Below are 102,996 nucleotides of genomic sequence, written 5' to 3'. Positions count from 1 at the left end.
TTTCAAACCAGAGGAGCAGGTAGGTGGCCCTCCAGAAAAATGAAATAGATTGAGTGCCTGTATGTGGCAGTCCAAAAAAGTTTTCAAACCAGAGGAGCAGGTAGGTGGCCCTCCAGAAAAATGAAATAGATTGAGTGCCTGTATGTGGCAGTCCAAAAAAGTTTTCAAACCAGAGGAGCAGGTAGGTGGCCCTCCAGAAAAATTGAATAGATTGAGTGCCTGTATGTGGCACTCCCAAAAATTTTTAAAACAGAGGACCGGGTAGGTGGCCCTCCAGAAAAATTAAATGCATAAAGTACTATAGCTAGAGCCAGTGGGCCCTGTCAAAAAATACCCAGTTTCCTCTGCTTTAGTGTACAAAGAGGAGGAGAAGGAGGAAAATGAGGAGGAGTGCATAAATTATTCAGGTTGAGCTTCCTTCACCTGGTGGAGATTGGAAATTATGAGAAATCCAGGCTTTATTCATCTTAATAAGCGTCAGCCTGTCAGCGCTGTCAGTCGACAGGCGTGTACGCTTATCGGTGATGATGCCACCAGCTGCACTGAAAACCCGCTCGGACAACACGCTAGCGGCAAGGCAGGCAAGAACCTCCAAGGCGTACAGCGCCAGTTCGTGCCACATGTCCAGCTTTGAAACCCAGTAGTTGTAGGGAGCTGTGTGATCATTTAGGACGATGGTATGGTCAGCTACGTACTCCCTCACCATCTTTCTGTAAAGATCAGCCCTACTCTGCCGAGACTGGGGACAGGTGACAGTGTCTTGCTGGGGTGACATAAAGCTGGCAAAAGCCTTGTAAAGCGTACCCTTGCCAGTGCTGGACAAGCTGCCTGGTCTCGCATACTCTCCCTCGCTACTTGTCCCGCAGAACTACGCACTCTGCCGCTAGCGCTGTCAGAAGGGAAATACTGTTTCAGCTTGTGCACCAGGGCCTGCTGGTATTCATGCATTCTCACACTCCTTTCCTCTCCAGGGATGAGAGTGGAAAGATTTTGCTTGTACTGTGGGTCCAGGAGAGTGAATACCCAGTAATCGGTGCTGGAATAAATTCTTTGAACGCGAGGGTCACGGGATAGGCAGCCTAGCATGAAATCTGCATTATGCGCCAGAGTACCAACGCGTAAGAATTCACTCCCCTCACTGGCCTGACTGTCCATTTCCTCCTCCTCCAACTCCTCTTCTTCTGCCCATACACGCTGAACAGTGAAGGACTGAACAATGGTCCCCTCTTGTGTCTCGCCAACATTCTCCTCCTCTTCCTCCTCATCCTCCTCCACCTCCACCTCCTCCGATATGCGCTGAGAAACAGACCTGAGGGTGCTTTGGCTATCAACAAGGGAATCTTCTTCCCCCGTCTCTTGTGACGAGCGCAAAGCTTCCGACTTCATGCTGATCAGAGAGTTTTTCAACAGGCCAAGCAGCGGGATGGTGAGGCTGATGATGGCGGCATCACCACTGACCATCTGTGTTGACTCCTCGAAGTTACTCAGCACGTGACAGATATCAGACATCCACGTCCACTCCTTATTGTAGACTTGAGGAAGCTGACTGACCTGACTACGAGTTCTGGTGGAAGTTGACATCTGGCAGTCTACAATCGCTCTGCGCTGCTGGTAAACTCTGGATAACATGGTTAATGTTGAATTCCACCTCGTGGGCACGTCGCACAACAGTCGGTGAGCGGGCAGTTGGAGGCGGCGCTGCGCTGCCCTGAGAGTGGCAGCATCTATGCTGGACTTCCTGAAATGCGCACAGATGCGGCGCACCTTCGTGAGCAAATCAGACAGATTGGGGTATGTCTTGAGGAAACGCTGAACTATCAGATTTAACACATGAGCCAGGCATGGCACATGTGTCAGTCTGCCGAGTTGCAGAGCCGCCACCAGGTTACGGCCGTTGTCACACACAACCATGCCTGGCTTCAGGTTCAGCGGTGCCAGCCACAGATCAGTCTGCGCCGTGATGCACTGTAATAGTTCTTGGGCGGTGTGCCTTTTATCGCCTAGGCTCAGCAGTTTGAGCACCGCCTGCTGTCGCTTAGCGACGGCACTGCTGCTGTGCCTAGAGCTAGCGACTGATGGCGCCATGCCCACGGATGGTAATTCGGAGGAGGAGGTGGAGGAGGGGTGGGAGGAGGAGGAGGCATAGTAGGCCTGAAAGACCTGGACCGAGGTAGGCCCCGCAATCCTCTGCGTCAGCAGTATATGACCAGCCGCAGGGTCAGACTCGGTCCCAGCCTCCGCCAAGTTAACCCAATGTGCCGTCAGCGATATATAGTGGCCCTGCCCGGCAGCACTCGTCCACGTGTCCGTGGTCAGGTGGACCTTGTCAGAAACGGCGTTGGTCAGGGCACGGATGATGTTGTCTGACACGTGCTGGTGCAGGGCTGGGACGGCACATCGGGAAAAGTAGTGGCGGCTGGGGACCGAATACCGAGGGGCGGCCGCCGCCATGAGGTTGTGAAAGGCCTCGGTCTCTACTAGCCTATAGGGCAGCATCTCCAGGCTAAGCAATCTGGAGATGTGGACATTAAGGGCTTGGGCGTGCGGGTGGGTTGCACTATATTTCCATTTCCGCTCCAGCGTCTGGGGTATGGAGAGCTGAACGCTGGTGGATGCTGTGGAGGATCGTGGAGGCGACGATGGGGTTTTTGTGCCAGGGTCCTGGGCAGGGGGCTGACTATCAGCTGACACAGGGGAAGGAGCAGTGGTGTGCACGGCCGGAGGTGAACGGGCTTGGTGCCAGTGAGTGGGGTGTTTAGCATTCATATGCCTGCGCATACTGGTGGTAGTTAAGCTAGTAGTGGTTGAACCCCTGCTGATCCTGGTTTGGCAAAGGTTGCACACCACAGTCCGTCGGTCATCCGGTGTTTCCTTAAAGAACCTCCAGACTTCTGAAAATCTAGCCCTCGCCGCGGGAGCCCTCGCCACAGGAGCTTCACTATGTGACACATTTGGCGCTGATGCACCTGCTCTGGCCCTGCCTCTCCGTCTGGCCCCACCACTGCCTCTTCCAACCTGTTCTGGTCGAGGACTCTCCTCCATCTCAGAAGCACTGTGTTCACCCGGCCTCTCAACCCAGCTTGGGTCTGTCACCTCATCATCCTCCGATCCCTCAGTCTGCTCCCCCCTCGGACTTCCTGCCCTGACAACAACTTCACCACTGTCTGACAACCGTGTCTCCTCATCGTCGGAAACCTCTTTACACACTTCTTCCAGTACGTCAAGAAGGTCATCATCACCCACAGACTGCGACTGGTGGAAAACCTGGGCATCGGAAAATTGCTCAGCAGCAACCGGACAAGTGGTTTGTGACTGTGGGAAGGGTCCAGAAAACAGTTCTTCAGAGTATGCCGGTTCAAATGCCAAATTTTCCTGGGAGGGGGCAGACTGGGGGGGAGGAGGCTGAGGTGCAGGAGCTGGAGGAGTGCCGATTTTGGTGACATGGGTGGACTCCGTGTAAGACTGACTGGTGGACAAATTGCTCGAAGCATTGTCGGCAATCCACGACATCACCTGTTCGCACTGTTCTGGCCTCAACAGTGCTCTACCACGAGTCCCAGTAACTTCAGACATGAACCTAGGGAGTGTAGCTCTGTGGCGTTCCCCTGCTCCCTCATCAGCAGGTGGTGTCTCACCCCGCCAAGGACCACGGCCTCTGACCCCTGCAGTAGTTGGACGCCCACGTCCCCGCCCTCGTCCTCTACCCCTAGCCCTCGGTTAAACATTTTGAAAATGAAAGTTATAACTTTCATTTTTTTTTAACTTTTTTTTGTGTTTTTTTGTGTTTTTTTTTTTTTTTGTGTTTTTTAGTTTTTAAAACCAAACGATGCTATCCTATTGCTATGGCTATTTTCTAGCCAAGTATGAAAGCACACTGCTATGCCAGATGAGATGACGCTGAGTTATGAAAAAATAAACGTAAAATAAAAAGTAAATGGCAGACTGTGCCTAATTGAAATCAAACCCCTAATAAATTTTCCCACTTCGGTCTTTGCGATGGATATGTGCGTCACTAAGCGCTAAACACAACGGTCGCAAGTCTCACTACAAATTCCTCACAATATGGTAGTAGATGCACTACAGCAAGGACAGCCACCAGCAGATCAACCAGAAATAAAATATATATAACGCTATTGTAGGCCTAAGTAAGCCGTTTGGATTCTCCTATGGCTATTTTCTAGCCAAGTATGAAAGCACACTGCTATGCCAGATGAGATGACGCTGTAAGAACAGAGTAGGTGATATATAGTGTAGTAATGTAAGAACAGAGTAGGTGATGTATAGTGTAGTAATGTAAGAACAGAGTAGGTGATGTATAGTGTAGTGATGTAAGAACAGAGTAGGTGGTGTATAGTGTAGTGATGTAAGAACAGAGTAGGTGGGATAGTGTAGTGATGTAAGAGCAGAGTAGGTGGGATAGTGTAGTGATGTAAGAACAGAGTGGGTGGGATAGGGTAGTAATGTAAGAGAACAGAGTAGGTGGTGGATAGTGTAGTGATGTAAGAACAGAGTAGGTGATGTATAGTGTTGTGATGTAAGAACAGAGTAGGTGGGATAGTGTAGTGATGTAAGAACAGAGTAGGTGGGATAGTGTAGGGATGTAAGAACAGAGTAGGTGGTGTATAATGTAGTGATGTAAGAACAGAGTACGTGGGATAGTGTAGTGATGTAAGAACAGAGTAGGTGGTGTATAGTGTAGTGATGTAAGAACAGAGTAGGTGATGTATAGTGTAGTAATGTAAGAACAGAGTAGGTGATGTATAGTGTAGTAATGTAAGAACAGAGTAGGTGATGTATACTGTAGTGATGTAAGAACAGAGTAGGTGGTATAGTGTAGTGATGTAAGAACAGAGTAGGTGGGATAGTGTAGTGATGTAAGAGCAGAGTAGGTGGGATAGTGTAGTGATGTAAGAACAGAGTGGGTGGGATAGGGTAGTAATGTAAGAGAACAGAGTAGGTGGTGGATAGTGTAGTGATGTAAGAACAGAGTAGGTGATGTATAGTGTTGTGATGTAAGAACAGAGTAGGTGGGATAGTGTAGTGATGTAAGAACAGAGTAGGTGGGATAGTGTAGGGATGTAAGAACAGAGTAGGTAGTGTATAATGTAGTGATGTAAGAACAGAGTACGTGGGATAGTGTAGTGATGTAAGAACAGAGTAGGTGGTGTATAGTGTAGTGATGTAAGAACAGAGTAGGTGGTGTATAGTGTAGTAATGTAAGAGAACAGAGTAGGTGGTGTATAGTGTTGTAATGTAAGAGAACAGAGTAGGTGGTGTATAGTGTAGTGATGTAAGAAAAGAGTAGGTGGTGTATAGTGTAGTAATGTAAGAACAGAGTAGGTGGTGTATAGTGTAGTAATGTAAGAGAACTTAGTAGGTGGTGTATAGTGTAGTGATGTAAGAACAGAGTAGGTGGTGTATAGTGTAGTGATGTAAGAACAGAGTAGGTGATGTATAGTGTAGTAATGTAAGAACAGAGTAGGTGATGTATAGTGTAGTGATGTAGTGATGGGATAGTGTAGTGATGTAAGAACAGAGTAGGTGGGATAGTGTAGTAATGTAAGAACAGAGTAGGTGGGATAGTGTAGTGATGTAAGAACAGAGTAGGTGGTTTATAGTGTAGTGATGTAAGAACAGAGTAGGTGGGATAGTGTAGTGATGTAAGAACAGAGTAGGTGGGATAGTATAGTGATGTAAGAACAGAGTAGGTGGTGTATAGTGTAGTGATGTAAGAGAACAGAGTAGGTGGGATAGTGTAGTGATGTAAGAGAACAGAGTAGGTGGTGTATAGTGTAGTGATGTAAGAACAGAGTAGGTGGTGTATAGTGTAGTAATGTAAGAGAACAGAGTAGTTGGTGTATAGTGTAGTGATGTAAGAGAATAGAGTAGGTGATGCATAGTGTAGTTATGTAAGAACAGAGTAGTTGGTATATAGTGTAGTGATGTAAGAACAGAGTAGGTGGTGTATAGTGTAGTAATGTAGGAACAGAGTAGGTGATGTATAGTGTAGTGATGTAAGAACAGAGTAGGTGGTGTATAGTGTAGTGATGTAAGAACAGAGTAGGTGGTGTATAGTGTAGTGATGTAAGAACAGAGTAGGTGGTGTATAGTGTAGTAATGTAAGAGAACAGAGTAGGTGGTGTATAGTGTAGTGATGTAAGAACAGAGTAGGTGGTGTATAGTGTAGTAATGTAAGAGAACAGAGTAGTTGGTGTATAGTGTAGTGATGTAAGAGAATAGAGTAGGTGATGCATAGTGTAGTTATGTAAGAACAGAGTAGTTGGTATATAGTGTAGTGATGTAAGAACAGAGTAGGTGGTGTATAGTGTAGTAATGTAAGAACAGAGTAGGTGATGTATAGTGTAGTGATGTAAGAACAGAGTAGGTGGTGTATAGTGTAGTAATGTAAGAACAGAGTATGTGGTGTATTGTGTAGTGATGTGAGAACAGAGTAGATGGTGTATAGTGTAGTGATGTAAGAACAGAGTAGGTGATGTATAGTGTAGTGATGTAAGAACAGAGTAGGTGGTGTATAGTGTAGTAATGTAAGAACAGAGTATGTGGTGTATTGTGTAGTGATGTGAGAACAGAGTAGATGGTGTATAGTGTAGTGATGTAAGAGAACAGAGTAGGTGATGCATAGTGTAGTTATGTAAGAACAGAGTAGGTGGTATATAGTGTAGTGATGTAAGAACAGAGTAGGTGGTGTATAGTGTAGTGATGTAAAAACAGAGTAGGTGATGTATAGTGTAGTGATGTAAGAACAGAGTAGGTGGTGTATAGTGTAGTGATGTAAGAGAACAGAGTAGGTGGTGTATAGTGTAGTGATGTAAGAACAGAGTAGGTGATGTATAGTGTAGTAATTTAAGAACAGAGTAGGTGGTGTATAGTGTAGTGATGTAAGAGAACAGAGTAGGTGGTGTATAGTGTAGTGATGTAAGAGAACAGAGTAGGTGGGATAGTGTAGTGATGTAAGAACAGAGTAGGTGGTGTATAGTGTAGTGATGTAAGAACAGAGTAGGTGATGTATAATGTAGTAATGTAAGAACAGAGTAGGTGATGTACAGTGTAGTGATGTAAGAACAGAGTAGGTGGGATAGTGTAGTGATGTAAGAACAGAGTAGGTGGGATAGTGTAGTGATGTAAGAACAGAGTAGGTGGGATAGTGTAGTGATGTAAGAACAGAGTAGGTGGGATAGTGTAGTGATGTAAGAATAGAGTAGGTGGGATAGTGTAGTGATGTAAGAACAGAGTGGGTGGGATAGGGTATTAATGTAAGAGAACAGAGTAGGTGGGATAGGGTAGTAATGTAAGAGAACAGAGTAGGTGGGATAGTGTAGTGATGTAAGAGAACAGAGTAGGTGGGATAGTGTAGTGATGTAAGAACAGAGTAGGTGATGTATAGTGTAGTAATGTAAGAACAGAGTAGGTGATGTATAGTGTAGTGATGTAAGAACAGAGTAGGTGATGTATAGTGTAATAATGTAAGAACAGTGTAGGTGGGATAGTGTAGTGATGTAAGAACAGAATATGTGGGATAGTGTAGTGATGTAAGAACAGAGTAGGTGGGATAGTGTAGTGACGTAAGAACAGAGTAGGTGGGATAGTGTAGTGATGTAAGAACAGAGTAGGTGGTGTATAGTGTAGTAATGTAAGAGAACAGAGTAGGTGGTTTATAGTGTAATGATGTAAGAGAACAGAGTAGGTGGGATAGTGTAGTGATGTAAGAACAGAGTGGGTGGGATATGGTAGTAATGTAAGAGAACAGAGTAGGTGATGTATAGTGTAGTGATGTAAGAGAACAGAGTAGGTGGTGTATAGTGTAGTAATGTAAGAACAGAGTAGGTGATGTATAGTGTAGTGATGTAAGAACAGAGTAGGTGGGATAGTGTAGTGATGTAAGAACAGATTAGGTGGTGTGTAATGTAGTGATGTAAGAACAGAGTAGGTGGTGTAAAGTGTAGTGATGTAAGAACAGAGTAGGTGGTGTATAGTGTAGTGATGTAAGAACAGAGTAGGTGGTGTATAGTGTAGTGATGTAAGAACAGAGTGGGTGAGATAGTGTAGTGATGTAAGAGAACAGAGTAGGTGGGATAGTGTAGCGATGTAAGAGAACAGAGTAGGTGGGATAGTGTAGTAATGTAAGAACAGAGTAGGTGTTGTATAGTGTATTGATGTAAGAGAACAGAGTAGGTGGTGTATAGTGTAGTGATGTAAGAACAGAGTAGGTGGTGTATAGTGTAGTAATGTAAGAACAGAGTAGGTAGGACAGTGTAGTGATGTAAGAACAGAGTGGGTGGGATAGTGTAGTGATGTAAGAACAGAGTAGGTGGTGTATAGTGTAGTAATGTAAGAACAGAGTAGGTGGGATAGTGTAGTGATGTGATGTAAGAACAGAGAAGTTGGGATAGTGTAGTGATGTAAGAACAGAGTAGGTGGGATAGTGTAGTGATGTAAGAACAGAGTAGGTGGGATAGTGTAGTGATGTAAGAACAGAGTAGGTGATGTATAGTGTAGTAATGTATAGAGAACAGAGTAGGTGATGCATAGTGTAGTTATGTAAGAACAGAGTAGGTGGTGGATAGTGTAGTGATGTAAGAACAGAGTAGGTGGTGTATAGTGTAGTAATGTAAGAACAGAGTAGGTGGGATAGTGTAGTGATGTGATGTAAGAACAGAGTAGGTGGGATAGTGTAGTAATGTAAGAACAGAGTAGGTGGGATAGTGTAGTGATGTAAGAACAGAGTGGGTGGGATAGTGTAGTGATGTAAGAACAGAGTAGGTGTGATAGTGTAGTAATGTAAGAACAGAGTAGGTGGGATAGTGTAGTGATGTGATGTAAGAACAGAGTAGGTGGGATAGTGTAGTAATTTAAGAACAGAGTAGGTGGGATAGTGTAGTGATGTAAGAACAGAGTAGGTGGGATAGTGTAGTAATGTAAGAACAGAGTAGGTGGGATAGAGTAGTGATTTAAGATAAGAGTAGGTGGTGTATAGTGTAGTGATGTAAGAAGAGAATAGGTGGTGTATAGTGTAGTAATGTAAGAACAGAGTAGGTGGTGTATAGTGTAGTAATGTAAGAACAGAGTGGGTGGTGTATAGTGTAGTGATGTAAGAACAGAGTAGGTGGTGTATAGTGTAGTGATGTAAGAAGAGAATAGGTGGTGTATAGTGTAGTAATGTAAGAACAGAGTAGGTGGTGTATAGTGTAGTAATGTAAGAACAGAGTGGGTGGGATAGTGTAGTGATGTAAGAGAACAGAGTAGGTGGTGTATAGTGTAGTGATGTAAGAACAGAGTGGGTGGGATAATGTAGTGATGTAAGAGAACAGAGTAGGTGGTGTATAGTGTAGTGATGTAAGAACAGAGTAGGTGGTGTATAGTGTAATAATGTAAGAACAGAGTAGGTGGTGTATAGTGTAGTAATGTAAGAGAACAGAGTAGGTGGTGTATAGTGTAGAGATGTAAGAACAGAGTAGGTGGTCTATAGTGTAGTGATGTAAGAACAGAGTAGGTGGTGTATAGTGTAGTGATGTAAGAACAGAGTAGGTGGGATAGTGAAGTGATGTAAGAGAACAGAGTAGGTGTTGTATAGTGTAGTAATGTAAGAGAACAGAGTAGGTGATGTATAGTGTAGTAATATAAGAACAGAGTAGGTGGGATAGTGTAGTAATGTAAGAACAGAGTAGGTGGGATAGTGTAGTGATGTAAGAACAGAGTAGGTGGGATAGTGTAGTGATGTGATGTAAGAACAGAGTAGGTGGTGTATAGTGTAGTGATGTAAGAACAGAGTAGGTGATGTATGGTGTAGTGATGTAAGAACAGAGTAGGTGGTGTATAGTGTAGTGATGTAAGAACAGAGTAGGTGGGATAGTGTAGTGATGTAAGAACAGAGTAGGTGGGATAGTGTAGTGATGTAAGAACAGAGTAGGTGGTGTATAGTGTAGTGATGTAAGAACAGAGTAGGTGGTGTATAGTGTAGTGATGTAAGAACAGAGTAGGTGGTGTATAGTGTAGTGATGTAAGAGAACAGAGTGGGTGGGATAGTGTAGTGATGTAAGAACAGAGTAGGTGGGATAGTGTAGTGATGTAAGAGAACAGAGTAGGTGGTGTATAGTGTAGTGATGTAAGAACAGAGTAGGTGGTGTATAGTGTAGTGATGTAAGAGAACAGAGTGGGTGGGATAGTGTAGTGATGTAAGAACAGAGTGGGTGGGATAGTGTAGTGATGTAAGAACAGAGTAGGTGGGATAGTGTAGTGATGTAAGAACAGAATAGGTGGTGTATAGTGTAGTGATGTAAGAACAGAGTAGGTGGTGTATAGTGTAGTGATGTAAGAACAGAGTAGGTGGTGTATAGTGTAGTGATGTAAGAACAGAGTAGGTGGTGTATAATGTAGTGATGTAAGAGAACAGAGTGGATGGGATAGTGTAGTGATGTAAGAACAGAGTGGGTGGGATAGTGTAGTGATGTAAGAACAGAGTGGGTGGGATAGTGTAGTGATGTAAGAACAGAGTAGGTGGGATAGTGTAGTGATGTAAGAACAGAGTGGGTGGCATAGTGTAGTGATGTAAGAACAGAGTGGGTGGGATAGTGTAATGATGTAAGAACAGAGTAGGTGGGATAGTGTAGTGATGTAAGAACAGAGTAGGTGGGATAGTGTAGTGATGTAAGAACATAGTAGGTGATGTATAGTGTAGTGATGTAAGAACAGAGTAGGTGGTGTATAGTGTAGTGATGTAAGAACAGAGTAGGTGGGATAGTGTAGTGATGTAAGAACAGAGTAGGTGGTGTATAGTGTAGTGATGTAAGAACAGAGTAGGTGGTGTATAGTGTAGTGATGTAAGAACAGAGTAGGTGGTGTATAGTGTAGTGATGTAAGAACAGAGTAGGTGTTGTATAGTGTAGGTGGTGTATAGTGTAGTGATGTATATATATATACTCTAGATTACATGAGTGGTACTTGGTACAATACTGAGGGGGTTTCATGCCACCTCATAATATTACAATGCTAATTCACCATTATAGTTCATTACATTTATCCCCATGAAATGGCTGGAGAATTAGCCAGACACATGGTCAGTGTTACTAATGTACATAATTCTGTTAGATAAATGGATCCTATATATCCAGGCCCTTGGTACATTTATATAATGTCTTATGTGTGGTTGATGTTACTGTCTCCAAAGGTCACATCTTCTTTCACCACTTAGCTAGGAGGTTGGCGGCTATGTGGAGCTGGGGATGTGGCGCGCGCTGTGCACGTACACTCACCGGCCACTTTATTAGGTACACCAGGCTAGTAACGGGTTGGACCCCCTTTTGCCTTTAGAACTGCCTCAATTCTTCGTGGCATAGATTCAACAAGGTGCTGGAAGCATTCCTCAGAGATTTTGGTCCATATTGACATGATGGCATCACACAGTTGCCGCAGATTTGTCGGCTGCACATCCAGGATGCGAACCTCCCGTTCCACCACATCCCAAAGATGCTCTATTGGATTGAGATCTGGTGACTGTGGAGGCCATTTGAGTATAGTGACCTCATTGTCATGTTCAAGAAACCAGTCTGAGATGATTCCAGCTTTATGACATGGTGCATTATCCTGCTGAAAGTAGCCATCAGATGTTACAAGGTACATTGTGGTCATAAAGGGATGGACATGGTAAGCAATAGAGATGAGTGAACATACTCGTCCGAGCTTGATGCTCGTTCGAGCATTAGCGTACTCGAAACTGCTCGTTGCTCGGACGAATACTTCGCCAGCTCGAGAAAATTGCATCTCCTGCCGTTTTGCTTTTTGACCGCCAGAAACAGAGCCAATCACAAGCCAGGAGACTCTGCACTCCACCCAGCATGACGTGGTACCCTTACACGTCGATAGCAGTGGTTGGCTGGCCAGATCAGGTGACCCTGGAATAGACTAGCCCCTGCCCCCGCTGCTCACATCATTCTGTGTCTGACTTGGTCAGATGAAGTGCTGTTAGCGCGAAACAGCTGTCATGTGTTTGGTTGTCTCGTGAGTCCATTTGTGTCCTCCCCTACCCCTGCCATTTGGTCAACTGTTTTTAAGAAAATTTTCGTGAGTATGCATCAATAAAGCAACATTTTAAAGGAAGAAGATTGGTGAGTGCCGTTTTCACTGCTTTTTGATTTTTCTTTGTTTTGTTTGCTTGTGGCTGGGCTTGCTGGCATTACTAGTGCAGCTAGTACCATATTGTGAGGAATTTGCTGGGAGACTTGCGACCGTTGTGTTTAGCTCTTAGTGACACACATATCCACCTCAAACACCGAAGTGGGACAATTTATTAGGGGTTTGATTTGAATTATGCCAAGTCTGCTGATTTTTTTTTTTTTTTACGTTTATTTATCTTATAACTCCGAACTCCAAAATCCAGTTGTGTGCTGTCAGTGTAGGTTAGAAACTAGCCATAGCAATAGGATAGTTTACACTTTAATTTTGAAAATGTTTAACCCGAGGGCTAGGGGTAGAGGACAAGGGCGTGGACGTGGGCGTCCAACTACTGCAGGAGTCAGAGGCCGTGGTCCTGGGCGGGGTGAGACACCAACTGCTGATGAGGGAGCAGGGGAACGCCGCAGAGCTACACTCCCTAGGTTCATCATGTCTCAAGTTACTGGGACTCGTGGTAGAGCACTGTTGAGGCCAGAACAGTGCGAAGAGGTGATGTCGTGGATTGCGAACAATGCTTCTAGCCATTTGTCCACCCGTCAGTCTTCCACGCAGTCCACCCATGTCACCGAAATCAGCACTCCTCCAGCTCCTCCACCTCAGCCTCCTTCCCCCCAGTCTGCCCCCTCCCAGCAAAATTTGGCATTTGAACCGGCATACTCTGAGGAACTGTTTTCTGGACCCTTCCCACAGTCACAAACCACTTGTCCGGTTGCTGCTGAGCAATTTTCCGATGCCCAGGTTTTCCACCGGTCGCAGTCTGTGGGTGATGATGACATTATTGACATAGTGGAAGAAGTGTGTAAAGAGGTGTCGGACGATGAGGAGACACGGTTGTCAGACAGTGGTGAAGTTGTTGTCAGGGCAGGAAGTCCGAGGGGGGAGCAGACTGAGGGATCGGAGGATGATGAGGTGACAGACCCAAGCTGGGTTGATAGGCCGGGTGAACACGGTGCTTCTGAGACGGAGGCGAGTCCTATAGCAGAACAGGTTGGAAGAGGCAGTGGTGGGGCCAGACGGAGAGGCAGGGCCAGAGCAGGTGCATCAGCTCCAAATGTTGCCCGTAGTCAAGCTCCCGTGGAGAGGGCTAGATTTTCAGAAGTCTGGAGGTTCTTTAAAGAAACACCGGATGACCGACGGACTGTGGTGTGCAACCTTTGCCAAACCAGGATCAGCAGGGGTTCCACCACTACTAGCTTAACTACCACCAGTATGCGCAGGCATATGAATGCTAAACACCCCACTCAATGGCACCAAGCCCGTTCACCTCCGGCCGGGCACACCACTGCTCCTTCCCCTGTGTCATCTGCTAGTCAGCCCCCTGCCCAGGACCACGGCCCAAACACCTCCCGTGCGAAAACCCCATCTTCGCCTCCACGATCCTCCACATCCACCAGCGTTCAGCTCTCCATACCCCAGACGCTGGAGCTCAAAAGGAAGTATAGTGCAACCCACCCACACGCCCAAGCCCTCAACGTGCACATCTCCAAGTTGCTTAGCCTGGAGATGCTGCCCTATAGGCTGATAGAGACCGAGGCCTTTCGAAACCTCATGGCGGCGGCCGCCCCTCGGTGTTCGGTCCCCAGCCGCCACTACTTTTCCCGATGTGCCGTCCCAGCCCTGCACAAGCACGTGTCAGAGAACATCATCCGTGCCCTGACCAACGCCGTTTCTGACAGTGTTCAACTGACCACGGACACGTGGACGAGTGCTGCCGGGCAGGGCCACTATATGTCGCTGATGGCACATTGGGTTAACTTGGTGGAGGCTGGGACCGAGTCTGACCCTGGGGCTGGTCATATACTGCCGACGCCGAGGATTGCGGGGCCTACCTCGGTCCAGGTCTCAAAGGCCTACTATGCCTCCTCCTCCTCCCACCCCTCCTCCACCTCCTCCTCCGAATTACCATCCGTGGGCATGGCGCCATCAGTCGGTAGCTCTAGGCACAGCAGCAGTGCCGTCGCTAAGGGACAGAAGGTGGTGCTCAAACTGCTGAGCCTAGGCGATAAAAGGCACACCGCCCAAGAGCTATTGCAGGGCATCACAGCGCAGACTGATCTGTGGCTGGCACCGCTAAACCTGAAGCCAGGCATGGTTGTGTGTGACAACGGCCGTAACCTGGTGGCGGCTCTGCAACTCGGCAGACTGACACATGTGCCCATGTGTTAAATCTCATAGTTCAGCGTTTCCTCAAGACATACCCCAATCTGTCTGATTTGCTCACGAAGGTGCGCCGCATCTGTGCGCATTTCAGGAAGTCCAGCACAGATGCTGCCACTCTCAGGGCAGCGCAGCGCCGCCTCCAACTGCCCGCTCACCGACTGTTGTGCGACGTGCCCACGAGGTGGAATTCAACATTAACCATGTTATCCAGAGTTTACCAGCAGCGCAGAGCGATTGTAGACTGCCAGATGTCAACTTCCACCAGAACTGGTAGTCAGGTCAGTCAGCTTCCTCAAGTCTACAATGAGGAGTGGACGTGCATGTCTGATATCTGTCAGGTGCTGAGTAACTTTAAGGAGTCAACACAGATGGTCAGTGGCGATGCCGCCATCATCAGCCTCACCATCCCGCTGCTTGGCCTGTTGAAAAACTCTCTGGTCAGCATGAAGTCGGAAGCTTTGCGCTCGTCACAAGAGACGGGGGAAGAAGATTCCCTTGTTGATAGCCAAAGCACCCTTAGGTCTGTTTCTCAGCGCATATCGGAGGAGGTGGTGGAGGAGGATGAGGAGGAAGAGGAGGAGAATGTTGGCGAGACAGTAGAGGGGCCCATTGTTCAGTCCTTCACTGTTCAGCGTGTACGGGCAGAAGAAGAGGAGTTGGAGGAGTTGGAGGAGGAGGAAATGGGCAGTCAGGCCAGTGAGTGAATTCTTGCTCGTTGGGACTCTGGCACATATGGCAGATTTCATGCTAGGCTGCCTATCTCGTGACCCTCGCGTTCAAAGAATTTATTCCAGCACCGATTACTGGGTATTCACTCTCCTGGACCCATGGTACAAGCAAAATCTTTCCACTCTCATCCCTGGAGAGGAAAGGAGTGTGAGAATGCATGAATACCAGCAGGCGCTGGTGCACAAGCTGAAACAGTATTTCCCTTCTGACAGCACTAGCAGCAGAGGGCGTACTTGTGCGGGACAAGTAGTGAGGGAGAGTAGGCGAGCAGCAGCTTTTCCAGCACTGGCAGGGGTACGCTTTACAAGGCCTTTGCCAGTTTTATGTCACCCCAGCAAGACACTGTCACCTGTCCCCAGTCTCGGCAGAGTAGGGCTGATCTTTACAGAAAGATGGTGAGGGAGTACGTAGCTGACCATACCATCGTCCTAAATGATCACACAGCTCCCTACAACTACTGGGTTTCAAAGCTGGACATGTGGCACGAACTGGCGCTGTACGCCTTGGAGGTTCTTGCCTGCCCTGCCGCTAGCGTGTTGTCCGAACGGGTTTTCAGTGCAGCTGGTGGCATCATCACCGATAAGCGTACACGCCTGGCGACTGACAGCGCTGACAGGCTGACGCTTATCAAGATGAATAAAGCCTGGATTTCTCCGGATTTTCATTCTCCACCAGGTGAAAGAAGCTCAACCTGAATAATGTATGCACTCCTCCTCCTCATTGTCCTCCTTCTCCTACTCTTTGTACACTAAAGCAGAGGAAACTGGCTATTTTTTGCCAGGGCCAATTGGCTCTAGCTATAGTACTCTATGTATTTAATTTTTCTGGAGGGCCACCTACCCGGTCCTCTGTTTTAAGCAATTTTTGGGAGTGCCACATACAGGCACTCAATCTATTTAATTTTTCTGGAGGACCACCTACCTGCTCCTCTGGTTTGAAAACTTTTTTGGACTGCCACATACAGGCACTATCCAAATTAAATTGTCTCCATAGCAGCCTCCACATGTCGTCTTTTTAGCTGGCTCCACACGTTGTCTCCATTGCTAGCTCCACACGTCATCGCCATAGCTGCCTCCAAAAGTCGTCCATATGGCTGCCTCCATACATGGTCCCCTTATCAAACGAGCTGTGTCAGGCAGAATTTTCAGGTGTTTCACCAGATACATAGTGGAACTCGGCCCATTTGTCGCCGCCATGCTGGAGACCTGAAGTTGCAATCATAGCAGCGCAATATGGATGCCCCATACTGTCGCTCTTAATCATGGAACCATTTCCGTAAAAACAATTAAAAATAGAACCACTATGCTATTTCATTATTCCCAGGTGAAATATTCAAATGACCCGGCCTGCTTTGAAAATTATAATTTTTTCAAAGTAAACGCTTCTGGCCCCCAGGCCCATTTTGGGTGGGGAGGAGCCGAGAGACTGGGGCTTGGACAGGCGAAATCTCGCCTGGCAGTGGACCGCCAGCTCCATCCCAAGATTAGGCAGCCTCAGAGGCATCCATGCATGCTGCCCCTGCTGTTTCCTGTCCATTTTGCCTCCACGATCCTCCACAGCGTCCACCAATGTCTCATTTCAACTCTCTATACCCCAGACGCTGGAGCATGTGATGATATGCAGAACATCATCCCCTTATCAAACGAGCTGTGTCAGGCAGAATTTTCAGGTGTTTCACCAGATACATAGTGGAACTCGGCCCATCTGTCGCCGCCATGCTGGAAGCCTGAAGTTGCAATCATAGCAGCGCAATATGAATGCCCCATACTGTCGCTCTTAATCATGGAAGTCGTCTCCATGGCTGCCTCCACATGTCGTCCCCTTATCAAAAGAGCTGTGTAAGGCTCATTTTTCGGGTGTTTCACCAGATACGTTATTTCGCCACCATGCTGTGTTATCGACTAAATATACCGTCAACCTTTTGTTCACATAGGAAATCATTTCAGCGCTTCTTGCTCACCTCCTTTGGTGAAGCCTGAGTCCATTTAGGGTATGTCGCCATGACACTCTCTAGCCTGCCGCTGCTGCCGCTGCCTCTGCATGCCGTCCCCTATAGTGTCAGGGTCAATTATTGGATGTTTTAGATGCTATCTAGCTTCATTCTGTCACTCTGTCATGGCCATGCTGTTGCCCATAATTTTGGCATAATGGTGCGATTAAGCAGCCTCAGAGGCATCCATGCATGCTGCCCCTGCTGTTTCCTGTCCATTTCCGTGGTGATTCCATCCTTTTCTGAGGTTCCCAGGTGCTTAGCCAAGCTTCCCTGTGCAGAGCCTTGGTCCCCTTGAAAAATGCTCGAGTCTCCCATTGACTTCAATGGGGCTCGTTTTTCGAGACGAGCACTCGAGCATCGGGAAAAGTTCGTCTCGAATAACGAGTACCCGAGCATTTTAGTGCTCGCTCATCTCTAGTAAGCAACAATACTCAGGTAGGCTGTGGCGTTGCAACGATGCTCAATTGGTACCAAGGGGCCCAAAGAGTGCCAAGAAAATATTTCCCACACCAGCCTGAACCGTTGATACAAGGCAGGATGGATCCATGCTTTCATGTTGTTGACGCCAAAATCTGACCCTACCATCCGAATGTCGCAGCAGAAATCGAGACTCATCAGACCAGGCAACGTTTTTCCAATCTTCTACTTTCCAATTTCGATGAGCTTGTGCAAATTGCAGCCTCAGTTTCCTGTTCTTAGCTGAAAGGAGTGGCACCCGGTGTGGTCTTCTGCTGCTGTAGCCCATCTGCCTCAAAGTTCGACGTACTGTGCGTTCAGAGATGCTCTTCTGCCTACCTTGGTTGTAACGGGTGGCAATTTGAGTCGCCTTTCTATTAGCTCAAACCAGTCTGCCCATTCTCCTCTGACCTCTGGCATCAACAAGGCATTTCCGCCCACAGAACTGCCGCTCACTGGATGTTTTTTCTTTTTCGGACCATTCTCTGTAAACCCTAGAGATGGTTGTGCGTGAAAATCCCAGTAGATGAGCAGTTTCTGAAATACTCAGACCAGCCCTTCTGGCACCAACAACCATGCCACGTTCAAAGGCCTCAAATCACCTTTCTTCCCCATACTGATGCTCGGTTTGATCTGCAGGAGATTGTCTTGACCATGTCTACATGCCTAAATGCACTGAGTTGCCGCCATGTGATTGGCTGATTAGAAATTAAGTGTTAACGAGCAGTTGGACAGGTGTACCTAATAAAGTGGCCGGTGAGTGTAGTTATGGTTTATGGGAGACAAGTTCTCCACGCTTGGTTACACCACTAGCTTGGAGGTTGGTGGCTAGTGGATTATATGTGGAGACATATATACACTTCTCTGAGGGGTGGTCCCTGAGAAGATAGTTCTGGTTCGGTGTTCTGTTCTCAAGTACTTGCCCACCATTGCGCTGTATTCTGTATTTGAGCTGGTGCTAGGGCAACTACAAAATACATTTTCAATTGGTTTGCTATAAGGCTTGAGATGAGTAAATCTCGGCTCAGCTCACTATGTTATTCTAATACCATATCAAAAAAAAAAGAGAGAGAGAGAAGACATCGCACAGCATTTTGAACATTTTGTCAGGGGCTACGCCGTGGCAGTGCACACGCTATGCCACATAGTGGGGTTGCCCCCCCCCCCCCGCCTTATCTATGAATTAGCTGAGCACAGAAGTAAACTTTCTTCTTCTTTACCTATCCTCTTCTTGTCTGTTCTGTCAATAGTATTGGTGCGTGATACATATATTGAGGTATGATTAGTGGCTCTCTAGATACACGGTACAGTATATTGTGTTTTAGAATAAGGGCAATGCATGTTTTGCAATGTAATATATAGGCCGGCATCCAGAAGCAAAAAAAAAAAATAAATTACTGGAGATACAATAAGCGATGGGGAGATAAATCTTGTTCAGTACTTAGGCTACATTCATACACATGTATGGGGGACGTATATACGGCCGATATACATCCCCCATACCCTTCTATTGGCTCACGGCCCTGTATCTTCCTATGGAGAGGGGCAGGGGTGAGCAGCGCTCATCCCCTGCTCCTCTCTGCAGCGCCGATGTATGCCCGCCATACTATGGTACGGCGGGCATACATCGTGTGAATGTAGCCTTAGTCTTTTCAGAATATATTTAGTTCTGAAGACAGTTATCCCACATCATAGTTGAAGTGTATAGAAGTTTGGAGTTTCGCAATGTTTTTACCACTTTGCGCATGTGGATTGTGTTGGTAATTTTCTCACTTTATTCGTCAACCCATTGCATTCCCATTGATGGGGTTTTTTTTGTTTGGTGGCGGTCGAGTCCTTGTACTGTGTATAACACTCGGAAGACCCCCCTGTACTGTGTATAACATTTGGGAGACCCCCCTGCACTGTGTATAACACTCGGGAGACCCCACTGTACTGTGTATAACACTCGGGAGACCCCACTGTACTGTGTATAACACTCGGGAGACCCCTGTACTGTGTATAACACTCGGGAGACCCCCCTGTACTGTATATAACACTCGGGAGACCCCCCTGTATTGTGTATAACACTCAGGAGATCCCCCTCTACTGTGTATAACACTCGGGAGATCCCCCTGTACTGTGTATAACACTCGGGAGATCCCCCTGTACTGTGTATAACACTCTGGAGACCCCCCTGTACTGTGTATAACACTCAGGAGACCCCCCCTGTACTGTGTATAACACTCGGGAGACCCCACTGTACTGTGTATAACACTCGGGAGACCCCACCTGTACTGTGTATAACACTCGGGAGACCCCACTGTACTGTGTATAACACTCGGGAGACCCCTGTACTGTGTATAACACTCGGGAGACCCCTGTACTGTGTATAACACTCGGGAGACCCCCCTGTACTGTATATAACACTCGGGAGACCCCCCTGTATTGTGTATAACACTCAGGAGATCCCCCTCTACTGTGTATAACACTCGGGAGATCCCCCTGTACTGTGTATAACACTCGGGAGATCCCCCTGTACTGTGTATAACACTCTGGAGACCCCCCTGTACTGTGTATAACACTCAGGAGACCCCCCTGTACTGTGTATAACACTCGGGAGACCCCACTGTACTGTGTATAACACTCGGGAGACCCCACCTGTACTGTGTATAACACTCGGGAGACCCCCCTGTACTGTGTATAACACTCGGAAGACCCCCCTGTACTGTGTATAACATTTGGGAGACCCCCCTGCACTGTGTATAACACTCGGGAGACCCCACTGTACTGTGTATAACACTCGGGAGACCCCACTGTACTGTGTATAACACTCGGGAGACCCCTGTACTGTGTATAACACTCGGGAGACCCCCCTGTACTGTATATAACACTCGGGAGACCCCCCTGTATTGTGTATAACACTCAGGAGATCCCCCTCTACTGTGTATAACACTCGGGAGATCCCCCTGTACTGTGTATAACACTCGGGAGATCCCCCTGTACTGTGTATAACACTCTGGAGACCCCCCTGTACTGTGTATAACACTCAGGAGACCCCCCCTGTACTGTGTATAACACTCGGGAGACCCCACTGTACTGTGTATAACACTCGGGAGACCCCACCTGTACTGTGTATAACACTCGGGAGACCCCACTGTACTGTGTATAACACTCGGGAGACCCCTGTACTGTGTATAACACTCGGGAGACCCCTGTACTGTGTATAACACTCTGGAGACCCCCCTGTACTGTGTATAACACTCGGGAGACCCCACTGTACTGTGTATAACACTCGGGAGACCCCACCTGTACTGTGTATAACACTCGGGAGACCCCCCTGTACTGTGTATAACACTAAGGAGACCCCCCTGTACTGTGTATAACACTCGGGAGACCCCCCTGTACTGTGTATAACACTCGGGAGATCCCCCTGTACTGTGTACAACACTCGGGAGATCCCACTGTATTGTGTATAACACTCGGGAGACCACCCTGTACTGTGTATAACACTCGGGAGACCCCCCCCCTGTACTGTGTATAACACTCGGGAGACCCCACTGTACTGTGTATAACACTCGGGAGACCCCACTGTACTGTGTATAACACTCGGGAGACCCCCCTGTACTGTGTATAACACTCGGGAGATCCCCCTGTACTGTGTACAACACTCGGGAGATCCCACTGTATTGTGTATAACACTCGGGAGACCACCCTGTACTGTGTATAACACTCGGGAGCCCCCCCCCTGTACTGTGTATAACACTCGGGAGACCCCACTGTACTGTGTATAACACTCGGGAGACCCCCCTGTACTGTGTATAACACTCGGGAGATCCCCCTGTACTGTGTACAACACTCGGGAGACCCCACTGTATTGTGTATAACACTCGGGAGACCACCCTGTACTGTGTATAACACTCGGGAGACCCCCCCCCTGTACTGTGTATAACACTCGGGAGACCCCACTGTACTGTGTATAACACTCGGGAGACCCCACTGTACTGTGTATAACACTCGGGAGACCCCACTGTATTGTGTATAACACTCGGGAGACCCCACTGTACTGTGTATAACACTCGGGAGACCCCACTGTACTGTGTATAACACTCGGGAGACCCCCCTGTACTGTGTATAACACTCGGGAGACCCCCCTGTACTGTGTATAACACTCGGGAGATCCCACTGTACTGTGTATAACACTCGGGAGACCCCACTGTACTGTGTATAACACTCGGGAGACCCCCCTGTACTGTGTATAACACTCGGGAGACCACACTGTACTGTGTATAACATTCGGGAGACCCCCCCTGTACAGTGTATAACACTAAGGAGACCCCCCCTGTACTGTGTGTAACACTAAGGAGACCCCCCTGTACTGTGTATAACACTAAGGAGACCCCCCTGTACTGTGTATAACACTAAGGAGGCCCCCCTGTACTGTGTATAACGCTCGGGAGACATCCCCCCACCCCTGTACTGTGTATAACACTCGGGAGACCCCCCTGTACTGTATATAACACTCGGGAGACCCCCCTGTATTGTGTATAACACTCAGGAGATCCCCCTCTACTGTGTATAACACTCGGGAGATCCCCCTGTACTGTGTATAACACTCGGGAGATCCCCCTGTACTGTGTATAACACTCTGGAGACCCCCCTGTACTGTGTATAACACTCGGGAGACCCCCCTGTACTGTGTATAACACTCGGGAGACCCCCCTGTATTGTGTATAACACTCGGGAGACCCCCCTGTACTATGTATAACACTCAGGAGACCCCCCTGTACTGTGTATAACACTCAGGAGACCCCCCTGTATTGTGTATAACACTCTGGAGACCCCCCTGTACTGTGTATAACACTAAGGAGACCCCCCTGTACTGTGTACAACACTCGGGAGATCCCACTGTATTGTGTATAACACTCGGGAGACCCCTGTACTGTGTATAACACTCGGGAGACCCCACTGTATTGTGTATAACACTCGGGAGAACCCTGTACTGTGTATAACACTCGGGAGATCCCACTGTATTGTGTATAACACTCGGGAGACCCCACTGTACTGTGTATAACACTCGGGAGACCCCCCTGTACTGTGTATAACACTCGGGAGATCCCACTGTACTGTGTATAACACTCGGGAGACCCCACTGTACTGTGTATAACACTCGGGAGACCCCCCTGTACTGTGTATAACACTCGGGAGACCACACTGTACTGTGTATAACATTCGGGAGACCCCCCTGTACAGTGTATAACACTAAGGAGACCCCCCCTGTACTGTGTGTAACACTAAGGAGACCCCCCTGTACTGTGTATAACACTAAGGAGACCCCCCTGTACTGTGTATAACACTAAGGAGGCCCCCCTGTACTGTGTATAACGCTCGGGAGACATCCCCCCACCCCTGTACTGTGTATAACACTCGGGAGACCCCCCTGTACTGTATATAACACTCGGGAGACCCCCCTGTATTGTGTATAACACTCAGGAGATCCCCCTCTACTGTGTATAACACTCGGGAGATCCCCCTGTACTGTGTATAACACTCGGGAGATCCCCCTGTACTGTGTATAACACTCGGGAGACCCCCCTGTACTGTGTATAACACTCGGGAGACCCCCCTGTATTGTGTATAACACTCGGGAGACCCCCCTGTACTATGTATAACACTCAGGAGACCCCCCTGTACTGTGTATAACACTCAGGAGACCCCCCTGTACTGTGTATAACACTCGGGAGACCCCCCTGTACTGTGTATAACACTCGGGAGACCCCTGTACTGTGTATAATACTCGGGAGACCCCTGTACTGTGTATAACACTCGGAAGACCCCCCTGTACTGTGTGTAACATTTGGGAGACCCCCTGTACTGTGTATAACACTCGGGAGACCCCACTGTACTGTGTATAACACTAAGGAGACCCACCCTGTACTGTGTATAACACTAAGGAGACCCCCCTGTACTGTGTATAGCACTCGGGAGACCCCCATGTACTGTGTATAACACTCGGGGGACCCCCTGTACTGTGTATAACACTCGGGGGACCCCCTGTACTGTGTATAACACTCGGGAGATCCCCCTGTACTGTGTATAACACTCAGGAGACCCCCTGTACTGTGTATAACACTCAGGAGACCCCCCTGTACTGTGTATAACACTCGGGAGACCCCCCTGTACTGTGTATAACACTCGGGAGATCCCCCTGTACTGTGTATAACACGCAGGAGATCCCCCTGTACTGTGTATAACACTCGGGAGATCCCCCTGTACTATATATAACACTCGGAAGACCCCCCCCCCCTTGTACTGTGTATAACACTAAGGAGACCCCCCTGTACTGTGTATAACACTCGGGAGATCCCCCTGTACTGTGTATAACACTCGGGAGACCCCCCTGTACTGTGTATAACACTCGGGAGACCCCCCTGTATTGTGTATAACACTCGGGAGACCCCCCTGTACTATGTATAACACTCAGGAGACCCCCCCTGTACTGTGTATAACACTCAGGAGACCCCCCTGTACTGTGTATAACACTCGGGAGACCCCCCTGTACTGTGTATAACACTCGGGAGACCCCTGTACTGTGTATAATACTCGGGAGACCCCTGTACTGTGTATAACACTCGGAAGACCCCCCTGTACTGTGTGTAACATTTGGGAGACCCCCTGTACTGTGTATAACACTCGGGAGACCCCACTGTACTGTGTATAACACTAAGGAGACCCACCCTGTACTGTGTATAACACTAAGGAGACCCCCCTGTACTGTGTATAGCACTCGGGAGACCCCCATGTACTGTGTATAACACTCGGGGGACCCCCTGTACTGTGTATAACACTCGGGGGACCCCCTGTACTGTGTATAACACTCGGGAGATCCCCCTGTACTGTGTATAACACTCAGGAGACCCCCTGTACTGTGTATAACACTCAGGAGACCCCCCTGTACTGTGTATAACACTCGGGAGACCCCCCTGTACTGTGTATAACACTCGGGAGATCCCCCTGTACTGTGTATAACACGCAGGAGATCCCCCTGTACTGTGTATAACACTCGGGAGATCCCCCTGTACTATATATAACACTCGGAAGACCCCCCCCCCCCTTGTACTGTGTATAACACTAAGGAGACCCCCCTGTACTGTGTATAACACTCGGGAGACCCTACTGTACTGTGTATAGCACTAAGGAGACCCCCCTGTACTGTGTATAACACTCGGGAGACCCCCCTGTACTGTGTATAACACTAAGGAGACCCCCTGTACTGTGTATAACACTAAGGAGACCCCCTGTACTGTGTATAACACTCGGGAGATCCCACTGTACTGTGTATAACACTAAGGAGACCCCACTGTACTGTGTATAACACTAAGGAGACCCCTGTACTGTGTATAACACTCGGGAGACCCCTGTACTGTGTATAACACTAAGGAGACCACTGTACTGTGTATAAAACTCGGGAGATCCCCCTGTACTGTGTATAACACCCGGGAGACCCCTGTACTGTGTATAACACTCGGGAGACCCCCCTGTACTGTGTACAACACTCGGGAGATCCCACTGTATTGTGTATAACACTCGGGAGACCCCACTGTATTGTGTATAACACTCGGGAGACCACCCTGTACTGTGTATAACACTCGGGAGACCCCCCCCTGTACTGTGTATAACACTCGGGAGACCCCACTGTACTGTGTATAACACTCGGGAGACCCCACTGTACTGTGTATAACACTCGGGAGACCCCACTGTATTGTGTATAACACTCGGGAGACCCCACTGTACTGTGTATAACACTCGGGAGACCCCACTGTACTGTGTATAACACTCGGGAGACCTCCCTGTACTGTGTATAACACTCGGGAGACCCCCTTGTACTGTGTATAACACCCGGGAGATCCCACTGTACTGTGTATAACACTCGGGAGACCCCACTGTACTGTGTATAACACTCGGGAGACCACACTGTACTGTGTATAACATTCGGGAGACCCCCCTGTACAGTGTATAACACTAAGGAGACCCCCCCTGTACTGTGTGTAACACTAAGGAGACCCCCCTGTACTGTGTATAACACTAAGGAGACCCCCCTGTACTGTGTATAACACTAAGGAGGCCCCCCTGTACTGTGTATAACGCTCGGGAGACATCCCCCCACCCCTGTACTGTGTATAACACTCGGGAGACCCCCCTGTACTGTATATAACACTCGGGAGACCCCCCTGTATTGTGTATAACACTCAGGAGATCCCCCTCTACTGTGTATAACACTCGGGAGATCCCCCTGTACTGTGTATAACACTCGGGAGATCCCCCTGTACTGTGTATAACACTCTGGAGACCCCCCTGTACTGTGTATAACACTCGGGAGACCCCCCTGTACTGTGTATAACATTCGGGAGACCCCCCTGTATTGTGTATAACACTCGGGAGACCCCCCTGTACTATGTATAACACTCAGGAGACCCCCCTGTACTGTGTATAACACTCAGGAGACCCCCCTGTATTGTGTATAACACTCTGGAGACCCCCCTGTACTGTGTATAACACTAAGGAGACCCCCCTGTACTGTGTACAACACTCGGGAGATCCCACTGTATTGTGTATAACACTCGGGAGACCCCTGTACTGTGTATAACACTCGGGAGACCCCACTGTACTGTGTATAACACTCGGGAGACCCCACTGTACTGTGTATAACACTCGGGAGACCCCACTGTATTGTGTATAACACTCGGGAGACCCCCCTGTACTGTGTACAACACTTGGGAGATCCCACTGTATTGTGTATAACACTTGGGAGACCCCACTGTACTGTGTATAACACTCGGGAGACCCCCCTGTACTGTGTATAACACTCGGGAGATCCCACTGTACTGTGTATAACACTGGGGAGACCCCACTGTACTGTGTATAACACTCGGGAGACCCCCCTGTACTGTGTATAACACTCGGGAGACCACACTGTACTGTGTATAACATTCGGGAGACCCCCCTGTACAGTGTATAACACTAAGGAGACCCCCCCTGTACTGTGTGTAACACTAAGGAGACCCCCCTGTACTGTGTATAACACTAAGGAGACCCCCCTGTACTGTGTATAACACTAAGGAGGCCCCCCTGTACTGTGTATAACGCTCGGGAGACATCCCCCCACCCCTGTACTGTGTATAACACTCGGGAGACCCCCCTGTACTGTATATAACACTCGGGAGACCCCCCTGTATTGTGTATAACACTCAGGAGATCCCCCTCTACTGTGTATAACACTCGGGAGATCCCCCTGTACTGTGTATAACACTCGGGAGATCCCCCTGTACTGTGTATAACACGCTGGAGACCCCCCTGTACTGTGTATAACACTCGGGAGACCCCCCTGTACTGTGTATAACACTCGGGAGACCCCCCTGTATTGTGTATAACACTCGGGAGACCCCCCTGTACTATGTATAACACTCAGGAGACCCCCCTGTACTGTGTATAACACTCAGGAGACCCCCCTGTACTGTGTATAACACTCGGGAGACCCCCCTGTACTGTGTATAACACTCGGGAGACCCCTGTACTGTGTATAATACTCGGGAGACCCCTGTACTGTGTATAACACTCGGAAGACCCCCCTGTACTGTGTGTAACATTTGGGAGACCCCCTGTACTGTGTATAACACTCGGGAGACCCCACTGTACTGTGTATAACACTAAGGAGACCCACCCTGTACTGTGTATAACACTAAGGAGACCCCCCTGTACTGTGTATAGCACTCGGGAGACCCCCATGTACTGTGTATAACACTCGGGGGACCCCCTGTACTGTGTATAACACTCGGAAGACCCCCTGTACTGTGTATAACACTCGGGAGATCCCCCTGTACTGTGTATAACACTCAGGAGACCCCCTGTACTGTGTATAACACTCAGGAGACCCCCCTGTACTGTGTATAACACTCGGGAGACCCCCCTGTACTGTGTATAACACTCGGGAGATCCCCCTGTACTGTGTATAACACGCAGGAGATCCCCCTGTACTGTGTATAACACTCGGGAGATCCCCCTGTACTATATATAACACTCGGAAGACCCCCCCCCCCCCTTGTACTGTGTATAACACTAAGGAGACCCCCCTGTACTGTGTATAACACTCGGGAGACCCTACTGTACTGTGTATAGCACTAAGGAGACCCCCCTGTACTGTGTATAACACTCGGGAGACCCCCCTGTACTGTGTATAACACTAAGGAGACCCCCTGTACTGTGTATAACACTAAGGAGACCCCCTGTACTGTGTATAACACTAAGGAGACCCCCTGTACTGTGTATAACACTCGGGAGATCCCCCTGTACTGTGTATAACACTAAGGAGACCCCACTGTACTGTGTATAACACTAAGGAGACCCCTGTACTGTGTATAACACTCGGGAGACCCCTGTACTGTGTATAACACTAAGGAGACCACTGTACTGTGTATAAAACTCGGGAGATCCCCCTGTACTGTGTATAACACCCGGGAGACCCCTGTACTGTGTATAACACTCGGGAGACCCCCCTGTACTATGTATAACACTCTGGAGACCCCCCTGTACTGTGTATAACACTCAGGAGACCCCCCTGTACTGTGTATAACACTCGGGAGACCCCCCTGTACTGTGTATAACACTCGGGAGACTCCCCCTGTGCTGTGTATAACACTCGGGAGACCCCCCCTGTACTGTGTATAACACTCGGGAGACCCCCCTGTACTGTGTATAACACTCGGGAGACCCCCCTGTACTGTGTATAACACTCTGGAGACCCCCCTGTACTGTGTATAACACTCGGGAGATCCCCCTGTACTGTGTATAACACTCGGGAGACCCCCCTATACTGTGTATAACACTCGGGAGACCCCCCTGTACTGTGTATAACACTCGGGAGACCCCCTGTACTGTGTATAACACTAAGGAGACCCCCCTGTACTGTGTATGTATAGAAAATGCGGACAAGGAGAGACCAGAAAGTGAGTGTTAGTGGAGCCCATCATGGATCCAGTACAGCAGACCATAGTCTCCTGACACTGACCCCCCTGTACTGTGTATAACACTCGGGAGACCCCCCCTGTACTGTGTATAACACTCGGGAGACCACCCCTGTACTGTGTATTACACTCTGGAGACCCCTGTACTGTGTATAACACTCGGGAGACCCCCCTGTACTGTGTATAACACTTGGGAGATCCCCCTGTACTGTGTATGTATATAAAGGCGGACAAGGAGAGACCAGAGAGTGAGTGTTAGTGGAGCCTCTCATGGATCCAGTACAGCAGACCATAGTCTCCTGACACTGACATAATCCGTTTAATGGTCAATAGTATAAAACCTCAGTAGAAAGGTTTGTGTAGATGTTCAGATCTTCATAGTCATAGACGTCCAGCTCTGACACCCGGGGCGGGAGGACGCGTCTATTGGCCTAATGAAAGAACAAAGATCTATCACTTCATACATTCCTCATCAAGTGGCTGCTACGTGTCTACAAGACTGGGGCCATCCTGGAGTGATCCATATCTAAGTGTCCGGAGCAGTGATGATACCACATGGACATCGCCTAGATGGGAATATCTTATGGACATTGCTCACTAGTAGAGAAGTGATAGGTTTCCATCTATGTGGCAGAGTATAGACTATCAGGACTTACAGGTTCGGTAGGTCACAGGTCGTCTAGAAGATCTTCTTATCCTTGGGGATGAAGTGCAGAGCAGTCAGGAAGTTCAGGAATAAAAGCTGCAAAAAAAAAAAATTATCTTCATTGGAAAGTCTCACATTAGGTCATATAATCCAACGCAAAAGCCAAAAATCAGTCGGTGTATGGTGTAAATATATTTTTTGAGCTCCCATAATGCACTTTTCCAAACTAAGAGGAAAACAGCCGTAGCATCACCTTAGCTGTAGACGTGTAATAGTAAAATAGTGTGTGATACGGTGACAAGTTCTGAAGACTCCGATCTGCAGAATCAGATGTTGTCCTTGTCACAATGTACTGATGTGCGTTCCACCTACCTCAGAACTCATCCTTATGGACCTGGGTGGAAGCGTCAACCATATAGGGTTTCACCTGGATCACGGTGACTTTTGGCCCATGTGACATCAGGCTGAGCTCTTCTTCTGTCACTTGGCATCCAAAGTGTTTTGTGTCCGGTCTGGTGGGAGCTGGCGTGAAAGGAGTCACCATCACTGATTCCCGGCTCTACAGAGGAAAGATAAGAGAAAGCTGATGATGATGTGTGTATCACGAGTCCAGTCACTTGTGAATGAGATCCTGAGATACACGACACGTATCACCAGGCTGAGATACATGTCCTAGACTGAGATCTCCTCACCATGCAGAAGAGGCTCCTCAGTCGTTTTCTCCATCGTGATCCTGATGATCTTCTTTTCTCCTGTTGAGAATTTGGATACACAGAAATTTAGAGCGATAGAAAGCAAATGAATCCTCCATTCAGCTATAAACATGGGTCCAGACTTACTATGGAAAAGCACCGAAAATTGTACACACAGCGGACACCACACACTAAATGACTGTATAGTAATGGCCTCCTTACCGATCTAACAATCCAGCAGGGCTCAGGTGACTCCGGCATCAGCTCTCCTGGTCCATCATCAGGAGCAGCAGCAAAATTATACAAGGCAGGAGAAGGACCTGGCTGTGGGACATAAAAATAGAAACATTACTTTCAGATCAATGACATCTTATTGAGGAGGTGAACCCCAGATAACCCCAATATCACATGTTATGTATAATGTGGTGATGGCTGATGACGTCTCTAGAATTATTTACCCCGTCCTCGTATGAATTAATCCAAGTGCGCGTAGCCTCCGGCTCCAGTGCCCTGCGGGTCAGAACCTGGACATGGGTGCGCCCAGTAAGATTATCCTATAGGGGAGAGAGAAGAACAGAATTTCGGGTTCAGTGAAATTATTTGTGGTTCCACATGATGGAGACGTCTCCAGAAGGAATCATGCAAAGTAACCATAGACCTTCAGGAGCGGAGATGGTGGAGACCACTAGTGGAGTATAGGAGGACATTGGTGGAAACCAATAAACCAGGATCAATTACTCATAAACATATGTGTTATCCATAGACTCCTTCCTTCTAAAATCAACCTTTATAATTCTGCTGATGAGCCAGAAGCAATCTGGGGGGGTATTACCAGTGTCCCTCTGTGCTGTAACTCCACAGACCGTTACCCAGTCTCCTCCCCAGGAGGGAAGTGCTGGGGGAGAAGGAGGTGGGGAAGACAGTGTAATAGTCTGTGAAGCTGCAGCACAGAGAGTCTCTGGTAACAACCCCAAGAGTTCTATAGGCTCATTGGCATAATTTTAAAAGTTGAATTTAGAAGGAAGGAGACCATAGATAACAAATATAAGAAGATTACCACAGTCACGGTGCCTGGATCTAAGAAACGTACAGCGGACACCAGATGTAACTATTACATCTAAATTTGTAAATCATGTACTTGATAACACGCTCTAGTTTATCTTGCGTCTATTAGAGAATATTAGTAAATCTGCCCCATTGTCTATAAGTCGTGTGTGGATCATAGAGGAGAAGAGACATTACCGTGATGATGCAGTCCAAGTCCAGCTGCGTTTTTCCTGTACTATACTCTGCAGGCGGATCCAGGGGTAGGAAACTCTCCTGTCAATACATATTAATTGTCAAATTCGATTCATTTTCCCTCAATTCATCATCACCTCCAACATCATCATCAATAGCATCAGCAGCAGTTATGGGACATGGTGAGTCCATGACTATATAGTAATGGCCTCCTTACCGATCTAACAATCCAGCAGGGGGGCTCAGGTGACTCCGGCATCAGCTCTCCTGGTCCATCCTGTGCAGCAGCAGCCAAATCATAAAAGGCAGGAGAAGGACCTAGCTGTGGGACATAAAAATAGAAACATTACTTTCAGATCAATAACATATCACATGTTATGTATAATGTGGTGATGGCTGATGACGTCTCTAGAATTATTTACCCCGTCGTTGTAGGATTTGATCCATGTGCGCTTAGCCTCCGGCTCCAGTGCCCTGCGGGACAGGACTTGGACACGGGTGCGCCCAGTAAGTTTATCCTATAGGGGAGAGAGAAGAACAGAATTTTGGGTCAGTGAAATTATTTGTGGTTCCACATGATGGAGACGTCTCCAGAAGGAATCATGCAAAGTAACCATAGACCTTCAGGAGCGGAGATGGTGGAGACACTAGTGGAGTATAGGAGGACATTGGTGGAAAGAGACATTGATATAACCAGAAATGAGTAAAGATGTAGTAGACGGCTCTAGAACATCTTCAATATCACATAGTCTATCTCTCAGAGCATTATGGGTAATACCAGGCTGTATACAGCAGTGATAGAGAAAGTAAATGGAGAAAGATTCTATTGCTATGGTAACCAGTACACACATCCGCCATCTTTATTTTAGAGTATATTATACAATTTTTGCAATTTCTTCACATAAAGTTTATAATTTTAAACTGTTATCAGCAAGAGGAGAGTAAGAATGAGTCTGGGGGTGACATATTATAACTAGTGCACAGTAGATACAGGGTTTAGATCTTCCCCTCACCCTCCCAGACACCTCAATGTCACCCTAATGACAGATCTAGGACCTCAGTATAACCAGGAATGGGTGGAGGGGACATCAGGACCTGGATATGATGTCACCATGTTTTATAATATGTCCTTTAGGGACAGGGGTCAGGGGGGTAAATCTTCTTCCTGCTCCTCTGGACACACAGCACTATCAATAATGCCCCAAATGTAGAACAGAAACCAAAAAATGAGAGCAGATATTCCCCAGGATCCGTGTCGGACTGTCCCACCAGAGGATCGGAGGATCCTCCGGTGGGCCCAGGCTCCAACCTTACACTGGATTACAAAGATACAGCGGAAGATAACTAAATTTGGAAGCTGGAAGGGTCTTTTTATTTAGTTGAATGTGAAGAGGGTCCTCCAGAAAAATGTTATCTGGTGGACCCAAGGAGCCCCAGTATGACACCGCCCAGGATTCCCCTTATCTACATTACAATCCGACCGTCTATTTCCTGATGTCTAAATTTCATCACTAACAATAATCCTGATATCCGTCAGTAAATAAAGTCTACTTACAAAAAATCTTTCCATCATTCGTCAGTAAAGCAGCAAAAAAAACTCCTCTTCACTCTCCACTCCTCTACTATACAACCCTCAGAGAATTATGGGTACAGAGCGGGAGTTATATAGCAGTGATGACATCACAGCGGGTATGATATCATGTTTAGAACTCAGTTGAATGGGGAGGATTCTGATTCCATGGCAACCCAGTACAGGGAGCGGCCATCTTGCATAATAAATGATGGAGACATGATAAATGTATATTAAATATGGCAAATTTAACCCTTTTGACTCTCTTCTATTCCGGGAGTTACTCATATATCAGTATATCAACTTCTGATAGGACAGCCTAAAATATTTCGGCCTATAGTAAAGACATTTGTATAATAGTGTCCAGGTGGTGACCTCATACCTGCCATATACATCCAGAGGTCCAAATTAGCCCAACATATGCCAAAACTATGTCCCATTGTTATACATAAGGGAGTTATACATGAGCTGTTTGTAGTAAAGTAGTGTTACCCATAGTAACCAATCACAGCGCTGCTTTCATTTTATTAGGTGCTCTGTCTGAATGAAAGCTGAGCTGTGATTGGCTGCTACATACATATTACATGGCTATATAGATAGATATCACCAAGAGACTCTATGTATAGTAAGATCTCAGCTTCACATTCACCAGCTCTGACAAGGAGAGACAGTGATGAACATGGGAAAAAATGAAGTAAAAAAATGTGCTAAATTTAGATAACTGAATTGTTGATTTGTTACTAGAGATGAGCGAACATACTCGTCCGAGCTTGATGCTCGATCGAGCATTAGCGTACTCGTAACTGCTCGTTGCTCGGACGAGTATTTCGCCCGCTCGAGAAAATGGCAGCTCCCGCCGTTTTGCTTTTTGGCGGCCAGAAACAGAGCCAATCACAAGCCAGGAGACTCTGCACTCCACCCAGCATGACGTGGTACCCTTACACGTAGATAGCAGTGGTTGGCTGGCCAGATCAGGTGACCCTGGGATAGACTAGCCGCTGCCCGCGCTGCTCGGATCATTCTCTGTCTGGATGCCGCTAGGGAGAGAGCTGCTGCTGCTCAGGGAAAGCGTTAGGGTGTTCTATTAGCTTACTGTTAGGCAGGAGTGATTCTTAAAGAACCCAACAGCCCTTCTTAGGGCTACAATAACGTTATAATTTTTTATTTTTTTTATTTGCAGCTAGTACCATATTGTGAGGAATTAGCAGGGGGACTTGCTACCGTTGTGTTTAGCTCTTAGTGACACACATATCCACCTCAAACACCAAAGTGGGAAAATTTATTAGGGGTTTGAGTAGAATTAGGCAGAGTCTGCCAGTTTCTTTTTATTTTACGTTTATTTTTTTCATAACTCAGCGTCATCTCATCTGGCATAGTAGTGTGCTGTAATACTTGGCTAGAAAATAGCCATAGGAGAATACAAACGTCTTAATTACGCCTACAGTAGCGTTAGATATATTTGATTTCTGGTTGATCTGCTGGTGGCTGTACTTGCTGCAGTGCATCTACTATCAAATTGGGAGCAATTTGGAGTCAGACTTGCGACCACTGTGTTTTAGTGACGCACATATCCATCGCAAAGACCGAAGTGGGAAAATTTATTAGGGCCCGGGGTTGTATTTCAATTAGGCAGAGTCTGCCAGTTTCTTTTTATTTTACGTTTATTTTTTTCATAACTCAGCGTCATCTCATCTGGCATAGTAGTGTGCTGTAATACTTGGCTAGAAAATAGCCATAGGAGAATACAAACGTCTTAATTACGCCTACAGTAGCGTTAGATATATTTGATTTCTGGTTGATCTGCTGGTGGCTGTACTTGCTGCAGTGCATCTACTATCAAATTGGGAGCAATTTGGAGTCAGACTTGCGACCACTGTGTTTTAGTGACGCACATATCCATCGCAAAGACCGAAGTGGGAAAATTTATTAGGGCCCGGGGTTGTATTTCAATTAGGCAGAGTCTGCCAGTTTCTTTTTATTTTACGTTTATTTTTTTCATAACTCAGCGTCATCTCATCTGGCATAGTAGTGTGCTGTAATACTTGGCTAGAAAATAGCCATAGGAGAATACAAACGTCTTAATTACGCCTACAGTAGCGTTAGATATATTTGATTTCTGGTTGATCTGCTGGTGGCTGTACTTGCTGCAGTGCATCTACTATCAAATTGGGAGCAATTTGGAGTCAGACTTGCGACCACTGTGTTTTAGTGACGCACATATCCATCGCAAAGACCGAAGTGGGAAAATTTATTAGGGCCCGGGGTTGTATTTCAATTAGGCAGAGTCTGCCAGTTTCTTTTTATTTTACGTTTATTTTTTTCATAACTCAGCGTCATCTCATCTGGCATAGTAGTGTGCTGTAATACTTGGCTAGAAAATAGCCATAGGAGAATACAAACGTCTTAATTACGCCTACAGTAGCGTTAGATATATTTGATTTCTGGTTGATCTGCTGGTGGCTGTACTTGCTGCAGTGCATCTACTATCAAATTGGGAGCAATTTGGAGTCAGACTTGCGACCACTGTGTTTTAGTGACGCACATATCCATCGCAAAGACCGAAGTGGGAAAATTTATTAGGGCCCGGGGTTGTATTTCAACTAGGCACAGTCTGCCATTTCCTTTTTTATTTTACGTTTATTTTTTTCATAACTCAGCGTCATCTCATCTGGCATAGTAGTGTGCTGTAATACTTGGCTAGAAAATAGCCATAGCAATAGGATAGCATCGTTTGGTTTTAAAAACTAAAAAACACAAAAAAACAAAAAAACAAAAAAAAAAAAAGTTAAAAAAAAAATACAAGTTATAACTCTCATTTTCAAAATGTTTAACCCGAGGGCTAGGGGTAGAGGACGAGGGCGGGGACGTGGGCGTCCAACTACTGCAGGGGTCAGAGGCCGTGGTCCTGGGCGGGGTGAGACACCACCTGCTTATGAGGGAGCAGGGGAACGCCGCAGAGCTACACTCCCTAGGTTCATGTCTGAAGTTACTGGGACTCGTGGTAGAGCACTGTTGAGGCCAGAACAGTGCGAACAGGTGATGTCGTGGATTGCCGACAATGCTTCGAGCAATTTGTCCACCAGTCAGTCTTCCACGCAGTCCACCCATGTCACCGAAATCGGCACTCCTCCAGCTCCTGCACCTCAGCCTCCTCCCCCCCGGTCTGCCCCCTCCCAGCAAAATTTGCCATTTGAACCGGCATACTCTGAGGAACTGTTTTCTGGACCCTTCCCACAGTCACAAACCACTTGTCCGGTTGCTGATGAGCAATTTTCCGATGCCCAGGTTTTCCACCAGTCGCAGTCTGTGGGTGATGATGACCTTGTTGACGTAGTGGAAGAAGTGTGTAAAGAGGTGTCCGACGATGAGGAGACACGGTTGTCAGACAGTGGGGAAGTTGTTGTCAGGGCAGGAAGTCCGAGGGGGGAGCAGACTGAGGGATCGGAGGATGATGAGGTGACAGACCCAAGCTGGGTTGAGAGGCCGGGTGAACACAGTGCTTCTGAGACGGAGGAGAGTCCTCGACCAGAACAGGTTGGAAGAGGCAGTGGTGGGGCCAGACGGAGAGGCAGGGCCAGAGCTGGTGCATCAGCGCCAAATGTGTCAACTAGTGAAGCTCCCGTGGCGAGGGCTCCTGCGGCGAGGGCTAGATTTTCAGAAGTCTGGAGGTTCTTTAAGGAAACACCGGATGACCGACGGACTGTGGTGTGCCACATTTGCCAAACCAGGATCAGCAGGGGTTCCACCACTACTAGCTTAACTACCACCAGTATGCGCAGGCATATGAATGCTAAACACCCCACTCAGTGGCAACAAGCGCGTTCACCTCCGGCCGTGCACACCACTGCTCCTTCCCCTGTGTCAGCTGATAGTCAGCCCCCTGCCCAGGACCCTGCCACAAAAACCCCATCGTCACCTCCACGATCCTCCACAGCATCCACCAGCGTTCAGCTCTCCATACCCCAGACGCTGGAGCGGAAACGCAAATATAGTGCAACCCACCCGCACGCCCAAGCCCTTAATGTGCACATTTCCAGATTGCTAAGCCTGGAGATGCTGCCCTATAGGCTAGTAGAGACCGAGGCCTTTCGCAGCCTCATGGCGGCGGCCGCCCCTCGGTATTCGGTCCCCAGCCGCCACTACTTTTCCCGATGTGCCGTCCCAGCCCTGCACCAGCACGTGTCAGACAACATAATCCGTGCCCTGACCAACGCCGTTTCTGACAAGGTCCACCTGACCACGGACACGTGGACGAGTGCTGCCGGGCAGGGCCACTATATATCTCTGACGGCACATTGGGTTAACTTGGTGGAGGCTGGGACCGAGTGTGACCCTGCGGCTGGTCATATACTGCCGACGCCGAGGATTGCGGGGCCTACCTCGGTCCAGGTGTTTGAGGCCTACTATGCCTCCTCCTCCTCCCACCCCTCCTCCACCTCCTCCTCCGAACGACCATCCGTGGGCATGGCGCCATCAGTCGGTAGCTCTAGGCACAGCAGCAGTGCCGTCGCTAAGCGACAGCAGGCGGTGCTCAAACTGCTGAGCCTAGGCGATAAAAGGCACACCGCCCAAGAACTATTACAGGGCATCACGGCGCAGACTGATCTGTGGCTGGCACCGCTGAACCTGAAGCCAGGCATGGTTGTGTGTGACAACGGCCGTAACCTGGTGGCGGCTCTGCAACTCGGCAGACTGACACATGTGCCATGCCTGGCCCATGTGTTAAATCTGATAGTTCAGCGTTTCCTCAAGACATACCCCAATCTGTCTGATTTGCTCACGAAGGTGCGCCGCATCTGTGCGCATTTCAGGAAGTCCAGCACAGATGCTGCCACTCTCAGGGTAGCGCAGCGCCGCCTCCAACTGCCCGCTCACCGACTGTTGTGCGACGTGCCCACGAGGTGGAATTCAACACTGACCATGTTATCCAGAGTTTACCAGCAGCGCCGAGCGATTGTAGACTGCCAGATGTCAACTTCCACCAGAACTGGTAGTCAGGTCAGTCAGCTTCCTCAAGTCTACAATGAGGAGTGGACGTGGATGTCTGATATCTGTCAGGTGCTGAGTAACTTTGAGGAGTCAACACAGATGGTCAGTGGCGATGCCGCCATCATCAGCCTCACCATCCCGCTGCTTGGCCTGTTGAAAAACTCTCTGGTCAGCATGAAGTCGGAAGCTTTGCGCTCCTCACAAGAGACAGGGGAAGAAGATTCCCTTGTTGATAGCCAAAGCACCCTTAGGTCTGTTTCTCAGCGCATATCGGAGGAGGTGGAGGTGGACGAGGATGAGGAGGAAGAGGAGGAGAATGTTGGCGAGACACAAGAGGGGACCATTGTTGAGTCCTACACTGTTGAGCGTGTATGGGCAGAAGAAGAGGAGTTGGAGGAGTTGGAGGAGGAGGAAATGGACAGTCAGGCCAGTGAGGGGAGTGAATTCTTACGCGTTGGTACTCTGGCGCATATGGCAGATTTCATGCTAGGCTGCCTATCCCGTGACCCTCGCGTTCAAAGAATTTATTCCAGCACCGATTACTGGGTGTTCACTCTCCTGGACCCACGGTACAAGCAAAATCTTTCCACTCTCATCCCTGGAGAGGAAAGGAGTGTGAGAATGCATGAATACCAGCAGGCCCTGGTGCACAAGCTGAAACAGTATTTCCCTTCTGACAGCGCTAGCGGCAGAGTGCGTAGTTCTGCGGGACAAGTAGCGAGGGAGAGTAGGCGAGCAGGCAGCTTGTCCAGCACTGGCAAGGGTACGCTTTACAAGGCTTTTGCCAGCTTTATGTCACCCCAGCAAGACACTGTCACCTGTCCCCAGTCTCGGCAGAGTAGGGCTGATCTTTACAGAAAGATGGTGAGGGAGTACGTAGCTGACCATACCATCGTCCTAAATGATCACACAGCTCCCTACAACTACTGGGTTTCAAAGCTGGACATGTGGCACGAACTGGCGCTCTACGCCTTGGAGGTTCTTGCCTGCCCTGCCGCTAGCGTCTTGTCAGAGCGGGTTTTCAGTGCAGCTGGTGGCATCATCACCGATAAGCGTACACGCCTGTCGACTGACAGCGCTGACAGGCTGACGCTTATCAAGATGAATAAAGCATGGATTTCTCCTAATTTCAAATCTCCAGCAGGTGAAGGAAGCTCAACCTGAATAATTTATCCACTCCTCCTCCTCCTCATTTTCCTCCTTCTCCTCCTCTTTCTACTGTAAAGCAGAGGAAACTGGCTGTTTTTTGACAGGGCCCACTGGCTCTAGGTATAGTACTTTATGCATTTAATTTTTCTGGAGGGCCACCGACACGGTCCTCTGTTTTAAACAATTTTTGGGAGTGCCACATACAGGCACTCAATCTATTCAATTTTTCTGGAGGGCCACCTTTCCGGTCCTCTGTTTTAAACAATTTTTTGGGACTGCCACATACAGGCACTCAATCTATTCCATTTTTCTGGAGGGCCACCTACCTGCTCCTCTGGTTTAAAAACTTTTTTGGACTGCCACATACAGGCACTCAATCTATTCCATTTTTCTGGAGGGCCACCTACCTGCTCCTCTGGTTTGAAAAATTTTTTGGACTGCCACATACAGGCACTCAATCTATTCCATTTTTCTGGAGGGCCACCTACCTGCTCCTCTGGTTTGAAAAATTTTTTGGACTGCCACATACAGGCACTATCCAAATTGAATTGTCTCCATAGCAGCCTCCACACGTTGTCTCCATTGCTACCTCCAAAAGTCGTCCATATAGCTGCCTCCATACATCGTCCCTTTATCAAACGAGGTTTGTCAGGCCGAAATTTGGGTTGTTTTCATGGATTCCACATCAAAGTTGTTAACTTTGTCGCCACCCTGCTGTGTTATCCACAAAATACACTGGCAAACTTTTACCATTTACGGATATTATTTCAGCGCTTCTTGCACATCTGTTTACATTCCCCTCACCCGCCATATCCTAAACTTATAAGAACGCTACTACACTTGATCTTATACAAAAGGTTCTTAGAAGTGCTGTTTGGGGAGTAGCCTAGAGACAGGGGCTTGGATTGACGAAAGCTCGCCTAGCAGCGGAGCGCCAGCTCCATGCGCTTCATGCGCTTCTTGCGAATCTGTTTACATTCCCCTCACCCGCCATATCCCAAACTTATAAGAACGCTACTACACTTAACTTGGTGCAGGCTGGGACCGAGTCTGACCCTGGGGCTGGTCATATACTGCCGACGCAGAGGATTGCGGGGCCTACCTCGGTCCAGGTCTCAAAGGCCTACTATACCTCCAAATCCTCCCACCCCTCCTCCACCTCCTCCTCCTCCGAATTACCATCCGTGGGCATGGCGCCATCAGTCGGTAGCTCTAGGCACAGCAGCAGTGCCGTTGCTAAGCGACAGCAGGCGGTGCTCAAACTGCTGAGCCTAGGTGATAAAAGGCACACCGCCCAAGAGCTATTGCAGGGCATTCCACATCAAACTTGTTAACTTTGTCGCCACCCTGCTGTGTAAGCCACAAAATATACTGGAAAACTTTTTTCATTTACGGATATTATTTCAGCGCTTCTTGCGCAGATGTTTACATTCCCCTCACCCGCCATATCCCAAACTTATAAGAACGCTACTACACTTGATCTTATCCGAAAGGTTTTTAAAAGTGCTGTTTGGGGAGTAGCCTAGAGACAGGGGCTTGGATTGACGAAAGCTCGCCTGGCAGCGGAGCGCCAGCTCCATGCCAAGATCCAACTAACATAGTTTTAACTGCAGCACCTTTAATCTACTACTAGTTCACTGCCTCCATACATGGTCCCCTTATCAAACGAGCTGTGTCAGGCAGAATTTTGGATTGTTTTCATGGCTTCCATGTTAACTTTGTCGCCACCCTGCTGTGTAATCCACAAAATATACTGGCAAACTTTTATCATGTACCAATATTATTTGAGCGCTTCTTGCTCACCTCCTTTGGTTCCTCTCTGCTACCCATTGGTTTGAAGCCTGAGTCCATTTAGGGTATGTTGCCATGCCTGCCGCTGCTGCCACTGCCTCTGCATGCCGTCCCCTATAGTGTCATGGTCAATTATTGGATGTTTTAGATGCTATCTAGCTTCATTCTGTCACTCTGTCATGGCCATGCTGTTGCCCATAATTTTGGCATAATGGTGCATTTAAGCAGCCTCAGAGGCATCCATGCATGCTGCCCCTGCTGTTTCCTGTCCATTTCCGTGGTGTTTCCATCCTTTTCTGAGGTTCCCAGGTGTTTGGCCAAGCTTCCCTGTGCAGAGCCTTGGTCCCCTTGAAAAATGCTCGAGTCTCCCATTGACTTCAATGGGGCTCGTTACTCGAAACGAGCACTCGAGCATCGGGAAAAGTTCGTCTCGAATAACGAGTACCCGAGCATTTTAGTGCTCGCTCATCTCTATTTGTTACAAAAAAATTGGCGCCATTTTACTATAAAATTTTTCTGATCTTTTTTTTCGTCCACTTGTCTAGTTGCTGTTCAGATTTGACATGTGATGAGAGGAGTTGCAGTTTTTGATGCTAATTTGTGACACATGAGATTTTAGGACTTTTTGGTTCAATTCATAGAAAAACTGAATTAATTAGTGAGATCCTAATATTAAATCTGCCATCAAATTTCATCCTGATAAACCAGGATCAATTACTCATAAACATATGTGTTATCCATGGCCTCCTTCCTTCTAAAATCAACCTTTATAATTCTGCTGATGAGCCAGAAGCAATCTGGGGGGGGTATTACCAGTGTCCCTCTGTGCTGTAACTTCACAGACCGTTACCCAGTCTCCTCCCCAGTAGGGAAGTGCTGGGGGAGAAGGAGGTGGGGAAGGCAGTGTAATAGTCTGTGAGGCTGCAGCACAGAGAGTCTCTGGTAACAACCCCAGGAGTCCTATAGGCTCATTAGCATAATTGTAAAAGTTGAATTTAGAAGGAAGGAGGCCATAGATAACAAATATAAGAAGATTACCACAGTCACGGTGCCTGGATCTAAGAATAAGAGCCCCTGGTTTCATGATTTATTGCGATGGTAGATTTCCATTAACCCCTTAACGCTCTGCGCCGTAGCTCTACGGCGCAGAGGTATAAGGGATGTATGAAGAGGGCTCACGGGCTGAGTCCTCTTCATACAAAGGTGGGGGTTTTTGCATTTTGCACAAAACCCCCACCGCTAATAACCGCGGTCGGTGCTTGCACCGATCGCGGCTATTAACCCCCTAAACGCCGCCGGCAAAGTCGCCGGCGGCGTTTAAAAGACGGCGGCGCGTGGGCGCCGCCATCTTTTTTTCGATCGCCACGCCCCCGAACGTCATCGGGGGGCGGCGATCAGTTGCTATGGTAGCCTCGTGTCTTCTTTTGACACGAGGCTATCTGGCAGCTGCATATTCGTTACAATGAGCCAGTGGCTCATTGTAATGAATGTGCTGCAAAAATGCCATATATTGCAATACAGAAGTATTGCAGTATATGGTAGCAGCGATCTGACTATCTAGGGTTAATGTACCCTAGATGGTCTAAAAGATAGTGAAAAAAAAAAGAAAAAAAAAAGTTTAAAAAATAAAAAAAATTAATAAAATATTAAAAGTTCAAATCACCCCCCTTTCCCTAGAACGGATATAAAACATAACAAACAGTAAAAATCACAGACATATTAGGTATCGCCGCGTCCCAAAATGCCCGATCTATCAAAATATAAAAACGGTTACGGCCGGCGGTGACCTCCGAGGCGGGAAATGGCGCCCAAATGTCCGAAATGCGACTTTTACACCTTTTTACATAACATAAAAAATGAAATAAAAAATGATCAAAATGTCGCACAGACCTCAAAATGGTAGCAATGAAAACGTCGCCTCATTTCGCAAAAAATGACCCCTCACACATCTCCGTGCGCCAAAGTATGAAAAAGTTATTAGCGTCAGAAGATGGCAAAAAATTTTTTTTCTTTTTTGTACACATTCGTTTAATTTTTGAAAATGTATTAAAACACAATAAAACCTGTATAAATTTGGTATCACCGCGATCGCACCGAACCAAAGAATAAAGTAGGCGTGTTATTTGGAGCGAAGAGTGAAAGTCGTAAAAACTGAGCCCACAAGAACGTGACGCACGTGCGGTTTTTTTTCAATTTTTCCACATTTGGAATTTTTTTTCAGCTTTGCAGTACATGGCATGTTAAAATAAATATCATTACGGGAAAGTAAAATTTGTTACGCACAAAATAAGCCCTCACACAGGTCTGTACACGGAAAAATGAAAAAGTTATGGATTTTTGAAGTTGGAGAGCGAGAAATGAGGCGAAAAACCCTCCGTCCTTAAGGGGTTAAGGTCACCCATGGCCAATGAGCCTTAGGGGGTTTATATACAGTTTCTTCCCCTTATGAAGACCTGTACATTATAGATTTCTTACTGGGACCTGGCAGCTTTAAGTTCCTTCTCTGCGGTCACCTATGGTATTTAGGTTTTCCACTATAGGAGAAGTCACAAGCTCAGATGTAATCCCTATAGTGATCCTAAATGTCGGCATCTAAATGACTAATAGAGAATCTTTCTTGGTTGAAGAAAAGATTGTGAAACCTCCATCTGTATTACATCATGTGTAAGATCCATATTATCACCAGGCCACGGTCACTGGATGATGGTTGTAGGATTTCCCATACAGACCTGTCATGTCCTCCTCACACCTGTGACGTCCTGACATCTCTGTGACTAATGGCCATAATATCCGTCAGATCTGTAATAGATATAATACCGTAATGAGAGGGAGGGGGGAGAAGAGGGGACGTCATCATTCCTACACACATACATATAACCCTCCAGTGATCTGCCATATCCAATCAGGCGATCAGCAGAGCAGCAATTTTTGGGCTAATATGTTATTCAAGAATTATTACAGCTACCCCCGTATTGCTCTTAGAGGGTCCCATAGGTCCTATTAGGCCTAGTGCACACGTGCAGTGGTCATGATCTGGATGCCCAATTTGGGGCAGATATCGCCCACCATTGAGGTCTATTACTCCAGGTCACGGTGTGTTGAGTATATCATCTCTCACGGCACTGTGACTGGGCTGGGTAGCCTTCTCTCTATGGAGGACTCACCCCTCCCATCTCCAACCAACCCAAAACATCCCCTGGTGTGCAGCCCATTACATGTATGTAGCCTTACATGGATCAAGCTGCAGATTCTACTTACCATCATCATTAGACAAGGAGTCATTGGCAGGGAAGCTAAAGGCCCATCTATAGATATTGCCATGGAAGGGCCAACCTACATCTCTGAAGTCTCCAAATATAGATCCATGATGTCAGCTCCCGGACAGATCTGCCACAAACTTAAAGGGGTATTCTCGTCTGGGCATTTACATTCAATTTTATTAATCTACCATATATATACATTTCTTCAATTAGATCTTATTAAAAAAAATTGTGTGAAGATAACCTCTCATATGGTCCCTTAGAAACAAGTTTGTGTCCTTGGATACGGCCACCTCTGCTGGAGTGATTTTACAAAGTAACAAAAAGTTTTCGTATATGAAATGTTCGGGAGTTACTGCATATCCTTCAGCCGTCCTGTGGTAATGATCGCTGAATCCAGGTGGTCAGGGCTCAATAGCGCATGTCTGGCCACCGCTGCCAAAATGTGAGGTGGTCGTATCCAAGGAAGCTATCTCATTTCTAAGGGACAACATGGCAACATTTATGAGAAATTATCTTCACACGGAAACATTTTTCTTAATAACATCCAATCAGAAGAAATGTTTACATATGGAAAATTAATGTAAGTGCCCAGGAAAACCCCTTAAACGCTTCCCTAAAGAAAAAAGGATATTTTTTTTTATCATAAACATGAACATGCCTTAAATATCATATTGTGTTGTGTCCCGATGTATTAGGAAGACTCATCGCCAGAACCGAGGTCCCACAACCCTTTCCATGCTTGGTGTCATAACCACCATGTATGAGCTCTAACACACATGTGTGGCTCTATCCTATAGAGGTGAATATAGAAAGTTATGTATATTAGGTTGTGTCATGTGTGTCATTATAACTCCATAAAATAATTTTTCTTAAAACTCTGTCCACGTGATTCCTCCTGGAAATGTAAGAATACATCCACAACGTGACACTACCATTTACTGTGCCTTCAGTCTTTTACAAAGAGATTGGTACAAAGGGGCTCCCAAAGATCGACCATCAATAGTTGAAGAGTTGGGACTAGACATCTGTGGTCATCTGGACAACCACAAGGACATAGAGCTAGAAGTAGTTGACTCCTTGCCCCTGTAGCATCAGCCACGGCTAGCATACATTTTCATTAAGAGCCACGTCTCCAGTAGAGATTTCTGAACACTACAGGGGCAAGGAGCCAGCTGCTTCCAGCTCCTAGACTTTATGTATATGGGGCATCAAACAGTTGATCATATGGGTGTTGTGTGTCATTGCTCCCACAATCAACTACTGAAAATAGGCCATCAATAAAAATTCCTGACCAAACCCATTTTCCAGGAGGAAAATCCATCCTAGACATAAGCCGGTGACAAGTGACATTTTGTCGCCTCCTATGCCTTGACCCTGATGTATCAGCTAGATATCCAAGTGTAATAGACACATGACTCCATACACCGTCATAGGCCAGGACCATAACAATGGCTTCATAGACCATAACAATAGCTCAAAGTCTGAGACCATATCAATGGCTCCATACACTGTAATAGGCCGAGACCATAACAATGGCTCTATACAATATCATAGGCCAAGACCATAACAATGGCTCCATAAACCGCTGAGGGGTTAACATTATCTTAAACATAAACACAATTTTAATAAGTAGTGTATACAGGGCCCATTCTAGCATTTATGCCGCTCCCCCCCCCCCTTATGTAACGTTTAGATGGGTGTAATATGTGAGCTTTATATTAGCAGTATGATTACTGAACCTCCTATAGTTCATAGGACCTTGAGTTAGACCACCATAACAGAGGTAGAAATAGGGGAAGGACAATGTAAAATAAAAGAAATTACTCATTAATGTAAATGTTACATGTTCTTTGCATCTGTTTGGACAAGTTCTGGATGGCAGGTGTGAATATGTGATAAAATAAGGCAAAGATCATCCTTTTACACCTTTCGGAGACCTTCACATGAACGTGCGCAGGTCTTGGGGCACATAAAAGTGATGAGTGCAGATGACAATACAATAGACGGCCGGGCAGTCTGCTCATAATCTGCCTATGAAAACCAGAGCTGTGTATGAGCCCATGAAAAGGTTATGGAGACGTGTGCTATAGAAGAAACATTTGTAACTGTTTAAGTGACAGTTGTTATTGAGAGCTACATATGAAGATCTCAATGCCAACCATAACGATAACCCTGAAGACTGTAGGGACTTAGCAAAATAAACCATGATGTTAAAATCTCCGCTCTTGACCCAGCGTTTCCACAGGAAAAAACGCCATTTTCACCAAACCAAACATTAAGGGAAACCACACCGTGCTTGTTGTGGGTATGTGGGTAGGCCACAGCTTTATTTTATAATAAACCTTGAATTTAATAAATAACAGTATAAACTTCAAAACCAACGACCAAAAAACACAAAAATTTCTGCCCATACGGGCCCTACGTTTCTTCTGAAACAAAACCTTCGCCCGAATGGCGGCTGCTGGCCGGCAGACATCATGAGGGCACCTCCGTTTTGCCTTCGGGCATGTGACAGACCGCCACGGAGCAGCCCTCTTTAGAAAATACTAAACCCGGCTGCGACCCCCCACACGGCCCAAGGCAATAGCTTTTTCGGCTAATTCCTGGAGACCCAACAAAAAAATATCTGTGCCAATTGGGTTAAGGTGAACACCGTCCCCTATCAGCAGGTGACGGTTGTCCCCTTCCAGATCCTTGTGCCGGAAAGAAACTCCTCCAAGCGTTGCTACATGCTTGGAAATTCTTATATTTAAGCTCTTGCGAGCCCTCTCAATTGCCACATAGTCTCTGGCTCCCCTCCAAAAACACCGGGGTATTATTTCCGACCAAGCAAGCACCACCGAATTGAAAAAGGAAGGAAAACGGGCAGGTCTTGCTTCATAAGTGAAACAAGTTCTCCTAACTTGACCTACCCCAAGTCATTTCCACCTGCATGAATAATCAAGACCGCCGGCTCCCGACAGACCTGACTAATCTGCACCACCTCGGCAAGGACTTTAGACCACCTCATCCCGCGGGACCCGCGCCAGTGCACGCGTGCATTTGGAATTCCCAAATCCTGACCGCATCGCCGAACCGTCGCTCTCCGCTCAGCCCAGTGCACGAAAGAATGGCCCACTATCCAGATGATGGGACCTGCAAATATAACAATTAAACTAAGGAATACAATTTTTTTTTTTAAATAGTTATATATATATATATATATATATATATATATATATATATATTATGATTAAATCTAGTATAAGAGGGCGAAAACTAAAATAAAGGGTTAAAGGGGTTGTCCGAGTTTAAAAAAAAAAATATATGTGGCCGGGAGCGGGGTTACTAAAACAATAAAGCTGTACTTACCTCCCGGTGCCCTCCCGTATCCAGCGCTGCTGTCGCTCCGGTCCGGGTGCCATGTAAACAAACATGGCCGCCGGAGCAGCGCTGGATTCAGCTTCCGGCCGGATGCGACAACCTTCCGGTCCCCATACACAATGCAGTGTATAGGGACGGATAGGCGGAAGCTGAGTCCAGCGCTGCTCCGGCGGCCATGTTTGTTTACATGGCACCCGGACCGGAGCGACAGCAGCGCTGGATACGGGAGGGCACCGGGAGGTAAGTACAGCTTTATTGTTTTAGTAACCCCGCTCCCGGCCACATATATTTTTTTTTTTTTAAACTCGGACAACCCCTTTAAGGTCTGGGCGAATATAGGATTTAAAGCACTCGGATTTCCACCGACCCAGATGCTTTATAGCTTCAGTACTCATACCGCAAGAGTGGGCAGTGGTAGCCGCACCAATGCGGAAAGAGTGGGTCCCGAATTCTGTAGGGTTAAGCCCAAGATAAAGAAGGGTTCTTTTAAATACGGAACTAAATTGAAAACGTGTGAGAGGGGAACCTGATTCATGTATAAAGAAATTATCAAAACCCTCTGGCCTACAACGAGCGTAATTACAAATGTGGGTAACGGGGCAGGGGTCAGATCCCATTGGTAAGATGGATAACCAAGTGCCTCATCCAAAGGTATCGTTTTTTGAATAACGAATCCGAATTTTGACCGAAGAATGGGCAGGGATAACGTCGGAACGTAGCAAACCCCCTTGTTTTTTCCGGCTAAAAGGGACTAACTCGCCGATGCGGAGAGCACCGAAAAAGGCAACGGAAAAAGCCGCTTTAAATAAATATGCCTCAAAATTTGAGCTACAGATGCTGTCCACAACTTCAAGAATCCGCTTCAGCAGAGGAAGGGAAACCGGCCGCCGAGAATCCTGCGTGTGACGCTGGCGCTTCCACCCTTTTAATAATTGTTATATCACAAACGTCTTTGTGACGTCCGGCCGATCATGTAATTTTAACATAAACGCTATTCCTGCTAAACTAGCCTTTGCCATGTGAAAGGATGCCTCTTGGTGTTTCAATGAGACTAGAAAATCTAGGGTAAATTTGAGGATAGCAGGTTTCTCCACGGGTAAGTAACCGCCAGAGACAATAAGCCATTGCTTCCACGCTGATGTATATTTTTGCCAAGTGGATTCTGACAGTGAACTTCTTATTATCTGTTGCAACTGCTCACGACCAGGTTCCATAAGCACTGCGGGCATTCCGTCCCCGCCACATCCGCTGACCCGTGGAGCTCTCTGAATACCTGAAACTGGGAACGAGACAAGGCATTAGCCATGCCGTTCGCAGGATCAGTAACGTATCGCGCCCTCAGCCAAATGTTTGACTGAAGGCAGCGTAGCACCAAGTGTCGAAGCAGCGCAAGGACCGGGTAGGAAGAGGAAGAGAGGCTATTAAGGGCCTGAACCACCGAAATGTTACCTGACCAAAACCTTATCCTATTATCCGCCAAGAGGGGGCCCCAAAGTTCAATCGCTACCACCAATTGGAATAAATGCAAAAGGGTTAAATTATTTGTCAGACCCGTGTCTAACCACATGGGGGGCCAATCACTCCTGCACCAATTTGAGCCATAAATAGAGGCGAACCCGTGAGAGAGGGAACAAGCCGTGAAAAGGTTTAGTGAGGAGTTATCCTTCTCAGCCTCTTGGAGTATGCCCGTGCCATTAAAATCCTGGAGAAAAACCTGCCAGACTGACAAGTCTTCCCTCAGGGGATCAGTGACCCTGATAAAATGGTTTGGATTACAAGTGCCTTTTGTAGATAAAGAAAGGCGGCTAGAGAAAGCTCGCCCCATGGGAATAACTCTACAGGCGAAATTTAACAGTCCCAGGAGGACCTGGAACTGATGCAAAGTGGCTTTTTTCTTCCCAATAAGTGACTCAATCTCTTGGCAGAGCCTGGACACTTTTTCTTCCGGTAATCTAAAAGTCATATTTTCCGTATCGAGCTCGATACCTAGGAAAGACAATTTGGAAACCCGGGCCGACCGTCTTGTCGGCGGACAAGGGGACACCAACGAACTTCATTAAAGTTGTGAAGGTTTCTAACAAACGGGAACAAGTGTTGGTGTCCCGTTGACCGACAAACAAGAAGTCGTCCAGGTAGTGAGTGGTGGAATAGATACCCGTCTCAAACCCCAGGAGCCATTCCAAAAACGTGCTGAAAACCTCAAAGTAGTAGCACGAAATGGCAGCGCTGCTTACCTTGAGGAGCGTCAGGATCTGTCCCACCCTGATCTTGTCGGTAGCGGGAGGCAGCTCCCGCACGTGGCGCCGATGCTCCTCTCTTCAAAGCCGAGCCGCGCCGCCTGCTTGTAGATGGGGACCCGGGGCTGAGACGAAGCGGAGGCCTTGTTCTTCGCGTGGGCCTCCCGCGCTCGCCGACCAGCAACTCCCCTGATGTTCCGGTGGCAGGGACGGGCGTCTGTGAGGAGCTCTGGGCTGGAGGAGGAGACAGGGTAGGGGGCCGGCTAGTGATGACGTCGGGAGTGGAAGCTTCAGACGCACGCTGCTGCTGGGCATCCGATGCAGCTACGCCCCGCTGGAATAACTCCTGGAGCCATGCAGAACCCTCAGAGGCAACGCGCTTGAGCACCTGGGCCTCGAGTGAGGACATCTTCAAGGGTGGAGGTAAGCTAGGAGGGGGTCTCAGACTTCACACTCTCTGGGTTGAGGGTAGAAGGAAAGAGGCCCCCTCTACGTGCCCCCATAACTTATAAACCACCGGGGCGGGCCCCCATAGGCCCGCCTAAACCTCCCCTTGAAGAGGGGGCCAATCGCTGCAAGAGCACTTTTTAAAATTAAATCTCCACCCCCCTACAGTCCCCTGCCCCTTCTCTAAATGATGTGGGGCTAGTGATATCTGCATCTCTGGCTCAAAGAAACACCACTGCTCCTCCGTATATATAAGAAAAATAAAAAGAACATAAACGGTCAATAATTTATGTCCCATAGTGTAGAAGTTTATATTGACCACTGATACACTGCGGCACATTTACTTAGAACAGTGCAGGGTGTACTATGTGCAGTTACCTGTCTATAGTGCAGGATTTCTGGTGCACCTTCTTCATGAATCTGGCGCTCCTTGCACTGCTCTGACAGAGGGCATCGCTTTTTTTGGTGCACCTTTAACATGGGGCGTGTGACACAATTCTGTCTGACTTTGCATGATAAATGTGACGGTCCGAATGATCACTGGAACGTCCCTTTCAATGACGAAGTGTTTTTCGAGTGAAAAATAGTGCAGCCGCGACACAAAAGAGTTGCGTGCAACAGAAATGTGGTGCAGACACTTCTTAAATATCTGTGAAAGACCTAAAAGAAAGCTCAAACTTCGACAGAAATCTGGCGCAAAGCCCTTAGTAATGTGACCCAGTGTTTTATTTATTTCTTTTAATGCAGCTACACAACACTTGCAGCACTGCTACATCTCAGCATATGTATATTATATCATACCTCCCAACCGTCCCACTTTCGGCGGGACTGTCACGTTTTTTTAGCTGTGTCCCGCCTCCCCGGGAGGTTAAGAGGTTGTCACGCTTTGCTACGCTTTGTCCCGGACCAAGAGACTGAGTCCCGTCTCCTGGTCCCGGGACACACTGACTGCAGAGACACGGGCAACGCGGACGCTGTGAAGTCTGAGCTCACAGTACAGCACAGCACAGTACAGCACAGCACAGTACAGCACAGCACAGTACAGTACAGCACAGCACAGCACCTTCTCCTCCTCCCCCGGGCCTCCCCTCCCCCTGTGGCATGTGAGGAGGAATCATCAGGGGGGTCACCTGGAGAGCGGCTGCTGTGGCTTTACATCCTGAGCTCCCAGCTGAGCACAGCACCACAGAGAATAGCACAGCACAGCACCGCAGAGCATAGCACAGCACAGCACCGCAGAGCATGGCACAGCACAGCACCGCAGAGCATGGCACAGCACAGCACCGCAGAGCATGGCACAGCACAGCACCGCAGAGCATGGCACAGCACCGCAGAGCATGGCACAGCACAGCACCGCAGAGCATGGCACAGCACAGCACGGCCCCTCCTCCTCCTCCCCCCTGTGTGAGCTGTGCACGGGATGTGTGAAGAGGAATCATCAGGGGGGTCCCCAGACAACGAGCATGTCCCCCCCTAGACAACGAGCATGTTCCCCCCAGACAACGAGCATGTCCCCCCATTAGACAACGAGCATGTCCCCCCCAGACAACGAGCATGTCCCCCCTTTAGACAACGAGCATGTCCCCCCCAGACAACGTGCATGTCCCCCCATTAGACAATGAGCATGCCCCCCCCCAGACAACGAGCATGCCCCCCCAGACAACGAGCATGTCCCCCCCCCTAGACGAGCATGCCCCCCCTCGACAATGTCTAGGGGGGCGCCGATTGTACCTGAATTGCCCCGGGATTGTGGCGCACGCGATCGGATTGTGGCGCATCGGCGCCGGCATGCGCGCGACGGAAATCGGGGGGCGTGGCCGAACGAAAACCCGACGTATTCGGAAAAACCGCCGCATTTAAGAACCGAAAATGTGTCGCTCGGGACCCGCTTACCTTCACTCAGACGGCCTCGGTGAATTCCGGCGCGTTAAAATGCTTTTCAGCGCAGCAGCGCCACCTGGTGGACGGCGGAGGAACTACCTTATTAAATCCGGCCGGACCCGAATCCAGTGCAGAGAACGCGCCGCTGGATCGCGACTGGACCGGGTAAGTAAATGTGCTCCAATATGAATAGCAAGCAGCCAGGGGGCCACATAATATACCAAACTAAAGAGTAAAGGGGAGGGGTCCTATGGAGCGCAGTAAAGGGGAGGGGTCCTATGGAGCGCAGTAAAGGGGAGGGGTCCTATGGAGCGCAGTAAAGGGGAGGGGTCCTATGGAGCGCAGTAAAGGGGAGGGGTCCTATGGAGCGCGCAGTGAAAGCCATAAAAACCACATTTCATCTTTTCCTTCCCGCTTCCCAGTACAGGGCCTGGAATATTTAATACCGTCACTAGGAAGTATAATTTGTTACGCAGAAACAGGCCGCACACAGCTCTGTACGTGGAAAAATAAAAAAGATTTTGAAAGTGGGGAGTGAAATATGGAAACGCAAAAATTAAAAAGGGCCATGTCCTTATAGGGGTTTTCCTGCTAATACAAATTAGTTCCTATCCACAGGATTGGGCATAAGTTGCTGATCAGTGGGGGTCTCAGTGATGAGATCCCCACAGATCATGAAAACGAGGGATCCTACATACCTCCAACGGACCCCTCGTCGCTCCGTCAGAGTAATGGAGCAGACGGCCGTGTATGACCATTCTGCTCCATTACTGTCATAGAGCGATGACATGTACCTTATGTGGACCCCAACAGACCCCTCGTTTTCATGATCTGTGGGGGTCACATCACTGAAACCCCCACACATCAGCAGGTTAAGCCCTGTCCTATGGATAGGGCCTAACTTGTATTTGTGGGAAAACCCCTTTAACCCCTCAACGCTCTGCGCCGTAGCTCTATGACGCAGAGGTATAAGGAGTGTATGAAGAGGGATCACGGGCCGAGTCCTCTTCATACAAGGTGGGGGTTTTTGCAATGAAAACCCTTTCATTGCCGCCGGCAAAGTCGCCGGTGGCGTTTAAAAGACAGTGCCGCGCGGGCGCCACCATCTTTTTTACGATCGCCGCGCCCCCGAACGTCATCGGGGGGCGGAGATCGGTTGCCGTGGTAGCCTCGGGTCTTTGTTTGACCCGAGACTATCTGGCTTCTGCAGATTCGTTACAATGAGCCAGTGGCCCATTGTAATGAATGAGCTGCAAAAATGCCATATATTGCAATACAGAAGTATTGCAGTATATGGTAGGAACGATCTGACCATCTAGGGTTAATGTACCCTAGCTGGTCTAAGAAATAGTGAAAAAAAAAGAAAAAAAAAAGTTTAAAAAATAAAAAAAATGTATAAAATATTAAAAGTTCAAATCACCCCCATTTCCCTAGAATGGATATAAAACATAATAAACAGTAAAAATCACAGACACATTAGGTATAAATGAAAATAAAAAATGATCAAAATGTCACACACACCTCAAAATGGTGGCAATGAAAACGTCGCCTCATTTCGCAAAAAATGACCCCTCACACATCTCCGTGCGCCAAAGTATGAAAAAGTTATTAGCGTCAGAAGATGGCAAATTTTTTTTTTCTTTTTTGTACACATTCGTTTAATTTTTGAAAATGTATTAAAACACAATAAAACCCTGTATAAATTTGGTATCACCATGATCGCGCCGAACCAAAGAATAAAGATGAGGTGTTATTTTGAGTGCACAGTCAAAGTCGAAAAAACTGAGCCCACAAGAACGTGCGTTTTTTTTTCTATTTTTCCACATTTGGAATTTTTTTTCAGCTTCGCAGTACACGGCATGTTAAAATAAATAACATTACGGGAAAGTAAAATTTGTTACGCACAAAATAAGCCCTCACACAGGTCTGCACATGTAAAAATGAAAACGTTATGGATTTTTGAAATCGGAGAGTGAGAAATGAGCGGAAAAACCCTGCGTCCTTAAGGGGTTAAGGGATTAAAGGGGTTATCCGGGTTTAAAAAAATTTTTATGGCCGGGCTGGGGAGGGCTATTTAAACATAATAAACATGTACTTACCTCCTCCGGTGCTGCCGATGTCCCGCGCCGCGGCCCGTCTTCTCCGTGCGCCGGTTTCATTACACCTGCGCACAGGGTGCTTCCGGTCGGCCGGATGCTCCCATGCGCACCATCTCCCAGCACTTACAACGGATGGGAGGAGCCGTCCACATCGCGGACCGGAAGCTCCCTGTGCGCGGCTTCCGTGCCCCTGTTTGTTTACAGGGGCACAGATCGAAGTGACCGCGGCGCGGGACATCGGCAGCACCGGAGGAGGTAAGTCCATGTTTATTATGTTTAACTCTCCCTCCCCAGCCCGGCCATAAAAAAATTTTTTAAACCCGGATAACCCCTTTAAGTATATGGTACAATAAAAACAGAATAGAAGGGCACTGGGGGGATTAGGGATGGGGGCAGGGGGTCTATGGAGACTGGGTGGCATGAGCTAACAAACTTAATAACATCTCTCAGGCCCTTTAATGAAACCCCTTTATAAAACACATAACCATAAAACGCACAGACTCACTTTTTGTTGGGTATAAAAGATGGTCACAGCTTTATTTAATTAACAATTCAAATTTTTAACTTGTAAAGGCACATGTAAATCGTTCTGTCGGCCCGGCCGCTGTATGCCAGCTGGCCTCCCAGCTGCCAAGTCGGCCAACCGAGCCTTCACATCCATCGCCCACTTTCCGCCAGCTGTGACTTAAATAACAAAAAGAACAATAAATTATCACAGAAACACAAAAAAAGGGGGCGGGAGGGAGGGACTGCTTCCTTGCCGGCTTGACAAGAAGAGGGAAGAACCACTCCTCTGGCAAGGCTTAAATCCACACGCCAGAAGGCGTGAATAATTATGATTTAGTCAGGCGTACCCCGCAGGAATGTGAAGTGTTTAACCCTTTAGCTGCTGCCTGTAGTCACTGTAGAGTACCTGTTATCACACTGCAGCAGCTGCACACACTCGGCCCTGCTTCATCAGACGAACTTCAGTGAGGCACAGGAGGAGGTGGGGGCAGGGAGCTATTGATGTAGCAGAGCTGGAGAGCTCCTGCCTGCACGGAGGCTGATCCCCTGGGGCTGCTGTGCAGGGGCAGTGCAGAGAATATGACACTCTGCACTGCTCCATCCATCCATCCATCTGCCTGCATCCTGTGCCGAGTGGCAGCCTGAGGACAGGGAGGGCTCTGCCTCCCAGGGGAGGAGATGGGGGAGGTGCCGGCTCTGCAGCAGACAGCCCGGGAGCTGGAGAGGAGGAGGACGCTGCACCCCACCCCCTGGCTTCTCTGTATCCTGAGCAGGATGGAGACGGGACTCGGGGGTGGGACAAGACGGAACAATCCGTGACAGCGCAGAAATTACCGGCCCGTGCAGGCGGGACAAAGGTTAAAAAACGGGACTGTCCCGCCCAAAATGGGACGGTTGGGAGGTATGAGCCTGACCCTCACACTGACATGTAGCTGTTTATGCTGTGTGACAGGAGACATCTATAAGGACTTGTATGGCAGCTTTGTGACGTACAAGCCCTGAAATAATCGCAATATCACCGCGCTCTAACACCCACGATCAGAGGTGACTCCGATTGCGGGTTTTAACCCCTTACACGTGGCGGTCAAGCATGACCACCACGTGTAAGGGCATTTCCGCTATGGATCGGATCCCCTGTGCGCTTACCGGGGGATGCGATCCACTTCTGGGCAGCTCCGAGGACTGCCATGTGCTCCGGGGCTGCCCGATGTTCCGGGTCTGACTGTAAACTGTCTCCGCATGCACCTGCATGCTCAGACAGTTCACACTGCTCTACAATAAAGAAGTATTGTAGAGCAGTGTATTGAACTTGAAGCAACGATCAGAGCATCACTGGTTCAAGTTCAAGTATGGAAAAATAAAAAACATGTAAAAACATTAAACACTACACATTAGAATAAATAAAAACATAAAAAAATAAGCCTCTAAAATGTCACTTTCCCATAAAAACACACAAAAAACCCACTTATTTGCTATTGCCGGGTCCGTAACAATCTGTATAATAAAACAGAATCATTACTGGACCCGCACGGTAAACGCCAGGGAAAAAAAAACGCAAAAAACTTTCCAAAAAAAGATCATTTTTAATAAATACCTTTTAAAAAAAATGCCCTAAAGAGTGACAAAGAAAAGTTACGCACTCTAAAATAAGACACTAAAAAGAATAACTCTTCTCGCAAAAAATAAGCCCCTAACCAGATTTGTCAGCTGAAAAATAAAAAAGTTATGCATATGAAAATATGGTAATGCTAAAATGTACAAGATTTTCTCCAAATTAGTTTTTATTCAGTAAAATTGAATAAAATACACAAAACCCCCACATTTTGAAGGTCAAAAGTTATAACCACTTATAGTGACACGTGGCAGATCTGAAAAAACGGCCGCGTGAGGAAGGTGAAAAGTGGCTTCTGTGGCCGAGGGTGTATGAATAGGGCTCACGGGGTGATCCCTCTTCATACACACATGGGGTTTGCTGCATATTGCAGCAATCACCCATCACTAACAGCTGTGATTGTTGCTTGCACCAATGACAGAAGTTAACCCCTTGATTGGTGCCTGTAGTTAAAAAAAATTATAAAATCTAAAAAATTCAAATCCCCCCTTTTCCCTAGAACTGATATAAAACTAAATAAACAGTAAAATTCACAAACATGTTAGGTATCACCGTGTCTGAAATCTATCAAAATATAATCACAGTTATTCCCAGAGTTTAAACCCAAATAATAACAGAAAATAGCGGCACAATGAAAAATGACACTTTTTTCCCATTTTGCAAAACATAAAACCTGTAAAAAAATTGTTTAAAAGGCCGTACTGTCCTAAAAATGGTAACATTGAAAATGTCATCTGATCTCGCAAAAAATGACACCAAACACAGCTCCGTACACTGAAGTATGAAAAAGTTATTAGCATCAGAAGATGGCAAAATGCAGAGAAGGTTTTAATTTTTGTATAAAAGTATAAAAACATTATAAAACCTATAATTTTTGTATCCTTGGGGACAGGAGGAGGAGACTGGAGGAGGAGACTGGAGGAGGCTGGGGGACAGGAGGCCACATGAGGAGGCTGGGGGACAGGAGGCCACATGAGGAGGCTGGGGGACAGGAAGATACAGGAGGAGGCTGGAAGACAGGAGGCCACAGGAGCTTGGGGAACAGGAGGACCCAGAATGAAGCTGAAGGACCGGAGGATGGAGGACAGGAGGAGGCTGGAGGAGGATGGAGGACAGGGGATCACAGGAGGAGGCTGGAGGACAGGAGGCTACAGGAGGAGGATGGAGGACAGGAGGAGGATGGAGGACAGGAGGTCACAGGAGGAGGCTGGGGGACAGGAGGTCACAGGAGGAGGCTGGAGGACAGGAGACTACAGGAGGAGGCTGGAGGACAGGAGGTCACATAATGAGGCTGGAAGACAGGAGGAGGCTGGAGAACAGGAGGAGGCTGGAGGACAAGAGGAGGCTGGAGGACAGGAGCTACAGGAGGAGGATGGAGGACAGGAGGCTGCAGGAGGAGGCTGGAGGACAGGAGGCTACAGGAGGAGGCTGGAGGACAGGAGGCCACAGAATGAGGCTGGAAGACAGGAGGCCACAGAATGAGTCTGGAAGACAGGAGGCCACAGAATGAGGCTGGAAGACAGGAGGCTACAGGAAACTGGGGAACAGGAGGACCCAGAATGAGGCTGGAGGACAGGAGGCTACAGGAAGAGGCTGGAGGACAGGAGGCTGGAGGACAGGGGGCTACAGGAGGAGGCTAGAGGACAGTGGTCTACAGGAGAAGGCTGGAGGACAGGAGGAGGCTGGAGGACAGGAGAATACAGGAGAAGGATGGAGGACAGGAGGCTACGGGAGGAGGCTGGAGGATAGGGGGCTACAGGAGGAGGCTAGAGGACAGTGGTCTACAGGAGGAGGCTGGAGGACAGGAGAATACAGGAGGAGGATGGAGGACAGGAGGCTATAGGAGGAGGCTAGAGGACAGTGGTCTACAGGAGAAGGCTGGAGGACAGGAGGAGGCTGGAGGACAGGGGGCTACGGGAGGAGGCTGGAGGATAGGAGGAGGCTGGAGGACAGGGGGCTACGGGAGGAGGCTGGAGGACAGGGGGCTACAGGAGGAGGCTGGAGGACAGGAGCTACAGGAGGAGGCTGTAGGACAGGAGCTACAGGAGGAGGATGGAGGACAGGAGGCTACAAGAGGAGGCTGGAGGACAGGAGCTACAGGAGGAGGATGGAGGACAGGAGGTCACAGGAGGAGGCTGGTGGAAATGAGGTCACAGGAGGAGGCTGGAGGACAGGAGGCCACAGGAGGAGGCTGGAGGACAGGAGACTACAGGAGGAGGCTGGAGGACAGGAGGCTACAGGAGGAGGCTGGAGGAAAGGAGCTACAGGAGGAGGATGGAGGACAGGAGGAGGCTGGAGGACAGGAGCTACAGGAGGAGGATGGAGGACAGGAGGAGGCTGGAGGACAGGAGCTACAGGAGGAGGATGGAGGACAGGAGGCTACAGGAGGAGGCTGGAGGACAGGAGGAGGCTGGAGGACAGGAGGTCACAGGAGGAGATTAATAAAAGTGGAAAACAAAATGTAAAGGAAGGATAAAATTAAAGAGGAGTTTTATATGTTGCAGATTTGCATTAGGGTGTGTTATACGGGTGCATGGGGGTGGCCAAAGTAAGGGGCATTGTAATATGTGGGGACCGTAAAGGTTGATATATACTATGCTTGTGGGTTGGACAATGGGCGTGGTTTAGAAAAAGAGGGAGGGCTTTTGTCCCTCTTTCTCTCGTCCAAAAGTTGGGAGGTGTGTATCCGTTTATCATTATATAAAGTGTACAGCCATATGTGATCACGTGATCGATTACCATACAGACATATGCAACATCCCCCACCGGGGCCTAGCCCTTGAGGTGAGGCCTGGAGACAGCCGGGGCCCGCGGTACCGGAGTGGTTGGCGGTTGCGGCCTAAGCACGCTATTGTCACGGTGCTTGGTACGGGGGAACTGGAGGGCTGTCCTACAGCTTGGCAGGTCTCCAGCAGGGTGGTGTTGGCAAGAAATGATGAGGGAGTGGCTGCTATAGCGGATCTCCCTGGGGCAACCCCTTAATGTCCCGAGTGTGAGTCTCTGGGTGATGGACAGGGTGCCGGTGATGAAGGCAGCCGTATTAGCAGGGACCAGACGGAGACAGAAGTTGAAGAAAACAACTTACAGTTCTTTATTTGAACCGGCAGGAACCGCAGCAACGTGCCTTTAACAGGTAGATGGAGTGCTGAGATGCTTTTGGAGGGAGCCTCAGGAGATAGTTCACCAGCCTGGATGTAGAGGGCAGGCTGGGAGGCAGCTGTGTCCTGGTAGGAAGCTTCAGCTTGTCCTGTAGGGCTTCAGGTATCACCTTTAAAGGTAAGATGATACCCCTTTTCCTCACTACCCTAACTCTAGTCTTAGACTCCACTCTTCAGAGGCAGGGGCTAGGCTCTTCCTGCTCTGGTATGGGCTAGACAGAGATTTCTCACTCACTCACTGATCTCTAGGCACTGCGTGCCTCCCTGTGTACCACTTGATGTGAATAAAGAAGACAAATATTTTTCACGACATTGGTGAGTGCTCCTTCTTTCCTCTTTTTGTACATTTGGATGCTTGGACTGTTCTCTGAAGACGAAGCACGACCATAGTGATTGCTGTTACACCCTCACCTCCCCACTACCCTCCTAGCCGTGACATATTGCCCGACTCCAGATCGACTGTGCCTGCACCGTTCCTGTTTTATTTTTGACTGATCTCTAGGATTCTCCTACACTGGAATCTCTCTGAGTCTTCTCTCTAGACTAACTCACAGAGTCCTCTCTAGAACATTCCTGGCCAGGGGGTTTTATTACCTCCCTTTGGTCAAGTGGTGGCTGCTCCTCCAATCACATCTCAGCTCACAAAGGACAGGATGTAACACAAATCATTGGACAATAGCATCTTGCATCATACAAAACACTTAACCTCTGCCTTGCCAGGATCCACCACTGCAATATCCCCTATGTCCCATAAGGACCATGTAGTGTAATGTGGATACATGCAGGTGGGACGTATTCGCAAACACTCCCTCGCCATTGCATCGGCGAGGGTGTTGCATACCCCGGGGGCAATTGAAAGAGCCGCCCTCGGCTCGACTACAGATGTTTTGGGGCACAGAGGGGGCTAAGGGCACTTCTGGGAAGTGCAGGCTATGTGAGGTGTAGGGACAAACCGCCTGGAGACAGGCACCTGGGTTGGTGTCGGACTAAAGACAAAAACATGTAGCTGTATGACAGTTGGTCGCTGACGCCATTAAACCGAACTGTACAGTAGGAAAGGTGTGGTGTCATGTCCTGTAATCCACTCCTTGCACCAAGGCCTGTATATTTGTTGTATCAACACTTCTTCCCTGGCGGCAATTATATAGTGTGTGTATATGCATTACATTGGCATATGTGACACGAGTACCTCCTGACTGGCATCCTTACCCATGTATGGGTGGCATCCAGGTGCTAAACTCTGTAACACCCCCGGTCCCCGAAGGACCCGCAGTTTACGGACTACCCCCATGTGCAAACCTCGGTTTGAGGGATCAGGTAGCGGTCAGTGTTTTACACAAAAAGACGGTCCACCACACTACAACCTGAAAAGCCTATGAAAGGGTTAATGCAGACTACTGGCATACATTTTGACAGTGTGCAAACAGGTCAACTCACATTGGCTTAGGAGCTCAATGGGTACACATCTTGAACGTTACAAACGTTACAGAGGTAGGCTACTCAGGGTAGCAGGATAAATGTCTCTTTTCCTGCAAAGAAAAGGCATAAAGAGTGCAAGCAGAATGTCCATACCTAAAAAGGAAGGCATTAAGTGCAAAATGATAATAAATAGCAATAGCAACTTTTCCTTGGAGTTGGCAAAAGTCTCACAGAAGGTCTTTAATAGCAAAGTCCATCTTCTGGGTACAGCCCTTGATGTGGGGAAAAGTGCACTAAGAAGCAAAGGGTCTCCTCTAGTGTAGAGGGACAGAGTCCTTTGAAGAAATTCTCTGCTGTGGCAGAGGAAGGGGTGCTATCATAGCACAGGACAATAATCAGTTCAAGGTATGTCTCTTGTGACTGTAGATGGACGGCACTCTGTGAGTAGCGGTGCTCCGGGTACGGCCTTAGCCTCAATATGGTACAAAGATAGATCCCGGCACTCACCAAATAATGCAGATATTGTTTAATAGTAAGATCAACTTACAGCATGATGTGCAGGGACACAACACAAGGGAACGCGTTTTCGGCTCAACACTCGAGCCTTTGTCAACCATACTGCATAGTTGAATGGCACACATTTAAATACAAAGTAACGAACTAGACCACGCCCACTGACGTCACATCCTACCGGAAGCGGGATCTCCGTGGTGTGACGTAGCGGTTTCAGGTATTGTCCTCATTCTGGTTACGTTTCTAGAGAGAAAATTGGAACAAGGTCAAAAGAAAATTACAACCAACATTTGGTAAAATTGCAACCATAAATAAAAGCATAAACATATCAAGGATAAACTATCGGGATATTATGAAAGGTCTCTCAGATCGTAATCACGATTTAACCCTCGCGGTTCTAGGGTCCCCAGCGTATGTATCCAATATGCCTCTCGGCGGCGAAGAAGAATTTTGATGTTGCCACCTCTACGGGGGACTTGGATCTGTTCGACCACTTGAAATCTCAGCTGTGAAATGGAGTGTTTTCTATCATGAAAATGGTAAGGAATAGGTAGTAGTCTGTTATTACACCTGATGGTAGACTTATGTTTATTAATGCGAGATTTTACAGGTTGCATCGTTTCCCCTATGTATAAATATCCGCAGGGGCATTTAATGGAGTAAATTACATTGCGGGAGTTACATGTGAAATAACCTTGTATCTTGAAAGGTTGTCCGGTATGGGGATGATATAGTGTGTCGCCACGGAGAATATTGGAGCATTCAGAACAATTCAGGCATGGGAACGTGCCTCTCTTTTGGGTCGCTAAGAACATTTGCTTGGGTATTATCCGTGTGCTCCCCATATCAGCCCGTACAAGTTTGTTATGTAGGTTGGGGGCTCTCTTATTGCATATCAGAGGTGGATTTTGGAACTCTTCCACCTGAGGAAACGATGTACGAAGTATACGCCAGTGTTTCCTGACTATTGAGTCAATTTTGCTATTAAGGGGATGGTGTTGGTGACTAAGGACTATCCTCTTTTCTGCTCGTACCCTAGGTCTGGTTGTACCTGTGGATGCCAAGTCCCTGGCCCCTTTAAGGAGATGTTCGGGGTAGCCTCTATCTCGAAATCTAGATTGCATCTCGTCCAGCCTACTTTCTCTGGTACTGTCATCTGATACTATTCTTTGGACTCTTTGAAACTGGGAATTGGGGATGGATTTCTTTGTGGTGTAAGGATGATTGCTACTATAGTGTAATACACTATTCCTATCTGTCTCCTTCCTAAATAAATCCGTACCCAAAGTCCCATCAAGTCTTTTATACACTACTGTGTCCAGGAAGCTGATGCTGGTATCACTATAAGTCATAGTGAACTGCAGTTCGCTCCGTATAGAATTGAGGTGTTGGAGGAAAGTCTCCAGGGTCCCCTGTGGCCCCGCCCACACGCAAAAGATATCGTCGATAAAACGACGCCATATTTTGACATGTCTCAAAAAGAGAGGATGTTGGTACACATATTCGTCTTCAAATGCTGCCATATAACAGTTTGCGTAGGGCGGGGCCACATTGGACCCCATTGCTGTCCCTCTTTTCTGCATGTAGTAGTTGTCCTCAACCAGAAAGTAGTTCTCAGAGAGCACAATTTCTAGCAATTTCGTTAAGAAGGATCTTACTTCTGTAGAAACAGATGTATCATTCCTCAGCATTTTCTCAACCGCTTCAATACCCAACGTATGTTCAATTGATGTATATAGGCTGACTACGTCAATTGTGACCAGTAAGTCAATGGCTGTAACATCATCCAATTGTTTAATCACATTGAGAAAAGCTGTCGTGTCTAGAAGGAAAGAGGTTGTCTCCTTAACATAGGGTGTCAGGATTTTCTCCAATACTTTAGCAGGATTCGTCAACACAGAATCGGTAGAGGCCACAATCGGCCTTCCCGGTGGGTTTACCAAGGTCTTGTGGACCTTCGGTAGGATATAAAGAACCGGTGTTATCGGGTCGTGGTTAATTAGGAATCTAGCCATATTATTATCAATCAAACCCCCCTGTTCAGCTGTATTGACCAATGTCATGAGTTTGGTTTTAATCCGCATTGTGGGATTAGACAGTAATTTCTCGTAGGTCGTCTGGTCGGACAGTTGACGATATATTTCTTTTCTGTAGGCTATCTTGTCCATAATGACAATGGCACCGCCCTTATCTGCAGGCTTCAAAATTATGTCACTGTCCGAACAGAGAGACCTCAGAGCTCTGTATTCATTACCCGTGAGGTTGTTAGATACTGTAAAATCACCCAATTTATAGCGTTGGTTAATGATAGCTACATCTCTCTTTACTACATCAATAAAGGTTTCGACTGGGTGGAACCTTTTGGGAGGGTTAAATGAACTTGTATTTCTCAAGCCAAGATCTGACAATTTAAGAGGGGTATCAGTATCAACAGAAGTGACATTGGAGGACTCCATAACAATAGGGTCAGCAAAATAAGCTTTCAGTCTCACACTTCTAAAGAATTTCTGTAGATCTAAGTCCATCAGAAAGGAGTCATATTTCCCAACGGGACTAAACGACAGTCCCTTTTGTAGTACACTCAATTGGTTGGGATCCAAGTTCTTTGAGGAAATGTTAATAATTAAACTGGGTACAGTACCTGAGACCGAGTGAGTGGAGGTTGAGGAGGAGGTAAGTTCACCGGAGGCCGGGGATTGGTAGTTTCTACGATGGTGTCTGCCCCCGCGTCGGGTTTTCCTGGGGGTTCCCTGTTTCCCCCTCTGTGAAAAGGGCGACGTCTCCCTTGATTGGTGCTCCGGTCGCTGCTGGAACTGGAGGAGCGCTGGTCGTACCTTCTTCCAGACTTCGGTGCGCCATATTGTCTGTTGGAGAAGTCGCGCCATTTGTAGACTCTGTTGAGTCTATAATCCTCTAGATCTCGCAGATATTTATTCCTTTTGGTGTCTTCCGTATCTTTACGATATTTGTTGATTAGAGTCTCCACAGACGATTTTAAAGTGGAGAAATCTTCTGGTTTCATGCAATCTTGTAGCTGTTGTTTAGTTGCTTCTGTTTTGGAACGTAGTTCCTCGATCCCCTTTTGTAGGCGAGATATCGTGAGTACAATCAAGTCCAAGGAACATTTGTTGAGAATCTTCTCAAAATTGTTGCGAAAGTCTTCCTCTTCAGAGAAGAGGGTTGGTCGTAAGTTTATCCTTAAGCCGCGTGGTATACGGCCAGTTTTGTGATATTCCGCTAATGTTGCGGAGTGAAGTTCAAATGAGGTCAGTTTCTTGAGATCCCTCTCCCAGTCTCTTCTTTTGAAGACGTCCTGTGGGATGTTGAGGAAATCTGTAGAGTTGGTCACCTGCGATAGGATATTAGCAGCTTCATCCTCACTAAAAGCAAGTGTTGTAGCTGACATTGGAAGTACAGGTGCTCGATCCGTAGGCAGATAATTGTGACTGTAGATGGACGGCACTCCAGGTTATTTCACATGTAACTCCCGCAATGTAATTTACTCCATTAAATGCCCCTGCGGATATTTATACATAGGGGAAACGATGCAACCTGTAAAATCTCGCATTAATAAACATAAGTCTACCATCAGGTGTAATAACAGACTACTACCTATTCCTTACCATTTTCATGATAGAAAACACTCCATTTCACAGCTGAGATTTCAAGTGGTCGAACAGATCCAAGTCCCCCGTAGAGGTGGCAACATCAAAATTCTTCTTCGCCGCCGAGAGGCATATTGGATACATACGCTGGGGACCCTAGAACCGCGAGGGTTAAATCGTGATTACGATCTGAGAGACCTTTCATAATATCCCAATAGTTTATCCTTGATATGTTTATGCTTTTATTTATGGTTGCAATTTTACCAAATGTTGGTTGTAATTTTCTTTTGACCTTGTTCCAATTTTCTCTCTAGAAACGTAACCAGAATGAGGACAATACCTGAAACCGCTACGTCACACCACGGAGATCCCGCTTCCGGTAGGATGTGACGTCAGTGGGCGTGGTCTAGTTCGTTACTTTGTATTTAAATGTGTGCCATTCAACTATGCAGTATGGTTGACAAAGGCTCGAGTGTTGAGCCGAAAACGCGTTCCCTTGTGTTGTGTCCCTGCACATCATGCTGTAAGTTGATCTTACTATTAAACAATATCTGCATTATTTGGTGAGTGCCGGGATCTATCTTTGTACCAAGGTATGTCTCTTGACTGAGATAAATAGGGATGAGAGTCTCAGGAAAGTCTCTGGCTCTTTAGGGAAAATGGAGATAAATACACAATATGTACAGTACCTGAAGTGGGCTACAGCCCTTCAGGGGTTACTCTGCATCGCTGGGTTCAGCAGAGACAGGATCCAGCTCCAGCAGGGAATCCTGTGCATCCTCAGCGGGAGTAGGTGCCGGCTGGGGACACCCGGTGGCAGTAGCATGTACTGCAGATGCAGCAACATCCTCCGGACCTTCAGGGGGAGGAGCACTGTCGCCCGGGGTGTCGGCTGTTCCAGCCGGGGGCTCAACTGAGCCAGGGACCACGGAGGGGTCCAGAAGAAAATAAACAGGGACCTGCGGCAGCGCCGCAGCTCCTTCCAGCTCCGGTTCTTCCGGGGTCGGGTCATCACTAGAGATGAGCGAACATACTCGTCCGAGCTTGATGCTCGATCGAGCATTAGCGTACTCGTAACTGCTCGTTGCTCGGACGAGTATTTCGCCCGCTCGAGAAAATGGCAGCTCCCGCCGTTTTGCTTTTTGGCGGCCAGAAACAGAGCCAATCACAAGCCAGGAGACTCTGCACTCCACCCAGCATGACGTGGTACCCTTACACGTAGATAGCAGTGGTTGGCTGGCCAGATCAGGTGACCCTGGGATAGACTAGCCGCTGCCCGCGCTGCTCGGATCATTCTCTGTCTGGATGCCGCTAGGGAGAGAGCTGCTGCTGCTCAGGGAAAGCGTTAGGGTGTTCTATTAGCTTACTGTTAGGCAGGAGTGATTCTTAAAGAACCCAACAGCCCTTCTTAGGGCTACAATAACGTTATAATTTTTTTTTTTTTTTATTTGCAGCTAGTACCATATTGTGAGGAATTAGCAGGGGGACTTGCTACCGTTGTGTTTAGCTCTTAGTGACACACATATCCACCTCAAACACCAAAGTGGGAAAATTTATTAGGGGTTTGAGTAGAATTAGGCAGAGTCTGCCAGTTTCTTTTTATTTTACGTTTATTTTTTTCATAACTCAGCGTCATCTCATCTGGCATAGTAGTGTGCTGTAATACTTGGCTAGAAAATAGCCATAGGAGAATACAAACGTCTTAATTACGCCTACAGTAGCGTTATATATATTTGATTTCTGGTTGATCTGCTGGTGGCTGTACTTGCTGCAGTGCATCTACTATCAAATTGGGAGCAATTTGGAGTCAGACTTGCGACCACTGTGTTTTAGTGACGCACATATCCATCGCAAAGACCGAAGTGGGAAAATTTATTAGGGCCCGGGGTTGTATTTCAATTAGGCACAGTCTGCCAGTTTCTTTTTATTTTACGTTTATTTTTTTCATAACTCAGCGTCATCTCATCTGGCATAGTAGTGTGCTGTAATACTTGGCTAGAAAATAGCCATAGGAGAATACAAACGTCTTAATTACGCCTACAGTAGCGTTAGATATATTTGATTTCTGGTTGATCTGCTGGTGGCTGTACTTGCTGCAGTGCATCTACTATCAAATTGGGAGCAATTTGGAGTCAGACTTGCGACCACTGTGTTTTAGTGACGCACATATCCATCGCAAAGACCGAAGTGGGAAAATTTATTAGGGCCCGGGGTTGTATTTCAACTAGGCACAGTCTGCCATTTCCTTTTTTATTTTACGTTTATTTTTTTCATAACTCAGCGTCATCTCATCTGGCATAGTAGTGTGCTGTAATACTTGGCTAGAAAATAGCCATAGCAATAGGATAGCATCGTTTGGTTTTAAAAACTAAAAAACACAAAAAAACAAAAAAACAAAAAAAAAAAAAAAGTTAAAAAAAAAATACAAGTTATAACTCTCATTTTCAAAATGTTTAACCCGAGGGCTAGGGGTAGAGGACGAGGGCGGGGACGTGGGCGTCCAACTACTGCAGGGGTCAGAGGCCGTGGTCCTGGGCGGGGTGAGACACCACCTGCTTATGAGGGAGCAGGGGAACGCCGCAGAGCTACACTCCCTAGGTTCATGTCTGAAGTTACTGGGACTCGTGGTAGAGCACTGTTGAGGCCAGAACAGTGCGAACAGGTGATGTCGTGGATTGCCGACAATGCTTCGAGCAATTTGTCCACCAGTCAGTCTTCCACGCAGTCCACCCATGTCACCGAAATCGGCACTCCTCCAGCTCCTGCACCTCAGCCTCCTCCCCCCCAGTCTGCCCCCTCCCAGCAAAATTTGCCATTTGAACCGGCATACTCTGAGGAACTGTTTTCTGGACCCTTCCCACAGTCACAAACCACTTGTCCGGTTGCTGATGAGCAATTTTCCGATGCCCAGGTTTTCCACCAGTCGCAGTCTGTGGGTGATGATGACCTTGTTGACGTAGTGGAAGAAGTGTGTAAAGAGGTGTCCGACGATGAGGAGACACGGTTGTCAGACAGTGGGGAAGTTGTTGTCAGGGCAGGAAGTCCGAGGGGGGAGCAGACTGAGGGATCGGAGGATGATGAGGTGACAGACCCAAGCTGGGTTGAGAGGCCGGGTGAACACAGTGCTTCTGAGACGGAGGAGAGTCCTCGACCAGAACAGGTTGGAAGAGGCAGTGGTGGGGCCAGACGGAGAGGCAGGGCCAGAGCTGGTGCATCAGCGCCAAATGTGTCAACTAGTGAAGCTCCCGTGGCGAGGGCTCCTGCGGCGAGGGCTAGATTTTCAGAAGTCTGGAGGTTCTTTAAGGAAACACCGGATGACCGACGGACTGTGGTGTGCCACATTTGCCAAACCAGGATCAGCAGGGGTTCCACCACTACTAGCTTAACTACCACCAGTATGCGCAGGCATATGAATGCTAAACACCCCACTCAGTGGCAACAAGCGCGTTCACCTCCGGCCGTGCACACCACTGCTCCTTCCCCTGTGTCAGCTGATAGTCAGCCCCCTGCCCAGGACCCTGCCACAAAAACCCCATCGTCGCCTCCACGATCCTCCACAGCATCCACCAGCGTTCAGCTCTCCATACCCCAGACGCTGGAGCGGAAACGCAAATATAGTGCAACCCACCCGCACGCCCAAGCCCTTAATGTGCACATTTCCAGATTGCTAAGCCTGGAGATGCTGCCCTATAGGCTAGTAGAGACCGAGGCCTTTCGCAGCCTCATGGCGGCGGCCGCCCCTCGGTATTCGGTCCCCAGCCGCCACTACTTTTCCCGATGTGCCGTCCCAGCCCTGCACCAGCACGTGTCAGACAACATAATCCGTGCCCTGACCAACGCCGTTTCTGACAAGGTCCACCTGACCACGGACACGTGGACGAGTGCTGCCGGGCAGGGCCACTATATATCTCTGACGGCACATTGGGTTAACTTGGTGGAGGCTGGGACCGAGTGTGACCCTGCGGCTGGTCATATACTGCCGACGCCGAGGATTGCGGGGCCTACCTCGGTCCAGGTGTTTGAGGCCTACTATGCCTCCTCCTCCTCCCACCCCTCCTCCACCTCCTCCTCCGAACGACCATCCGTGGGCATGGCGCCATCAGTCGGTAGCTCTAGGCACAGCAGCAGTGCCGTCGCTAAGCGACAGCAGGCGGTGCTCAAACTGCTGAGCCTAGGCGATAAAAGGCACACCGCCCAAGAACTATTACAGGGCATCACGGCGCAGACTGATCTGTGGCTGGCACCGCTGAACCTGAAGCCAGGCATGGTTGTGTGTGACAACGGCCGTAACCTGGTGGCGGCTCTGCAACTCGGCAGACTGACACATGTGCCATGCCTGGCCCATGTGTTAAATCTGATAGTTCAGCGTTTCCTCAAGACATACCCCAATCTGTCTGATTTGCTCACGAAGGTGCGCCGCATCTGTGCGCATTTCAGGAAGTCCAGCACAGATGCTGCCACTCTCAGGGCAGCGCAGCGCCGCCTCCAACTGCCCGCTCACCGACTGTTGTGCGACGTGCCCACGAGGTGGAATTCAACACTGACCATGTTATCCAGAGTTTACCAGCAGCGCAGAGCGATTGTAGACTGCCAGATGTCAACTTCCACCAGAACTGGTAGTCAGGTCAGTCAGCTTCCTCAAGTCTACAATGAGGAGTGGACGTGGATGTCTGATATCTGTCAGGTGCTGAGTAACTTTGAGGAGTCAACACAGATGGTCAGTGGCGATGCCGCCATCATCAGCCTCACCATCCCGCTGCTTGGCCTGTTGAAAAACTCTCTGGTCAGCATGAAGTCGGAAGCTTTGCGCTCCTCACAAGAGACAGGGGAAGAAGATTCCCTTGTTGATAGCCAAAGCACCCTTAGGTCTGTTTCTCAGCGCATATCGGAGGAGGTGGAGGTGGACGAGGATGAGGAGGAAGAGGAGGAGAATGTTGGCGAGACACAAGAGGGGACCATTGTTGAGTCCTACACTGTTGAGCGTGTATGGGCAGAAGAAGAGGAGTTGGAGGAGTTGGAGGAGGAGGAAATGGACAGTCAGGCCAGTGAGGGGAGTGAATTCTTACGCGTTGGTACTCTGGCGCATATGGCAGATTTCATGCTAGGCTGCCTATCCCGTGACCCTCGCGTTCAAAGAATTTATTCCAGCACCGATTACTGGGTGTTCACTCTCCTGGACCCACGGTACAAGCAAAATCTTTCCACTCTCATCCCTGGAGAGGAAAGGAGTGTGAGAATGCATGAATACCAGCAGGCCCTGGTGCACAAGCTGAAACAGTATTTCCCTTCTGACAGCGCTAGCGGCAGAGTGCGTAGTTCTGCGGGACAAGTAGCGAGGGAGAGTAGGCGAGCAGGCAGCTTGTCCAGCACTGGCAAGGGTACGCTTTACAAGGCTTTTGCCAGCTTTATGTCACCCCAGCAAGACACTGTCACCTGTCCCCAGTCTCGGCAGAGTAGGGCTGATCTTTACAGAAAGATGGTGAGGGAGTACGTAGCTGACCATACCATCGTCCTAAATGATCACACAGCTCCCTACAACTACTGGGTTTCAAAGCTGGACATGTGGCACGAACTGGCGCTCTACGCCTTGGAGGTTCTTGCCTGCCCTGCCGCTAGCGTCTTGTCAGAGCGGGTTTTCAGTGCAGCTGGTGGCATCATCACCGATAAGCGTACACGCCTGTCGACTGACAGCGCTGACAGGCTGACGCTTATCAAGATGAATAAAGCATGGATTTCTCCTAATTTCAAATCTCCAGCAGGTGAAGGAAGCTCAACCTGAATAATTTATCCACTCCTCCTCCTCCTCATTTTCCTCCTTCTCCTCCTCTTTCTACAGTAAAGCAGAGGAAACTGGCTGTTTTTTGACAGGGCCCACTGGCTCTAGGTATAGTACTTTATGCATTTAATTTTTCTGGAGGGCCACCGACACGGTCCTCTGTTTTAAACAATTTTTGGGAGTGCCACATACAGGCACTCAATCTATTCAATTTTTCTGGAGGGCCACCTTTCCGGTCCTCTGTTTTAAACAATTTTTTGGGACTGCCACATACAGGCACTCAATCTATTCCATTTTTCTGGAGGGCCACCTACCTGCTCCTCTGGTTTAAAAACTTTTTTGGACTGCCACATACAGGCACCCAATCTATTCCATTTTTCTGGAGGGCCACCTACCTGCTCCTCTGGTTTGAAAAATTTTTTGGACTGCCACATACAGGCACTCAATCTATTCCATTTTTCTGGAGGGCCACCTACCTGCTCCTCTGGTTTGAAAAATTTTTTGGACTGCCACATACAGGCACTCAATCTATTCCATTTTTCTGGAGGGCCACCTACCTGCTCCTCTGGTTTGAAAAATTTTTTGGACTGCCACATACAGGCACTCAATCTATTCCATTTTTCTGGAGGGCCACCTACCTGCTCCTCTGGTTTGAAAAATTTTTTGGACTGCCACATACAGGCACTATCCAAATTGAATTGTCTCCATAGCAGCCTCCACACGTTGTCTCCATTGCTACCTCCAAAAGTCGTCCATATAGCTGCCTCCATACATCGTCCCTTTATCAAACGAGGTTTGTCAGGCCGAAATTTGGGTTGTTTTCATGGATTCCACATCAAAGTTGTTAACTTTGTCGCCACCCTGCTGTGTTATCCACAAAATACACTGGCAAACTTTTACCATTTACGGATATTATTTCAGCGCTTCTTGCGCATCTGTTTACATTCCCCTCACCCGCCATATCCTAAACTTATAAGAACGCTACTACACTTGATCTTATACAAAAGGTTCTTAGAAGTGCTGTTTGGGGAGTAGCCTAGAGACAGGGGCTTGGATTGGCGAAAGCTCGCCTAGCAGCGGAGCGCCAGCTCCATGCGCATCATGCGCTTCTTGCGCATCTGTTTACATTCCCCTCACCCGCCATATCCTAAACTTATAAGAACGCTACTACACTTGATCTTATACAAAAGGTTCTTAGAAGTGCTGTTTGGGGAGTAGCCTAGAGACAGGGGCTTGGATTGGCGAAAGCTCGCCTAGCAGCGGAGCGCCAGCTCCATGCGCATCATGCGCTTCTTGCGCATCTGTTTACATTCCCCTCACCCGCCATATCCTAAACTTATAAGAACGCTACTACACTTGATCTTATACAAAAGGTTCTTAGAAGTGCTGTTTGGGGAGTAGCCTAGAGACAGGGGCTTGGATTGGCGAAAGCTCGCCTAGCAGCGGAGCGCCAGCTCCATGCGCATCATGCGCTTCTTGCGCATCTGTTTACATTCCCCTCACCCGCCATATCCCAAACTTATAAGAACGCTACTACACTTAACTTGGTGCAGGCTGGGACCGAGTCTGACCCTGGGGCTGGTCATATACTGCCGACGCAGAGGATTGCGGGGCCTACCTCGGTCCAGGTCTCAAAGGCCTACTATACCTCCAAATCCTCCCACCCCTCCTCCACCTCCTCCTCCTCCGAATTACCATCCGTGGGCATGGCGCCATCAGTCGGTAGCTCTAGGCACAGCAGCAGTGCCGTTGCTAAGCGACAGCAGGCGGTGCTCAAACTGCTGAGCCTAGGTGATAAAAGGCACACCGCCCAAGAGCTATTGCAGGGCATTCCACATCAAACTTGTTAACTTTGTCGCCACCCTGCTGTGTAAGCCACAAAATATACTGGAAAACTTTTTTCATTTACGGATATTATTTCAGCGCTTCTTGCGCAGATGTTTACATTCCCCTCACCCGCCATATCCCAAACTTATAAGAACGCTACTACACTTGATCTTATCCGAAAGGTTTTTAGAAGTGCTGTTTGGGGAGTAGCCTAGAGACAGGGGCTTGGATTGGCGAAAGCTCGCCTGGCAGCGGAGCGCCAGCTCCATGCCAAGAACCAACTAACATAGTTTTAACTGCAGCACCTTTAATCTACTACTAGTTCACTGCCTCCATACATCGTCCCCTTATCAAACGAGCTGTGTCAGGCAGAATTTTGGATTGTTTTCATGGCTTCCATGTTAACTTTGTCGCCACCCTGCTGTGTAATCCACAAAATATACTGGCAAACTTTTATCATGTACCAATATTATTTGAGCGCTTCTTGCTCACCTCCTTTGGTTCCTCTCTGCTACCCATTGGTTTGAAGCCTGAGTCCATTTAGGGTATGTCGCCATGCCACTCTCTAGCCTTCCGCTGCTGCCGCTGCCTCTGCATGCCGTCCCCTATAGTGTCAGGGTCAATTATTGGATGTTTTAGATGCTATCTAGCTTCATTCTGTCACTCTGTCATGGCCATGCTGTTGCCCATAATTTTGGCATAATGGTGCATTTAAGCAGCCTCAGAGGCATCCAAGCATGCTGCCCCTGCTGTTTCCTGTCCATTTCCGTGGTGTTTCCATCCTTTTCTGAGGTTCCCAGGTGTTTGGCCAAGCTTCCCTGTGCAGAGCCTTGGTCCCCTTGAAAAATGCTCGAGTCTCCCATTGACTTCAATGGGGCTCGTTACTCGAAACGAGCACTCGAGCATCGGGAAAAGTTCGTCTCGAATAACGAGTACCCGAGCATTTTAGTGCTCGCTCATCTCTAGTCATCACCCCATTGGTAACCGGCAAGGGGAGATGTGGACCTAGACGGAATCTCCGGACAAGGCTCACTAGCCGGGATGTCTTCTCCCACAGAAGAGCCGCGGGACCTGGCAATGCTCCCGGCAGGGGAGACGGTGAGGGTGGCGCCCTGGATCATGTCCGGCCCATGGATGGCAATGGGACCCGTACTCACGATTACCGTGGATGGGGCATTCACGTGGGTCACCGCCCGGGGACTCGCAGCCGAGGAAGAAGAAGTGTTCGGGGATTCCGGCCACTCGTCGTCCTCATATAGCTCGTCGTACGATGGGTAGCGGTCCTCATCGGAGTCCGGGATCCGGATCACACCAGCCGCCCATGGTCCTCGGGGCCCCTCCTGCATGGAGAACTCGATGCACTCTCCTGGCTTCAGATTGTGCAGTCTCTCCGGCAAGTCAGTCCTCTTGACAGACTGGCGGGGAATAAATACCTCCCGTCCGGTGTAGTCCTGCGTGGCGAAGCCATAGCCACGCTGCTTATCGAAGAACCGGACCATGCCAGTGGTGCGGTTCTTTTCCACCCAAGCTCCGGCTGTAGATCGGCCGGCCATATACCGTTAGGCCTCCTTCTCTCGGCGTCGCTGTTCCGAGACAGCGTCTCGGAGTCGCCGGCGGGCGGTCTCACCTCGGCCTTGAGGCTGCGGAGGTGCCGGTGCTGTGGCTCGTGGCTCCGGTGCAGGTTCGGATCTCCTTGGGCGACAGGTAGGTGCCGGAGGATCAGGAACCGCCACAGCGGGGCTGGCAGGCCGCACAGCGGGAATGGTAGGCCTCGGAGCAGGTGGAGCGGCAGCGATAGGTCCAGGCGTTGGCTCGACAGGAGTCGGGGCCTCCCCACGTGGCGCCTCCACATGGGCCCGCGGTACCAGCATGGTAGCCAGGAGAGGCACGAGGAACCGCCCGGGTGGTACCTGGTGCTGCGTCACCGTTTGGAAACACGTCCTGGTGACGAAGGCCCGGGTCAGTCCTCGGTGCAGCCGATGTCCAGCGGAGGGTCTCCGGACCGGCTGGGCAGAGACCACGACCATAGTCTCCAGTATTTCGTAGAACTCCGGCTGCTCCACAGGGGGGAATGGCGGAGGACCCCACATGGTGCTGACCTCACTCTCCAAGATCAGCACGAGTTCTGGCCCTTCTCTGGGGCGGGGCAGGAAGTCCGCCTCGAGCCAGTGGGAGGAGTCCAAGTCCTTCCCGCCAAGAGCTGTGGCGGGCTCTAATTTTTCCTGCGCCAGAGGAGGCGGGGTTCGCGCCATTCGCGCGTGGGCGGAGTTTGGTGAGTCATCTGGGTTTCCCGCCAGTGAAGGTTTTGGCGGGCTTGAATTATTTGCTGCGCCACAGTTTCTGAGGTAAAAATCTTCAGGCGCGGCAGCGCCGGATGTAGCAGAGTTGGTACAGTTCTTGCAGGAATTAACCTCTTGAGTGCTGGAGCGGCGCTCGACAGCACGTGGCAGCAGTATAACACAGTTCACTCCAGAAACACACAATTACTTGGGCCTAAACCCGGATGGCAGCAGGGTTAGGCAGCACAGTCTTTTTAATAAAGGAAAGTCTTTAATGCCGTAATAAGGTACAGAAGTATCAATCCTGTTCGTGACGCCACTTGCAACATCCCCCACCGGGGCCTAGCCCTTGAGGTGAGGCCTGGAGACAGCCGGGGCCCGCGGTACCGGAGTGGTTGGCGGTTGCGGCCTAAGCACGCTATTGTCACGGTGCTTGGTACGGGGGAACCGGAGGGCTGTCCTACAGCCTGGCAGGTCTCCAGCAGGGTGGTGTTGGCAAGAAATAATGAGGGAGCGGCTGCTATAGCGGATCTCCCTGGGGCAACCCCTTAATGTCCCGAGTGTGAGTCTCTGGGTGATGGACAGGGTGCCGGTGATGAAGGCAGCCGTATTAGCAGGGACCAGACGGAGACAGAAGTTGAAGAAAACAACTTAAAGTTCTTTATTTGAACCGTCAGGAACCGCAGCAATGTGCCTTTAACAGGTAGATGGAGTGCTGAGATGCTTTTGGAGGGAGCCTCAGGAGATAGTTCACCAGCCTGGATGTAGAGGGCAGGCTGGGAGGCAGCTGTGTCCTGGTAGGAAGCTTCAGCTTGTCCTGTAGGGCTTCAGGTATCACCTTTAAAGGTAAGATGATACCCCTTTTCCTCACTACCCTAACTCTAGTCTTAGACTCCACTCTTCAGAGGCAGGGGCTAGGCTCTTCCTGCTCTGGTATGGGCTAGACAGAGATTGCTCACTCACTCACTGATCTCTAGGATTCCCCTACACTGGAATCTTTCTGAGTCTTCTCTCTAGACTAACTCACAGAGTCCTCTCTAGAACATTCCTGGCCAGGGGGTTTTATTACCTCCCTTTGGTCAAGTGGTGGCTGCTCCTCCAATCACATCTCAGCTCACAAAGGACAGGATGTAACACAAATCATTGGACAATAGCATCTTGCATCATACAAAACACTTAACCTCTGCCTTGCCAGGCAGGATCCACCACTGCAATATCCCCTATGTCCTATAAGGACCATGTAGTGTAATGTGGATACATGCAGGTGGGACGTATTCGCAAACACTCCCTCGCCATTGCATCGGCGAGGGTGTTGCACATAATTTACATAGATTATAGTGTAATAAGTCACCTGTAAGGGAACCTCCTCCTGGCCATGTTGTACATAGACAAAACACTGAGACCCCCTGTACTGTGTATAACACTCAGGAGACCCCCCCGATACTGTGTATAACACACAGGAGACCCCCCTGTACTGTGTATAACACTCGGGAGACCTCCCTGTACTGTGTATAACACTCGGGAGACCCCCCTGTACTGTGTATAACACTCCGGAGCCCCCCCTGTACTGTGTATAACACTAAGGAGACCCTTGTACTGTGTATAACACTCGGGAGATCCCCCTGTACTGTGTATAACACTCGGGAGACCCCCCTGTACTGTGTATAACACTCAGGAGACCCCCCTGTACTGTGTATAACACTCGGGAGCCCCCCCTGTACTGTGTATAACACTCGGGAGACCCCCCTGTACTGTGTATAACACTCCGGAGACCCCCCTGTACGGTGTATAACACTCCGGAGACCCCCCTGTACTGTGTATAACCCTCAGGAGACCCCCCCCCCCCCCTATACTGTGTATAACACTCCAGAGACCGCCCCTGTACTGTGTATAACACTCCGGAGACCCCCCTGTACGGTGTATAACACTCCGGAGACCCCCCTGTACTGTGTATAACCCTCAGGAGACCCCCCTGTACTGTGTATAACACTCCGGAGACCCCCCTGTACTGTGTATAACACTCCGGAGACCCCCCTGTACTGTGTATAGAACTCGGGAGACCCCAGTGTACTGTGTATAGCACTCGGGAGATCCCCCTGTACTGTGTATAACACTCGGGAGACCCCCCTGTACTGTGTATAACACTCAGGAGACCCCCCTGTACTGTGTATAACACTCAGGAGACCCCCGTGTACTGTGTATAACACTCCGGAGACCCCCCTGTACTGTGTATAACACTCCGGAGACCCCCCTGTACTGTGTATAACACTCCGGAGACCCCCCCGATACTGTGTATAACACTCGGGAGACCCCCCTGTACTGTGTATAACACTCGGGAGACCCCCCTGTACTGTGTATAATACTCAGGAGACCCCCCTGTACTGTGTATAACACTCAGGAGACCCCCCTGTACTGTGTATAACACTCCGGAGACCCCCCTGGACTGTGTATAACACTCCGGAGACCCCCCTGGACTGTGTATAGCACTCGGGAGACCCCCCTGTACTGTGTATAGCACTCGGGAGATCCCCCTGTACTGTGTATAACACTCAGGAGACCCCCCTGTACTGTGTATAACACTCCAGAGACCCCCCTGTACTGTGTATAACACTAAGGAGACCCTTGTACTGTGTATAACACTCGGGAGATCCCCCTGTACTGTGTATAACACTCGGGAGACCCCCCCTGTACTGTGTATAACACTCAGGAGACCCCCCTGTACTGTGTATAACACTCGGGAGCCCCCCCTGTACTGTGTATAACACTCGGGAGACCCCCCTGTACTGTGTATAACACTCAGGAGACCCCCCTGTACGGTGTATAACACTCCGGAGACCCCCCTGTACTGTGTATAACCCTCAGGAGACCCCCCCCCCCTATACTGTGTATAACACTCCAGAGACCCCCCCCCTGTACTGTGTATAACACTCCGGAGACCCCCCTGTACGGTGTATAACACTCCGGAGACCCCCCTGTACTGTGTATAACCCTCAGGAGACCCCCCTGTACTGTGTATAACACTCCGGAGACCCCCCTGTACTGTGTATAACACTCCGGAGACCCCCCTGTACTGTGTATAGAACTCGGGAGACCCCCCTGTACTGTGTATAGCACTCGGGAGATCCCCCTGTACTGTGTATAACACTCGGGAGACCCCCCTGTACTGTGTATAACACTCAGGAGACCCCCCTGTACTGTGTATAACACTCAGGAGACCCCCGTGTACTGTGTATAACACTCCGGAGACCCCCTTGTACTGTGTATAACACTCCGGAGACCCCCCTGTACTGTGTATAACACTCCGGAGACCCCCACAATACTGTGTATAACACTCGGGAGACCCCCCTGTACTGTGTATAACACTCGGTTGACCCCCCTGTACTGTGTATAACACTCAGGAGACCCCCCTGTACTGTGTATAACACTCAGGAGACCCCCCTGTACTGTGTATAACACTCCGGAGACCCCCCTGGACTGTGTATAACACTCCGGAGACCCCCCTGTACTGTGTATAGCACTCGGGAGACCCCCCTGTACTGTGTATAGCACTCGGGAGATCCCCCTGTACTGTGTATAACACTCAGGAGACCCCCCTGTACTGTGTATAACACTCCAAAGACCCCCCTGTACTGTGTATAACACTCCGGAGACCCCCCCGATACTGTGTATAACACTCGGGAGACCCCCCTGTACTGTGTATAACACTCGGGAGACCCCCCTCTACTGTGTATAACACTTGGGAGACCCCGCTGTACTGTGTATAACACTTGGGAGACCCCCCTGTACTGTGTATAACACTCGGGAGACCCCCCTATACTGTGTATAACACTAAGGAGACCCCCCCCTTGTACTGTGTATAACACTCAGGAGACCCCCTGTACTGTGTATAACACTCAGGAGATCCCCCCTGTACTGTGTATAACACTCAGGAGACCCCCCTGTACTGTGTATAACACTCAGGAGACCCCCCTGTACTGTGTATAACACTCAGGAGACCCCCTGTACTGTGTATAACACTAAGGAGACCCCGCCTGTACTGTGTATAACACTAAGGAGACCCCCCCTGTACTGTGTATAACACTCAGGAGACCCCCCTGTACTGTGTATAACACTCAGGAGATCCCCCCTGTACTGTGAATAACACTCAGGGGATCCCCCTGTACTGTGTATAACACTAAGGAGACCCCGCCTGTACTGTGTATAACACTAAGGAGACCCCCCCTGTACTGTGTATAACACTAAGGAGACCCCCCTGTACTGTGTATAACACCCAGGAGATCCCCCCTGTACTGTGTATAACACTCAGGAGAACCCCCTGTACTGTGTATAACACTAAGGAGACCCTTGTACTGTGTATAACACTCGGGAGATCCCCCCCTGTACTGTGTATAACACTCGGGAGACCCGCCCTGTACTGTGTATAACACTCAGGAGACCCCCCTGTACTGTGTATAACACTCGGGAGCCCCCCCTGTACTGTGTATAACACTCGGGAGACCCCCCTGTACTGTGTATAACACTCCGGAGACCCCCCTGTACGGTGTATAACACTCCGGAGACCCCCCTGTACTGTGTATTACCCTCAGGAGACACCCCCCCCTATACTGTGTATAACACTCCGGAGACCCCCCCTGTACTGTGTATAACACTCCGGAGACCCCCCTGTACGGTGTATAACACTCCGGAGACCCCCCTGTACTGTGTATAACCCTCAGGAGACCCCCCTGTACTGTGTATAACACTCCGGAGACCCCCCTGTACTGTGTATAACACTCCGGAGACCCCCCTGTACTGTGTATAGCACTCGGGAGATCCCCCTGTACTGTGTATAACACTCAGGAGACCCCCCTGTACTGTGTATAACACTCAGGAGACCCCCCTGTACTGTGTATAACACTCAGGAGACCCCCCTGTACTGTGTATAACACTCCGGAGACCCCCCTGTACTGTGTATAACACTCCGGAGACCCCCCCGATACTGTGTATAACACTCGGGAGACCCCCCTGTACTGTGTATAACACTCGGGAGACCCCCCTGTACTGTGTATAACACTCAGGAGACCCCCCTGTACTGTGTATAACACTCAGGAGACCCCCCTGTACTGTGTATAACACTCAGGAGACCCCCCTGGACTGTGTATAACACTCCGGAGACCCCCCTGGACTGTGTATAACACTCCGGAGACCCCCCTGTACTGTGTATAGCACTCCGGAGACCCCCCTGTACTGTGTATAGCACTCGGGAGATCCCCCTGTACTGTGTATAACACTCCGGAGACCCCCCTGTACTGTGTATAACACTCCGGAGACCCCCCTGTACTGTGTATAACACTCCGGAGACCCCCCCGATACTGTGTATAACACTCGGGAGACCCCCCTGTACTGTGTATAACACTCGGGAGACCCCCCTGTACTGTGTATAACACTTGGGAGACCCCCCTGTACTGTGTATAACACGCAGTAGACCCCCTGTACTGTGTATAACACTCGGGAGACCCCCCCTGTACTGTGTATAACACTCAGGAGATTCCCCTGTACTGTTTATAACACTAAGGAGACCACGCCTGTACTGTGTATAACACTAAGGAGACCCCCCCCTGTACTGTGTATAACACTCAGGAGATCCCCCCTGTACTGTGTATAACACTCAGGAGACCCCCCTGTACTGTGTATAACACTCAGGAGACCCCCCTGTACTGTGTATAACACTAAGGAGACCCCGCCTGTACTGTGTATAACTCTAAGGAGACCCCCCTGTACTGTGTATAACACTCAGGAGACCCCCCTGTACTGTGTATAACACCCAGGAGATCCCCCCTGTACTGTGTATAACACTCAGGAGACCCCCCTGTACTGTGTATAACACTAAGGAGACCCCCCTGTACTGTGTATAACACTCAGGAGACCCCCCTGTACTGTGTATAACACTCGAGAGACCCCCCTGTACTGTGTATAACACTCGAGAGACCCCCCTGTACTGTGTATAACACTCGGGAGATCCCCCTGTACTGTGTATAACACACGGGAGATCCCCCCTGTACTGTGTATAACACTCGGGAGACCCCTGTACTGTGTATAATACTAAGGAGACCCCTGTACTGTGTATAGCACTCGGGAGATCCCCCTGTACTGTGTATAACACTAAGGAGACCCCCCTGTACTGTGTATAACACTCGGGAGATCCCCCTGTACTGTGTATAGCACTCGGGAGATCCCCCTGTACTGTATATATATCACTAAGGAGACCCCTGTACTGTATATATATCACTAAGGAGACCCCTGTACTGTGTATAACACTCGGGAGACCCCCCTGTACTGTGTATAACACTCGGGAGACCCCCCTGTACTGTGTATAACACTTGGTAGACCCCCCTGTACTGTGTATAACACTCGGGAGATCCCCCTGTACTGTGTATATAACACTCGGGAGACCCCCCTGTACTGTGTATAACACTAAGGAGACCCCCCTGTACTGTGTATAACACTCGGGAGATCCCCCTGTACTGTGTATAACACTAAGGAGAACCCCCTGTACTGTGTATAACACTAAGGAGACCCCCCTGTACTGTGTATAACACTCTGGAGATCCCCCTGTACTGTGTATAACACTCGGGAGATCCCCCTGTACTGTGTATAACACTCGGGAGACCCCTGTACTGTGTATAACACTAAGGAGACCCCCCTGTACTGTGTATAACACTCGGGAGATCCCCCTGTACTGTGTATAACACTAAGGAGAACCCCCTGTACTGTGTATAACACTCGGGAGATCCCCCTGTACTGTGTATAACACTAAGGAGAACCCCCTGTACTGTGTATAACACTAAGGAGACCCCCCTGTACTGTGTATAACACTCTGGAGATCCCCCTGTACTGTGTATAACACTCGGGAGATCCCCCTGTACTGTGTATAACACTCGGGAGACCCCTGTACTGTGTATAACATTCAGGAGATCCCCCTGTACTGTGTATAACACTCGGGAGACCCCCCTGTACTGTGTATAACACTAAGGAGACCCCCCCACTGTACTGTGTATAACACTCGGGAGACCCCCCTGTACTGTGTATAACACTAAGGAGACCCCCCTGTACTGTGTATAACACTCGGTAGACCCCCCTGTACTGTGTATAACACTCGGGAGATCCCCCTGTACTGTGTATGTATATAAAGGCGGACAAGAAGAGACCAGACAGTGAGTGTTAGTGGAGCCTCTCATGGATCCAGTACAGCAGACCATAGTCTCCTGACACTGACATAATCCGTTTAATGGTCAAAAGTATAAAACCTCAGTAGAAAGGTTTGTGTCGATGTTCAGATCTTCATAGTCATAGACGTCCAGCTCTGACACCCGGGGCGGGAGGACGCGTCTATTGGCCTAATGAAAGAACAAAGATATATCACTTCATACATTCCTCATCAAGTGGCTGCTACATGTCTACAAGACTGGGGCCATCCTGGAGTGATCCATATCTAAGTGTCTGGAGCAGTGATGATACCACATGGACATCGCCTAGATGGGAATATCTTATGGACATTGCTCACTAGTAGAGAAGTGATAGGTTTCCATCTATGTGGCAGAGTATAGACTATCAGGACTTACAGGCTCGGTAGGTCACAGGTCGTCTAGAAGATCTTCTTATCCTTGGGGATGAAGTGCAGAGCAGTCAGGAAGTTCAGGAATAAAAGCTGCAAAAAAAAAAAATCTCTGGATTATCTTCATTGGAAAGTCTCACATTAGGTCATATAATCCAACGCAAAAGCCAAAAATCAGTCGGTGTATGGTGTAAATATATTTTTTGAGCTTCCATAATGCACTTTTCCAAACTAAGAGGAAAACAGCAGTAGCATCACCTTAGCTGTAGACGTGTAATAGTAAAATAGTGTGTGATATCGGGACAAGTTCTGAAGACTCCGATCTGCAGAATCTCAGATCTCCCGGATGTTGTCCTTGTCACAATGTACTGATGTGCGTTCCACCTACCTCAGAACTCATCCTTATGGACCTGGGTGGAAGCGTCAACCATATAGGGTTTCACCTGGATCACGGTGACTTTTGGCCCATGTGACATCAGGCTGAGCTCTTCTTCTGTCACTTGGCATCCAAAGTGTTTTGTGTCGGGTCTGCTGGGAGCTGGCGTGAAAGGAGTCACCATCACTGATTCCCGGCTCTACAGAGGAAAGATAAGAGAAAGCTGATGATGATGTGTGTATCACGAGTCCAGTCACTTGTGAATGAGATCCTGAGATACACGACACGTATCACCAGGCTGAGATACATGTCCTAGACTGAGATCTCCTCACCATGCAGAAGAGGCTCCTCAGTCGTTTTCTCCATCGTGATCCTGATGATCTTCTTTTCTCCTGTTGAGAATTTGAATACAGAGAAATTTAGAGTGATAGAAAGCAAATGAATCCTCCATTCAGCTATAAACATGGGTCCAGACTTACTATGGAAAAGCACCAAAAATTGTACACACAGCGGACACCACACACTAAATGACTATATATAGTAATGGCCTCCTTACCGATCTCACAATCCAGCAGGGCTCAGGTGACTCCGGCATCAGCTCTCCTGGTCCATCATCAGTAGCAGCGGCAAAGTTATACAAGGCAGGAGAAGGACCTGGCTGTGGGACATAAAAATAGAAACATTACTTTCAGATCAATGACATCTTATTGAGGAGGTGAACCCCAGATAACCCCAATATCACATGTTATGTATAATGTGGTGATGGCTGATGACGTCTCTAGAATTATTTACCCCGTCCTCGTATGAATTAATCCAAGTGTTTTCAGCCTCCGGCTCCAGTGCCCTGCGGGACAGGACTTGGACACGGGTGCGCCCAGTAAGATTGTCCTATAGGGGAGAGAGAAGAACAGAATTTCGGGTCAGTGAAATTATTTGTGGTTCCACATGATGGAGACGTCTCCAGAAGGAATCATGCAAAGTAACCATAGACCTTCAGGAGCCGAGATGGTGGAGACCACTAGTGGAGTATAGGAGGACATTGGTGGAAACCAATAAACCAGGATCAATTACTCATAAACATATGTGTTATCTATGGCCTCCTTCCTTCTAAAATCAACCTTTATAATTCTGCTGATGAGCCAGAAGCAATCTGGGGGGGTATTACCAGTGTCCCTCTGTGCTGTAACTCCACAGACCGTTACCCACTCTCCTCCCCAGGAGGGAAGTGCTGGGGGAGAAGGAGGTGGGGAAGACAGTGTTATAGTCTGTGAAGCTGCAGCACAGAGAGTCTCTGGTAACAACCCCAAGAGTTCTATAGGCTCATTGGCATAATTTTAAAAGTTGAATTTAGAAGGAAGGAGACCATAGATAACAAATATAAGAAGATTACCACAGTCACGGTGCCTGGATCTAAGAAACATACAGCGGACACCAGATGTAACTATTACATCTAAATTTGTAAATCATGTACTTGATAACACGCATTAGTTTATCTTGCGTCTATTAGAGAATATTAGTAAATCTGCCCCATTGTCTATAAGTCGTGTGTGGATCATAGAGGAGAAGAGACATTACCGTGATGATGCAGTCCAAGTCCAGTGGCGTTTTTCCTGTACTATACTCTGCAGGCGTATCCAGGGGTAGGAAACTCTCCTGTCAATACATATTAAGTGTCAAATTCGAATCATTTTCCCTCAATTCATCATCACCTCCAACATCATCATCAATAGCATCAGCAGCAGTTATGGGACATGGCGAGTCCATGACTATATAGTAATGGCCTCCTTACCGATCTAACAATCCAGCAGGGCTCAGGTGACTCCGGCATCAGCTCTCCTGGTCCATCCTGTGCAGCAGCAGCCAAATCATAAAAGGCAGGAGAAGGACCTAGCTGTGGGACATAAAAATAGAAACATTACTTTCAGATCAATGACATATCACATGTCATGTATAATGTGGTGATGGCTGATGACGTCTCTAGAATTATTTACCCCGTCGTTGTAGGATTTGATCCATGTGCGCTTAGCCTCCGGCTCCAGTGCCCTGCGGGACAGGACTTGGACACGGGTGCGCCCAGTCAGTTTATCCTATAGGGGAGAGAGAAGAACAGAATTTTGGGTCAGTGAAATTATTTGTGGCTCCACATGATGGAGACGTCTCCAGAAGGAATCATGCAAAGTAACCATAGACCTTCAGGAGCGGAGATGGTGGAGACCACTAGTGGAGTATAGGAGGACATTGGTGGAAACAGACATTGATATAACCAGAAATGAGTAAAGATGTAGTAGACGGCTCTAGAACATCTTCAATATCACATAGTCTATCTCTCAGAGCATTATGGGTAATACCAGGCTGTATACAGCAGTGATAGAGAAAGTAAATGGAGAAAGATTCTATTGCTATGGTAACCAGTACACACATCCGCCATCTTTATTTTAGAGTATATTATACAATTTTTGCAATTTCTTCACATAAAGTTTATAATTTTAAACTGTTATCAGCAAGAGGAGAGTAAGAATGAGTCTGGGGGTGACATATTATAACTAGTGCACAGTAGATACAGGGTTTAGATCTTCCCCTCACCCTCCCAGACACCTCAATGTCACCCTAATGACAGATCTAGGACCTCAGTATAACCAGGAATGGGTGGAGGGGACATCAGGACCTGGATATGATGCCACCATGTTTTATAATATGTCCTTTAGGGACAGGGGTCAGGGGGGTAAATCTTCTTCCTGCTCCTCTGGACACACAGCACTATCAATAATGCCCCAAATGTAGAACAGAAACCAAAAAATGAGAGCAGATATTCCCCAGGATCCGTGTCGGACTGTCCCACCAGAGGATCGGAGGATCCTCCGGTGGGCCCAGGCTCCAACCTTACACTGGATTACAAAGATACAGCGGAAGATAACTAAATTTGGAAGCTGGAAGGGTCTTTTTATTTAGTTGAATGTGAAGAGGGTCCTCCAGAAAAATGTTATCTGGTGGACCTAAGTATCCCATTATGACACCGCCCAGGATTCCCCTTATCTACATTACAATCCGACCATCTATTTCCTGATGTCTAAATTTCATCACTAACAATAATCCTGATATCCGTCAGTAAATAAAGTCTACTTACAAAAAATCTTTCCATCATTCGTCAGTAAAGCAGCAAAAAAAACTCCTCTTCACTCTCCACTCCTCAACTATACAACCCTCAGAGAATTATGGGTACAGAGCGGGAGTTATATAGCAGTGATGACATCACAGCGGGTATGACATCATGTTTAGAACTCAGTTGAATGGGGAGGATTCTGATTCCATGGTAACCTAGTACAGGGAGCGGCCATCTTGTATAATAAATGATGGAGACATGATAAATGTATATTAAATATGGCGAATTTAACTCTTTTGACTCTCTTCTATTCTGGGAGTTACTCATATATCAGTATATCAACTATATCAACTGATAGGGCAGCCAAAAATATTTCTGCCTAAACCCAAAGACATTTGTATAATAGTGTCCAGGTGGTGACCTCATACCTGCCATATACATCCATAGGTCCAAATTAGCCCAACATATGCCAAATTATGTCCCATTGTTATACATAAGGGAGTTATACATGAGCTGATTGTAGTAAAGTAGTGTTACCCATATTAACCAATCACAGCGCTGCTTTCATTTTATTAGCTGCTCTGTCTGAATGAAAGCTGAGCTGTGATTGGCTGCTACATACATATTACATGGCTATTTAGATAGATATCACCGGGAGACTCTATGTATAGTAAGATCTCAGCTTCACATTCACCAGCTCTGACAAGGAGAGACAGCGATAAACATGGGAAAAAATGAAGTAAAAAAATGTGCTAAATTTTGATAACTGAATTGTTGATTTGTTACAAAAAAATTGGCGCCATTTTACTATAAAATAAATTCTACTGATCTTTTTTTTTCGTCCACTTATCTAGTTGCTGTTCAGATTTGACATGTGATGAGAGGAGTTGCAGTTTTTGATGCTAATTTGTGACACATGAGATTTTAGGACTTTTTGGTTCAATTCATAGAAAAACTGAATTAATTAGTGAGATCCTAATATTAAATCTGCCATCAAATTCCATCCTGATAAACCAGGATCAATTACTCATACACATATGTGTTATCCATGGCCTCCTTCCTTCTAAAATCAACCTTTATCATTCTGCTGATGAGCCAGAGGCGATCTGGGGGGGGGGGGGGGGGGTGGTATTACCAGTGTCCCTCTGTGCTGTAACTTCACAGACCATTACCCAGTCTCCTCCCCAGGAGGGAAGTGCTGGGGGAGAAGGAGGTGGGGAAGGCAGTGTAATAGTCTGTGAGGCTGCAGCACAGAGAGTCTCTGGTAACAACCCCAGGAGTCCTATAGGCTCATTAGCATAATTGTAAAAGTTGAATTTAGAAGGAAGGAGGCCATAGATAACAAATATAAGAAGATTACCACAGTCACGGTGCCTGGATCTAAGAATAAGAGCCCCTGGTTTCATGCTTGATTGCGATGGTCACCCATGGCCAATGAGCCTTAGGGGGTTTATATACAGTTTCTTTCCCTTATGAAGACCTGTACATTATAGATTTCTTACTGGGACCTGGCAGCTTTAAGTTCCTTCTCTGCGGTCACCTATGGTATTTAGGTTTTCCACTATAGGAGAAGTCACAAGCTCAGATGTAATCCCTATAGTGATCCTAAATGTCGGCATCTAAATGACTAATAGAGAATCTTTCTTGGATGAACAAAAGATTGTGAAACCTCCATCTATATTACATCATGTGTAAGATCCATATTATCACCAGGCGACGGTCACTGGATGATGGTTGTAGGATTTCCCATACAGACCTGTCATGTCCTCCTCACACCTGTGACGTCCTGACATCTCTGTGACTAATGGCCAAAATATCCGTCAGATCTGTAATAGATATAATACCGTAATGAGAGGGAGGGGGGAGAAGAGGGGACGTCATCATTCCTACACACATACATATAACCCTCCAGTGATCTGCCATATCCAATCAGGCGATCAGCAGAGCAGCAATTTTTGGGCTAATATGTTATTCAAGAATTATTACAGCTACCCCCGTATTGCTCTCAGAGGGTCCCATAGGTCCTATTAGGCCTAATGCACACCTGCAGTGGTCATGATCTGGATGCCCAATTTGGGGCCAGATATCGCCCACCATTGAGGTCTATTACTCCAGGTCACGGTGTGTTGAGTATATCACCTCTCACGGCACTGTGACTGAGCTGGGTAGCCTCCTCTCTATGGAGGACTCACCCCTCCCATCTACAACCAACCCAAATCATCCCCTGGTGTGCAGCCCATTACATGTATGTAGCCTTACATGGATCAAGCTGTAGATAATACTTAACATCATCATTAGACAAGGAGCCATTGGCAGGGAAGCTAAAGGCCCATCTATAGATATTGCCATGGAAGGGCCAACCTACATCTCCGAAGTCTCCAGATATAGATCCATGATGTCAGCTCCCGGACAGATCTGCCACAAACTTAAAGGGGTATTCTCGTCTGGGCATTTACATTCAATTTTATTAATCTGCCATATATATAAATTTCTTCAATTAGATCTTATTAAAGAAAACTGTGTGAAGATAATCTCTAATAAATGTTGCCATATGGTCCCTTAGAAACAAGTCTATGTCCTTGGATACGGCCACCTCTGCTGGAGTGATTTCACAAAGTAACAAAAAGTTTTTGTATATGAAATGTCCGGGAGTTACTGCATATCCTTCAGCCGTCCTGTGGTAATGATCGCTGAATCCAGGAGGTCAGGGCTCAGTAGCGCATGTCTGGACGCCGCTGCCAAAATGTGAGGTGGTTGTATCCAAGGAAGCTATCTCATTTCTAAGGGACAACATGGCAACATTTATGAGAAATTATCTTCACACAGGAACATTTTTTTAATAACATCCAATCAGAAGAAATGTTTACACATGGAAAATGAATTAAAATAAATGTAAGTGCCCAGATGGGAAAACCCCTTAAACGCTTCCTTAAAGAAAAAAGGATATTTTTTTTTATCATAAACATGAACATGCCTTAAATATCATATTGTGTTGTGTCCCAATGAATTAGGAAGACTCATCGCCAGAACCGAGGTCCCACAACCCTTTCCATGATTGGTGTCATAACCACCATGTATGAGCTCTAACACACATGTGTGGCTCTATCCTATAGAGGTGAATATAGAAAGTTATGTATATTAGGTTGTGTCATGTGTGTCATAACTCCATAAAATTATTTTTCTTAAAACTCTGTCCACGTGATTCCTCCTGGAAATGTAAGAATACATCCACAACGTGTCACTACCATTTACTGTGCCTTCAGTCTTTTACAAAGAGATTGGTACAAAGGGGCTCCCAAGGATCGACCATCAATAGTTGAAGAGTTGGGACTAGACATCTGCGGTCATCTGGACAACCACAAGGACATAGAGCTAGACAGGGCCGGTTCTAAACAAAGTGGGGCCCTGGGCAAAACTAAAAGTGGGGCCCCAAAATAAAACTATTTTATGACCAGTCACAGTAAGCAAGAGGCTCCATTTAGTATGGTAAAACAAACTGTAATATGGGAGAATTTTATAGGAGATAGATAAATGATAGGGAGATTTATGGGCAGCATGGTGTCTCCGTGATTAGCACTACAGCCTTGCAGTGCTGGTCAACATCTGCAAAGATTTTGTATGCGTGTGTCTGCGTGGGATTCCTCCGGGTCCTCCGGTTTCCTCCCACACTCCAAAAAATTACTGGTAGGTTGAGTAGACTGTGAGGCCCATTGGGGAGAGGGACCTATATTTTCTGAAAGCAGACACTTGCCCCATTTTCAAAATTGCATCAAGGATTTTATAGAAATTGGCGCCTTTATGCAATTTTGATTCAAATTGAAACATTTTATTAAAAATACTTAAAATTTGACTTTGATGGCAAAAAATTTGATCCAAACAGAAAATGTTTACCTTCGCATCTCCTAAATGTAATACGTGGACATTTGTACAGTTCACAAATGTCCCATATTGATATGTTCACATAAATAAATCCACATAATATCACTAAAACTGTAATAACTAGATATCTGCTTTTCAGCTAGACATTTTTAGACAGTCACAACCTGCAAAATATATCAATAAAACAGAATAAAAAGTAAAGGCGCCATAAAACCTATAGAATTTTGAAAGCAGACAACCAGGCGATGCATTTGGCAATTAACATGCAAGATTTCCTCTAAAATATGTACAAATCCAGATACTTATATAAAGAAAATCTACTTTCCTAAAACAGTATCACAAAATAAAGGGGAATAAGAGAGAAAGGGCCACATTTATCACTTTGTGCGCCTAAGTGTAGTAGTTGCGCCTAAATTCTGGCGCACTGTTTTCCAGAATTATCACAAGCTACAACCATATGTGATAAGTTAATTTCCTGCCTCTTATTAATCACTTAACTTTAACACAGTTTAGGCGCAATTTTGGCGCAATGTTAGATTCAGACACTTACATGTGATCCTGCTACAAGCTCCTCTCTGCTTCTCCCACAGCCCAGAATGAAGATAACACTCACAGCAGCACCCAGGTGTGTGACGCCCTGCACCCAGTGATCTCCTCAGCAGGGGCTTCTCCTGGAGGGGATCCCCCAGTGCTGGTCTCCTGCTGCACCCCTGTAATTCTGCACAGTATCCCCCTCAGAAACACTGGTGATACTGTGCAGAATTACATGGGGGACACTTGTCAGTACTATGTGCAACATTCTGTAACGTTCTCTTCTCTCTTGCTCTGAGCTCAGGATTCTGCAAAATGTTTTGTAAATAGAAGGCGATGAACTGTAAATAGAGTCTGCAGAGAGTATCTCATGTCTGTATGATCTGTTCTAGTGTCTGCAGTGTCTGGCTGAGCTCTGCTGCTAGAAATGAGCTGTTCTGCAAAGGGGCTCAGTGCTTTCTTCTCAGATAACGCCACCTTCGGGCTGGAGTGTTTTTGCGCCCGTTTTTGCGCCTAAATGAAAAGTCGCAAGTGATGAATATAATTAGGCGCAGCAAAACATCTGGATTGCTAGGATAAATGAGGGAAAGCTGCTTTTTTGTTGCACGGCTAGTTTGGCGTTTAGTTGCAAAAATGGCACAAAAACGGTGCGCCTGAATGAAAAGGCGCAAAAACAACAGAAAAAAACGATTGATACATGTGGCCCAAAGTGTGTTCTTAGATAGTTCTGCATAGAGAAGGGTTAAAAACATGAATATTAGTTGATATTATCCCTTCTCAAAATGTAGTAACATATAAAGGGCCACATTTATCACTTTTGTGCGCCTAAGTGTAGTAGTTGCGCCTAAATTCTGGCGCACTGTTTTCCAGAATTATCACAAGCTACAACCATATGTGATAAGTTAATTTCCTGCCTCTTATTAATCACTTAACTTTAACACAGTTTAGGCGCAATTTTGGCGCAATGTTAGATTCAGACACTTACATGTGATCCTGCTACAAGCTCCTCTCTGCTTCTCCCACAGCCCAGAATGAAGATAACACTCACAGCAGCACCCAGGTGTGTGACGCCCTGCACCCAGTGATCTCCTCAGCAGGGGCTTCTCCTGGAGGGGATCCCCCAGTGCTGGTCTCCTGCTGCACCCCTGTAATTCTGCACAGTATCCCCCTCAGAAACACTGGTGATACTGTGCAGAATTACATGGGGGACACTTGTCAGTACTATGTGCAACATTCTGTAACGTTCTCTTCTCTCTTGCTCTGAGCTCAGGATTCTGCAGAATGTTTTGTAAATAGAAGGCGATGAACTGTAAATAGAGTCTGCAGCTCCTGTCTGCAGAGAGTATCTCATGTCTGTATGATCTGTTCTAGTGTCTGCAGTGTCTGGCTGAGCTCTGCTGCTAGAAATGAGCTGTTCTGCAAAGGGGCTCAGTGCTTTCTTCTCAGATAACGCCACCTTCGGGCTGGAGTGTTTTTGCGCCCGTTTTTGCGCCTAAATGAAAAGTCGCAAGTGATGAATATAATTAGGCGCAGCAAAACATCTGGATTGCTAGGATAAATGAGGGAAAGCTGCTTTTTTGTTGCACGGCTAGTTTGGCGTTTAGTTGCAAAAATGGCACAAAAACGGTGCGCCTGAATGAAAAGGCGCAAAAACAACAGAAAAAAACGATTGATACATGTGGCCCAAAGTGTGTTCTTAGATAGTTCTGCATAGAGAAGGGTTAAAAACATGAATATTAGTTGATATTATCCCTTCTCAAAATGTAGTAACATATAAAGGGCCACATTTATCACTTTTGTGCGCCTAAGTGTAGTAGTTGCGCCTAAATTCTGGCGCACTGTTTTGCCAGAATTATCACAAGCTACAACCATCTGTGATAAGTATATTTTCTGCCTCTTATTAATCACTTTACTTTAACTGAGTTTAGGCGCAATTTTGGCGCAGTTTAGGCGCAATGTTAGATTCGGGCACTTACATGTGATCCTGCTACAAGCTCCTCTCTGCTTCTCCCACAGCCCAGAACGAAGACAACACTCACAGCAGCACCCAGGTGTGTGACACCCTGCACCCAGTGACCTCCTCAGCAGGGGCTTCTCCTGGAGGGGATCCCCCAGTGCTGGTCTCCTGCTGCACCCCTGTAATTCTGCACAATATCCCCCTCAGACACACTGGTGATACTGTGCAGAATTACATGGGGGACACTTGTTTGTAGTATCTGCAAACTTCTGCAAGCTTCTGCAAACTTGTGCAAACTTCTCCTCTCTCTTGCTGTGAGCTCAGCGTTTTGCAGAATGTTTTGTAAATAGAAGGTGATGAACTGTAAATAGAGTCTGCAGCTCCTGTCTGTAATGTATCTAATGTATCTATTATATGTTCTAGTGTCTGCAGAGTATCTAATGTATCTATTATATGTTCCAGTGTCTGGCTGAGCTCTGCTGCTAGAAATGAGCTGTCCTGCAAAGGGGCTCAGTGCTTTCTTCTCAGATAACGCCACCTTCGGGCTGGAGTGTTTTTGCGCCCGTTTTTGCGCCTAAATGCAAAAGTCGCACGTGATGAATATCATTAGGCGCATCAAAACATCTGGATTGGTAAGATAGATGAGGGAAAGCTGCTTATTTTTGCTGCGCGGCTAATTTGACGTTTAATCGCAAAAATGGCGCAAAAACGGTGCGCCTAAACGAAAAGGCGCAAAAACAACAGAAAAAAACAAGTGATAAATGTGGCCCAAAGTGAATTTTTCCATTATCTGTGAGGTGCAGCAGCTCCTGTGTGCAGAAAATGCTCCCTGAAGCCTGATGGCTAAGAATCTGAATTGGGAAAGGGGGGTCAATTTCAGGGGCCAGTTTCTCTGGCTCTGTGACACATAGAACCTCACTTCTTTTTTCCTATGAAAGAAGAGAGTCTCCTCTTTTATATGAATCTAAATTTGTGTTTCTAAAATGTAGGAAAACGGAGCTATTAACTGTTAAACTGCCGTTGGGAGTGATTTTTATATATAAAAATGGCACCTGATGTTCTCACTTTAAACCTGAATATCTCTGGATCCCTGGCACCTAGAAACAAAATTCAAGATTCATTTGAAAGAAGAGATTCTCCCCTTTCTCCCAGGGGCCCTGGGCAATTGCCACCTTTGCCTACCCCTAGCGCCGGCCCTGGAGCTAGAAGCAGTTGACTCCTTGCTCCTGTAGCCCTCAGCCACGGCTAGCATACATTTTCATTAAGAGCCACGTCTCCAGTAGAGATTTCTGAACACTACAGGGGCAAGGAGCCAGCTGCTTCCAGCTCCTAGACTTTATGTATATGGGGCATCAAACAGTTGATCATATGGGTGTTGTGTGTCATTGCTCCAACAATCAACTACTGAAAATAGGCCATCAATAAAAATTCCTGACCAAACCCATTTTCCAGGAGGAAAATCCATCCTAGACATAAGCCGGTAACAAGTGACATTTTGTCGCCTCCTATGCCTTGACCCTGATGTATCAACTAGATATCCAAGAGTAATAGACACATGACTCCATATACCGTCATAGGCCAGGACCATAACAATAGCTTCATAGACCATAACAATAGTTCCATAAACCATCAAAGGCTGAAACCATAACAATGGCATCACAGACCTTAACAATGGCTCTATACTCCGTCATAGGCCAGAACCATAACAATGGCTCCATCCACCGTCATAGACTGAGACCATAACAATGGCTTCATACAATGTCATAGGCCAAGACCATAACAATGGCTCCATACTCCGTCATAGGCCAGGACCATAACAATGGCTACATACAATGTCATAGGCTAAGACCATAAAAATGGCTCTATACAATGTCATAGATCAAGACCATAACAATGGCTCCATACACCTTCATAGGCCGAGACCATAACAATGGCTCCATACACCGTCATAGGCCAGGACCATAACAATGGCTTCATGCAATGTCATATGCTAAGACCATAACAATGGCTCTATACAATGTCATAGACCATAACAATGGCTCCATACACCGTCATAGGCCGGGATCATAACAATGGTGCTATTCACTGTCATAGGCCAAGACCATAACAATGGCTCCATACTCCGTCATAGGCCGGGATCATAACAATGGTGCTATTCACTGTCATAGGCCAAGACCATAACAATGGCTCCATACTCCGTCATAGGCCAAGGCCATCAAAATGTCCCCATACACCATCATAGGCCGAAACCGTAACAATGGCTCCATCCACCGTCATAGACTGAGAGCATAACAATGGCTTCATACAATGTCATAGGCTAAGACCATAACAACGGCTCTATACAATGTCATAGACCGAGACCATAACAATGGCTCCATACACCGTCATAGGCCGAGACCATAACAATAGCTCTATACAATGTCATAGGCCTAAACCAGAACAATGGCTCCATACTCTGTCATAGGCCAAGGCCATCAAAATGTCCCCATACACCGTCATAGGCCGAGACCATAACAATAGCTCTATACAATGTCATAGGCCGAGACCATAACAATGGCTCCATACATTGTCATAGGCCGAGACCATAACAATGGCTCCAGCCTCCACGTCTTTCATCAGTCACCAGGACAATGATATAAATGACTCCTCACATGTAATGATGGGTCATGATATAATTACCTCACATTATATATAGAGTATTTTATGAGGTAATAGGTGTGAATGAGAAACAGTAAAACCTTCATGTGACTTATGAATAGTAGGACTGGCTGTAATAATGTGTAATATGCTTATAATGGACGGCCAGGAGATTATACTCTCATAGGTCACACGCACAATATAACAATATGTGAGATCATTACACAGAAGCAAATATAGAAGATTATACTTACGGGAGCATTCAGGGTGACATCCCATTCAAGAGACGAGGAAAGCTGAGTTGCAGCTATACTGGAGGGTAAAACAGCAGTAGATGAGATACATATCATAGAGATGTATCTCTATGATACAAGACGTGGGCCAGTGTGGGCTCACTGCACCATGACCGGGTGCCATAGACCATCAAATGGGCCGTTATCTGTCTGCAAATTGTGAGACCAGATCACGGCCCAAATATGATTGTGAATGTACCCTAACTTGTCTTTCATCCTGCCAATAAAGATTCTTTGAATTGAATTAAGAGATAGATGAGAGATAGATAACATATTCGGATGACTGTATCAGACAGGTGTGGTGAATACTGATCAGTAGAGGACACCGGGTTACAGATTATGATAATATATACATAACAAATAAGATAGGATGATAAGAAGACATCATAAAAAAAACAAAGAAAAAGACGATTAGAAAAACAAATTAGGATCAAAAGCAGAAGGTTTGCGGTTTTATTTAAGAAATAGAAACCTCAACCTTACTGCTGCCCCCTGTGTACAAACCACTGGTTATAGGGAATATTTATAGGCAGGAAATTAGAATTGAATATATATTGGGGCACATTTACTAAGGGTCCGCACTGTACATTTTCGTATTTTCGCCACATTTAAGTGGGGTTTTTGGCACACGCGATTGGATTGCAATCGACTCAAATCAGGGGGGGTGGGGTGGCCGTCGGAAAACCCGACTGATTCGGTCTAAGCGTGGGATTTACAATTCAAATAGTGTCGCAAGACAATGCACTTACATACACCGGGAAGCGACACATGCAGGAAAATGGACGCTCGATCTTGAAGAATCGCACCGGACTTCATCCTCATCGGAGAACGCACCTCGGGGATCGCGACAGGACCGCGAAGTAAATCTGCCCCATAATGTATCCAAATTGGAAATGTATAGGGTGTCATTTATCTTTTCCTTCCGTTGGTGTTTTTGCACCTTTTTGCTGCGTAATGGCAGTTTTGCACCTATTTTGGAATGTTACGCCTCAATTCGCCGTGCGTTATTGCGCCCTATTTGTCATGACATTGCGCCTTTTTATAGATGTTTGTGCCCAATTTATTATACTATTGAGCCTATATGGGGGCAAATAATTGTGCAATAACACGCCAGTCCTGACCATGCTTAGGAAAGGCAATGGTATGATCTGCGCAACAAATTACGCCATTTTTTTAAAATTTACACCTAATAAGTTGCAAAAAACCTGCATTTGACAAAGAGCCAAAACGACAAAAAAAATATGAGGTGCAAAAAATAGACTCAAAGCGGCCCAAAAAGAGCTCAGAGAAGGGGGGGGGGGGTAAGATAAATGACCTCCATAGCATCAATTATTCTAAACACTCCACGTTCAGAGGTCTCCGGGGCAGGTCACATAATGAAATATAATACAACATATCACAAAATATATATTTCAATAAAAAAGGGAAGATAAACGAAATTCAACAAATTCAAAGATATTAAAGTCACATAAAAGGTGGTAGCAGATTTTATAATAAAAAATTTGAAGAAAACACACCAAACTATAAAAATGAAGATTATAGGAAAAAAAAATGCAAAATAGCCAAAACTAAGTGTTACGATACTGACTGGCATAAGATAAGTAAGATTGATAGGGAAGGTATAGGGATGCAGCAGAGGACAAGGAGGGGGTAGCAGCGCTGGGCAGGATGAATCACTACCAGTCACCACCCTATAACTGCTGGGTTGCTTGTTTTGGGATAGAAATAAATGCAGAGCCATAAACAGTCGCACCCATGGGTGTCAGCTCCTGGAGCACCTCTCACACCCTCATGAGGCATGCTTTGTCAGGCTCATCCCAGGATACAAGCCAAACCAACACAGGCACCTCTCCTCCCACCGAGCCAGCTCTATATATGACACTGACTCAGTGAGGAAGAGATCCTGTGTGACCTCCAAACTCCAGGATGAGCGGCTCTGCTCCAGCCCGGGCCCTCCTCTGCTGGACCGCTCTGCTACTTGTCTGTAGTAAGTGTGACGAAGAGGGGGGACTGCTATATAAGATGGGGGGACATATGTATGACATCATATAATATCACATAATACTATGCAAAATGGGGGGCATATACATGTACGATATCATATAACATGACATATTACCATATAAGATGGGGATATATGTATGATATTATACAATATTACATACTACCATAGAAGATGGGGACATATACATGTATAATATTACCATACATAATATTGCATAAGAAATAGCTAAAACACATAACTACACTGTAAGTATAAATAATACAGAACAAAAAAGCAGAAGTTTTACTCATTTTAATTTTTTTTTTTTGCAATTTTTGGTTATTATTCTGTTGGTTTCATGCATTTTCCATGCATTTTTCAGCATTTTGTTTTATTTTTGGAATCTGGTCAATCCAAGTGCTGTTTTCTTTATTTTATTATTTGATTGCTTTAATAAGACATTTAGGCATATCATTGTGCAGTAAAAGATACTGGATGGCTTGATTTCAAAGTTGCATGAAGGGACATGGTCCAAGATCTCAAAGTTGCATGAAGGGACTTGGTCCAAGATCTCTTAGTTGGATGAAGTCAGCTTGGTCCAAGTTCTCAAAGTTGCATGAAGGGGCTTGGTCTAATATCCTAAAATTAATGAAGAGATGTGGTCCAAAATATCAAAGATGGATGAAGGAACTTGGTCCAAAATCTCAAAGCTGCATGTAGTAGTTTGTCCAGGATCCTAAATGTGCATGAAGAGGTGTATACAAGATCTCAATGTTGCGTGACATCACTTTCTACAAAAATTTGCAAGTCCTACAAAATTCTAAAGCTGTGTGAAGGGCCATGGTCCTAAATCTGAAAGATACATGAAGGAACTTTGCACATTCACAAAGAGATGTGGTCCAAAATGTCAAAGTTGCATGAGGGGACTTGGTTGAAGAATCCAATGTTGTGCAACAGAGTTTTGTCCAAAAATTACAAAGTTGCATGAAGGGACCTGTTGTTAAGTTTGAACATTGAATGTAGGGATTTTCTCCAATTAGCTTATCTAGGACCTGCTAAAACGAGATAAGATGACTCAAGATTGAGTAAAGATTATGGCGATATAACTTATGTAATGGCGGTTTTGGGAATGATGGAGGGCGGTTTCCTAATCGAGTTTGTGCTAAGACAGCAAACTTTCGCTATAGGGCGTGACAGGGCGTGTTGCGATGATGACTGCGGAATGGATCACATCAGGGGACAGATCTGATGCCTTATTGTCAAATGTAATATGGGCTCGAAGCTAAGGGGGGGGGGGGAGCAGAGGTAGTTTTTTAACCCTTTCAGCCCTATCATATTTAAGATAAACATTTCCCATATACTATATGAGTATATACTCATATATACCCATATATACTCTGTATCTACAACGCTATGGGGTAGTAAGTCACAGAATAAGTCCGAAGCTTTAGGTTCAATTTTTTTCAAAACTTAACCTTTGAATTGACGGGACTGCAAAAGATAAAAAAAAATTAAAAATATATATAATTACAGGCGGTCCCCTAGTTAAGGACAGCCGACTTACAGACGACCCCTAATTACAGACGGACCCCTCTGCCCACTGTGACCTCTGGTGACCTCTCTGGATGTTACTATAGTCCCAGGCTGCAATGATCAGCTGTAAGGTGTCTGTAATGAAGCTTTATTGATAATCCTTGGTACAAATACAGAAAAAACTCCAATTGTCACTGGGGCAAAAAAATTTTTGTCTGGAACTACAATTATAAAATATAATGTGTCGACCTACATACAAATTCCACTTAAGAACAAACCAATGGAACCGATCTTCTACATAATCCGAGGACTGCCTGTAATTTACATTTTGCATGGTATTGAAAGTTAAGACTTACAAATTGTTTTCTTTCCGTAGTTTTTTTATTTTATTTCTAAAGTTCTTTAATAACTTCTGTGAAATAATGCAGATACAAATTAAAAAAAAAAAATTAAATATCTATCACAAATGTTGGTAAAATAACAAATGCATCTGCTTCAAATATCACAAAAATAGGAACTGGCATTGCTTTACTACTAAAAACTAATAACTTCATTATTTTTTTTTTCTTCAAAATTTTTACTCTGATTGATGTAGATACTGTTGCATGAAAAAAATAAAAACTTTATTAAAAAAAAAATATATGTTATAAATTACACAAAAATGTCATGGGCCCATTCAATAGGATTGCATGACAAATGTACAAATTAAAAAAAAATATTTGATATATATTTATGATTTTTTTTTCCAAAATTTTTTTTTTAAATAAAATTATCAGCATGTTCTATTGTAAACATAAAGCTCCAGAAAATTAAAAAAAAAAACATTCGGGACATTAAATATTTTTGATTTCGTAACTAAACAAAAAAAGCCATCAATGACCCAAAATACGTTAATCAATGACAGAAGCAGTGTCACGTGTCTTATGCTAGTTTTTATCTTTGCAGAATCTGATGCCCAAAAGTATTGCAGGAGCCCAACATACCAAATATCTGGTCCCTCAGGTAGGTCACAAGTGTTACTAGAATTACAAGCTCAATGGAAATAGATAAGTGACACATTGAACTACCCTTAAAGGAAACCTACCACCACGGATCTACCTCTTAAGGTAGATCCGGTGGCTGGTTCCTCTAATATATAGTAGTATAGCCCTTTTTAGGGCCAATTCCTTAGTGGCTTATGAATTTTAATTCCCCTTATATTCAAATTTCCTAAAGATACTACTGGTGCGTGGAGTAGCCAGAGCTGAGGCTACACAGGGGTGCTACTTCACACCCCAGTAGCCTCTTGTGTTCCAACTACTATTTCATCTTTAGTGCGCAGCACTCGTCTGCAAAGCTGGGTTCTGCGCATGCGGAACACATAGGCGGAACGCATAGGCGGAACACATAGGCGGAACACATAGGCGGAACGCAAGAGGCTACTGGGGCGTGAAGTAGCCGCGCCATGTAGCCTCAGCTCCGGCTACTCCACCCCCCGGTAGTCTCTTTAGGAAATTTGAAAATTGGGGTAATTAAAATTTATAAAAGTTATAAGCCACGAAAGAATTAGCCCTAAAATGGGCTATACTACTGTACATTAGAGGAACCTTCCATCGGATGTACCTTAATAGGTAGATACGTGGTGGAAGGTTTCCTATAAAGTATCTGAAGTTTCTTCAAGTAAATCTCCCATCAAAATCCATCCTGATAAACCAGGGACACTTACTCATAGATCCAGGCACCGGGGCTGTGGGAATCTTCTTATATTTGTTATTCATGGCTTCCTTCCTTCTAAAATCAACTTTTATAATTATTTTAATGCGGCAGAAGGCCTCTGGGGGCGATATTAGCATAATTACAAAAGTTGATATTAAGGAAGGGGCCATGGATAAGAAATATATGAAGATTACCACAGTCTCTGGACCTGGATCTATGAGTAAGTGTTCCTGGTTTACCATGATGGATTTTGATGGTAGATTTCCTTTAATTTTTGAATTTTGACTTAATTTTTATATTCAAATGTTTATATTTTATAGTATTTTTTTTAAATCCGTGCAGCTGCTCGAGTATATTATTATAGTTACTTATTAACCCTTACTTTCTCTCCTTTTCACTTTGTTCTGCCCTCCCTGCAGATCCTCTTGCCTCATTGCCTGTGTGTGATCCGAATCTAGACTACATCGAGATCTCCAGTGCCTCCTCTGGTAGGTGGTGTTAACAACAAAGTCAGCCATGCTCAAATCTATATGGGTGTACTCTAACACAAGGCTCCCGGAAGTCATTGGAGGCCTATAAGATGTTTGTAACTCAATACCAGGATAAGTAGGAGGACCTTGGTTTCACTCCTCTAAAATGCATAATTCCTGACGGTCAGAAGGTCCAATGGCATCTTATTCTGGGTCTATTTGAGTTATACCAGGACTGTTTCTTAAAGGCAATCTGTTAGGGTGATCCATATAGACCAATAGTTTCGTCAGAATAATAATAATCCTTTATTTATATAGCGCACACAGTTTCCGCAGCACTGCACGGAGTTTGCCAAATCAGTCCCTGTCCCCATGGGGCTCACAATCTAATCAACCTACCAGTATGTTTTAGTGTGTGGGAGGAAACCGGAGGACCCGAAGGAAACCCACGCAAACACGGAGAGAACATACAAACTCTTTGCAGATGTTGATCTGGGTGGGACTTGAAAATTTCACTATATCACTGCCATCCAGACCACTCAAAGTTAAAAAAAAAAACACAAAAAAATTCCTACATCGAGGATCTGTTCTCAGCCTTTGTTTTGGTTCTTACAGGTCAATCTGGATCTTCAGGAGGATCTATGATGAGTGGATCTGCAAGTGGTGGAAGCGGCTCCCAGTCAGTGCAAGCTGATATCCAATACAGCAACACAGTTATCCGAGGAGGAAGCATGCAAAGTGGAAGTGGCATCTGGACTTCTGGTGGTGGTGGCGGAGGAGCCGGCGGAGGAGCAGTTGTCCAGAGTAATTCTGGAGGAGGCGGAGGAGGAGGATCCTTCATGCAGAGTAGTTCTGGAGGAGGCGGAGGAGGGGGATCCTTCATGCAGAGTAGTTCTGGAGGAGGCGGAGGAGGGGGATCCTCCATGCATAGTAGTTCTGGAGGAGGCGGAGGAGGGGGATCCTCCATGCATAGTAGTTCTGGAGGAGGCGGAGGAGGGGGATCCTCCATGCATAGTAGTTCTGGAGGAGGAGGAAGTTCACAATACATCTCGGGTGGCGGCATGAGTGGCAGCTCTTCCCATCAAAGCTCTGTCAGTGGTGGATCAGGTAATTTTGTCCCACCATGTGGAGGAAGCAGCTTCTCTTCTCCCAGTTCCACTAATGGAGGTTCATTTTCTGTATCAACAGGTGGAGGTGGAGGCTCTATCATTATTGGACCAGTGAAGTTTAATCCATCCCAAGGAACCGGTGGAGGTTCATTCAGTTCTAGTGGAGGAGGTGGTTCATTTTCATCTGGAGGAGGTGGAGGCTCCTTCTCTGGTGGAAGTGGAAGTTCATTCTCTGGAGGAGGTGGAGGCTCCTTCTCTGGTGGAAGTGGAAATTCATTCTCTGGAGGAAGTGGAGGCTCCTTCTCTGGTGGAAGTGGAAATTCATTCTCTGGAGGAAGTGGAGGCTCCTTCTCTGGTGGAAGTTCATTCTCTGGAGGAGGTGGAGGCTCCTTCTCTGGTGGAAGTGGAAGTTCATTCTCTGGAGGAAGTGGAGGCTCCTTCTCTGGTGGTGGTGGACAGAGGGTTCAAGGAGGAAGTATTAGTGGCGTTGGAGTTATTTTCGGCGGTGGATCCACGTCTGGTGGCAGTTCAACAAGTTCTATGAAGCTACCACGTAAATATAGATACAAAATTATAATGTTTGATGATGTACCCTATTTTATTTACTAAGATTGATCCATACCAAGGGATATTTGGTAGAGGCCAAGGACTTCATAGCCATAGCTTTTAGGCTTTGGATTTAGCAACAGTAGGGGTTTGATGTTTCTTTCTCCCTTGGGCCAGGTTCCCAGCCCACAAATTCATAACCATTGCTCAGATTCTCACCATACACTTGCTAACCCATGTCGGATTGGCCCACCAGAATACAAGAGGATCCTTTGGTTGGCCCAGGCTCTGACCCAAGACTTGCCCTCAGGGGTTCATCAGAAGAGGTCACTAGAGTCTACTTCTTAGGGTTTGATGGAATGTTGACTCCAAAAATAGTTGTATCTGGTGTACCCCAGAAACCTCAGTCCGAAACTAGGGGCTAAAGATAGAACCAACTAAGACTAGGACATTGTCTCTCTATTGGCCCCATAATTACATTGTGAAGGGTCTGTTTTAAGATCAAAATACCGGCACCTCCCTGTTGTGCTACTGAACAGAACCATACTGAACAATGAAACTCAATGGGGTGCTACAGTGCTCTAGGTTTAGTACCGCCATTCAAGATTTGGCTATATTATCTATGACCACAAACAAATATTCAGCTGCTGTGGGGTCATGAATAATTGGCAACTGGGCGTTACCATTCCCCTAACAAAAATGG

At 47.2% G+C, this 102,996-nt stretch overlaps 1 protein-coding gene across 3 annotated transcripts; it reads right to left on the bottom strand.

The window, feature by feature from the left end:
• Nucleotides 1–28,791: 28,791 nt before the first annotated feature.
• Nucleotides 28,792–85,735, bottom strand: LOC140076780 (uncharacterized). 3 transcript variants are annotated; one of them, XM_072123481.1, is made up of 10 exons: nt 85,684–85,735; nt 84,551–84,646; nt 84,349–84,450; nt 31,108–31,185; nt 30,324–30,419; nt 30,088–30,189; nt 29,866–29,925; nt 29,546–29,732; nt 29,184–29,269; nt 28,792–28,958 (listed from the first exon to the last, which is right to left on the bottom strand). In XM_072123481.1, exons 1-8 carry the CDS (start codon nt 85,699–85,701, stop codon nt 29,547–29,549), a joined length of 738 nt encoding a protein of 245 aa, XP_071979582.1. In that variant the 5' UTR covers nt 85,702–85,735; the 3' UTR covers nt 28,792–28,958; nt 29,184–29,269; nt 29,546. The 3 variants fall into 3 exon arrangements, with proteins under 3 accessions (XP_071979582.1, XP_071979581.1, XP_071979583.1); XM_072123480.1 differs by lacking the exons at nt 84,349–84,450; nt 84,551–84,646; nt 85,684–85,735 and adding exons at nt 31,322–31,426; nt 31,527–31,622; nt 32,660–32,732; XM_072123482.1 differs by lacking the exons at nt 31,108–31,185; nt 84,349–84,450; nt 84,551–84,646; nt 85,684–85,735 and adding exons at nt 31,322–31,426; nt 31,527–31,622; nt 32,660–32,732.
• Between the last annotated feature and the right edge of the window lie 17,261 nt (nt 85,736–102,996).

This window comes from Engystomops pustulosus, chromosome 9, assembly GCF_040894005.1.
Source record: "Engystomops pustulosus chromosome 9, aEngPut4.maternal, whole genome shotgun sequence".
Classification (NCBI taxonomy): domain Eukaryota; kingdom Metazoa; phylum Chordata; class Amphibia; order Anura; family Leptodactylidae; genus Engystomops; species Engystomops pustulosus.
Note: the sequence above shows the minus strand (reverse complement) of the source record. Positions and strands in the feature narration are given on the sequence as shown.

Coding starts and splice junctions, on each gene's coding strand:
- LOC140076780 (XM_072123480.1), bottom strand. Junction 31,427..31,526: donor TCAAATCCTACAACGACGGG/GTAAATAATTCT, acceptor TATGTCCCACAG/CTAGGTCCTTCTCCTGCCTT. Junction 31,186..31,321: donor CCTGCTGGATTGTTAGATCG/GTAAGGAGGCCA, acceptor ATGTATTGACAG/GAGAGTTTCCTACCCCTGGA.